This window comes from Myotis lucifugus, unplaced genomic scaffold, assembly GCF_000147115.1.
Source record: "Myotis lucifugus unplaced genomic scaffold, Myoluc2.0 scaffold_15, whole genome shotgun sequence".
Classification (NCBI taxonomy): Eukaryota; Metazoa; Chordata; class Mammalia; order Chiroptera; family Vespertilionidae; genus Myotis; species Myotis lucifugus.
In genome coordinates this window covers 3,969,308-4,086,422 of record NW_005871063.1, presented here as the reverse complement: position 1 = coordinate 4,086,422, position 117,115 = coordinate 3,969,308, and the positions used below count along the sequence as shown (strand labels likewise).

The 117,115-nt window shown below is 40.2% G+C and overlaps 2 protein-coding genes across 2 annotated transcripts in view; one reads left to right on the top strand and one right to left on the bottom strand.

Moving 5' to 3' along the window:
• Positions 1-19,917: 19,917 nt before the first annotated feature.
• Positions 19,918-77,305, bottom strand: ASB4 (ankyrin repeat and SOCS box containing 4). The gene is made up of 5 exons (XM_023750668.1): positions 77,054-77,305; positions 65,913-66,212; positions 32,914-33,404; positions 20,537-20,650; positions 19,918-20,329 (listed from the first exon to the last, which is right to left on the bottom strand). Exons 1-5 carry the CDS (start codon positions 77,238-77,240, stop codon positions 20,141-20,143), a joined length of 1,281 nt encoding a protein of 426 aa, XP_023606436.1. The 5' UTR covers positions 77,241-77,305; the 3' UTR covers positions 19,918-20,140.
• A 38,703-nt stretch (positions 77,306-116,008) lies between these two features.
• Positions 116,009-117,115, top strand: part of PON2 (paraoxonase 2) — a 29,759-nt gene continuing 28,652 nt past the window's right edge. Inside the window, exon 1 of the mRNA XM_006084987.2 lies at positions 116,009-116,249. Within this exon, the coding sequence (XP_006085049.1) occupies positions 116,176-116,249 (74 nt within the window). The 5' untranslated portion in view covers positions 116,009-116,175. The remainder of the gene's footprint in view (positions 116,250-117,115) is intronic.

The following is a 117,115-nucleotide window of genomic DNA, read 5'->3' as shown; positions in this document are numbered from 1 at the left end:
CTGACAATGGGGAGGGCCGTTTCCTCTTTTCTTGGTCCACAGGGATGGTGATAACTATGGTGGCTTCCAGTGAGCCTGATTGCCTTTGTCTACCCAACAGAAGGGTGTTGATGGACACTTTTGACAGCTTGGGTTCTTCATAGAAGGATGTTGTGCAGTCTTCATATAAGTCTTTGCTGCAGCCCTCTACAGAAAGGGGGAAAGGGGGTTGTTGAGATTGAATGTTTATGTGCCCAGGACTGTGAGAGATATAAAGGAAGCTAAAAAATTATAACATAGCCTCTAAAAGATTAGAAAGCACTATAAAAATGGTATTTAATTGAGCACTGGATAGTCTCATGCTTCATAAGTAGCAGGGATAATTGAGATAAATGTTGTCAGAGCAGCCTCCCACAGGGACACAGAACTTCCTAGAAGGAAATTGAAGTTTTAAAGAAGTTTAGAATCTGGTTAGGAGAAGAAGAAAAAAAACATATAAGGAGACATCAGGAAAGGGAAAAAGCATAAGTAAGAATCCCATGGCCAGAATATGAAATATAGTGTGTGAGTGTGTATGAGTGTGTGTGTGTGTGAGAGAGAGTACTGTGTGTGTAAATCCATATGTATTGGAATTGACAGGGGACTAAAAGGCAGTAAAATAAAGGTAATACATTTTATGATGGGGAAATGTGAAATAAAAATTTGGGAAAGATAGAGATTATCAAGAATCTTGAAAAAAAAAGTATAGACATAATCTGACACACAGTAAAAAGCTGTAATCAATTTTGACCAAGGAGCTAAATGATCAAAGTAGCATTTTATAAAAATTAGAAATGCATTTGTGTACAGGAGAGTCTGGGAGGGAGACAGGCAGTTTTACAGCTCAGTAAAAGTGTCTTTGCAAGTCAAAACATTTTTCAATCTTTGTAGCGTTAAATTAAAGAACTCCCAACAACATATCATTTTCTTTCTTTCCTCTCAAAGGAATGTTGACATAGTGAGCAAAATAGTTTCACCACGTCTTTGTATCTTCTTTTAAAAGAGAATATTAAAGAACTGCATATGTTATTTTTATCTGAGGAGAAACATGTGCCGAGACTTTAACTTCTATCTAGAAATTTTATTGTGGAAAATTTTCCTCTCAACATGCATAACTAGTTATTCCTACTTGATGCATTAAAAATTTATTTCCAATTGGTTAGTTTGTATCTTTTTTTATATTACACTTTTATCATCCTTGGGATTTAAAAAAAAAGATTTATTAGGGTGACATTGATTAATAGGATCGTATATGTTTCAAGTGTACATTTCCATGATACATGATCTATGTATTGCATTGTGTACCCAGCACCCAAAGTCAAATCATCTCCCATCACCATATATTTGGCCCCTTTACCCTTTACTACCCTCCTTTCGCTCTGGTAACCACTAGACTGTTTTCTGTATCTATGAGCTTCAGTTTTATATCTCACATATGAGTGAAACCATATGGTTCTAAGCTTTTTCTGCATAATATTTTTAAGATTCATCCATGCTGTTACAAGTGGCAGTATTTTATCTTTCCTTATGGCTGAGTAGTACTCCTTTATCCAATCGTCTATCAAAAGACACTTTGGTTGTCTCCATGTCTTGGCCACCCACCGTAAATAATGCTGTAATGAACATAAAGGTGTATATATCTTTGCGAAAAAAAATCTGAGAATAAATGTTTCAAGTTTTTTGGGTAGATACCAAAAAGAGGGATTGCTGGGTCATATGGTAACTAAATTCTTAATTTTTTGAGAAACTGCCATACTGTTTCAGTGAAAAGGAACCTGCATTCACTGCGGTTGAGAATGTAAATTGGTACAGCACTATGGAAAACAATATATATCATAACATGGAGAAATTGATGAGGGGTCCCTCCTTACGAATTAAGATGACTAAAAGTTGAAAGCCGAAACCTTTAAGATGAGAATAGGGTTAATTTAGTAAAGACTGGGAAATAACTTAAAACTTTCCCCCAATGCACATAGGTTTATTTTATCACAGTTTTTATCTCTACTAAAGATAATGCAAGAACAAACACTTGTTTTCAACTATGGTTTCAAGGGGCATCCCAAAAGAATTTTCTTAAAGTAAGTGATTGACAAGGAGAAAATTCTGAGACAGCCTAAGTTAAATTACAGCAGGCCTGAGGGTGGAAGAGACAAGAGAAGTGGATCAGTTATCAACTGTAGGGAAAAACCAACAAAAGACCGCTTACATCCCTGAGCGTAAGTTGGAATTAATTTCCAGGTGGCTATTTTTGCAATTACCTAAAGAGAATAGCCAGACACCGGGGAATATCAGGTGGTTCTGCTTCTTGCTTACGCATAAACTGTCTGGACTGTTGCCCCCAACCAATCCAAAGGAACAAACACTTCTCCCTTGTGGATGATGCACCTGTCCCATAACTATCCCTGCTTCATCCTCTCACAGCCCCTTTACCTATAGCCCATGTAAATTGTTTCTAAACAACCTACAACTTCCTTCCCCTACGTGATGCGTAAAAGAGCCCGTCAACTCCAGGACCACAGACGTGTTGTCGCCTCCATCTAGCCCTGCTGCCACTGGTTCAGACTTCATGCCCAATGACCTGGTGCTTCTCTGGCCAGCATATGGCTCAATAAACCCTTTCTTTTGGGAAGGCTTTCGGCTGTGAACAGTTTTGTTTAACATGACACACTGGAGCAGATCATTAAGGAGTATTACAGATCTTCCCCGAAGAGTTTGACTAAGGTTGTGGTGGAGGTCCAATCTGAGTTTTGGTGAAACTCAAGGTTGGCAGAGGTATAGGGAAATGAGAGTTAAATTCGATACCTATTTTAATATTAAAAAATAAAATACCTTTTTTGACTTTTACATTTAAGAGGACTCAAATTTATCAGGGATGGACGTCAGAAAGACACATTCTGCGGGATGAAGCCAGAGGTAAAGTCACTTCAGAAGTAAGGATCCACGGAAGGGGAAGGCACAATTTTGAAATTTTAAGTATAGGATGTTTTCTGTCCCTCTTATTTCTAGCTCTGTTACCATTGAAGATTTTCTAAAGATTAAAAACTACTACAAGTGCTTTGACTTCAACTTTTAAGCCTTGGGTTCCATTCGCACTGCCCTGGAACTCCTCTGTTGGAAGATAATGGTGAAGGTCCCTCCTGTACTATGTGAGTTTCCAGGAAATGTGGTAAGAAAGTACCACAAACTGGGTGCCCTGAGCAACAGAAACTTATTATCTAACAGTTATAACGACTAGAAATCTGAAATTAAGGTGTTGAAAGTTGATTCTTTCTGAGGGATGTAAGGATCTGTTCCATGCCTCTTTCTTACCTTCTGGTAGCCTTGGGATTTCCTCTAAAGGATGTCATCTCCCTGCGTCTTCACATGATCTCCCTCTTTCTGTGTTCTGTGTCTCTTTTTATATGGACACAGCCATATTGGATTAGGGCCCCACACTAATGATCTCATCATAATTTGATCATCTGCAAAGACTTCATTTCTCAACAAGGTGACATTCACAGGTACTTTGTGTTAGGACTTCAACATCTTTTGTGTGGACACCAGTCAACCTATAGCATCATCAGCATCTACCTCATCTCTCAGCATAATGCAACTTTGGCCCCAAGAGAGTTCCAGTGTTTCTCAGGTGGAGCGAATTCAAGTGTGGGGAAAGTATGAGGTGGAACAGAAACAGAAAATTGCTGGCAACAAATTCAAATTTTTAAAAAAACATTGGGTGATCAGAGCAAAGCTGGCAGGTGCCCAAGGTAGTGGAGATTTTGTTAGCTTGTATAGAATCTTGAATGTTATGTTAAAAATTTGATCTGAACCCTGGCCTGTGTGGCTCAGTTGGTTGGAGCATTGTCCTGTACAACAGAAGGTTGTGGGTTCGATTCCCAGTCTGGGCATGTATGAGAGGCAACCGATGGATGTTTCTCTCTCACATCAATGTTTCTCTCAAAAAAAAAAAAATTCAAAATCAGTAAGCACATCCTTGGTGAGGATTAAAAAAAATTGATCTGATAATTATTTTACTTATTGAATCACAACTACTCTATTAAAATTTAAATTATAGATTTAAAAAAAACATTGGATAGATTAAACTATTTGGTGGATATCTATGGACTATCAAAGCCCACCAGTTTGAAAAGTCTGCACCTGAAGTCTGGCAGACCTAAAATACTATGGCTGTTACTTCTCTTATAATGTTCCTATTTTCTTCAAGGGACCTAAATGTGACTTTTTAAAATACTTTATTTAAAATATGATATGAGAAAATTGGTCTTAATTCAACTTAAAATTTTGTTTTCCTTGAAAAAAAAAAGGCTGTTGCTTTAAAGGAAATCTTGTTAAAGCTTTAGCTTTCTTTTTCATTCCAAAAGAGAAAGAAAATCACTATATCAAAACTATGCTTCTGGGAAGATATTGTAATTAAACTAATTTATAGAAAACATCCAACAGCAAGAAAAACATTGGATCCTCTAGAAAGTTCTATAAAACCTCATATACAAAGAAAAATCTCCAGAACTGAGTCCATTTTCCTCTTTTTGCCAGAAAAGAAGGCACTGGGAATTGACACTAACTACCTTGTAAGAGGAGAGCCAAAGACCTTTCCTCTTTATTAACACACATCCAACTTCTCCTCAAAATATGGCTCAAAATATTCCCCTCCACAGGAACCCATACTTCACTAATCATTTCATCACTGTGGTGTTGGAGATGAGATGTCCATCCACCCTCTAGCCCTTCACTGTGCTAAGGAGAAAACCACAGGCCCCAAAATGGCATTACTCATGCTAAAGCCCATGATACCAAACCTAGATTTAATACCTGACCTAATTGCAGTTTCAACTCCTTCCCGAAATGTAATCTTAATCAACCAGTCTGGAATTTTCTGGTCAGCAACACTGAGGTAATCTGACCAGGGCTCTCTCCATCCCCCAAGGGAAGAAGGAAAAATAAAGACTCCAGCCAGTGCCTTCCCTCTCAAATAAGAAGACCTGGCCTAAAAACACCCTTTCTTTCACTTGTTAATAGATCCCTTGCCCCATCCTTCTTATAAAACTCTTTTACTTGTACAATTCCTTAGGGTATCTCTCTACTTGCTAGATGGGATGCTGCCTGATTCATGAATCATTTAATAAAGCCAATTAGATCTCCAAATTTACTTGGTTAATTTCTTTTTAAACACCTGACTCCATCAACATTTCTTCCACGTGCACTTTGCCTTCAGGAGATAGCCCAAGGTGTTCCAGGGCCAATCTGCTATACCTCCCTTCTCGGGTTCTATCCTAAAATCATGATTATGCTCCTCCTTATCCATTGTTTTCTTTCCCCTGTCCAGCCTCAAAAAATAAGTAGTCAAGAATGGTCTGGGTCCCATTCTCGACTACTTGCTGCTAAATAATTTATGACAAGTCATTAAACAGTTGCCTTAAATCAATGTGGACTTGCTCTAAAAGTGGAATTTAGACACTGTAGTCACTTAATGGAGGAAAACTTTCTGAGCCAGATGGTTTTAATTAGTGATTCGGTGTCAATTTTCAATATTCTAGAACTCCAGTATAGCCTGCCATTAATCAAGTACCAAAGCACCGATATTTTTGTTGGTGTTAAGGGGAGCAATTTGTTTCCTCAAAATATGCTTGCTTGGAATATTGATTATTTTAAGCTGGTTCTTCTTTAAGAAAGAGAAGGCTCAGGAAGAACCCTTCTTCCCCCTAAATGCCTGAAAGAATTTAGATAGAGGACCTGCTCCAGGAAGAGAGCGATTGCCATAAATAATGTTGAAAGAAACGGCCAAACCTGTAGAGAATTTTTAGAGTTTATTTGAACCAAACTGATGACATATTCCAGAGAGTAAGATTGCAAATGCTCCAGACAACAGCAGTTTTGCAGTTCCTTTTGTGCATTTGAAATTAAGGAGGAAATGTAAGGGAGATGATATCAAGGTGGGGATCAGATTAGGGGTTAGTTAAGTTTATATGCTCTCAAGCTTCAGAAGGAGGGGTCTGGAAGGTGTGTTCACCTAGATGCACAGAAACAGTGGACAGGACTTGCTTAAGGCAAAGATAAACATTTTACTGAAGTTCTATGCCTGAGGCATGGTAATCTACCAGGCCCTGTCCAGTTAGGAACTTATGATCAGAACACTGTGTAGTTAGTTACTTTTTATAGAACCCCATGTTCTTCCACAATAACTACAGTTAAACATGACCTACGTGAGCAGACAGGGAGGAGTCTAGCCAGTCTGTTTGTTAGACTCCCGTCTGTGTCCTGGTGTTTCTGGTTGACCTGGTGAGAATCTGTTCACCTAATGTTTGTTCTTTCTCATCTACCTGTAAATTGTCTACCTTCCCTTTAAAGCCCAAACCACTGTCCCCTTTCTCCTTAGCTCAAAAAGCCATATAAGCCTCAGCTGTCCGATTTGTCCCAACCCTATATTCTTAGGAAGCCCCCATAGGTACATATGTAATGAATTTGGTTATTTTCTGTAGTTACTCTGTCTCAGGTCAATTTGGTTATTAGACCTATCAGAAAAACTATGAGGGAAAAGAAGGGAAAATTCCCCGTCCCCATAGTGTGCTACCATTATTTCGGTATTTTAAAAATCTAAAATCTGAAATATGTATGCTTTGAGAAGTACCTAGAGTGTTAAACCCAACATTAAAAGGGATGCTTTATAATCTCTCAAGGTATTTGAGTAAGTGGAAAGACTGGACCACTAACCCAGATTTTCCCATATCAAATTCGCTCTAGTTCCACTTCTTAAAAGAAGTTGGGATTTTTTTTTCTTTTTAGTGTTCCCTGGATTTGTGAAGAAAGAGAACCTCCCTAAAAGAGAATTATAAAGAACAAAGACTTAGTCTTACCCTTGAGATATCTGCACTTCCAGTGGTGTCAGTTTGATAGGGAACATAATCAGTGTCTAATAGTGGAAACTTCTTATCTGTCAGATTGATTTATTTTGTGTATTTAAACAAAGGCTGCTTCATAGCACAAGCTAAGAACCAGGCATCTTGCAAATGGGCTGCTGGGTGTACTAGTAATAACAAAAACGATAGCCAATAAAAATATTAAAGTCTTTAATAGAAGTAAAAATTTTCCAAAAGATTGCCTTTATGGTATCACATGAGATTATTTGTAGATAAAAGTTCAAAGAAAAATAGTTGGATTTAGTTTATATTTATCCCCTCACTATTCCTCAATTAGCATAAAATATGCAAAAGCTTTTCTAGTGGTTGAAAAAATTTGCCCAAACACTATGCTCATCACAAGATAAGCAATTGGTAAACATCGTTCTTGCAAAAAAAAAATTTAATTAATTTTCACTCTTCAAGACTGATTGTCTTCATTTTATATAATCTTTAACTTATTTTGTGTACTTATTTTAATTGTTTTCCCTACCATTAATTCAAATTAGAATGATAATATATGTTTAATATTTATTTTTTTGAAATTTAACTTTCATTCAATGTTATATAACAGTTATACATCTTAGATGCAAAATATATCAAATATTTAGTTTCAATAATTAAAATTTTTTTCTAAATCCTGAACACTGTTTTTAAATAAGCTATGCATATTAATACCAGGATAGTAATACATTATGAAATAAATGCAAACATACCAGTATGTGGTTCTGGTCCAATAGCATCCTGATTTTCTGTGGCTCCTCTTAACAATGTCCCAGAAATGACCCTTAGCTGAATTAGCAAAATGAATAGTCAGTGTATTTTTTCTGATACTCCCCTCCCAACTTGGGGGTATCTTCAACTCCCAGCAGTTTAGAAGGGGAAACTTAGAAAGGGAAAAACAGTTATTTCCTGAACATCACCTGTGTGCCTAGCCCTGTGCTACATGCTTTACATGATCATTTCATTAACCTTAACAGTTATTCAATGTGGTCCTTGTCAAAACTCCCATTTTACAGTTGAGGAAATGGACGCCAAGCAGATTGAATAGCACCTAAAACACTGCACTTGTTCTTCAATATTTAAATATATGTAGATATTTTCGGAATATTTATTCTCTTTGGGTGACTAGGAATAATAATATCTTCTATTTGTGTAGCACCAAGTATTTATTTGCTAAGCATTTCCATTCGCCAGCAGTTTATTGAACACCGTGAACTCCTTCCCAAGTCTTTTTGACATCTCCAGCAGATGCCAGTTTGCTGACCATCTCAGGTTGTAAAATATAGACTCCAGTCCATCCACTTCAGTGTTTCATCCAAATTAAATGTCCCTTTCCTCCCTTAGACCCAGGGACAGCCCTGAGGCATGGATGTGGGCAAAAAGAAGGGGCTTCTATCAATGCTTTCCCCTACCCCCTGCATCTTCTGGGTCCCTTTCTATGTCAAGGACAAAGAAGCCAAAATGCTTTTACTTACCAGTTGCCATGTGGTCTCTGACCTCCCCCATGGGAGCCATCCAAATGCCGCTGCTCTTGGGAGACACCTGATGATCCTCTGGCAGGCCCTTGGGAGGCTGCCTTCCTGCACGGCCATGTCTCCTAGCAAATCAGCTCCACTGGACCTGTTCCAGTCTCCTCAGCTCCCACCCTCATATAATCCACCCTACAGACTTGCTGCTGGGGTCTCTTCTCTGAGTGGGTCACAGTCTCTTCTCTGAGTGGGGCTTTATTACAATAATTCAAGCCTCCAGTGGTGTCCACCTGACCTACAGGAAGACTTGTGTGTGTGTTTTCCTGCCAGATAATGGAGTGTGCCCTACCCGGAGTTATCTCTCTAAATCTCTTTCCTTTTCCTGCAATGGGCACTAAGGGTAGGGCAGCAAGTCCATTGCATAAATTGGTGGCCAACATGAAATAAGGACTCCGGGCTTAACCTCTTGCCAGCACCCTCACCCCCATATCTACAAATCATTTTCTTAAAACACCCAAATGGCTTAATTTAGAAGGAGCACCCCCTGGGAATGGAAGGAAAAGACAAGAACTCTTTCGGAGGCTGAGGATTTATAATACATTCATTCCCTCAAGATTAGTTCAGTGAGTAGTGAGGGATAACTGGGGCAGCAGAATGAATTCACCTCTTAATAAACCCCAGCCATCTATCTATCTCCCACTTTAGAACCAAACTGCCAATTCTGAGACAGTCAGAAAAGTCCCACTCAAAATCCTTTCACACATACTGTGTACATGAACTTCATACCACTCTGCATGACAGGTATTGTTACATCTTAAGAAAGTGAAGCATAAATCATGTTATGTTATGAGGGCAGGGGAATTTCCATCACATCACATCATGCTTGGCACATAACAGGGCTCAATAAATATTATTGAATAAGTATTGAATAAATACATCGTAGGAATGACTGGCCCAAGGTCATGCTTTGGAAATGCGAAATAACATTCATACTGAGTTCTTTTGACCATCAATACGTCCCTGAATGAAGTGTCATCCTCACCCTGACACTGATTATAGCCACAGCCCAGTGTCATAACACCTCCTTCAGACATACCTTCCAGTGAAATATTTCATTTCTCTCCCCATATTAGAATCTAATCCTGTGAGGGTTCCAGCTACATACATGTGACAACAATTAGCAGGTCCCAAGCCCAAAATGAGCTTATCCTGCCTGGGCTTGACTTTCTATATTTTGCAGTTGCCTATGGTTGGTGAAATCTCTCCATGGCTGAATCCTTAACATTTACACAGATCATTCTCCCCTGAGCTTTTCTATTTCCGGTTGTTTAATAAGCAAGAAGGGTCTATGTGACATGTGTCATCTGTTAATTGCTGTAATTTCTCAACTTTAAAGCTATAAAAACTGGTTAGTTGCTTGTAGGGACTTTAAACTCAAAAAATGTTGGATGGATGGAGTGAATGCCTACATTTCAGGTAGTTGACACCATGTGAATGCATCCTGGTTTATGTCAAGTTCATAAACCAAAAAAGTAGTTGAATCTTAGAAACTTAACTATGCAAACAGTTTCAAACGAGAAGCTATACCTTATACAAATATAGGGAATATACTATAAAAATGTAAAATTTTTTATTTAAATTGACCCTTGATTCTTACTACTATTAGAGAGGAAGGAATATTTCTAAATATTTGGCTTTAGAGCTGGGCCAAGATGGAGACACTGAGGATTTAGAAAGTCTGGGTAATCAATGGAGAGATATCTATTACCTCTTTGAGATTAAAGTTTTCTCTCCGCTTTGCCTGCACTGGCAGAATTTCAATTAGCCTTTGTGTGCCTTGCTGAAGCTAGGGCAGAGGCTAAGTTGGGAGGGCAGCAGCTCAGAGTCTGCTTGGACCGGTTTGAAATGGGCAAAGATGGTGGTTATTTTCCTTAGGTGCTCCCTCCACGCTCCATGGCCTGAGGCTTCAAGGTACAAAACAAATAAACATAGAAGGAACATATTTGCCTTTGGCGTTAGCCAGCGTGATTACATAAATGTACAGTCGTCCCTAGTAATCATTTAAAACCTAACCGAGGGGTTGATAAGTGCAGGGAAACAGTCTGTACTCTTGGGGTAGAAGGCTAGAGGAGCAAGGAGTGGCTGTGGCAACCCAGCACCACACAGTGTCCCCTCCTGAGGCGGTAGAGAGGCCTTGGTATCTATTCTTGGCATTGATCTAACTCTCTCATAAGTTTCTGGCAACCTCCCAGAGAACAGCATGTTCCCTGCTGTTTGTGTATGCAGCCAAGGAGGAAGGGCTTGGCTTAGTCCCTCTCCTCCCACAGCCTGGCCTCTCCCAGGTGTCAGGAGGAAGTCTCGGCTCAGCCCTCACAAGTTGGGCTAGACCCCCGGTCCAGGCTGGGCTGTTGTCTGTGTTTCTGAGATGCCCATGTAATTGGTGCAGAAATCAATTTTTAGGGAACCCGAATGTCCCTGCAGACCACAGTCCAAAACGATATTGTGTTGCAGGGAATAAATATAGATTGAGTATCAGCTAACCTCCTGTTATGGTCACAAAGGCCTCCTTTGGAAATTTGCACCTGTTTTCCAGGGTTAGATCTCGCTAGGCATGATTACTCACCCTGTGAGAGCTAAGATAACACAGATTAACACCAGCTCTGGGGACTGCCAGCGAAGGCACTGACTCACTCCCTTCTCCTCACACTACCTGTTCAGGAGAGTGAAATCAGAGCGGAAGGAGGGATTAGTCAGCCTGGTGTGAGGGCCCCTGAGGGGGATGCTGAGGTTTCCAGGAAATAGAAAAGGGGTTATCAGATGACCATGAGCTCCTGGGCCCCATGGGCAGGCAACCTAGATCCACTTGTCTGGAATTCTAATAGCAGCCAAAACACTGTGGAGTGTCTATGGACAGACTTAGAGATCATGATTGCATCATTACAGACCTATTCTTGTGGACAGGGAAGGCCCATGAAAAAAATGGGTCATCATAGAACTTTCTGGAATCAAACTAGTAGAATTTCTCCATTTCTAATGTATCCAGCGCTTTCTTCAACCACTCCCAACACACCTTTTCTAGTATGGTCTTTTACTGAGTTGTAGTTTACTGCTTACACAGTCTTATACACACCTCTACCCCTGAGTAACTCTCTTCGAAGTGTCATAGTTGTACTGGACTCCTCCATCCTGTTGTCCCATAAGCCCCTCAAATTCAACATGATTAAAATTAATCTTGTCATAAGAGACAAAATAAACTAACAAACAAAGTGGAGATAGTCTCATGGATACAGAGAACAGACTGACAGCTGTCAGAGGGGAGGGGGTTGGGGGCTGTGTGAGAAGAGTGAAGGAATTAAGCAAAAAAAAAAAAAAAAAAGATTCATGGACACAGACAACAGTATGGTGATTGCCAGAGGAATGGGGAAGGGGTAGAGGGAGATGGAAGAGGGAATGGGGAAATAAATGGTGATGGAAGGAAATTTGATTTGTGGTGGTAAACACACAATGCACAGATGAAGTACTGTAGAATTATATACCTGAAACCTATGTAATTTTATTAATCAATGTCACTCAAATATATTCCATAAAAAAGAAATGTTAATAAAATGAAATACTCCGTAATATAAAAGATGTTGCATCAAGAAAAAAGAAGAGTAAAAAAAAAAAAAAGCCAAAATATGAAATACAGAACTTGAGAATCCCAGAATTGAGCAGCAATTTTGGCAGTTAATAATTAAGTGATCTTGGTCAAGTCACATAACTTTTCTGATCCTCATTTCTTCGAATATAAAATAAGAATGGTGTTAATAGTTATCAGTTGTTGACTTCTGTGTGTCAGGCATTATACTCAGCACTTTATAAGCATTATAAATAGAGATTTAATAATCATATTAGATTATTGACCACTGACAGATGATATACCGGTAACGTTAATTCATTCATTCAATAGTTATGTATTGAGTGACTACTAAATGCTAGGAGTGGACACTTAAAAATGTAACAAATTGAAAAATATTTGAACAGGCAGTCCAACAGAGAAGATATACAAATATCCCATAAGCACATCAAAAGCTGTTCAACATTTTTAGTCCTCAGGGAAATGCAAATTAAAATTATAAAGACATATCACTACACCCATCATAATAGCTAAAATTAAAAAGAAGGACACCACTAAATGTTGACAAGAATGTGTAGCAACCAGAACTCTCATAGGTTGCTGATGGAAGTGAAAAAATGTGCAGTACTTTGGAAAACTGTTTGGTGCTTCTTTATAAAGTTAAATGTATGTCTATTGACTGATTTTTTTTTATTCCATTCCTAGATATTTACCCAAACGAAATGGAGACATGTCCACAAGACTTAAGCAGGAATGTTTATAGCAAGTTTGTCCATTGTATTAGCCAGGGTCCTCTAACAACAAAGGAAATGTCTCGGGAGATTGTAGGAGCAGATGGGCAAGCTGGAGACCCAGAGAAGAGTCAATATTTCAGTTGTGAGTCCAAAGGCTGTCTGGACACATGACTCTTTCTTCCTTTGGGGACCTCAGTCTTTTTCTCGTAAGGCCTTCAACTGATCAGATGGGACCCACCCATGTTATGGAGGGTAGTCTGCCTCCACAATATGGAATATTATGAGTTAGAGTCAATTCAAAATCTACTGATTTAAATGTTAATCACTTCTAAAAAATACGTTCACAGCACCATCTAGATTGGTGTTTGACCAAATATCTGGGTACCATAGCCTAGCAAAATTGACATATAAAATTAGCTATCAAATCTATCATTACCTCAAACTGGAAATAACACAAATGTCTGTCAACAGGAGAATGAATAAACATATTTCTGGCACAACAGAACAATAGTAAGCAATAAAAAGTTACAAACTACTGGTAAAAAATATGGAGAAATCTCCAAAGTATTATGTAAAGAGAAAGAAGGCAGACACAACGGAGTATATACGGACTGTATAATTCCATTCGTATGAAGCTCAAGACCAAGTCAATCTAACCTCTGGTGATATAAGTAGTACAGTGTTGCCAATGGGAGGTGAGAATTTCCTGGAAAGAGGCAGAAAGAAACATTCTGGGGTAATAAACATGCCCTTTATCTTAGAGTTTTGATCACACAGATATATACATTTTGTAAAAATTTATCTAATTAGATATTTAAAGGAAGGGTATTTTGCTGTATGTAAATTTTAACTTAATTTTTAAAAAATAAAAGGGAAGAGATTACAGTTCCTTCCTTTAAGGAGGTTCCAGGCTAGCTGGGGAGATAGACAGGCAGACAGACATTCACAACATGATGTGATGAGTGAAGCATTTCCCCTAATTAGCTTATTAAGGTTTTTTTAAAAGAGTAGGTAGGGAGTGGACACTACTATATGTAAGCTATACAGAGGCAGCACTTGTTAAATGAGTCAGTTAACCCTGGGTCAAGGGAGAAATACATATTTAAGGACTATTAAAAAGCAACTCAAATATCACACATTGCAAGAGGGCCTATCTTCACTTATTTAGATGTGCCCAGTGTCTTCAAATGGGCATATTTCTTCCTGTGGGCTACAACACACACTGATGGCCTATTACTGAAGAGATATATCCATGCATTCTATGCACATCTGTTTGCTAGATGTGTGTATGTGTCTAAACTTCCCTGGAAAGTGAGGGTCTGTCAGCCATTTATAGAAATCTAGAATTCAGCTGAAAAAAATCAAGCAAGATGGGACTCTAATAGTAATAAGCCTGGCATTGCATTCCGCATCCTCAAGATATTTTATTTACTCTCCCATCAACTCAACCAAGAGGCAACTATTGCCCCTCGTCGCAAAGGGGGAACTTGTCTCAGAGGGAGTAAATGGCAGAGAGGGACCGGAACTCTGGCACGGCTGACCCCGTTTGTGTGTCTGTGCGACCAGCTATTCTGCTATCAGTGGTTCTCAACTTTCCTAATGCCGCGACCCTTTAATACAGTTCCTCATGATTGAACATAATTAAAGCATAGTGATTAATCACAAAAACAGTATGTAATTATATATGTGTTTTCCGATGGTCTTAGGCGACCCCGTGAAAGGGTTGTTCGACCCCCAGAGGGGTCGCGACCCACAGGTTGAGAACCGCTGTCTAGATTGTCTCAGAAGATCTACCTTACTGATAGCTTTTCTGACTGCGTAGCAATATGTGGGACACTAGGAACTCAGATCAGATGCGGGCATTGCCAGGGCGGACGGAAGCGTGAAGGCCTCGTGTTTAAAGGTTTCCTCCTTGTTACCTTCTGGTAGTTTTTGCTTCTAGCGTGGCCCTGATCTCTCACCTGTAATCTATTGCTAAAAAGAAAGCAAGCTCTTCCATAATGTTGTAGCGTTCAGCCTGGGAACAAAGAAACCAAAGGATGAGAGAGGGAGAAAGGAGCAGACAATTTCCCAGGTTCTGGGTGGCTTCAGTGTCACCTTCATGCATCCAAAGAGACGTTTTGGTGCCATCAGTCGTTGACAATCCCCAGGAAAGCACCACCGGAGCCTCTGCATTGCTCACACTGTGGTCCTGGCTGAGCAAACAGACAAAAATAGCAGCAACAGCAAAAAGAAAAGCACCCAAGATGAGGACCAGAGACAAGACAAGAAGGGAGAAGGAGAGAGGAGGGGAAGTGGGATAGAAAGGAGGGAAGTTCAGTGAATGGGATGACTGGTGAGGTTGTCTATTTCAGTGCTCCGCAGAAAGAAACTGAGGTTGTTGGTTTTTTTTCTTCCAAATTATGTAACCACAGGATAAAACCCTGTGGTTCTAAGATCTCTTCCTGATTCCTAAATCTCTTTCCAATGAAGGGCAGAGCAGAGTTGTTTGAGACGGAAACCAGGACATGAATGAAAGTAGCCCACAGAATACCTGTTTGCCTTTCTTGGGCTTGCCTGTTTAATTTCCTTCCAGGCTGCATTTCAGAACAGAGAGAGGCCAGTCGTTCCACAGCTGATTCACGGCAGGCAGGAAGTGCTCCTACACTGCCTCCTTCAGGCCAAACTGCCCAGAGCCGATAGCTACTGACAAGCCAGCTTGCAACAGCTTGCCTCCGAGAGTTTGTGCCACAGGAAAGTCTTGTAGCCCAAATACAGTAAAAAGCACAAGTCACATCTCTGCCCCATGCCCACGAATGTCTTAGAAACTCAATGTTTACATATTACCCTCCGATACCAGACATAGGTGCCGTCTGAGCATTCACTGAGGTTCAGCTACATACAAGAAATTGCTTTAGATGATTTACTTACGTCATTCATTTAGTTAGCAAACGACCGTGTAAACCAGGTGGTTAATTATTACTATTCAAATAAAGAGACTGACACCTGGGTTAAGAAACAGGCCCACGTTCACATAGATATTTAAGTGGCACAATCAGGATTGAAATCCACACTGTGGAATCTCAAAATCCATAACGTTCCCCCCTAGGCCACACTGCATGGCTTTGCAGTTTCTTTGTCTGCATCTCTATCCGAGCACTAGCCACAGGTTTCTTAGAAACAATTTGCTTCTGCCTAAGCTTCCCCTAATGGACCATCCAAGAAGACGCCTGTCATCGTCTCTCTGAGTTCAGCAGCATTGGGAGTCCCCGGGCCCCTGCAGGACTGCAATTATGTCAGGGCTTCTGTAAGCAATTTGTCACTTGAACACTGCCCTGGCGAGACTTATAAACAGTCCTAGAACTCCAAATTTTGCCTCTGTTCCTCCATCCAGCGATTTTAAACTGGTGTGCTGCAATAATTTTTAAAACATGCAATACCTGACTATTTAGTCTAGGGCACTGACCTCGTTTCCCTTAGACTGTCAAATAAAAAATGACAACGGCCAACATAACCATAGCTGTCTGGTGTGAATGAATCAAAATTATACTTTTTTTTTGTCAGATGGGCAGAAAATATATCTTTTTGGTGTGGTGCAGAAGTTTAGTAATTAGTTTATGTGTGCTATGAGATGAAAAGGGTTGAAAATTGCTGCTCTAATGTACTGGATGAGAGATTTCTTTTTTCCCCCCCTTTTTTGTGCAATTAAAAAAATTCTTTAGCTTTTGATATTTTTTAAAATGCTAGATTATAATCCTTTTTTTTCTTTGCTTGAGGACATCAGTCCATATAATTGGAGTGTTTTACATGAGAAGAAAAGGGTTAATTAATGTCATGTTTAGATATCTTTTTCACAACTAAATCTTCAGAATTATATACATATATATATATATTTTTTTTTTCCCATGGCAGAGAGTGGAAGGTATTGGGAAAGGCTATTATCGATATTAAGCTTCATGGAGATGCTCTGAAAATTATAAAATACTGTATAAATATTATGCAGTTTTATTGTAATTATTATTCTATGGGAAGAACAACTGGGAGACGTTCAAGAAAATCAGTTCTCAAATGTCTCCCATCTCTAACTTTCTTGAATGTCTCCCATCTCAAACAATTTGGTTCTTGACCAAGTTGTTCATGGCAAAATGTCTCGGTTGTCAAACAAAACTTTGGTCCTCATACCAACAAAACTTTCATGCTGATACCTGTGTGCCAAAAGAGAGAATGTGCGAGTATTAGTCAGTTTACTGCTAAACTTCGTGTTGTTAACATCTCAGGAAATTGTGCTGTGAATATTTTTGTGTGTCTTTTTGTGTTGGTCTGGAATTAATTAATTCAATTTACATTATTTCCAATGGGAAAAAAATGATTCCATTTTCGAACAGCCTTCTGGAATGAATTAAGTTTGAGAACCAAGGTTCCACTGTAATTGGATTCTTTTTAAAAAGTTTTGAACATGCCAGTTTCAAACTTCATGAAGTTTTCACAAACAATCAGACGAGTAACAAAAACATAAGCCTCAGCTGCTTTTCCCCACATTGCTCGCCCACTGCAAATGGGTTGCCACTTTCCTCATCTCTATAATCAGCTTTGACTGTTGTGTTTTTTATTAGGAGCCACTGGGTTCAGGAGGGCAGGGCAAAGTAGCAATGTAACACTGCGTGGTTAAAAAATTGAACACAAGTGTGTCTAGATCCTGAGAAAGGGAGAAAACCAGATAGGTCAGTGGTTCTCAACCTTCCTAATGCCGCAACCCTTTAATACAGTTCCTCATGTGGTGGTGACCCCCAACCATAAAATTATTTTCGTTGCTACTTCATAACTGTAATTTTGCTACTGTTATGAATCATAATGTAAATATCTGATATGCAGGATGTATTTTCATTGTTACAAATTGAACATAATTAAAGCATAGTGATTCATCACAAAAACAATGTCATTATATATGTGTTTTCCGATGGTCTTAGGCGACCCCTGTGAAAGGGTCGTTCAACCCCCAAAGGGTCGTGACCCACAGGTTGAGAACCGTTGAGATAGGTGATCTCATATCAAAGGTGCTTTCTCAAGTGTAACTTACAAAAGAGAGGCTTTTTTTAAGGCCATTAAATGACTATTTACAGAAACTAACAAAAGCATCAGGAGCTTATAATTTCCTCTGTGGCTATGGCCCAGGATTGTGTGAATGGTTAGAATGAAGAGAAATGAAAACCCCAGGAGGAATGAGATGGTGATACTCCGGAGAGAATGACCCTACAATTTCTTTATTGTTATTAAAACACTCTTGTTCCTATCACAATAGCTTGCATTTTTGTGTTGGCCCTTTTCTTTCTTTTGAAAACATTCTTTATTTCCAGGAGCATCTCCTAATTCTCTTTTCGTTCTAAATGTCGAAGAAAACCATGAAACACGTAGAGTTCTTCAGGGCAACTGCTGAAAAGTCGGTTAGGAAAAGATCTTCTCAGTAAATAAGCAACTCAGGAAGATGAAAGGAAACAGAAGAGCTTTATTGAAGTCCTCCGAATAAATGTTCGGAGATGAGAGAAAAGAACTTTAAACCCATGAATAAACAATTTGAAATAGGTAGTCATGTATTTTACCCGACGTGTAAGTACAAGCAAGCAGACTGAGAAACAACGTTTCCCCATGGAAGGAACATCGTCTCTCTCTGTCCGCAGCATCAGCATTATTGCCCAAGTCAGTGCGTCACAAATGTGTCCGCAAGAATAGTCCTGAAAGTGGCGGCCAGCATGGACCTGCGCTCAGTGTTCTGCCATGTGGCCTAACAACTTGATGTCAGCAAACAGTCTTCTGAAGGATCGTGTTGTATATGAACAGTTCATACAAATTCAGCATTCTATTCCACAATATAGGTCTTGCCTTAGTACAAAATATTTCTCCCAAAATTTTGAGTAAAACTGATGCTCCGAGAAGATTGTTGTATCCACCTATGATTTTTCCTACAGGGCGCCTGGACTATGAGAATCCCAGTTTAGGAACACATTCTAAGAAACACATTCTAAGTGGATTACTTAATATCATCTCTACTCAAAACGCAAGCATCTAACATTAAATAAGGTGGAGAACCACACAAATGAAAGAAACCTGCTCACAACTGGCAAACTGATTTGTGTGTGCTTAATGACTTCTGCTCTGACATCTAAAAAGCATTACCAAGCGATCAGCAAGAGGAAAAAAAAAAAAAGCAAGTTGGCCTCATTAACCATGAGGTCCAGATGTCTGTCATCTATATTTCTCTTTCAGCAAACCACTAACTAACAAGCCTGTCTAACATACTTCTCTTTCCAACATTTTCAAACTTCTATCATTTTCAAAAAAGTCTTTTTCTTTGCTTTCTACAGCCAGCCATTGCTAGCAAAGCACTCCTGACCTTCTAGCAAAAATGCTCTGAAATGTCAGTCTGTTACATAAAAAGACGAATGTAATAAACTTAAGTCTTTCCCTTCACATTAAACAGGAAATCATGCTGAAATAAAACAATACCTAGATGGGTGGAGAAACTTAAAGTGATTACATTTCCACTCACAGCAGCAGGAGACACCCCCCGACCCCACATCACACAATCCCTTCACTCCATCTTCATGCTTAAAAGAAAACCACACTTCGTGTCAGAAACACGGCTTTGGAAGGCAAGCACTATGAATGAGTCAGCACCTGTACTCTTGCCCCTGACATTTGACCCTGCAGTTCCCTGCTTGTATGTCCAGATCCTCTGCTGAATGGGGAGATCCTGGAGGGCAGGAGTCCTTGCTTCGGGCTCATCTTTGCATCTCCAGTCTCTGGCTCAGTGAGAGTGTGTTGAAATGTCCATTTCTGACTATTAAGTGGACTGGCCTTTGTTTTTCATTTCTAAGTTGAATAAAAGATCTCCCCGTTTGGACTACGTTCACATGCTTTCTTCGCTAAGAACAAGGTGAGGAGTTCGGTGTGGGTACAGGAGTGTGCAAAACCAGCAACAGTCATAATCTGCCAAGTGGGAATGGGGGCAAGGCACCAAGATTAAGAGGTTAAGAGGCGGATCACAAAGCCTGCTATTTTGCCAAATGAACAGTAATGTAAACTTATCACCGATAAGGGAGATTGGTTGTAGGAAACTCTGGGTCCCATTTCAAATGAGATAATATAGGAACATTTTACAAAAAATATATCAGGCACCTAGTAAGAGCACCTATAGTAACCCTGTTAGTTATTATTGTTCTGTCTGTACCTTCTGGATACATTCTGGCTTTGCTTCGTTATCTCCCCTCACCATGAAACCCTAGGATCAATGACATGACATAGTGTTTGTAAAGTGTTTTGAAATCCCTGAAGTGTTATAATCAACCCAAGTACCATTTTATTTATGTAAACGGTGTCTACCTGGCGAGTCCACTTAAATATCTGGGATTGGGAACCTCTGTCTCATAAGGCTTAATAAATGATTCCCTCTGGCTCTAAAAGCAAGTACTTTTTCAATGACAATGGGAGGGAAAGCAGAGGAATTACTCTGTGACATCTGTTGTGTAACGTTCTTCGGATGGCGCATCTCGATAAATGCATGAGAGTCCTTGGAGAGTTACTGCACACAGTGAAGAGAGAGTGGTAAAAGTCCCAGTGTCTCTGAAAAGGAAGGGAAGGCAGGTTACAGTCAGAAAAGTCCCACCGTTGCCATCCAAAGAAATCAACAATGATGATTTGAGGCCTGACTTTCTACTTAATGGCAGCTTTCTAGGGTCTCCTATGGTAAGACAAATGCTTTTCTGTACTTGCATTTCGGTCTGGAAGTACTTTGCAGTGAAAACCAGAGGAAGTGAATTGATTCTTTACCTCCAAGTCATCATCAGGGATAGCCCGTTTCCACTTCACATTCCACTTGATGTGTTCGTAGGCATTGACTACAACTTCGATCGCTTTGGGACAGGAATGGCAAGCCTGGATCACCTGCAGATGAGGCAGAGTTTCGTTTATTTAATGCACATCGATGACTCAGTCATTCCACTCACAGAGGCTTCATGAATGTATTGACCTATTGGGCTCCTTGGAATGCTGCAATGCTTTTGAGAAGTCTCATGACTTTAAGTATCCACACACCGCCAGCCTCCATGGCGGATGGATTAATAAAATCAGACTAATTTCCTTCACCATCCAGAAGTAAGTGAAAAAAGAAGTTCTAACCAAGAAGGTGGGAGCCTGCTGAGATGCATGCCCTGCCCTTACAGCCCTCACACCTCCCAACAGCTTCTGTGACCATCAGAAGACCTGTCGCTCCTTTCTGCCAAGATGGCCCTATCGGTGGAAATCCTTTGGGTGTGGGCTATTTTCATTTCAAAGTGACCCAGCTGGCTCTTCAATGTGACCCACAACTGGGCCACAGGAAACCTGTATCTCTATCCTATCAGCAGCAGCAAAAGCACCCATGATTCCCAATTTTATCACCTTCATTTCTTTTGCCACCAGGCAAGCAGCTTCTGCCACGGACTTTCTCCTTTACATTTTCTCATCATGAGTTATACATCAATTTCATTTTCCCCTTGAACATATCAAGCTCTTTGCCGAGTTCTCTGAAAGCCTCTCTCACTGGAGGTGAGATGAGGAGGAAGCCCCCCAACCCTACCACTGTAAGGAAGGCATGCCTCTGCACTAACTTTCTCCAGAGAAATGTCTCCCTTATCTTAACCTATTGTCCTTGGGGAAGAAGTCACAAAACTAGTTTTCCTGCTCTCCTTTACCAGTCCCTCATAGTCCCTCATAGGTGGTCTGGTATTGCATTTTTCAATGTGCTAATAAATACCTAACATCCTGGGTCCCTCAGAGAGATTGTAATTTTAATACCGGTGTGTGTGTGTGTGTGTGTGTGTGTGTGTGTGTGTGTCCAGATCACCTGATTGGAGGTCAGTCTGAATGGAGGGTCCATGTCGGAAAGCAAAAGATAAGAGCAGGTAAGATGGAGTCAGTGGACAGTACATCTGGAATGCCAGTCTGAGGAGCTAGGGATTGACTTAACAGGCAATAGGAGGAGGTTATTACATATTCTTGACAAAAAAAGAGTTATATGCAACCAATTCATTGCATTGGGAAGCCTTCTTGGGCACTATGTTAGCACTATGGCACTATTCTGAAAAGTTCATGACCTGCTTTTTGTCATTAAGGAGTTTGCAACCTACTTGAGGAGAAAAGATATAGGTATTTGAAGTTGGAGACAATATAAGCCAGTAAATAATAAGGGACTATGTGATGAAGATCGTCAAGTGTCCCTTGAGCACCATGAGCAAAGCACCCAATGGTTTCTCAGCTGGTCTCACTGTTAATCATGAGAATGAAGGGTAAGTGAAACTTTGAGAAAGAATCGGGGCTTAATGACTAATCAGATATTGGGAATAAAGAATGCAACTTTGACATTTGAGATCAAGGAATAAGGAAACTGGAAGGTCAGACTAATTTGGAGATGGGCAGATGTGGAGCAGGAGAATCTTTCATATGCAATGTCTTCATGGCAATCAAAAATGTACATGGTAGATTCTCCTATACAGGCAAGGTGAAGATGGAGACTTTTGTACCATCAGAGAATGTGCTGGCTAAACCTATGATGCTCAATAATACTATACGTGGGTATAAATGGAAAAGATAAAGGACCATGGTATGAGGAATCTGAAGCTAGCAACATGAGGTCACTGAGTGTATGGTTGGGAAGAAATGTGCAGTAACATCATTATATAGTGTTTCCACCATATAGACACAATAGATGCAAATAACATCAACAGTATAGATAATTAGGAGCTAAAGCGTTTTGAATATTTGTTACCTTTGTTTTTAGTACACTTTATTTGTTGGCTTATATGATTTAAGTTTGCACAATGGTTGCGTTTAACAATAAGCTTACAAAATTTAACCACCAGCTCTCATGAGCTACTGTGAGCCAATGCCAGCATACAGCTGCGTTTGGTTGTGCCTGTCTTTAAGAAGCACAGTCATAAACCATTGAAACTAAATGTATATATTAAAGCTCCAAACCAGTGAAGGCATTAGAATCATCCTGTCCAGTGGCTGGGTCCAAATAAGCACTGCCAGAGGCTAAAACCAACAGTAGTTAGCATAAATGCAAAAAGACCCATTGGAAGGCCAATGGACTTTGATATTCAGCAGGGCTGAAGATCAGCATAATATTGCCCTGCTGTGGACTCAGTGGCTGAAGGCAATTCCCTAACCCCGTGGTCGGCAAACTGCGGCTCTTGAGCCACATGCGGCTCTTTGGCCCCTTGAGTGTGGCTCTTCCTAAGCCTTAGGAGTACCCTAATTAAGTTAATAACAATGTACCTACCTATATAGTTTAAGTTTAAAAAATTTGGCTCTCAAAAGAAATTTCAATTGTTGTACTGTTGATATTTGGCTCTGTTGACTAATGAGTTAGCCGACCACTGATCTAGATGAGTCTCAACTGGGCTGACTGGGCACTTCAAGTCTCTGCCTCGTATCTGTTCCATGCCAGTAGGCTCCCTCAGGAATGTCCTCATGGAGATGACAGAAACACAAGAAAGAGCAAGGCCTCTCGAGTTGTAGACTTAGAAGCACCATATTTGCAGTTCTGCTTCATTCTATTACCCAAAGCCAGGCACACGGTCAAGTCCAGAGACAGAGGCAGAGGACACTTCAAAGTTAAATGCCCAAGGGGGTGGATGCAGAGAGGGTAAAAGATCATTCAACCCATCAGCAAGACCTATCAATTCTACCTTAGAAATACTTTCCACACCTGTCCAATACTCCTTCTATCTTATTGCTACCACCACTTCAGTTCACCATGATCTCTCTTACCTATCACCACTCTAGCCATAAGTGGATGCGGCAAAGCACAACATGTTTAATGAGAGGTTCCATTCACATACATATTCTGGGCCCAGAGCACAAAGCTAAGCTGCTGAGCATGGCTTTTTCAGCCAGGTCTAAACAAATAAAGAATAATCCGCTATCATCAACCCATAAGGGGGTATGCAGGTGGGCTTGAGCCAGAGATCCATTGCTATGGGACTTCTGAAGAGACGGTATTTCTGAGTCTACAGAAAGTATAACTCAAAGGATTTCTATCTGGGCACATGGCTGTCAGGGTAGTCAGGTAATTGTCCAGGACCTTGATCTTGGAAAACTGAGGCAAATAGGCCTGATTTTTTTTCCTGTAGCTGAGATGAGGATGGCATATATGTAGCTCCATGCAAAAGAGATAGAGAAAACTTAGACTGACTAATTGCTTTAAACACTAGTTATAAACTACCATCATAGTATCATAGAATGTTAGGGTTGCAAGGAACCCTAGAGATTATCCAATCCCCCTAATTTAGAGATAAAGAAATTGAAACCCAGAGAGATCCACATTAAGAAGAAGCATAGTCGACTTGGAAAAATGGCGGAGGCTTAGACGGACGTGTTGGTGCTTTGTCCCGGAGCAGATAGGGGCGAGCAGCTGAAACGGGTAACAATCAGCCCGATCAAGCTGGGGAGGTTCAGCTGAGAGACAGTCTGCAGCCAGGAAAGACAGAGAACTCCTAAAAAATGCGGATGGTTAGAGATTGAGGCTGAAACCTCCCCCTGGGCGCCAGCGCAGCGGCGAGACCGCGCCATCTTAGGGAGCTGTTACCGGCATCCAGAGATTGGCTACTAACCCGGCGGCTACTAACCCGGAGGCAACGACTCGCAAGCAACGCGACTGTAAGAGCCCAGAGGGGACCTGCACCCCTCCACGGAAAGATTCAAGCAACAGCGGCCTCCTGATCACCACACGCTCTGCCTGGGGAACAGTTGCTGTGTGTGAAGCCTCCCTCCACCAGCCAGAAGAGCCACCACAGCTGTGAACAGCACCCACCAGAGGCCCTGCTATCAACAGAGGAGCCGCTGCTACCACAACCGCCCAAGGAGCAACCACAGCCCGAGGAGCCACTGCCACCCAGGGAGCAGCCACTGCCACCCAGGGTCCAGCCACTGAACGACTCAACAACTAGTCATGTCAGTGAGATCAAACATGGGTAGACAAAGAAACCCCCAAAGGAAAGAAAAGGAGGACTCACCAGAAAAGCAGCTAAGTGAGACAGAGATATGCAACATGACAGAAAAAGAATTCAGAATAAGGTTCCTAGAGTACATGCACCGGATGTTCAAGAAGCAAGAAGAAACAGATGAAAAACTCAACTACTTATGCAAGAAGCTAGAAGAAACAGATGAAAAAATCAACAACTTAAGTAAGTCCCAAGAAGAAATGAAGAGCGACATAGCTTCAATAAAAAACTCCATTGAAAGTATCAACAGTAGACTGGGAGAAGCGGAGGACCAAATTAGTGAATTAGAAGACAAGGAAGCAAAACACACTCAAACTGTACGGCAAATGGAGAAAAAAATTAAAAGACAGGAGGAGAGCCTAAGGGAGCTTTGGGACAACATGAAACGAAACAACATACGAATAATAGGGGTGCCAGAACAACAGAAAGATGAACATGGATTAGAAAACCTATTCGAAGAAATAATATCAGAAAACTTCCCTGAGGTGGGGAAGAAAAAAGTCACACAAGCCCAGAGAGTCCCAAACAAGGTGAACCCGAAAAGACCCACACCAAGACACATCATAATTACCATGGCAAATGTTCAGGATAAAGAGAGAATCTTACAGGCTGCAAGAGAGAGACGGAAAGTAACATACAAGGGATCTCCCATTAGATTATCCAATGATTTCTCAACAGAAACACATCAGGCCAGAAAAGAATGGACGGAAATCTACAAAGTGATGCAAAGCAAAGGACTGAATCCAAGAATACTCTATCCAGCAAGGCTATCATTCAAAATTGAAGGGGAAATAAGAAGCTTCACAGACAAAAAAGGGCTAAGGGAGTTTATCACCACCAAGCCAGCCATGCAAGAAATGCTAAAAGGACTGGTGTAAAAAGAAGAAATATCAAGCTCAGAAAGAAAACAACCACACACACACAAAAAAAGAAATGGCTACAAACAAGTACCTTTCAATAATAACTTTAAATGTAAATGGACTAAATGCTCCAACCAAAAGACATCGAGTGGCTGAATGGATAAAAAAACATGACCCATACATCTGCTGTCTACAAGAGACCCACCTCATTAGAAGGGACTCACACAGACTGAAAGTGAAGGGATGGAAAAATATCTTTCACGCAAATGGAAAGGAGAAGAAAGCTGGGGTAGCAATACTTATATCTGACAAAATACATCTCAAAGTGAAGGCCATAACCAGAGATAAGGAAGGCCACTTCATAATACTAAAGGGATCAATACAACAAGAAGATATAACCCTGGTAAACATATATGCACCCAATGCAGGAGCACCCACATACGTAAGAAAACTTCTGGAAGATATCAGGGGAGAGATCGACAACAATACAATCATAGTAGGGGACTTTAATACACCACTGACATCACTGGATAAATCCGCTAGACAAAAACTCAGCAAAGAAACAGCAATCCTAAATGACTCACTAGATCAGATGGACTTAATTGACATCTTCAGAACACTTCACCCCACAGCTGCGGAATATACATTCCTCTCAGGTGCTCATGGGACATATTCAAAAATAGACCACATATTGGGTCACAAGCAAAGTCTCCACAAATTCAAGAAGATTGAAATCATAAAAAGCTTCTTCGCAGACCACGATGGCATAATGTTAGAAATAAACTACAATAAAAACAACCCAAAATACTCAAACACTTGGAAGCTGAATAGCATGTTATTAAATATTGATTGGGTTACCGATGACATCAAAGAAGAAATTAAAAACATCCTGGACACTAATGACAATGAAAACACAACAATCCAAAACCTCTGGGACACAATGAAAGCAGTCCTGAGAGGAAAGTTTATAGCTCTACAGGCCTATCTCAAAAAACAAGAAAAAATGGTAGTCAATCATCTAACTCTACAACTCAAAGAATTAGAAAGAGAGCAACAAGAAAACCCCAGAGTGAGCAGAAGGAAGGAGATAATAAAGATTAGAGCAGAAATCAATGAAATAGAGACCAAAAAAACAATACAGAAAATCAATGAAACCAAGAGCTGGTTCTTTGAAAGGATAAACAAGATTGACAAACCCCTAGCCAGGCTCACCAAGAAGCAAAGAGAGAGGTCCCAAATAAACCAAATCAGAAATGATAGAGGCGAAATAACAACAGACCCCACAGAAATACAAATGATTGTTAAACAATACTACGGGCAACTCTACTCCAACAAACTAGACAACCTGGAGGAAATGGACAAATTCCTAGAAAAATACAACATTCCAAAACTCAATCAGGAAGAATCTAAAAACCTCAATAGGCCAATAACTATGGAAGAAATTGAAGCAGTCATCAGAAAGCTTCCAGCAAACAAAAGCCCAGGGCCAGACGGCTTCACAGGGGAGTTTTACCAAACATTCAAGGAAGAACTAAAACCTACCCTCCTCAGACAACTACAAAAAATTCAAGAGGAAGGAACACTTCCAAGCTCATTCTATGAAGCCAGCATCACCCTAATACCAAAACCAGGTAAAGACATCACAATGAAAGAGAATTACAGGCCAATATCCCTCATGAACATAGATGCCAAAATCCTCAACAAAATCTTAGCAAATCGGATCCAGCAGTACATCAGAAGGATCATACACCATGACCAAGTAGGATTTATCCCAGAGATGCAAGGATGGTACAACATCCGTAAATCAATAAATGTGATACATCACATAAACAAATTGAAAGAAAAAAACCACATGGTCATATCAATTGATGCAGAAAAAGCATTCGACAAAATCCAACACCCATTTTTGATAAAAACTCTCAGAAAGGTGGGAATAGAAGGATCATACCTCAACATAATAAAAGCCATATATGACAGGCCCACAGCCAACATCATACTCAATGGACAAAAACTAACACCATTTCCCCTAAGAACAGGAACAAGACAGGGATGCCCACTCTCACCACTCCTGTTCAACATAGTACTGGAAGTATTAGCCATTGCAATTAGGCAAGAAGAAGAAATAAAAGGCATCCAAATTGGAAAAGAGGAAGTAAAACTGTCCTTATTTGCAGATGACATGATATTATACATACAAAACCCTAGAGACTCCATCAAAAAGCTACTAGACTTAATACATGAATTTGGCAATGTAGCAGGATACAAAATTAACCCCAAGAAATCTGAGGCATTTCTATACACCAATAGTGAACTTTCAGAAAGAGAGATTAGAAAAACAATCCCATTTACCATCACACCAAAAAAATTAAGATACCTAGGAATAAACTTAACTAAAGAGGTTAAAGACCTCTACTCAGAAAACTACAGGACGTTGAAAAAAGAGATAGAGGAAGACATAAACAGATGGAAGAACATACCATGTTCTTGGATTGGTAGAATCAACATCATTAAAATGTCCATACTACCCAAAGCAATCTATACATTCAACGCACTTCCCATTAAAATACCAATGGCCTTCTTCAAAGATCTAGAACGAACTCTCCAAAAATTCATCTGGAATAAAAAAAGACCCCGAATAGCTGCAACGATCCTGAGAAAGAACAAAGTAGGTGGGATCTCAATGCCAGATATCAAGCTGTATTACAAAGCCACTGTTCTCAAAACTGCCTGGTACTGGCACAAGAACAGACATATAGATCAGTGGAATAGAATAGAGAGTCCAGAAATTAGCCCGAACCAATATGCTCAATTAATTTTTGACAAAGGAGGCATGAACATACAATGGAGCCAAGATAGTCTCTTCAATAAATGGTGTTGGGAAAATTGGACAGATATATGCAAGAAAATGAAACTAGACCACCAACTTACACCATACACAAGAATAAACTCAAAATGGATAAAGGACTTAAATGTACGACAGGAAACCATAAAAATTCTAGAAGAATACAAAGGCAACAAAATCTCAGACATATGCCAAAACAATTTCTTCACTGATACAGCTCCTAGGGCAGTTGAAACTAAAGAGAAAATGAACAAATGGGACTACATCAAAATAAAAAGCTTCTGCAAAGCAAAAGAAACCATCAACAAAACAACAAGAAAACCCACCTCGTGGGAAAACATATTTGCCAACGTCATATCTGATAAGGGCTTAATCTCCAAAATTTATAGGGAACTCATACAACTTAACAAAAAGAAGATAAACAATCCAATCAAAAAATGGGCAAAGGATCTAAATAGACACCTTTCAAAAGAGGACATTCAGAAAGCCAAGAGACATATGAAAACATGCTCAAAGTCACTAATCATCCGAGAGATGCAAATCAAAACAACAATGAGGTACCATCTCACACCTGTCAGAATGGCCATCATCAACAAATCAACAAACGACAAGTGCTGGAGAGGATGTGGAGAAAAAGGAACACTTGTGCACTGCTGGTGGGAATGCAGACTGGTGCAGCCACTATGGAAGGCAGTATGGAGGTTCCTCAAAAAATTGGAAATGGAACTCCCATTTGACCCTGTGATCCCACTTCTAGGAATATTTCCCAAGAAACCAGAAACACCAATCAGAAAGGATATATGCACCCAGATGTTCATAGCAGCACAATTCACCATAGCTAAGATCTGGAAACAGCCTAAGTGCCCATCAGTAGATGAATGGATTAGAAAACTGTGGTACATCTACACGATGGAATACTATGCTGCTGTTAAAAAGAAAGAACTCTTACCATTTGCAACAGCATGGATGGAACTGGAGAGCATTATGCTAAGTGAAACAAGCCAGTCAATGAAGGAAAAATACCACATGATCTCACTCTTTCATGGATAATTAAGACCATTACAAACTTTTGAACAATAATAAATACAGTGGCAGAGCTGCCTCAAACCGATTGTCGGACTGCAGTGGGAAGGCCAGGGAGGGTTGGGGGACAGGAGGGAGGGGAATAAGAGATCAACCGAAGGACTTGTATGCATCCATATAACCATAACTAATGGACATAAGACACTGGGGGGTAAGGGAGGGCAGGGGCTTGTCAAGGGTGGGGGGGAAAAAGGACACTTATGTAATACCCTTTGTAATACTTTTAGCGAAAAAAAAAATAAATAAAAAAAATTAAAAAAAAAAAGAAGAAGCATAGTCTTGTGTTTTCTTCGTCTGAGTTTAGTGCTCTTTCACGTACATTCTCATGATCTTATTTTAATCCTTACATAATGACTGGTGAAATAAATGGTTTAAGGACACAAATCCCATTGCAGAGACATTTTAAAACAGACTCTCTTCCATGATTATTTTAGGTTGGACCCTTGTGACTACAAAGATGTTGCTAGTGATATAAAAATAACATCCATCCAGACCTCCGTACACATTGTTCTCTAAAGACCTCCAGATGCATCCCTTCTGGAAGGATGAGCCATGGTGAGAAGTATGCTGGTAATCACTTGAGTAACCTAAAATAAATATTTAAACTTAAGAGTTAACAGTAAAGGGATGATAGCTGAAATTAATCCAAGGCCTGAATCAAGCATATACTTATAATGGAATTATAAAAACAAAAAAAGCATGAAGAAGTCAGAAAGTTTATAATAAGGCTCTGCACATGGCTTAGTTGTCCACTCAGGAAACTGACCTCTATGCTCTGCATCAATTTCCCAGGCCACACTCATTCTTCGTGAAAGCCACACTGGCTATATTTAAAGACATAGTGCCCACACACCCAACACAGGTACTTTGTCCCTAGGAATTCCTCACTTCTCCCTTCTTGCCAACACTGAGGACACAGAACAGATGTGGATGAAAGTTACTTTCCTCTTACAACATATTTCCTACTTCTCAACTAGGGTTTCCAGATTTAGCATATAAAAATAGCAAAGGTTGTCCAATTAAATTTGAATTTCAGATAGACAACAAATAATTTTTAGTATACGTATATCCCAAATGTTGCATGGTCCACATTTATGTTAAAAATTACTTATAATTTATCTGAAATTCAGATTTAACTGAACATCCTGTTTTTTTATCTGGCAACCCTATTCCCACCCCCTATTCAGAAAATGTTCAGACTAAGTTATGGATACAGGAACGGACTTCATTCACAGGTCAGGAGCCTCACTTCACACATTTGGTGCTTCAATTTGCACCTGGCCTACTCCCATATATCACAGGGAGATAACTTCTCACTTTTCATTAAAGCAAAAAAAAAATAAATCAAATAGTTCTTAACCTTCAGTCTTTAGATGCACAGACTCCAAAGCTCCCACTGCTGTCATTAGGTTTTGCTGACACGGATGGCTAAGTTTTCTGCTGACAGAAGACAGGGCACGCAGCGGGAAAGGCTCCTTTAGCCTGACAACCCTCCAGCTATCTTCACTGGCAGGTCGGGCTTCTTCCAGGTCTAAGACAGCTAGGCACACCTCCTTCAGGCCTCAGTAATTATTTCACAAAGCAATAACAACAACACAAAAGACCCCTAAGAGACAGCAAATCATCACTAGATGCTGACTCCTGGGAACCTTGACCATCACAAGGACTGGTCTGGACCTAGAAGGGAGAAGCTTCTGCTGCCTTTTTCCTGTCTGAGAAACAGAAGGTGCCCCCATGAACTTCACCTTCTGTGTGTCTCTAGTCTTCCTTCATGGAAGAACAATTGGTCAAAAAAGCTCTTTCTTCAGTGGTGGCAACTGGAGAGACTTTGAGATACTTTTTGCCTCATCATTCTACACCTTAAAGCATAGATTATAGAACAGATTCAAGATAAATTTCCTTTTCTCCCTTCCAAGGCAAGTGGCACTTCTTAAGCCACTTCAGCAGAAAAATTCTAAAGCTACTTCTACCTTTTTATGTTAATATAGTTGTGTGCAGAAAGGTACTTAATAATCAAAGAGACGTCTTGTACCCTGGGCATCATATACAGCACTGTTCAACAGCAGAAATCATCCTCACCTCCCCCAAACCCTCACATACCTTTCCCTCCCCTAGAAAAATGTCTTTCTTGCCCTACCAGAAAACCCAATCTTGGCTCCCTGGGGTGTCACTGCTTTCTGAATTATGCTGAGAGAAAAAAATCAAATGTCCTTTTGTACCCTGGAAAGCAATTGCAGACCATATAATTCTTTCCCCCACCTTATGTAATTTATACATAGGCTTTCGGTGAAATACACCCTCTGCAAATGTGCTTTGTATTTGGAAGACAGCATCTTCAGCTCTGACCTTGTTCCTTGTAAATAAGGAAACAGAATTCCCCATCCACAGGAGAACAAATCACTTTATCTTCTGTATAAATGAGTCAGTCATTTACTTGTTGTAAAGATGACTTTCTCTTTGGAAAGTTGGGCTGGGTAGTAGTTGCTCTAAATCACTGAAGAATCTGCATAGTAAATTGAATAGTTTTTCTTCAGTTTTCCTTTGGAAGGGGGCCAGTTCTCTTATACTGTTGGGTAGGGACAAAATGTTTATACCACCAGTCATCCACCAGTGGCCAACTCTATCCTAAATCACTTTAGTGTATGGCCAAACTAGCAAAACTCAGAGGAGCAAAACAGAACTGAATAAGAACATGCGAATGGTGGATAAAGTGTTCCTTGGCACACATAATTGTGTGCCTGTTTTACAGGCTAGTGGAGCCATCAAGACTAAAGGAAAGACCCTTTCACTGGACCAAGTGTTCACTTTGGGAAGAGGAGGAAAGGAAACAATTTTGTTGACTCACACACTTCTCTGTGCCTCCGTTTCCTCCTTTATAGAGTAAGGACAATATTATTGTTTCTCTCATACGGTTGTGATAAGAATTAAATTTAAAAATGCAAACTGCTTACAACAGTGTGCTTAATAAATAGAATTCACTCTATATAATAAATATAATTATTAGGACTCAGTAAACATTAGCTTTCACTAAATGCAAAAATGAGTGGCCCTTTCACGCCACTTAATTCCAAAGCGGTTTCAGTCATCTTTAGATCAGACATCCTGCTCAAGAGATAGCGAGTGTACGCCTGTCTGACCCCATTCACCTCTCCTGCAGACTTACAGTGGCTTCTGATCTTTCTCAATTCAGTCCCTCAGGAAGCTACTGCCAGTTCACTGGTGTTCACCCAAGACATGGAAGATTATCTGCCCCTCTTCTGCTCATTGCCTGCTCTCATTCCATGTGCAAACGGAAGGTCAGGTAGAGGATCAGAAGTAGCTAACCCAAAGATGCCAGCCTCAAGCTTGAGTCGCTTGGGGGAGGGGACACAGCCTCACCTTATGGAACTGTGGAGGGTATATTCGAGCAGCCCCATGGTTCAGTAGTAGCTGGTAGCAGATCTCAGGCTGGGCGGCAGGCCGCACGGAAGTGACCTTCAGCACGTACTGGATGGCCGCACAGCCATTGATGTCCATGAGGTTGGCCTCAGCGCCCGCTTCCAGCATCATGTGCATGAGCACGTGGTCACAGTTCCAGGCTGCCTTGTGGAGCGGAGATTTGAAGTCATCATCCCTGGCGTTGACCTCGGCATGGTAGTCGAGCAGCATGCGGCAGACGAGGTGATGCTCCCTGCTGTACTCCTGCTCTTTAAAGCGGAGGGCCCAGTAGGTGGCGACAGCCAGGGGCGTCTCCATGTGGGCGTTCACACTGTCCACTACGGCCCCATGCTCCACGTAGAAGGCCACCAGCTCCGAGAGGCCGAAGTGGGCAGCTGTGTGCAAGGGGGTCTCTTCATCCTGGTTGTTGGTCTTCATGTTCACGTTCGCCCCTAGGAAGGGAGATTGAGGAAGCCGATTATTTAAACTGATGTTGACATTATACCCAAGGTTCATTAAACAGGACTTTACTGCTGCTTCCCTTTTAACCTCTGACTGCCATACATTATCCCTTGTGTCCCCATTCTCTTTTTGGGCCCCATGGAAGCCATTCCTTTGACACAACAGTGCCATCTGCTGGACAAGCTGCAAATGCACTAGGGTGGGGCGTAGGGGTGGAGCGGGGGAGTGGAGAACAAAAGATTTCAGGCTGTTTGTTGAGTGTTCTTACAAAGTGGTCCCCATAACTAATCGCTTTTTATCAGTAAAATAGAAAACATCATTGAAAGTTTATACCGCAATCTTTGAAACTCATACAAGTAGTTTTAAAAATCATCAGTTTCTTTGAATATTTCACAAAATCATGTTTTTCTTCTTTCAAAGCAGAAAAGCCTGAAAGTTTGGTCCAGGCAAACTTTATTTATTTACTTATTTATTTTTTTAAGTGTGGCAAAGCTGCCTAACTTTATATATCTAATCAATATATTATTGATTTTTTACAGAGAGGAAGGGAGAGGGATAGAGAGTTAGAAACATCGATCAGCTGCCTCCTGCACATCTCCTACTGGGGATGTGCCCACAACCAAGGTACATGCCCTTGACCAGAATCAAACCTGGGACCTTTCAGTCTGCAGGCCAAAGCTCTATCCACTGAGCCAAACCGGTTAGGGCAAGGTAAACTTTAGTGGCGTGTTTGACAGACAGTACTGAGCCGCCAAGGCTGTGAGGCTCTCTTGGAACAAACACAGTGGGGGGAAAACAACAACCACAAATACTTTGACCTCCAAACTAGCCTTAAGGTCATGTTTTACATTGAAAGGGGTGGAAGCCAGTAGTATAATGGAAATACCCATTGAAAGGAAGGCAAACCCAGTGGTGAGACTTAGTGGTTGAGCATCGACCTAAGAACCAGGTCACCAGTAGATTCCCAGTCAGGTCACATGCCTGGGTTTCTGGCTTGGTCCCCTGTTGGGGGCATGCAGGAGGCAGCTGACTGATGTTTCTCATGGATGTTTCTATACCGCTCCCTTCTTCTCTCTTAAAATCAATAAAATATTTTTTAAAAAAGAAAGACAATGATTTAGCAACTGTGACGTATTTGATTTATGGGAAACAATGGCTGTTAGAAATAAATTTTTAGTACTTGGAAAGTTCCTTAGGAATTATTTAATCCAACCGTATGTAACAGGCCAGGAAACTGATGAGAGTTTTATTTTTCTGATAGGAAATATTAAGAATTAGAATGGTCAACTTGAGAAGCTGAAGTTTTCCTTCTCTGCCTAATTTAAGGTGGTGAACCAAATGACTCTTGGGGGCCTATTATATTGTTGATTCTACTGGAAATTTATATAGTTACTTCAAGTATAAATCTTGATATACTTTTTATTATTATGCCAGCAACAAATATTTATTAAGCACTTAACATGGACAATATTCTGAGCTAAAAGCTTTTCATATATCGCCTCATCGAATCTTCCTAATATTTCTTTGCAGTAGGTACAATTTTTACCCTAATTTTACAGCTAAAGAAATTTGTTAGGCTAATAACCACACCAAGCTAAGAAGTAAAGAGGTTGGAAAACAGACAGCCTGACTTCAAAATCTCTTACCACTGTTCTGTTCTTCCCACTTCGTTATTGTTCTAGAAAATTTTTCTGTACTTTACTCTTGATATTGAAAACTTGAAAGTGGTATAGAAATCATGTTGCATTTTGTTAATTTAAAAAATCTGTTCTCCAAATATTGCTCCTCTATGCCCTTTTCTATGGCATTCTCTGGTCATATAGAACATATTTGAGAAAAGCAATACTCCTACAGATGTGCTCAGTATTCTATACAAAATCAACCCCCCAGTGAGGTGTCTGAGGGCACATTGCTCCGTAAACTCTGAGACTGTCAGTAGCCCAACTTGCAGAAAGCAGAATTCTAACCAAGGATTGTCATGCACGGAGCCATCTGTGTTCATCAGTATTCTGCCCCAGGGAAGTCCTGGGTCAGGTCTCCTTTTAGGTCAGCCCTTCTTTTCTCTGGAGTGCAAAGCAATGAATAAGAATGTCTTCCCAGAAGCCTTATTCCGGGTCACTGGAGAGTTTCCAGTAAGGAAGGGAATCAAAGGGTCAGGATGAAAATTTTACGGGCCAAATCGGAACAAACCACATTCTTTATTTTTAAATGTACTTGGACATTTATAATTGATCCTTGACCTCTTGGTACAACTCGACAGGCTGCGCAGTTTCCCTTTCTGAATAGAGGATCCTGATTTTTATAGTATTTGAATTGTGTCTTTGAGTGCTTTATATTTCCAGGGAATATGTAAAGTGGGATGATTTGACTACTTTTTAATTCTAGATTTTGGGGAAATTTAAAAAATATAGTGTTAATGCAGAAATACAATGTATTCGTGTCCTGGAACTGTTGTAACAAAGTACCACACAGTAGGTAGCTTATTTCATGGTTCTGGAGACTAGAAGTTCGAAATTAAGATGTGGGCAGGGCTGGTCCTTTCCGGCTCCTTCTGGGGGCTTTAAGGGAGAATCTGTCTCATGCCTTCTCCTAGCTTGTGGTGACAGCAGGCAATCCTTGGTGTTTGTTGGCTTGTAGATGTCGCTCCAAGGTCTGCCTCCATCTTCACATGGTGTTCTGTGTCTCTGTGTCTTCACAGGTCTGTCTTCTTATAAGGACACAAGTCATACTGCAATAGGGGCCCATCTTGCTCCCATTCATCTTAACTAGTTACATCGGCAACAACCCTATCTTCACATACTGAAGTATTAGGGATTAGGACTTCAATATACCTTCTTTTTGAGGGGGAGAGAGTACACAATTCAACCCAGACATATAACATGCATTACATAATATATAAAAATACATATGTGCAGTTTAAAAATATTGTAAATAAAGCCATCTCCCATGTAATCATATCCCAGCTCAAGAAATCAAACAGAAGAAGAAGAAGAAGAAGAAGAAGAAGAAGGAGAAGGAGAAGGAGAAGGAGAAGGAGAAGGAGAAGGAGAAGGAGAAGGAGAAGGAGAAGGAGAAGGAGAAGGAGAAGGAGAAGGAGAAGGAGAAGGAGAAGGAGAAGGAGAAGGAGAAGGAGAAGGAGAAGGAGAAGGAGAAGGAGAAGGAGAAGGAGAAGGAGAAGGAGAAGGAGAAGGAGAAGGAGAAGGAGAAGGAGAAGGAGAAGGAGAAGGAGAAGGAGAAGGAGAAGGAGAAGGAGAAGGAGAAGGAGAAGGAGAAGGAGAAGAAGGAGAAGGAGAAGAAGGAGAAGAAGAAGAAAATAAATCAAACACTTTCAGGCCCAGAGAATCCCTTTCTTATCTATCTTTCTCTATTCAACTCCTCCATCTTGCCAGAGATAATTATTATCCTGACTCTTATGATAATCATGCCTTTGTAATTCTTTATAGTTTACCACCTTTGTTTATATCTCTAAATAAAATAGTTTGATTTCATTCATTTTTTAACTTTATCTAAATGGATTAATAAGCACATTCTTTTATGACTTGCTTCTTTCACTCAACATTATATTTGTGAAAATAATTTGTATTGTAATGTTTAAGTCTCCTTTGTTCATTTTATTGTGTTCTACTTCATAGCACGAGTAACCCACAATTCCTCCATCCTACTGGTGCTGGGTATTTCCAGTTTCAGGTTATTCCAAACACTGCTGCCAGAGCATTCTTATAGATTCTCAAACCCTGGGACTTTTGGCAGGGTTTCTCTGAGTTCCAAACCTATGAGAGGAATTGCTGGGACATTGGACAGCATATTGCCAGTGTCCTTAGAGGGTATAAAAAAGGTGGTGTACCAGTTTCCACTCCCATAAGCCATGAGTGAGGGTTCTTATTGTGCCATATTCTTGCCAACATTTGGCATTTTCAGTCTATTTAATTTTAATCAATCTGGTGGGTGTGTAGTGACATCTCATTGTGTATGACTGTTTTCCTAGTTAACAATTCAGTTAGCCATATTTTACCTTACTATTGGGTATAAAACTTTTTTTTCTAAAAAGTTTTGATCTTATGACTAATGCTACAATTAATAAATTCATAAGTAAATTTCAGGATTATTTCCTTGGTATAAATCTGCCCCCCCCCCAAATAGAGTCATTAAGATGAACCATGAACTATTGTAAGGGGCTTAATGAATAATTGCCAAATGTTATATTTATATCTCTTTCATTGATGTAGAAGAGTGCTATTTCACTCGCCAGTGTGTGGTTATAGATTTTTAAAAATGTTTTGTTAGTTTAGAAGTAAAAAAAAGGTCTCTTTTTAAAAAATGTGAATTCATTTAACTATTAGATTTTAAACATTTTTTCTATAATTATTAACAAGTGGTATTTCTTCTTTGGCTAAATGTCCAAATTTTTGTCCTTTTATACATTGAAGCTTTTCTGTTTTGTTTACATATATATGAGTCCTTCATTAAATTAAGATGTAATCCTGGGTTTTCATAATTGTTATAAAATTTTAAACCAGTTTACTTGGACTTTCTTAAATACAATGATGCTAAAGAGGGAGAGAGAGAGAGAGAAACATCGATGTGAGAGCTTAGCATCGATGTGAGAGCTTAACATAGATCAGCTGCCACCTGCAAGGATCGAGCCTGCAATCCAATCATGTGCCCTGACCAGGAGTCAAACCAGCAACCCTTTGGTGCATAGGACAATATCCAACCAACTGGCCAGGACCAAACAAGTTTTTGTATTTTTCTTAATAGTAGATTGTCCTACTTCTCTCAGAGGTTGCAAAACTATCCAGATTAATTAAAATTTAGTTTTATCATAGATTTTTTAAATGTTTAATATTGGACTTATCTGGAACTTATTTTGGTATAGACATCAATTTAGGAAGAATTGACAGTCTTACAATATAAAGTCTTTCCAGCCAAAAACATGGTCTGTTTCTCTAAAAGATTTTCTTTACATTCTGTAAACTATATTACCCTCCCAGCCCCACTGCCAATTTTTTTGCAGTAATTTTCATTCTACAGGAGCAGGGTAAATTATTTCTGATACAAAGCAACTTTAAGTGAGAGAAGGCCTTTCATGAACCTTTTAATTCATGCAAGATGCTCTCCAGAAGTAGTCTGGAATGGTTGCAAGCGAATTCAATAAAAATTTTAATTTGCACTGCTTAAAAAAACAAGGACTTTCTAGATTTCACCAGTAGGCAAAGGAGACATGGATTTGTGTGCACCAAGAATGGGATGAAGAGAAGAGATAGGATAACAATGTGAACAGAAAGTGGGAGTTGGCCACAAGAAATGGTACCTGGCCAGCTAGACCAGGCCAGGCCCAGGGAAAAGATAATCCTGAAGCCAGGATTGCTGAGCGTCACAGTACCAGTCAGTATTCATTTTTTTTCTGTTCTCCCAGTCTGTGTGATTGTCTCCTTTCACTATCCCCCACTGGAGAATAACTTCATGAATCCTGGTAATAAGACCTCATAGTTCTTATTTCTTTCCAAATAAAGTTAAACTGCCTCCCAGTGCCTGTAGTTAGGTTGGAGAATCCTGGGTGTCATCTTTGTGGCTCCATCTGCTGGGCTTTGCTACTTCCTGCAGGATACCAGTTGGCCCTCAGAGCCACCCAAATTTCATGACCTCAAGAGCTACATGACAGTACGAGCAAGAAGAGGTCTCTAACTCTACAGAAACTGTCACCATGCTTGCTTTAGTTTCCTTTCTTCCAAGATAAAATTTTACATTAAAAACCCAGCCCATTTCTCCTTTCTTCCATCCCTTTCTGTCTCCACAGACATAACTACTAAAGTTGATTTTTGTCATTGTAAACTTTTGTTCTTTTATTACTCATATATTTATCCACAAACAACATATACTATTGTTATATGTTCTTAAAAACTGTGTAAGTGGTATCTCACTTTTGCAATCTGTTTTGCTCTGTCACATTATGTTTGGAGTGGGGAACTGATTTTTTTATTTATTTCAACTGCTGAATAGAACGACATTGCATAATTAAGCTACAGCTTTAGCATTCCTCTGCTAAAGAAAGTTAAGTTGTTTTAGCTTTTTTATAATAACAAGTACCTTTCAAATTATGCAGGAGTTTCTTGAGAGAGAGAAATAGAATTACTGGGTAGTAGTGTATGAACATTTTCAACTATATAAAAGTATACTCATTAGTGCTTATATCAATTTATATGTACATCAGTACAGTTTAAATACTTCCAACCCTGGATACTGTCAAACAGATTAATGTTTGTCAATTAGGTGGTATGAAAAGATGTTTTGATTTAGTTTGCATCACCCTGCTTGCCAGTAAAGTTGAGCGTCTTTGCATATGTTTACAGGCAACAAGATTTCCACTTGTATAAATTGTCTATTCATAGCCTCTATCCACATTTCATTGGGATTTTTGTGTTTTTCTTATTTATTTTTCAGGATATACATAAGATAATTATTGAGAAAATAATAAAAACTTTAATGAAGTCAAAGGACTTAAATTTAAATAAATGGCAAGCTTTGCTATGTTCATGGATAGAAAGATTCACTACTGTAAAGATGGCAATTCTTCCTGAATTGATCTATAAATTTGATGCAATGAAAACGTTATTTTCAAAAAAATTTGTATAGGATAAAGAGCAAGTCAACTTTAGAAAAAAGTGGGAAAAAATGAAAAGGAAAGAAGAGATGGTGAAGAAGGGGTACTTACCCTATCAGATATTCAAGCAAACTATAATTAAAGCACTGTGGTACTGATGCATAGAGAGATAACTGGACCAATGAAATATAGTGGAGAGCCTAGAAACAAACCTACTTACAAACAGCATCTGTAATGACAGATGGGGCAGTACCAATTGGTGTGAGAATTCATGGGCTATTTAATAAAAATATTGGGACCAAACACTATCAGTTTCGTACAAGCACAAATTTGAGCTTGTGTATTGAGTGTTTGTGTGTATGTGCCTGTGTGTTAAACTTCAGATAAATCAAAGGCGAATGAAAAGCTAAATAATAAACTTCTAAAATATAGACTTATCCTGGGGACCACTTCGTAAGTTCTATAAGTGACCAAGCACTGTGCTGTCTGTACACCTGAAACTAATATAATATTGAATGTCAACTGTAGTTGAAAAATAAGAATAAATAAAATAAACATGTAGGAGTTTGGCCCAGAGGGGAATGGGCAGCCCTCCCTATGTGGTCACTGTGTTTGCAGAGTACCCTCTCAGCTTACTAACTTCCCACTGAGGCAGTTTTATCCGGGACTTCTCTTAGAACTCCCTGTTCCAGCCCTAAAACAGAATCCTCCACTTCTTTGACCTGCCCTTCTAAAAGAATTTTAACTGCTGCATTTGGTTTCGTAATCACTAAACTACAGTTATTTTCATTATTTCTATTGGGTTGCAGTGCTTTCAACATCTACCAGCTGCAGAAGGTGGCCCAGCTAGATTCCTCACCTTCTGGGCTGGTCTCCCTTCCTTTCCCTCGCACCAGCTCTGCAGGGGCTGGAACCCGCCATGAGTAAGATGGATAAAAAGGAATCGAAGTGCTGAGTGCGAGAAGGGTACACACCTTCCCCAGCTGCAGGCTTCCAGTCTGCGGCAGACTTGAGCAAGGGGAGAGGGGAGTTATCCTCTTAGTAAATCCAGCTTGAATTATTTGCCCTGGAAGTCCAACGTTTGAATGGAGACTCACCTGCGAAACTTAAAGTGACAATATAACTTTTCCTTACCTAAGAATTACCAGAGAAGCCATCCACCCACCTGAGTTTTCCTCGCACAGTAAAAGAGAAACTAGATCCTCTGAACAATTTATAGAGATACTGGAAAACAAAAATTCCATTTTTTAAATGAATACATTCCATGTACTTTGCATGATCCAGCTAATAGTCACGTGTCTAGTAAATTTTTAAGGGAGGACATCTTTTGGCAAATTTTATAAAAACACAAATAGCTGAGCCTATTTTTCTATTGTCATCCTGCATTAAAAATAATATTTAAAGAGTGTAGAATTCCTGGGTGATTTTATCCATAATTTTCCATAAGTTTGTACTACTCTTTTCTAATACTGAAAATTATAAAGAAATGGAAGTCCACCAACATTTTGGTCCTTTACAAGCAATCTACTTTTTATTTACTCACTTGTTTGTATACTTTTACTATTTCTATTGCTGAAAATTGATATTTTATCAAAGATTTTTCTAGGTTTATATATTTTTTTACCTTATTTTGCCAGGAACCAAACCTACTCAATTCATCTCCACATGATGTGTTTTTCTACACACTAAAACATAGTTTTCTACCCTGTTTTAAAATATTGGTCAGATTCAAAAAGAAAACAGTGTTTTATATATTGAAGACTATGCAACCTCTTTTTGCTTAATGGTCATCACCCACCAATTATCGAGTCATGGTCATTGAAAAGAAATCGCCTCTTACAATTTTTTAAGCCCTAATTCTCAAATGCGTGTGTGAAAATATGGCTTATTGCTCGTGGCTTTTTTTTTAATGCCACCTTAAAAACTTACACTTTTCTTAGAAAAAGCACTAAGACAGGATGAAAAGTATTCAGTCTCCTTGGTTATGGTGGCCCCGATATGTGTGAAAACATGAGACATGGGTTATTATCACGGGTTATAATAAGAAGAATTTGAGAAGACATTTGGTTCAACTTACTAACTTGAGGTAAAAGTTTAGAATCTTCATTAGCTCCTTGTTTTGTCAGAGATGTCTTCATTCTCAGCAGCTTAACTTCAACTGCCTCCATTCAAAACCGTACTCGTATAGGCTTTTGTGCAGGTAAAAGACAGCACATTTGTTCAGCGTTCTTTTGTGAAAATATTCATAACATCTGCTATTTTTCAAGCCCTCAGGAGGAGTTTTACATATATTGTCTCACTTGTTATTAACAGTGAGCATTCTTCAGAAACATCTATTATTCGAAGATTAGATTTTTTTTTTCTCTTCCTATTCAGGGCCTTTCATTTCCTGGGATTGTTTCTCAAGTCTGCTTCTTTGTCAAGGATGCAATTCTGTGCAGTGTCAGGTTTGTTATTAACTGTCACCAAAGCATATTTTCAGTTGGCTGCTTTGTTCTAGTTTCAATTTTGCCCTTTTCAATCTACAATCTTTGGCAAATATATTGTCCTGTATCTTTCATAGTCTTGTCTTAAATGAAATCTTAAATGAAACACCATTCCCTCTAAGGCCCCATTTCTCTAATTCTCCCATTCTCCTGGGTCTGGAGCTGAGAACTACCCACTTCCAGATCAACCATGGTGCTTTGGAACCATTACTCTGTCACCCTTGTGTACACTCCTCATCCATGACGGTTCATGTCCCCCAAGAGGTTACTCTTGCTCCCCTCTTATCTACGATCTTGTAAGCTCTTAGTCATTCTCCCATTTTCTCTGAACACATAGGTATCTGGCTCAGTCTCTCCTTCATCTGTGTCCTGACATCATCCTGTAATACCGCCGTAGATGACCCATCCAACACATTCACGCTCAGAATTCTGAAATCTGGGGCAGATTGTATTACTGTTACCAAATATCTTGATCTTATTACCAAACAAGGGCTCACTGCCCAACGTGCATAGAAGATAATCCTATAACACCAGCTTTTGAGAAAATAAAAAAGCTTTTATTGCAAGGTCGACTGGCAAGGAGACAGGAGGCAAGGCTCAAATCTGTCTCCCCGATCCAGGTTCCCAGAGAGATTTTTAAGGGGTTTCATTGCTGGATCTTCCGGGACAATGAACCCTTTGCTCAGGTTTTGTGCAGACACCGACATGCCCTTGCTTATGTTGTTTCCTGGACCTGCAAAGACCTTCAGTTTTTTTCTTTGACTGACTACCTTTACTCATCCTTCAAGATTCAGTGCCATGTCATCCAGAAAGCCTTCCTTCACCCCCAGGCTGTGCTACCTGTCTCTCCAAAGCAAAAATGTTATTATCACTCTAAGGCAGTGGTTCTCAACCTTCTGGCCCTTTAAATACAGTTCCTCATGTTGTGACCCAACCATAAAATTATTTTCATTGCTACTTCATAACTGTAATGTTGCTACTGTTATGAATCGTAATGTAAATATCTGATATGCAGGATGGTCTTAGGCGACTCCTGTGAAAGGGTCGTTCGACCGCCAAAGGGGTCATGACCCACAGGTTAAGAACCGCTGCTCTGCCATAACCGGTTTGGCTCAGTGGATAGAGCGTCGGCCTGGGGACTAAAGGGTCCCGGGTTCGATTCCGGTCAAGGGCATGTACCTGGGTTGCGGGCACATCCCCAGTAGGGGGTGTGCAGGAGGCAGCTGATCGATATTTCTCTCTCATCGATGTTTCTAACTCTCTATCCCTCTTCCTTCCTCTCTGTAAAAAAAATCAATAAAATATATATTTAAAAAAAAAAAAAAAAAGAACCGCTGCTCTAAGGAATAACAGATTTGGGTGTCTTCTTTCTCATTTAAGATCTTTTGAAACAGATGCTATTTCTATTTGTCTTTGTGTCCCTTGTGCCTGGTACATTCATGCATTCAACAAATGTTTGTTGAGACCCTACTGTGGACCACTATTGTTCTAGGCTCTGGAATACCATAGTAAATAAGCCAGACAATGTCCCTAACTTCATGGAATTTACATGCTAGTGAAGAAGAGAGACAAAATTGATAACATATCCTATATAATAAAGAGGTAATATGCAAATTAACCCCCAAGCCTTCACAAGATGGCTGCCTATGACCAGGTCAGCAGTGGGGTTAGTGAGGGATGACCAAACGACTGAACAAGCAGGCTTCATGGGGCAACCAGGCCGGCAGGGGGGCTAGTTAGGGGCGACCACGCAGGCAGGCAGGTGAGCGATTAGGAGCCAGGGGTCCGAGATTGTGAGAGGGATGTCCAACTGCCAGATTAGGCCCGATCCCAGGGACTGGCAGTCAGACATTTCCCAAGGGGTCCCGGATTGGAGAGGGTGCAGGCTGGGCTGAGGGGACCCCTCCCATACATGAATTTTGTGCACTGGGCCTCTAATATATATATATAATATGTTTATATATGTAAAAAGGTTGTGAGTGATGTTACATAAACCACGTGTAAAGAAAAGTAAAGCTGAGTAAAGTGATGGAGGATGGTGAGGGAAGAAGATGACACTTACAATGTAAAGACTTTCTGAGGATGAGACCGTGGTGCAGCAGGCAGGTAGCCATCTGAAGATAATGGGGAAAGGCTTTCCTGGCCTGAAGGCAATAGCAAGAGAAAAGACTCTGAGGTAGGCAGGAACAAGACAGAGGTATTCAGAAAATGCAAGGAAGGCAAGCATCATCAGAGGTGAGTGACGGAGGGAGTGGTTGGAAATAGCATTGGTGAGGCAGGCAGGGGTCAGACGATGTCAGGCTCAGAAGGTCACAGAAAGACTTTAGACCAAAGTTTTAATGGGAGGGAAACATTGGTAAGGGAAACGATCTGATTCACCTTTTATAAAGATCACTCGAGCTGGCTGTGTGGAGGGTGGGCTGTACGAAAGGCAAGAGTGAAAGCAGAAAAATTACTGGAAGTCCATCATTGTAGATCAGAAAGAAATACGTGATGTGGGCAAGGGCACTGTGCGTGTATGTGGTTTGAAATTGTCTGACTGGAGATATATTTTAATGGCACCAACATGTGGGGCGGGGGGCAGTTGCAGTGTGAGGGAAAGTGATGAAACACAGATGCCTTCTAGGTTTTTGGCTTGAGCACCTGGAGAAACAAAATTGTCATTTATTAAGATGGAGAGCATGGAGGCAGGGACGCGAAACCCAGTTTCAGTCTGGACATGGTGAGTGTGAGTGGAGATAGGTTTTTATGTAGTTGGGTAGAAGAGCTGGAGTTCAGAGGACATGGTCAGGCTGGGATAATATGGGAGTTAACACCATTTGGTGAGATTTGAATTGATAGAACCAAATAAGATCACCAAGGTGAGTTTAGATGAGAAAAGCATATCTTCACCTGGGACCCACCAAACTTTAAACGTACAAAAGAGAAACAAATCCAGGAAACAGGACTGAAGAAAAGCCAGTGAAGGGGTAGAAAACAGCTTGCTCTCCAAATGCCATTAAATCAAGCCCTTTTTTCACATACTCTGTTCTCCTAGCAAGTTTCTTGACAGCCGCCTGTATTTTTTAAAACATATTAAAACCATGAAGCAAATATCACAAACTATTTCCTTCTGTCTCCTGAAGCAAATCTTTTTCATATCAAAGCTTATCGCTCAACTCCACAGAATATTGCTTCTTGTCCCCTGGGACACAGCCTCTTTCTCATACAGCCCATGTGTATTTATTCTTATGTTTGTTTTTAATTTACTCAACCTAAAGGAAAAGCTATCTTTCTAGACGTGAACAATCCACATGTAGGCACTGAGCTCAGTCACCTTATACTTATTTTTTATCTCTTCCATTAAAAAAAGAACACACTGATTAAAATTTAGTAAAATAACCATAGATAAGACCGATTAACTCAGATTTTGGAAAATGTACTATGTTGCTACTTCCTGCTAATCTTATTGGGCTCATAAAGTCAGACCATATCTTATGATGGGACAGTGTTTGTGCTAAAGAAAATGAATGTTATTGTCATTCAATGGGGAGGGGGGGAAAGGTTAATCCTGGGAAGATTCTTGTTATTATCCTTTTTTTAGGGCCTTGAATTTGGAGAAAGTGAATAATGACTTCTTTTTCTACCCAGGGACAAAATTCTGTCTGTTCTGGACCCAGAGCAATGGGTGGCCAAGATTGAATGGCCCTCACCACACAGAGGCAGGTCTGGAATAAGACAGGAAGGTGATGAGGTATGAATGGGAGTGACACCCCAGCCAAAAGAGGATTCTCCAGTTTTAAGGAGATGGGCCCACTTGGATAATCCAAGGTCATCTCTCCATCTCAAGGTCCTTAATTTAATGACACCTGACAAATCCCCTTTGTCACATAGGTGACATATTCATTTACAGAACTCAGGGGTTATGAAGTGGACATCTTTGGAGGGTTTTATTATTCTGCCTACTCCAAAGAGATAAAACTTACCCTCCGATGGGAAGCTGGAGGAATGATTAATGTACACAGAGCTAAACACAGTTCTTGCTACACCAAATATGTATTCCATTTCTAACTACATGCTCCCATTTCATTCTTTTAAGCCACTATTTCTGTTCTGTGATATATTAGTACTATAAGAGGCATAAAAAAAATAAAGGCTCTGTAGCCCAAGCTTGTTTGCTCAGTGGTTAGAGCGCAGGCCCGAGGACTGAAGGATCTCAGATTCAATTCCCAATCTAGAGCATGTACGTGGGGTGTGTGTGTTTGCTCCCCAACCCCAATTGGGGTGGGTGTGGGAAGTAACCAATAGATGTTTCTCTCTCATATTGATGTTTCTCTCTCTCTCCCCTTTCTGTCTTTCTTCCACGGTCTCTCTAAAGATCAATGGGGGGGGGGGGAGATCTTTGGGTGAGGACTTAAAAAATAATAATTTAACCAAATTTGTGCATTCTGTGTACCTTTGTATACTTACAATTTATATTAACATATGAAAGATTCTGAAAGTACTATGGGAAGGAAATCTGTCTAATTTAACTTGGGTTTTCCCAAACTTATTTGTCTTTTTGTAACACCTGTCAACAGTTCCAGAACCAGTATTTAATATAATAGACATTGGGAAATGCATTTCTAGACAATACAAAAGTAAGGCATGGGGAAAGAACCACACGTGAAGATCCATGGGTTCTTGCTTGAGTTCTCTAGAATAGGTTTGGATTATTATCTCATTTAGTAAGTGAGGGCTTATATTCGAAGAGGTTAAATCTTGTGCTTACTCATGTAGATAGTGATTGGGGATGGAGGGGGGTGGGTAGTCAGTATTTAAACCCAGGCAAGCTTACTATCTTCTTAAACACTACATTTGAATTAATCTTTCATAGCAAGCCATATTGGAGTCCCTTGGGTTGAATATGCCCCTTGATCTAATCGGTGTGGTGGGGAAGGACCCTGTGTTACAGAACATAACCTACACTTTCCCTTCATCAAAGACTGTGAACAAGGCAGTTCTAGAAGGTGAGCCAATGGCAGTTTTATTGACGGATACACTCAGTCTATAATGGAGAGGCACAGGACTAGGCAACTGGGCAGTTCTGTCGGGATTCTAAGTAGCAAAGGAGAGGCAGCACCACCTAGTGGCAAAGGCCTGGCTCTGCATCGAGGTCAATTTGCATTCAAAACCTGGTCTTACCATTAAACAATTTGTCTACAACTCAGTGTTTTAATCTGCAAATGGGGAATAATAGCATTAATCCCATGGGATGGTTGAGAGGATTAAAAGAGAATATGGATAAAATGCCAGGCATGCAATAGAAATGCCATTTGAGGTTATTACTTTTACTTTTTAATATATCTTTATTGTTGAAAATATTATGATGTCCCCTTTTCCCCCTCCATTGACCCCCTCTACCCTGCTCCAGCCCACTTCCCAGGCCTTCACCACACTACTGTCTATCTAGGGGTTATGCATGATTATTAAGTCCAAGCAGACCTTTTCTGGGACTTTCATTCAATCTTTTTCTCCTGCCCGAACCCAGGTTAATTCAACTTCGCTTTAAGGAGTGAATTTCCTTCCTGCCTTGACTACTCAGTTCTTTGGTTGGTGCTGCCTTCTTAATTAGCGCGCGGGCTGCCGGGACTTCTAATGCTGCTGGTAACAAAGGCGAAGGAGGCGCTGGGGCCTCCCCGCAGTATGTAGCCCTCTGTGCCTCTACGTGAGGGTGGGAGGGGGGGCGGAGGAGGGAGGGGGGAGTTAATACCCCTTCTGACTGCTACTGAGACGTTTTATCTCAGAAAAGAGAGGGTTCTCCCTGCGTCTGTTCCCATTAGTGTTCTAATTAGTAGAAACTTCAGGAAGCTGGGTTAAGCTTGAATTTTAGCCTCCAATTCTGGTGCATTGGCCACTTCCCCTATTTGTGTATTTTCTTGGTTAGCTAAATGGAAAACTGAGATGGGGGCCTCGGGCTCTTGTTTGATTCACCCTTTTACCTCCTAATCTGGGCCCTGAGTCTCCTTCTAAAATTGTTTATTACTCATGGAGATTACAATGAAAACACTCGCATTTCTGTTTTTAAACCTGATGTCTTTGGCTAAATTATGTTTAAAAATCTTCAGGGAATAATAAGATCCAGGCTTCTCTAAGTAAAAAACAAATTAGAGTGGTGCCCATAGAAGAAGCATAAGGAGAAGGAGGAGGAGGAGGAGGAGGAGGAGGGGAGGAGAAAGAAAAAGAAGGAAGAAGAAGGAGAAGCAGAGAGAAGGAAGGAGAAGGAAGGAGAAGCAGAGAGGAGGAGGAGGAGGAGGAGAGAGCAGGGCCAAGGAAACTTCATCCTTTAATTTCTCATTTCAGAGGCTTCTAGTTATAAAGCAAAGATAACATGTCCAGACTGAAAACTCACAGCACAAATCACACATGGCCTTTGATCAGAGAATTGACAGTAGGGAGAGCCGGTGGGAGCAGGAAGCCTGTAATACTAAGGGGGAGAGAAGGCTGTAATTAACACTCCCTCTGAGCGAGCACTTGGGAATCCTCCGACAGCAGTAAGCAACCCAAATTTAACACAATAGGCCTGGGATAGTCAGATAGGTGAGACCAAAGCAATTAGCATTAGGATTTTTAAAAAGTTGTTCACCTAAATTTAGTGTCAGGGATATTTAACTTGCACTCCTTGTTTCTACTTATTTTAATCTTCGCTATATCACATTGTTAGAGGTAGAAATTAGAAAATTAATCAAAGTGTTGTTTTTAATTAAAGAGTTTAATTTTAAGAAAAATTAACTAATGGAATTTTAATATGTCTTGTTCAATCACTTAGCTACACCTTCGTTGGAGCAAATCCAGAAAACCCAAATAAAGGCAGAAGGAAAAGATCAGCTTCTGTGTTGAGGGTCTGCTTTGCAACTACAAACCTTCTAGGTACCAAAAAAAGGCAAAATGATTGCTTTGAGGGGGACCCATTCTGGGAGAAGTATTGATAGTTCTTCACATCTTTTCATTAAACCCCTAATATACCCAGAATTACTCATAAAATACTCAATTTTTTTTAAGAAAAACCTTTAAAGACATCTTATGGTAGTGAATTTTTTAAGCTAATGGAATTCTAATACAGCATTTAAACTGCTCTTTTCTGTGGGCACTGTCAACTTAGTACAAACTTTTCTCCTATTTTTTTTAATTAGCAGAATGCCCCAGAAGGATAAGCAGTATCCAATATTCAGCAAGGCACAGTAGGACCATCATGGACGCAAACCATACAGCATAGGGCCTGCTTGCATCTCACCAGATGTGTGAATGGGGGCCTTACTAAACTTCCTCTGAGTTCTGATTCCTCATCTATAAAATTAAGAGAATAATATGTACCTCACATGGTTGTTGCAAGGATTAAATGAGACATTTTATTTTAAAGTACCTGACATTCCACATCCTAGATGCTTAACATACATTATTTTCCTTCCCATTTTCCCCTTCATATGCATATAGACCAGCAACATCAATTTCCTTTGTATAGAAAGCCAATGCTGTTAACTTTATTAGGCTAAATTTTCCATTAAGCATTTATCCTTATTCATTAGCTAGAGGACTGACGCACAAAGATATTAAATTATTTACTCAAGTTTAATGAATGAAATTGAAAACCTTTTTCCCTGCTTAACATGAATATGCCCTTTTCAGTATGCAGAGCTTTGTTGCATTTATTCAGAAGCTATCGCTAAGTGCTTAGTTTGGAACACAGGATTAATGAGCCCAGAGACAGGGCGTTCGTCACTATGGCAACCAAACTAGCTTTGCCCTGTTCCAAGCTCAAAGAACGGATGCAGGATGCTTAACTCTGGCCTGAGGTATATAGCTGGGTGTTCTTTTTCATATATTTGACTCCCCGTTGCTGCCTCCAATTACTCCCTAATTCTGTTGGTAAAAAAAAGAAAAAGAAAAAGAACATCCTTGCTTCTTTGGGGCTCTGCTTGTTCATCTGTACCACCTGCCCTCCTTCCTGAATACATTTATCTCCCCATCCGTTTCTGAAGATTTTGGCACATTATGCCTCTCCACACAAGTTCTAGATGACCTTAACTACCAATGTCCAGGTCCCTCAATGTCTGGATCTTGTTTTCTCCAGTGACTTTCCCCTCCTCTCTGACCTGGTGACTCCCACCCGCAGTCATACCAGGACTGAAACACGACCTTCACCTGGTCAGTCTCCAGCAATTACAAATTTCCACGTTCGATTCTCTGACCATAACTGCTCATCTTCGCATCTTGGTTTCATTAGAACCCCTCTGTGTTCTCATTGTCCATTCGATGTACTGACTTTCCTTCCCTATCTATCCAGCTAAGTTCCATATTCCATCATTTCAAAAACTCTTTTGCCCAGACCTTCCACTACCTCCCACTCTTCATAGCACCTACCTGGTTCTATGCAGCTGAGAGACGTATGGCAAAAATTACTCTTCAGGTGATGTGCCCTCTGTACAAGGCTGGTACCACCATAAAGTCAAACATAGAAACTCAACTGGGTCTTCAAGACTGCTCAGCAACCCATTATATCTCTGTTTAACTTATCCCCCCCCCCAATAATAATTATCTCAACCGTTTTCACTCCTCAATCCTTTAACCCTTTTTCCTCTTTCTTCACTCTCAGACCTCCTCACACCTTACTGTACATAAACAATACATTTCCTATGGAAACTTCTTACAGCCTTACCACCGTACACATGAACTCCCGCCCTCTCCTTTTTTGCCTCCAGCTACACCAGGACAAGGGATCTCTCCAGAGCCAATTTCTCTACTTGGTTCTAGATCTAATTTCCCAAACTTCTCAGAATCCTCACACCATAAATCAGCCTTCCTTTCTGTCTTCAATGTCTGTTCCATTAGTGGATTTTGCCATCTTTTTTTATTTTTTATGCTCAGGTTTTTTGTCATTAAAAGAAATAAATTTTCTAAACTGCATTTCCTTCTTCGTCTACCCTATTGCTTCCTCTTCACAACACTACTTGTTCACCCTCATAGACAACCTCCTTTTTAGTTAGCCATCCCTCCCATTCTGATTTCTGTATCCATCACACAACTGATTGCTACAATCTCCAAGTCCTTTTATGTCACTAAATCCAATGGAAACTTTTTAACTCTCAACTTACTGGGTTTCTCTGTAGTATTCGACACTTCTGATGTCTCCCTCCTTCCTGACATACTTTCTTCATAGCAGAAAAAAAGCAATGGGAGCAGTAAACCGTAAACTCAGAGTCATTTTTCCAGTGATGGTGATGAAATTGCTCTGGTTCAACCACACACTCCTCCCTAGCTCTAGCATTTATTCTTTTTTAAGAAATCTTTATTGTTGAAAGTTTTACATATGTCCCATTCCCCCCCCTGCCACTGACCTCTTCTAACTTGCCCCCACCCTCCACCCCAGGCCTTCAGGACCCTATTATCTGTGTCCATGGGTTATGTGTATATGCATACAAGTTCTTTGGTTGATCTCTTCTCACCCACCCACCCTCCACTTTCTTCCTTCTGAGGTTCCAAAGTCTGTTCCATGCTGATATTCCTAATTGAACATTCAATAAAAATTCAAAAATCAACAACCCATATGTACTATGCACTGGACTATGAGGAACAAACTCTGCTCTAATGAAATGGATAGTTAAGTGAGGGAGAAAAGTAATCAAAGAGTTAAACAAATGAAGTATTAATTGCTACAAAGGAAATGTACAACAAGCTGCAGACTACAGAATAACATAGGAACGCATGTGTTAAGGGAATTCGGGAAAAGTGATCTTTGAAATTGATGTCTGAACTAAGGCCTTAAGTAGGAGTAAAAGTTCAGTCAAGAGGAGAGGGTAGAGCATTCTAGAAAGCATTTACACTACATTTGCATTCCCATCCCCTGCCCCAACTTGGCACCTAGAATACTGGAATCAGGGCTTGGCCCTTCAGGGAGAAGCCTGGTAGGGATTTCTCTGGAGAATCTTACCAGCTAAGAAAAAAGATCTAAGGTTACTGTGTCAGGGATTTATCAGATAAAAGGTACAGCCACATCCCCCAAAGTGAAGCTAACAGTCAGCCAACCCCACCCTTACACCTAACTTCCAAATCAGCTTTTAGTCACTCAGTCTTAAATATCAGCAGACCACCAAGAATTAATAAAACATCTAAGGATAGATTTAGATGATAGAGAGAGACAAGGAAAAACAGAGAAAAACAATCTTGAGTAAATCTCCCAGAAAGTAAAGCATAAAAATAAAAAACAAAACAAAACAGAAGAGACAATATAAGGCATTAGAGCAACAGTCCAGTGGCTTAATATCTAAATAATAGCAACGCAAGGAAGAGAGCATACAGAAAACAGAACTCATGCAGTAAATACAGGGCGGAACAAACGCGGGTTTACAGTTGTTTGTATGGCACGTAAGACAATAATTAATAAATAATAATACAAGAACAAACTCTGTGTTTCAAATGCTCACAACTGTAAGCCTACATTTGCCCCACCCTGTAATTCAGGGAACATTTACCAGAGCTGACATGCAAATTTGGGGGTTAATAGGATCCAGCACAATGGATGCAAATAAATGCATCAAGGCACATCATCATTGAATTTTCAGATCATCAAAGACAAAATGCAAATTCTACACACACACACACACACACACACAACCATTCCTCGCCTCAGGGTAAGATAACAGGTCACTTCAAGAGGATGAAGAAGTGGAATGGCTTCTGATTTTTTAGCAACAGTACTAAAAACTGGCAGGCAATGGAGTAATGCCTTCATCATTCTAAAGGAAAATGATTATCAATCCAGAATTCTATGCCGAATGAGGGTAGAATCAATGCCTCTGGAGCACGTGTACTCTCTTGCAAATTTTCTCAGAAAGAGGATGCACGCAACCCAAATAGACAACAAAGCAAGATACAAGAGGACCCTGGATCCAGGAAACAGGAAATGCAACACGGCAGAGAAGCAAAGGGGATCTCCAGGTGGGCTGGACGGGAATGGAGTTTCCAGGATGAAAGTGGTTGGAGCAGATCTGAAGGCTCCAGAGGAACTTTTGCAAGAAAATAAACTGATAAAATAACTGTTGAATTAAATATTTTCAGAAAATATTAAAACTACTAGCAATGTTGGGGATTACAATAGTGATTATACATAGAAAACTAAAGAAAAAAAAAAAAAGAGAATTAACTGTAGCGAAAAACAAAATGTTGTACAAAGAAGGAAAAGGCATCCTAGTTTAGTACAAACCACATAGTTATAAGTCTATTGTGAGAATGGAGGGCAGGAAAGGTATCTGTATGGGGCAGGTGGCGTTGGGGGGGAAAAGGAAGAGAAGCCAGATCCTCACCTTCTATTATGATGAATCAATAGATCATCAGAAAACTGCTTTTGTAGCTACTTATTCTTTTCAATTTTATGCATAGAGAAATGGTATTTATTTAGCAATATGGAGATAAATATCGAACTCATCAGCTAAAATAAGTGAAAGTGATTGCCCCTGAGGAGGGAGTAATCAAGAACTGCATTTTTCATAATAAGCCTTGAATATAGTATCTTCTTAATGTCTTCTAATCAATTTTTGTATTTTTTCCACCCTTCTGTTGAATATATTTTCTGGGCCCCTTAAGTTTTTGTGGTATTATAAATCTATCATTCCTTGCATTATAATTTCTCACTGCTTGTTTCTGGTATGTAGAAATGCAATTGATTTTTGTATATTGATCTCAAATGCAGTACCTCTGCTAAACTCAATTATAAATTCTAACCATTTGACCTTAGAGTTTCTTGGTTGTTGTTTTTTATGTAGACAAACAGTGTGTGTGAAATAATGGCAGTGTTACTTCCTGCTTTCCCATCTTCATATATTTTATTTATCTTTCTTTTCTCCTTTGGTTGGCTAGGACCTCCAGGACAGAGCCCAGGAAATATGATGAGAGCAGCAAACTAGTTTCACTTCTGATTCTAAAGGAGATGCTTCTAAAATTTCACCATTAAGTAGACCATCAACTTCACAAAGCATTGCTAAAGGCAGTGGTTCCCAAAGTGTGCTATGATTTTATGTGGAACATTCTTTACCAGGAGTACCTGCTGCCTGACTGGGTGTATTACAGAGTATGCAGAAGAAAAACACCAATGACAACACAATTAGAGAGAGTTAATAGATATGACAGACAGACACAGGTGATCTAATGGAGACAACTAATGAAACAATATAAATTTAATGATAAAATACAAAAAAATTTCCCTGAACTGCAGAAAAAACTGAATCTAGAAATTGAAAAGGTACTTTATTCCACGAAATCTATTACACAGTACTTAATGTCAATACACATCTTAAATTAAGCTACTAAATGTCAAGAAAATGAATTCTTTAGGAATATCTCCTACGTGGTATTCCTGCCAAGAATATTTAACTTGAATCTAGTAATGAGAAAACAATCAGGTAAATACAAATTAAAGGACATTTTGGAAAACAACTGGCCTGGACTACTAGAATATCAGTGCCATGGAAGAAAGAAAAAGACTGGGGAACTGGATGGCATTAAAGTTGGCTAAGGAGACACAACTGTGTGTGATCCAGGATTGGATCCTGGATGGGGGAAAAAATAGATGTAAATGTCATTATTGGGACCAGTGGGGAAATTTCAATATGGACTGTATCCTATATAATAAAACCCTAATATACAAATCAACTGTACGACGGAATGACCGGTCGCTATAATGCACACTGACCACCAGGGGACAGATGCTCAATGCAGGAGCTGCTCCCTAGTGGACAGTGTGCTCCCACAGGGGGAGTGCTACTCAGCCAGAAGCCGGGCTCACATCTGGGTGGCGGGAGCCTCTCCTGCCTCCACTGTAGGCAGGCGGTAAGGAGCAAGGGGTCCCAGACTGCGAGAGGGGGCAGGCTGGGCTGAGGGACCACCCCCTCCCCCAGTGCATAAAATTTCATGCACCAGCCTCTAGCATTATATAAAGTGTTATATGTAAAAAAAAAAAAAAGAGGTGGCCTTCAAACGAACTGTAAGTTCACTCATTCACAGCAGAATGATTGGAGACGATGCTTCTAGAAGCATCAGCAACCAGAAGACAAGGCTTTTTAGGATCATTCTCTGCCATCCGAGAGACAAGGGTCCTGGCCAATGGAAGTCAATAATTTACTTATTTTTACTGTTACTATTACCTTCTATGTACGGCAAAGGATTTTGCCATCATTTTTACAGTGATAAATTAATTTGTATAATGATATAAAGTTTTCTTTAAAATTAAACTTAGTAATATCAATTTGAATACAATATTAAATTTCTATTGTACAGGTGGTACTAACAATAGAGCAGATGGGGCAAAAATCTCCAAGTTGTGTGTAAATGACTAGGTGGTCTGGTCAGATATGTGCTATTACGAGGGATAACATAAGTGAAGATGGGAGGTAATGGGTGGTGAGACAGGTGTCTGTCAAGCCAGCAAATCCATTTTTTTACTAACAGAGAAGTCCAGTGACATCTTGCCTTACTCTGTCGTCACCATTGACTAGAGACTTTCCTAACATGCTGGTAACTTGTGTCACTGTCACACCAAGAAGCAGGGACAGTCTTTGAAGAGGCACGGTCTCTTTTACATTGCCCTCATGCTCCACCAGGAAACATTTGAATTTTTATGGCTCTCCTGCAGGACCAGATTTTCCTCCCACTGTCAGGATTTGCTTCCTGCAGAGTAAAGCAAGCAGCTTTTATTTTCCTCTGGCGAAAAGAAATTGGTAGAAATAATATGCTGCTTTTCAGCCAGCTAAACCTGACCTGACTCTCTTTATTGGTAGGAAAATGCAGGATTCAGGGAGAGGACATTTTCATTGCGGTAAATAAGCCCTCTCAACCGGTGAACACTATTATACTAATACCAAAGGAAACAAAGGCCAGGAGATGGGGAGCATTAAGTAGAAAGGCCAACAGAAAATTAGCAGACAAAAATACAGCATGGGGACAAAGCAGGCTCTGCAACATTGAAAAAAAAAAAGAGAGAGAGAGAGAAAAGTCCTTTATTAAGAGAAAATTGCATGCAATTTTTTGGCCTCAATTAGCCTTTTCCACAAAGAGCACTTTTCCACAAAGAGGCCATTAAATAGCAAATGAAATTGCATTGGTTTTCAGTTGCCATGGCATTGGTTTTTCCGCTAATGGACTTCTCTGGTCCCGAGTTTAATGTTAGCCTGACTTATTTTTCTTGTCTGTAGGCTGTCTCAACTCTCTCTGTCGGGCCACGAAGTGATGTATGGGACTTTTCAAAGTGCCTACCACATAATCCAAGTGAGAGAAACTCCATCCTTCTGCTCTCTCCCTGGAGACCGAGAAGGTAAAACTGACCAACAGCAGCATTTCATTAACCATGAAATAACAGTTTCCGTTTATTAGATGGCATTCATTCCCATCCATGTACTCAGGGCTCCTGGAGCCATTGCAAGATCAGTGAGGGACTGTTTATTGAGTACTCCCAATATACTGAGGTCTATCCAAGGGGCTGAAGACATAAAATGCAAAAGAAAGGATGCAAGATGCTCACAGTTATCTAGAGTGTTCAGACCAGCAGACTCAGCTCCAAGCAATTACCTTCCCCCTTTCTCTATTTATCTATTCATAAAATGGGTAAAAATTTCCCCGATTATCTTATTCACATTTAAAAAACAATATTTGCCAGGTACCACTCTAAAAACACACATATATTATCCTAGGAATAAGGATCTGAAATAACATTTCCTCTTTCATGTTGCTTTGCTCCAGCTAATGATTAGCTATGGTATCAAGTTTGTGATAATTTGGATACTATTTTCCAGTATGCATAATCATATATAAATTTTCAAAAAATAAGTTTATTTAGTTCATATTCTTCTATAAACTTCTTTTTAAAAATCTATCCATGTCTGTGAACATTCCTGGACAACATCATTATTAATGTCTGTATGGTGTGGAGGTAATACAGCTCAAAATTCTTCTATTAGATCAGCAGTTCTCAACCTGTGGGTTGCGACCCCTTTGGGGGTCGAATGACCTTTTCACAGGGGTCGCCTAAGACCATCAGAAAACACATATATAATTACATATTGTTTTTGTGATTAATCACTATGTTTTAATTATGTTCAATTTGTAACAATGAAATTGGGGGTCACCACAACATGAGAAACTGTATTAAAGGGTCACGGCATTAGGAAGGTTGAGAACCACTGTGTTAGATATTCAAATATGTTTTAGTTTTTTTAAATGACTTCAAGGGCAAAAGAAATCAGAAAATTTTTTGAGACAAAATATATTTTAAAATAATAAATGCCAATATACCCATTTTTAAATTGTGGTATATTTAAATGTATACTTTAACCAATCAAACCTTCTAATGCAAAAATATAAAATACACTATAACTACACTATTTTGAAGACTTTTATAGAATTAGGAAAATGTCTCCACTTCTAGTGTATTATATAGATCATGTGACCTAGCACAATTCTGTTACGTGATAAATGTCTTGCTTTCTCATCAATTACCTCTTTGACTCAATGTATAACCTGGTTTGATAACAATCCACAGCCTGAATTTGAGGCTCTACACAATTGAAAGCCCTGAGCCAAAGGGTCTCAAATTAGTATCTCATCCCTGAAGTGAACTTTGAGTGAAAGAAGGTTTTAAGCTTTTGATATTGCCGCCCCCTCCCCCCGACCTGTGCATTTACACTCCATTAAGAGTATATGAAAGCACTCCCTTATAAGTTAGTCATCATATGAGTTATCATCTTTTGTATCTTTGTTAACATAATAAACAACAATAAAAGTATCTAATTGTTATTTTAATTGACATTTTACTGATTACCAATGTAGGTGCTCATTGTTATCATTATTTGTCATTCCCCTCCCTGAAATATGTTTTCCTGTTCTTGGTCCTTTTGCTCTTTCTTTCTTTTAAAAATTTCTCTTAGTTGTTAACCTCCTTCAAGTTTTAATAATTTTCTTTATATATTGCCCTGGCTGGTATTGTTAGTGATTAGAGCACCAGCCCACACACTGAAGGGTCTTGGGTTCAATTCCCAGTTAAGGGCAGGTAACTGGGTTGCAGGTTCGATCCCCAACCCCAGTAGGGGGGTGTGCAGGAGGCAACCAATCCATGTGTCTCTCTTACATCAATGTTTCTCTGTCTCTCTGTTTCTCTCTCTCTCTCTCTCTCTCTCTCTCTCTCTCTCTCAGTCTCAAATATTTTTCCCCAATTTAAAATGGCCTTTTAATTTTAAGATCTGTTTGCCACACAGACATTGAATATTTTTGCTTCATCTAATTTATCTTTCTTTTCATTATGGCTTTGGCCTTTGATGCCATGGCTCTAAAGAGTAAGAGTATCAGAAAAACCAAGATGGCGGCATAGGTAAACACCTGAAATTGCTGCCTCGTACAACCACTTCAAAAATACAACTAAAAGACAAAACGGACATCATCCAGAACCACAGGAAGGCTGGCTGAGTGGAAATTCTACAACTAGAGGGAAAGAGAAAAGCACACTGAGACTCACAGGAGGTGTGGAAGTAAAGTGCAGAGGTATGGAGGCGCACGCGGAAAGGGCTGGCAACTGAGGACATGGTTGTCTTTTTCAATCGGGAGGGAAACACAAACTCCCAACTGCTCTGAACTCCAGTTCCAGGCGAGTCTCTGGGGACCCAGACTCATACGGGGAGAAACTGGACTGTCTGGCATCAGTCGGAACTCAAGGGCGGCTTTCTCTCAGAGGTGCTTGCAGCAATTACTGCGGGACACTGAGACTCAGGGCCTCTTAGGGCAGGGCTGAGGATCAGGCATAGCTGTTTGCTCCGTCCTGTTGATTCCCTGAGCCCCCGCCCCACCCAAGCTGGGCTCAGAGGCTTTTGCATATGAATGGCCTGGCCCTTTGCAATCTAAAATTACCTAACAAACTGCAGCTGGGTCAGAGAGACCCAGGACATCCAAAAGAAGGCCCAAGGCCCCACAGCAGCTTGCATTGCTTCACAGCTGGGCCTCATCAGGGCACCTCCAAATCCCAAACAAAGAAGAGGAATCTGCAGATCTCTCTGTAGCTGCTGCTGGGTGGCCTCAGGCAGTGGCTGACTTTGCACCTCCCTGGAGATCCAAGAGCCAGTGTACCAGTGGTCAGTGTCAGACCATATCAGATTACAACTCTTCACATCCATAAGTGACACAATCAAGGGGCAGACTCAGTGAGCACCAAAGCCCCTCTGAAGCAAGTCCTGCTTCATAGGGGTGTCTCCTGCACAGCAGCTCTCCCACTATAGTCACAGCTGGTCTGGAGGTCAATTCCTCCCAGTGACACCAATAGCAATCAAGTCTCAACTACAACAAGACTGTGCTCACAGCCCATAAAGGGGTGCACCTAGAGCTCTCAGGTCAGGTGACTGGGGAGGCTGAGCCACTGGGCCCATGGAACACCTACTACACACGGCCACTCTACCAACTCAAGGAGACATAGCAGGTCTACCCAATACATAGAAACAAACACAGGGAAGCAGTCAAAATGTGGAGACAAAGAAACATGTCACAAATGAAAGAAATGGGAGAAGGCAAACTACTGGATATAGAGTTCAAAACCATGGTTATAAGGTTACTCAATAATCTTCTAGAAACCTCCAAAAAAATGGAAAAGGACCAGTCAGAAATTAAGCATACACTGACTGAAATAAAGAATAATATACAGGGATTCAACAGTAAAGTAGAGGATTCTGAGAATCAAATCTATGATTTGAAATATGAGGAAGCAAAAAACACCCAACTAGAAGAGCAAAAAGAAAAAAGAATCCAAAAATATGAAGATAGTGGAAAGAGCCTCTGGGACAACTTCAAGCATACCAACATTCGCATTGTGGGGGTGCCAGAAGAAGAGAGAGAGCAAGATATTGAAAACCTATTTGAAGAAATAATGACAGAAAACTTCCCCTACCTGATGTAACAAATAGACTTACAAGTCCAGGAAGCACAGAGAATCCCAAACAAGAGAAATCCAAAGAGGACCACACCAAGACACATCATAATTAAAATGCCAAGGGCAAAAGATAAAGAGAGAATCTTAAAAGCAGCAAGAGAAAAACAGTTAGTTACCTACAAGGGAGTACCCATACGACTGTCAGCTGATTTCTCAACAGAAACTATGCATGCCAGAAGGAAGTGGCAAGAAATATTCAAAGTGATGAATAGCAAGCACCTACAACCAAGATTACTCTACCCAGCAAAGCTATCATGTAGAATTGAAGGTCAGATAAAGAGCTTCACAGACAAGAAAAAGTTAAAGGATTTCATTACCACCAAAACAATATTATATGAAATGTTGAAAGGTATTCTTTAAGAAGAAGAAAAAGATAAAGACAAAAAATAGGAACAACAAAATGGCAACAAATACATACCTATCAACAACTGAATGTAAAAATCAAAATAAATGAATAAGAAATCTAATGAACAGAAAAGACTAAGCTGGTCAATAAAATAGAATTAGAGGCATGGAAATGGAAGAGACTGACAATTCTCAGAGGGAAAGGGTGTGGGGTGGGGTTGGGAAGAGATTAAACAAAAATCTTATATGCATATATGCATTACCTATGGACACAGACAATAGGGTTGTGAAGGCCTGGGGCGGGCAGGAATGGGGTGGAGGGGGGCAATGGAGGGAGAAAGAGGGACATCTATAATAACCTCAACAATAAAGACTTTTTTTAAAATGAGAAAGAGAGGAAGGGGAGAGGGAGAGAGAGAGAGAGGGAGGGAGGGAGAAACATGAATGTGAGAGAGAAACTTTGATTGGTTGCTTCCCACATGCACCCCAACTGGGAATTGAACCCACAGCCTGGGTATGTGCCCTAACCAGGAATTGAACTTGCCACTTTTTGGTGTGTGGGATGACACTCCCACCAACTGAACCACACACTGGCAAGGGCAATCATTCTATTCTCATGCTCACTTTTGCAGCCAAGCTTCTTGTAACAATTATTAACATATGCCATCTCTAGTTTCTAACCTCCCATTTACACCTTATATCATGCTAATCTGGCTTTAATACCCACCATTTCATTAAAACTATTTTTGTCAGTGATAACTCTGTCACTTAATTTAATGAACATCTAATTAAACCTCTAAGTAGTTATCAGTACGGCTGACCACTCTCTCCTTTTGGAACTGCCTCTTTCTTAGTCTCTGTTATGCCAAAATATTCTTGGGCTTTCTCCAGTTTTATTTATCAATCCCTTTTATGTTCATTTCTTGGTTTCTCTCCATTCCATTAACATTTAAATGTAAGAATTTATCAGGGTTTGGTTCTAGGTTCTCTTTTCACTCTCTACAGTCTTTATCTAGGTGATTTCATTGATTTCTTTAGCTTCAAATATAGTCTATAGGCCAACAATTTCTACACTGACAGCCTTAGTCCAGGGCTCTTTTCTGAAATCCATATTTTTATGTCAAGTGCATTTTTGACTTAGTCACTTTGATGTCAAAGAGATCTGAAACTTCTCATGTTCAAAACGAATCTAGGAGGAGTCACTCCTAGATTAGAAGTGATTTTGAGAATTAGTATAAATCTACAGCAATCAAGTCAGGGGAGCATTATCCAGAAAACATTATATATATATAAAGTTTGAATAATGATAAAGGCAGTGTTTATTAAAATATATTTCAGTTTCAAAATTGAGCTATCTCCATTAAAGTTTATATATCTATTTTGTATATCAAACCATACATATATACATACATATACAGACCCATACATATTTGACCAATTAATTTTTTTTAGATTTTTTACACAATTTTTATTGATTCATTTGAGGGGGCGGGGAAGAAAGAGACAAACATCAATTTGTTGTCCCATCTATCCATGCATTCATTGGTTGATTCTCATATGTGTCCTGATCAAGGGAGGATGCTCTAACCCAGTGGTCGGCAAACTCATTAGTCAACAGAGCCAAATATCAATAGCACAACGATTGAAATTTCTTTTGAGAGCCAAATTTTTTAAACTTAAACTATATGGGTAGGTACATTGTTATTAACTTAATTAGGGTACTCCTAAGGCTTAGGAAGAGCCACACTCAAGGGGCCAAAGAGCCGTATGTGGCTCGCGAGCCACAGTTTGCCGACCACGGCTCTAACCAACTGAGCTACCCGGTCAGGGCCAATTGACTTTTCATAAAGATAAAATGCTAATTCAATGGTGAAAGAATTGACTTTTCAACAAATGATGTGTCAAAACAATTGGGCATCTATTATTAAAAAAAAAAAAAACACCCAAAAACAAAAAGAACCTCAACCTTTACCTTATACCATATACAAAAAATAATAATAATAACTCAAAATGAATGAATCAAAGACCTAGAAGTAAAATCTGAAATTTTAAAACTTTAAGAAGAAAAAACAGGAGAAAAATATTTATTTGGATTAGTCAAAAATTTCTTAGCTAGAACACAAAAAGCACAAACCATAAGAGGTAAAATGATCAACTGAATTTATCAAAATTAAATAGTTCTGTTCTTTTAAAGATACTGGTAGGAAAATGAAAAGTCAAAAAATGAGCTTAAATATTTATAAACTACATATCTAATGAAGGGCTAGTATCCAAAATATGTAAATAACTCTCATAAATCAATAATAAGAAAATAAATAACCATTTTTTTAAAAAAGGAGCTACAGATATGAATAGACATTTCACCAAAGTGAATATGTACCTGGTAAATAAATACATGAAAACATATTCAATAGCTTTAGTCATTAGTGAAGTTCAAACTAAAATCATAATGACCTACTATTATATACCTATTAGAATGACTAAAATAAAATTTTTAAAAATCTGACATTACCAAGTTCTGGCAAGGATGAAGAGCAACTGGAACTCATACATTGCTGGTGGGATTGAAAAATAGTAAGACTCTTTAGACAACAGTTTGGCACTTTCTTATAAATTTACCATATGATCCATCATCCCACTTCTAGGTACTTACCCAAATAAATGAAAACATGTCCACATAAGAACCTGTGTGCAAATATTTATGTCAGCATTTTTTCAAAATTGCTTAAAACTGCCCAGCTGGTGTGGCTCAATAGTTGAACATCGACCCATGAACAAGGAGGTCATGGTTCGATTTCAGGCCAGGACACATGCCCAGGTTGTACACTCCACCCCCAGTAGAGGGGGTGCAGGAGGCAGCTGATCAATGATTCTCTCTCACTGATGTTTCTATCTCTCTCTCCCTCTCCCTTCCTCTCTCTGAAATCAATAAAAACATTAAAATAAAATAAAAATTGCCCAAAACTAGAAGCAATACAAATGTCCTTCTTGTGAGTAAACTGTGTTATATTTACACCAGAAATTCTACTCAGCAATAAAAGGTCTAATTTACTGGTCAGTGCAACCACATCGATGAATCTCAGATGCATTATGCTAACTGGGAGAAACAAAACACAAAAGGTTACATATTGTATACCTTAATTTATATGACATTCTGAAAAAGACAAAACTATAGAAACAGAAAACAGATCAGTGGTCACTGGAGATGGGGTAAGAGTGGGGTGATTAATTACAAAGGGCATCAGGGAATTTTTTGAGATGATTGTGGTGATGTTTTCACTACTATGTTTCTCAAAAATAGTGAATTTTACTGTATGGAAATTATGCTCATGGAAACTTGACTAAAAAAAAACTGATATAAAGATTTTCCCCATATACGTGCTTATTCCTCAAGTTTCCCCATTTTAAAGAAATGACATTGCTCTCCACCCAATTTTTGAAGCTAGAATCGTACAGTTATTTTCACAACTTCCTTTTTCTTCACTGATCACTCCCCCCCCCAACTAATTTCTAATCCATCCCAAAATCACATCAATTCTGCTTGTAAAACATATTGCAAACCCATCTTCTAACCTTCCTATCCAAGTTTGCCCTTCTCAACTACACTAATTGCAATAGCTTCCCTGATGTTCTCCCGGCGTCCATTCTTGGCCTCCTCCAACCCTATCCTATATAATAAAAGCCTAATATGCTAAGTGTCCAGTCGTCCGGTTGACTGGTCGACCATTCAACCAACCAAAGTGTAATATGCTAATGATATGCTAAGGCCACTCAACTGCTCGCTATGACATGCACTGACTACCAGGGGACAGACAGTCAACTGGTAGACCAGTCGCTATGATGTGCACTGATCACCAGGGGGCAGATGCTCTGACCAGTAGGTTAGCTTGCTGCTGGGGTCTGGCTGTTCAGGATTGGGTGAAATGGGGCCAGACACACCCTGGAACCCTCCTGCAGTCCCTCCCCAGACCCAAACGTGCACTGGTGGGGTCTCTCGTCCTGGCCTGTGCCCTCTCGCAATCCTGGACCCCTTGGGGGATGTCAGAGAGCTGGTTTCGGCCCGATCCCACAGGCCACTCCCCTCAGGAGGGGACTGATTGGGCGCGAGCCTGTGGCAATGGGTCCGGAATGAGCAAGAGTGGCAGGTAGGAGATATAGGCGGCATTGGACTGGGGGTTTCAGCCCAATCCCGGCAGGCCACCCCAAGGGACCCCACCTGTGCACTAATTCATGCACCGGGCCTTTACTTTCTTCATAACTACAGAATGATGAATTTAAGTGAAAATTAAACCATGTCATTTTCTTGCTTAGAACTCTTCAATGGCTCCATTTCTAATCCCCATACCTTGGCCTCCAGCAGGTCATATGTGGTCTAACAAATCCAGTGTCATCTTGTAACACTGCCTTCTACCCTCTTGTCCTCCCACCCCAACCCCATAACCATGATACTCTAGCCTCACTGGCCTTCTTACATTTGTTGAATATTCCAAGTTTTTTGCTCTCCTAGAAACTTTACACATACTATTTTCCAGATCTAGACTCTTCTTCTTGGATCCATTTCCTTTTAATGGCTAGCTATTTCTCTTATAAAGGTTCAGCTTACATATAATATCTTTAGAAAAGTCTTAAACATTTTGTAATAGTTCCTACATAACATTCTCTTTCATAGTGTCTATTTTGCTCTTTTCCCAATTGATAATTTTATATTTATGAATTTATTTTTATAACATTTATCTCACCTACTAGAATATAAGCTCCTTAAAGGCAGAAACTATTTTTTCTTTTTCATTTACTTAGCAGATTACCTGATACATCATAGGAGCTAAATAAGTACTTGTGTAAGTTAACAAGCATCCAACAATTTAAAAAAAAAAGATTCCAAAGAGATAATCACTGAATGTCCTACACCAACATAACATTATCCATCTGTCTGTCTGTCTGTCTTTCTATCTATCTATGTATTTTTAGGGGCCCCTGACTTATGCTTAATGTATGGATATACCTACTACATTGTCTGAGATAAGACAGGATCACCAAGTTTCAAATCCATGAATGTGCAAATAGATGACAATGCCAGCCACCCAGAAAGGCTTACCTCTCCAAACCAATTGCTTGGCACAGAGAATGGAGCTTGGAGTTGTACAAAAGTGTAAAGCTGTGTGTCCACTTAAGGAGTAGCTATTGAGCTTGGCTCCATGGTCACAAAGGATCTTAACACAATCCAAGTTGGCCATTTCACAAGCCACATGAAGAGGAGTTTTCCCATTGGGTCTACAGTTGATTGTAGCATTGTGGTCCAGTAGCACCAAAAGACATTCCACGTGACCAAACAAGACAGAGAGATGCAGGCCTGTTGCCCAAGAAGACTTTAACTTATAACTAGGCAACCAATAACCTGAAAAAGAAAGGGAAAGTTTAGCTTCTTGGCCTAGGATTTCCCCATGTTTTATGAGGATTTTTAGAGTATTTTACTTTGGTCACATTTATAAAATTGGGGCAGGGAGATGATTCAGAAGTTGTAAACTAGTAACTAATGGGTCTACAAATGCTTAGTTAAGTGTCATATTTGGATGTACAAAGGGGGACAGGTGCTCTTGAGTTCTTACTATGTCTACCAGCCTCTATTATTTTGTTCTTTTACTTACTTTTCCTTCCTAGGTCTCCCAGGCATTTGAGTTTGAGACCTTCATTTTTGTGATGGCATTTTATTTTATACTAGGGGCCTAGTGCACAAATTCGTGAACCTTGAAAGGAACTGTGGGCTGTGAGGCTGCAGTGGGCACAGGGGCGGGTCTCAGCCCATCCTCCATGCCCCTGCCTGGCCCCTCCCACTGCGGCTACTGGTCTCCTGTCTGCTGGCAGCCCTGCTCCCACCGCATCCGCTCCCATGCGCTGATAGTGCTGGCCCCACTTGTATCTGCTGACGGTGCAGAGCGATTGGGACAGGCACCAGCAGTGGGTGCGAGCAGCAGCTACCAGCCCCAAGCACCCCTCAGGAGCATGGGGAGGTGGAGAAGCCCTCAGGGGTGATCGGGGCTGGTAGCCGAGGCTCGCATCCACTGATGGTGCTGAGCGATCGGGACCGGCGCCGGGCGCTGGCAGCGGGTGTGAGTGGGCCTGGCGCCTGCAGCAGGTGCGAGCACTGGGTGGGACTGCGGCACACAGGAGCAAAGAATTTTCAGTAACCACCAGAGGCTGGCTCCGATGATGGCGACCAGCGCCCCGCCTTGGTCTGGCGCCCCCACTCACCTGCTCTAACATCCTGCTGCAGCCGATGCCCGCTATGTTCCACGCTCTGCTGCCTGCTGCCAACACCTGTCAAGTTCTGTGTGCGCCTCCTGGTGGTCAGTGCACATCATAGCGACCAGTTGTTTGGTTGTTCGGTTGTTCTGCTGCTCAGTCTATATGCATATTAGCCTTTTATCATATAGGATTTAGCCTTTTATTATATAGGATGGTAAGTTACACAAGACTCATCTATATATAATATAAAAAGCCCTAATATGCAAATAGACCGAACGGTGGAACAACTGAACAACCAGTCGCTATGATGTGTACTGACCACAGGGGGCACATGCGAACATTGTGGGTGTTAGCAGCAGGCGGCAGAGCGTGGAACATGGCGGGCATCGGCTGCAGCAGGATGTTAGAGCAGGTGAGTTGGGGCGCCAGACCAAGGCGGGGCGCTGGTCGCCATCATCGGGGCCAGCCTCTGGTGGTTACTGAAAATTCTTTGCTCCCGTGCACCATGGTGCCACCGGGCGCTTGCACCTGCTGCCAGCGCTGGCTCCTCTCGCACCTGCTGCTGGCACTGGAGCCACCATTCGCACCTGCTGCTGGCACCTAGCGCCAGCCCCAATCACTTGGCACTGTCAGTGGGTGTGAACAGTGGCTGCTGGCCCCAACCGCCCCTCAGGGCTTCTACACCTCCCCCTGCTCCTGAGGGGCAATCAGGGCAGCAGCCACAGCTTGCACCCACTGATGGCACCGGCCATGTTCGCATCCGCTGCTGGCATCGGCCCCAATCACTCTATGCCATTAGCAGGTATGAGTGGGGCTGGCACTGTCAGCGCATGGGAGTGGCAGCAGCGGGAGCAGGTCTGCCAGCAAACAGGAGACCGGGGTCGTGGTGGGGGTAAGGAGAATGGGCCGAGACCCACCCCTGTGCCCACTGCAGCCTCATGGCCCACAGTTCCTTTCAAGGTGCATGAATTCATGCACTGGGCCCCTAGTATTTAAGAATTTTTAAGATCCCAATCATTGTCTTGAATGATGTCAAAGATTTAATTACAAGCTTAAAATTTTTATTCCATCACAGCTCTTTTCCAAATAGTTGTGGCTGTTGTTGCCAATCTAAGGTGCGAAAGTATTTGATGTTTTTACAAAATTTGTCACACCAAGATTTTATTTGCCTGTTTGTCAGTTTACACAATACCTTTTTCCAAAGAAGAATTTAAGGCAACTCACAAATTTTACACTAAATTTTTTAATAACCTAGAAAATAAGTGCAAAAAAATAAGGTAAGAACATAAAAAGAGGTCAAGGGTAAGATAGGTACACAAAATTCACACCATATCTACACACTAGAACTGCATTGCAAGTTTGCCTTTGAATTTCCTAGAAGGAAATAAACAGGAAAACCTATGCTATGCAATTAACTATGCCCACAAACTATATACAAATTAATTGGTCAGGAGGAGCATAGTTGTTCCTAGAAGTGAGATCTTAGATAAATTTTTCCCATTAGTTGGAAATGTTTTCTCTCTCTCTCTTTTTCTCTCTCCTTTTCCCCTCTGACCTCTGACTTCTGAACACTGGGCTAGTTCTTTTTATCTAAGGCTCCAACATTGCCATATTTGACAAGCTATAACAATATCTTCATGAACCTTCTTTCAATGTCAATACCCAGAGCCATGGCATTAAGCTCACTATGAGTGGGGACTGAAAATAGGTACAGAAAGATGAAATATAGATGGCAAGATGAAGATGCAGAGACAGCGAGAGAGGGAGAGAGAGAGAGAGAAGGAGAGAGAGGGAGAGAGAGAGAGCGAGAGAGAGAAAGAGAGGGAGAGATAGAGAGAGGGAGAGGGAGAGAGAGAGAGAGAGAGAGAGAGAGAGGCAAACAAGAAGAGAGAGAAGAACATCGATTTGTTCCATTTATTTATGCATACATTGGCTGATTCTTGTATGTGCCCAGACCAGGGATTGAACCTGCATATTGGGATGATGCTCTAACCTACTAGCTACCCAGCCATGGCTCAAAATACAGTTTACCATGGATAAATCAGAAGTTTGCTTTCAGGTTACAAAAATTCCACTATATACATACTAGGTAAGCAGACTATGATTTAATAGTAATTTATTTGAGGAAAGGCCTGTGGATTTGAGTTGACAGTAATCTCAAAATGAGCCAACAGGGGGATGGAGCTGCCAAAAAGTTAATACAATCGTAAGTTTCATAAATGAAAGTGCAGGGCCCAGAACAAGTGAAGTAAAGTTGTATTCTTCCCTGATTAGAATGAGGTCAGAATAAATCTAGAATACTGTGATATTTCTGAGCATCTGGGGGCACTCAGAGGATGAAGACCAGGGGATCAAGTATTAAATTCTCTCATTTCAGTGAAAAACACTACATATGTGCTCCTCCTGGGTATTTATCCTACAAGTATAATCACTCAAGTGTGAAATGTGAAACTCTTTGTGAAGGGTATGAAGTTCCATACCCTTGGCCTATAGACAAAAACATACACTATCACATGCACTACATTACAGCATTGTTCTTGATGGCTAAGGATTACAAACAACCTCAGTGTATATAAATTATGGTACATCCATACAATCTAATACTACAGAGCCATTACAAAGAAGGGGCACTTCTGTGTTTACTGATATGGAAGAATCTCAAGATATGGTATTGAGAGAGAGAGAGGCAGGAACCTGAACAATGTGTATAATATGCTATCATATGTGTATATATTTATAAACACCTAGAACAAGAGACTGGTTACAGTGGTGGTCTCTAAGAACTGGGGGTCAGGGAACTAGGCCATTATTTCCTTGTCCTTGAATGCCCTCTTTGAACTTTCAAATTTAGTGCCTTGTGGATGTATTCTTACTTATAAAAATAAATAAACTATTGTCCCCCTATCCAAAGGGGGGAAATAATTTAGTTTAAAGAGGCCAGTTAGAGGGTCATGCATAATGCTCATTAATTCTGAAGTAATGAAGGAGCCCAAACCAACGTTTATTTTTCTGCAGCCCACCTTCTAATGCACACACACACACACACACACACACACACACACTCACATACACACTTTAATCCCTTTTTCATCCCATCAGAATTTTAGGGCCATTTTACTTTCTCTTCTTCCCAAATCTTCCATTATTTAAATCTGCTCTTTAAAAAGAAATACGAAGTTAATTCACGCTAAGGTATAATGAACTGAGGATGGTTTGAAGTGTGACCCTCTTAGGATTATCTGAATTTGGGTAGAAATCTGTATTCGACAAATAGAATTAAGTTCTAAGATGCTAATTTGAGATTATTGACACTGAGAAGGGAAAGTATTTGGTGATATGGACTTTCCCTGGCAGAGACAAATAGTATCAGATAGTTGGGGAGTGCCAGTCCTGTGCCTGTAATGTGTGTGTGTGTGCGTGCGTGTGTGTGTGTGTGTGTGTGTGTGTGTGTGTAAATAAATATGCACACATAATCTATGTGTATATATCCATTTATACATCTTTATGTAACTGTGTACATTGCATCTGTGTTCCAAACAGAGTTGTTAAACTATATGGTATGCAACCTACTTTTGATAATGAATGAATCACTTTTGACATTAATACTCCATCAGTCATTTTCATACTCAAACTTCCTCAACAAGCAATTTGCAAAGGCAGTCTTTTCTAACTATCTTTGAGAGAAGCTGGTTCCAGTTCTGAAACCTGGGGTGTGTTTTGCCTGCCGATTAGCAGCAAAGATTAAACAGCCCTATGCAGCGGCTGATTGGAAATTCATGCCTGCCTCTGCAATGGGAAGAAAAATGATCCCTGAAAGGAAGCAGCAGAGAGCTGATTAAGAAAACACCATTTTGATGTAAAATCAAAGACACACAGAATGTTAGCGCTGGAGGGAAGATTATCCAGTCCAAGTCTTTCATTTTCCAGATGAGAAAACTGCCACTTTCGCAGACTGCTGGAGCCATAAGTCTCCTGCCTCAGTCCAAGCTAATGGACTCAGGATATCTGCAGTGCAGGGTTTCCATCTGTCTTTGTCTTTGTGGAAGCAGAATAGGTTCAGCGCCAAGCCTGCTTCACAAATCACGAGGAAGGAAAGAAGATCCCAGATTCATCTATAACATGTCACATCTCTGGTTTGGAAATGCCTTTGCTTGTTGATTTCTTTCTTCCTCTTAAATTCCCAATAGCACCTAGAGACTCTATCCTGCCCGTTTATTACATGCATCCATCATCCGTGGCCTCGCAGTCAGTTGCATCTTCGTCTCCTATAATAATTAACCGGTACATTGGGCTGGGACAGCCTTAGGTCCTGGAATTCAGCCGACCCCCTGCATGGACTTGTGCACCTCCCTTAGATGGGGATGTGTGTAGCTGGGTGGTGCCCCTGATGGGAGAAATAGAAAGAGGACAGATTGGTGTAGACGACAAGGTCTCCTGGAGTGCATCTTGGAGCTGGGTTGCAGAACTTTGGTGATGGTGTGAGGGGAGGGTGTTCTGGATAATTCAACTCTGAGTACAGCAGAAAAGCCTGCTGCAGACAGAGGCAGCCCATAGCCAAGAGGCCACCCAAATACAATCACCACCTTAAAATGACCTGAGGCCACAGGTCACTGTGTACAACCGTGTCCTTTCCACCACACCTGCCCTCACGGAGGACCAAACCTGAGGCAAAGCCATCTTCAAAAATGCACAGTCATGCAGCGCCTATGAACGTACTGGTATCCATGTTGCTATGTCAAGAGATCTGAATTTGTCCTCCAAAATACAATCACCCACAGGCACAGCCTGAGAGAAATACGGTGAACCAGGCAGATTCATTTTTCACTCCCTCCCTTGTTTCCACAGCAGAAGGGTCCCAGGACTTGAGAACCTAGAATGTGATTTATTTTTAGCGTTTGTCTTGGAAAGGGCCCCTCTGCTCACCTCTGCAGGTGCCAGGCTGCCGTTTGATTATGTGCTCAGACGGCAGGAAGGACAGGGTGGAACAGAACCTGGGAACAAAGCTGCTGCGGGCAGTGAAGAAGCTGCTGCCTCCCCCAAATGTCAACCACACGCGCGCGCGGGCCCCAGGTCTGCCGTCTGTGCAGTGGCTGCTCCTGGCAGAAGACCTCTGCTTTTTGCAAGGAACTTAACTGAGGATACGAGGGCACAGGTTCCTTCTCCTCTGCGAAAACCCCACAGGGAATTTCAAATCCAGGCCACGGCCATGTGGATTTAAAGTGTCTAGTTCCTTTTACCTTTCCCCAGACCATGACACGTTATCCGTGTCTATAATTCCCCTTCTTAATCTCAGAGATTATCAGCAGGCACAGGATTTAGAGAGGGTCTTGACAGAGCCTCCACTTTACAAATAGGATAATATCTTTTTTTCCCTTCTTTTTTATTATTCCTCAGCTGAGGATTTTTTTTTCTTCCTTTTTAGATAGAGTGGAAGGGAGGGAGGCAAGGGGAGAGAGAGAAACATCAATGTGAGAGAGACACATGGATTGGTTGCCTCCCACAAGCATCTCGACTGGGGCTGGGGATCTAACCTGCAACCCAGGTACATGCCCTTAACCGGAAATCGAACCCAAGACCCTTCAGTACGCAGGCCAACACTAGAACCACTGAGCAACACAGGCCAGGGCTAGGATAATATCTTGTACGGATTAAGTAGCATAAAGTCCGCATGTTTGAGTAACTAACAAACAGAGGCCAACTCACATCCTGGTTTCCCCAAATCTTAACTTTGAATCCAACGTCACTTGTAGGTGACAGTTCTGAAGGAATGTTAGAAGCTTGACCCCAACAAAAATGTGCAGACTAATCCCGTGTGTGTTTAGTTTACATCAGAAACCAAAGAGAGCTGCCGGCGCAGCTGAGTAGGCCCAGGGCTCAGGAAACCTGGCAAGGAGCAGAGGGGTTGAGCCATCCTCGGGGAGAAGACTTGATCCCGCTGCAGGGCTGGGGGGTGCACGCACCTCGGGTAAACCTTCGGCTAAGCCCGCGCCCTGCAACAGTTACCAGCTCTGATGTTATCTGAGTCCAAAGAGCCCACACCCGAGAAGCCGCCGCTGTTACAGCCAAAGATTACACGCCTTGCTCGTGGCTGGATTAGCAGACATTTGCTCCAACTGTGTCCCTGTATTTACACAGTCCTGAAGGATTAGAGACCGCAGCACAAGTCTTGGCTATTTGTTAATAGCTAATATTTTCGGGATAAATTTCAGAGTCTTCCCAGGAGAGAGAGAAGGGAAAAAAGTAAGCTTGACATGTAAAATTGAAAAGAGAAAAATTTGAACACCAAGGAATGGAAAAGAACCCCACAAGGGTCATAGGAGAGCTGGAGAGTGAATTTCTGGCAAACAGGAAAATTAGGTGAAAAAGAGATTATTCATGAAGAGAGTGGAAATAAGAGCGTTTAAGATATTTGGATGGCAGGTGCTACTTAGTAAAGTAGATAGAGTGCCTGCCAGAAAATTTTCCAGTGAAATCATTCATTGGTTATTTTAATTAAAAATATCACTACGGACCAAAGAACCTGTGGCTAAGGCCATAAACAGAGGACTTGACTGCATTATACTGATTAATAAAAGGACTCTGGTTAACCTTGCTAACCAGGGAATTTCATCCCAAACAGATACGGATGATATTCTGTCCGGATCATATGTAAGCCAGGACTCAATCATCTGAGGGAGAATTGAGAAATGGAGTTGGGGAAAACCTTTGGGAACAGTGCTATGGATGCTCATGCTTCCACTATTCTGAGAAGCAATCTGAACAGCTTTGAGTTTTCTTAGAGAACCAGCTTTTACCCTGTAAACTGTGTTCTTGGAATATAATAAACTTTATATCATTGACATGCCTGGGCTATTCAGCTATTTATTGCATTTAGAAGTTTATAAAAGTTGTTCGCGTGTGTAACTTTTCTTCCCATTTTAAAGCGATCGTCTGGGAGATGTCATTTTGCTTACTGGTGTTTGCTTTCAAGACCCATATCTCTGCCCTTTTCGAGGCCATATCTCAAATGCCAACCAAAATGTTTTTCAATGTTTGCTTTACAAAGTGTGAGAGAAGTTTTTTAAATTAATAAAACATGACTTCATCTGAAGATTGAATTATGAGGTTTAAAAATAACTTGACCCAATAAAATGAGATCTAACTTTAAGAATCATGAGTAGGTGCTGGGGCTAGGCGTGTCCCACAGTGTGAGCCTGAGCTCTGGACGCTGGCCTCTAAGTCTGTTCTCTATCACAGGGGAAATAGAAGCTCCTCAATGAGATGGGGAAGCAGAAGTGAATTTTCTATATTTGCTCAGGAAGTCAACTTTTGATAGCTGGTGTACCAATTAGATTGTGGATTTGAGGGAGCAATGTTCACATCCCAAGTTGATTTCTTTGCCAATAGAATTCTGAGCTGCCTTTCCAAAAATTATAACCTCATTTTCATACTGGCTTTAGACATACTATCTTTAGGGGGGAAATGTGGTCACGCTTAGAAATCCTGTGAAAAGTGCTATGATATGTCCTAAAAAAAATAAACATGGTTTGGGATTAATTGTGCTGCTGTTCATTTTCCGCAGGACAATCGAATGGTGAAGATAGATTATATTATTCATGACACAAGCAAATTTAGAGGTAGCATGGTATCTGTTATAGGTTTTACACATTGTCTTGCTTACTAAGACAGAAATAACAAGCCTGAAGGAAGATTCTCACACTTTAAAAGTAAACAAGTCATGTTCAGCTTCTTCACCTGGATGCTGGTTACATAGGATTGTTTATTTTGTGAAAATTAGTTGCACTCTTCTGATTTGTATACTTTCCGTATAGAGCTTTCCAAAGTGCTTTAAAAAAGTCAAAAACAATTCCACGTCCAGAAGTCTCCTGTGATTTAATAAAGCCTCACAAACTTGAATCCAGCACAGAAAAAGGTCTCATTAGAATTATTCAGAAAGGAACTAACTCAAACTAACTAACTAACTAACTGACCCGTGTAGCCTTCTCAGCTGTTCCCTAGGAATGCCTCTGTGGCTTTAAGAAATTGATACAACCACTTAGGTCTATTTTGCTTGGCTAGCAACTGGGATTCTATTTATCACTTCCACCATGACTAAAATATTAAAAGATTTGATAATTAGGCTGGAAGAGGTGTGAAAAAGTTTGAGGAAACTATGAAGAAAAAGGAGGCTTTAATTCAGGTTTCAGATTGCATATTCTTATACCCACATTCATATCCAACAGAGAGTGTGTATATTGCTTTCTATACGCACACAGACACATACAATTTCCTGCCTCAACCCTGAAGATATGACCATAAATCCTATTATTTCTGTGCATACATCCATCTGGCATGCGTAAGAACAGAACTGTTCCTTTCCTTTCCCAGAGGGTGTAATTTGCTATCTCCCTAATTGAAAGCCACATCACATAGTCCTAACACTATGAGAATACCCATTAGCATGAATGAAAATGTTTGCTCTGTGAGGACCGCAGGAGTCGGCTCACACTGACAGAAAGAATTTAAAATTCTTCTCATTTAGGAGGGATGACACCTTTGGAAGCAAGAGAAACAGCACCTTTCTTCCCTGGAGCCTGCCCCTAAAACTTCCTTTCGCAACCTCAGAACCTCTGCATGCTCAGGAGATGAGAAAAGGCAGTCTTCACAACTCAGGGTCAGACAAATTGCCCACCGACTTAGACCAAAGTTATTTTACATTGGGCCCTATTGTAATTCCTTTTTTAAAAACAAAAAAAAATCTCTTAAACATGTATTGAGCATTCAGATCGTCTTTCACGGAACAAATCCATGTGAGGAAAGTAACCTCATTTTATAGTATCCTCTCTTTCTGTTTAACAGAACCCCCCATCAACTACTTTTTTAAAAACAGACCTCATTTTTATCTTACAATCAAATAGCAATGTTAATTGATTATAAAGCCTTCAAGTATAAATTATAAACTGGCCTCAGCTATTCTGCCCTTTGGAACTCATAATCAGAATATAGTAAATTAATGTAGAACTATACACCCTTAGCATTAGTTGCTGAAAATTGGTGGTGCTGATGATTTATATATGCATGGAACGTATTTTAAACATGAACAAAGAATGGGTGTCTCTCTCTAAATGCCACATACAAGACCTTATCTATTTTATTAAACAGAAGTGATGTTGAACATGGTGTTTGTTTGCAGTCCGCTCACCAGATGGCCTCGCTACTCAAGTTCCCCCATAACTAGCTGATTTGGGAAATCAGAAGCTGTACTCTTCTAATTTATTTCTGATTCATTAACCATGAGTTCCAGAAAGTCCCTTGATTAAAAAACAACCAGTTCTGATTTTTTGTTATCCGTAGTTCTTCAGAACAGATAATCTGTATTAAGTATATCTACAATTTTGATCTATTATTCAAGGAAAAAAGTTAACTTTTTTTTCTGGTTCAGCTTTCCTGACTAAACTGAAAACTCATTAAAATGATGAGAACCATCAAGATGCATCAAGGCACAACCTTATGCATTCATTAACTCTCCAAATGGGAGCAAAATCCTCTTATTGGTAGAGAGGGACATAGAGATGACATATCTTTAAGTGGCTGTGTTAAAAGAGACTTATCTGTCTGTCCCCAAGCCACTCATACCAGCTGAGCAGTCTCTTTAGCCATAATCTAGAGATGTTTTCTTTATTCTATGTCATTATAGGCAAAATAAAAGTTAGAAATAGAAGGAAAATGCATTACTCAATATGATTGGCTAGGATTTCAAATTCCAAATATAAGGATAGAGAAAGGAAAAAAGAGAGACCACAATTTTTTTAAAGAAGTATATATGCCGCAATCTAGTTTAAAGAGAAAAGATTAAATTAGGAATATTTTTAAAATATATACTGAAAGAAACAATAGAGTCATTGATTGAGAGTGGGCGACTGACGCTGTGCATTTAAAAACTCCATCTTCTATCAATTTCACCAATTACACCTAAAACTTTTACCAATTACCAATTACACCTATAATTTTTACCTTGTTTATAAGATGCCAAAACCATATTCTGATCTTCAACTTCAAAAACTGTGTCCACATCTATTTGCCTTTGGATTAAAATGGCCTTCAATTTTCCGAAGTCATTTGACTTGAGAGCCTCCAGGAAATTTCTCTTAACTAGCTTGGCAGCTGCGGGTGTACTGACAGGGAGAGCAGTGCCGTCCATCCTTCCTCTTCCTCGGGAAGCTTGGTTGTGATTTATCAGGAGAGCGGCACCAAGCAAACAGGCACATGCTGGAGAGCCCACAAAGTGTCGGCTAATTTTATCCCAAAGTTATGCTGATCCGTTCTATTTATATAGGGATCATTTCAAACTTCAAAATATCCTTCTTGGCTGTCACTGCATTTTCAAGTCTTTAAAACGGGTTCTATACTGACTGATTCTTGAACCATACACCGTGCCAATATGAAGGAAAACCCTCATGATACTTTTCAGAGGATGAAATGTCACTATGATCAAAGTAATCCTGTGAGATTTAAAAGCTCTTACTGCTTCTCTTTCCCTCAGTAAAAACATCTGGTGCCCAACTGGAGATCCAGTGTCTTGCTCTGTTTAACCAATAGCCCCCAAAATAAATTTGTTCCAGTTGCTGATATGTGTGCTTCTGAAAAGCTATAATACTTTTGTAATATAAGCCTGCAAAATCAGGCATGGTCACACACATTCGAAAACAAACAGAGGGGTTTCAAGTGGCCTAGACTTGAAAACGTTCAAGGTCATAAAAGAAAGTGGGGTGGGATGCTGGTGGGCGAGGACTGTTTCAGATAAAGAGAGACTAAAGAGACAAAACAGCTACATGCAGGGCGTGAATGAATTTATTTAATCATGGATTTTTTTTTTAGTCAGTTAGAAAAGACCACATTGTAATAATTGTGGAAATATGAATATGGACTAGATATTGCTTGATACTATGAAATTATTGTTCATTTTAAAAGGTGTGGTAAACGTATATGGCTATTTAAAAGGATATTCTTATTCTTAACTGATACTTTAGGGGTAAATTGTTGTGATGTCTAAAACTTCTTTACAAAAAGTTCAGAAATATAAAAATAAATATACATACATACACACACATATACATATATAAGTATATGTGTGTATTTGTGTGTGTGTAAATAGAGGCAGAAAGAGAAAGCAAATTTAGCAAAAAAGTGTAAAGTTGGTGTCCACTATATTATTCTCTTAGCTTTTTCTCTAGGTTTGAAATGTTTTCAAATAAAAAGTTAAAGAGGAAAATACTCAATTTTTTGAATGTGTAAATCATGGAAAATTAGAAAATGATCATAATAAGTATTCATTTGAATGCAAAAAATCACATTTTATATATTGTTGGTGAGAGTCAAAACTTAAAATGATAATAGCATTTAATTCTTAGAATTTACCAAAGGACGTAAAACATGGATGCAAATTGTAACACAATTTTTAACTTTTTTCATTGACGGGTAACATAAATACAAGAAAGTAGAAGGTGACAAGTCAAGTCTACAGCTTGTTAAATTTTTACATAGTGAAGACAACTGTGTAATCAACCCCCATGGAATTCTGTCCTCTTCTCTTCAGGGGATACATCCCAAGACCCCTAGTGGATGCCTGAAACTGGGGATAGAACCAAACCTAACTATACATACATACCTTTGCTAAACTTTAATTTGTAAATTAGGTACACTCAGACAAACACAACTAATAATACAATAGAATAATTGTAATAATACACTGTAATAAAAGTTATGTGAATGTGCTCTCTCTCCCAATATATCTGATAACTGAGAGGGCTACTACGTGATGAATAGGTGGGGATCATCTACGGTGTGAATACTCAGGACAAACGGATGAGTCGTGCACTGGGCAGGAAGGAGCTGGGTGGTGGGAGATTTCAGCTGCCACTCAGAATGGGAAGCAACTTAAAACTTATGTATGAGTGGTTTATTTCTGGAATTTTGCGTTTAATGTTTTTAGACCACTGCTGACAGTGGGTAACTGAGACCACGGAAAGCGAAACTTCAGATAAGGGAGGGCTACTGTAGTTCAAATATACTTCAAACCCCTTCCAATCAAAATATACACCTGACTCCAGAGACAACCATTATCCCAACATCTAACAATATAGATTAGCATTGCTTGTTTTTTCCATGTTTAGGCTATTTTGTTAATATTATTAATTTTTAAGTTTTCAAGAATATAAAATTTCAAGTTTAACATAGTATAAAATATTTGTTCTGCAAAAAAGGATAAATAAATAAAAATGTATGTGTGGATGGTTACATTGTTTTAATAATTATAAAAATAGAAGCAATCTAAAGATCAACATAGAAAATTTGATAAACAAATTATGACATATACAAATAATGGAATACCCTTCAGTCATTATAACTAGATAGATCTATATTTAATTAAAAATATCTGTGAGATAAGCAATTTATAAAATAATATGTATGGAATAAACATCTTTTAAAAATGTCTATACTTATATAACTTAGGAATATATATCTGCATATAGGTATATAAATCATATATATTTATATAATGTACCAAATGTATAAATATATGTTCTATATGTGACACATAGGAAGGAAAAGTCTGTAAGCGTCTATTACCAAATATCATCGACTTTTATTTCCCAGTGGTAAGATTATATCAGATTTCTTCTTTATCTCTTTCTTATTTTGTGAATTCATCTACAATGAGCAAATATTACATTTGTAATAAAAAGGTATTTCCATGCTGAACATATTAATAAGGATAACATGTTGACGCAGAATAACTACAGAATTACAGATTCCATGAGGGAGGGAAGTGAATCATTCTCATGTCCTCAGTGTCTACCTAGCCCAAATGAATAAATAAAGAGTGAATGTATAAAGAATTAATCATTAATTATTTATAATGTCCTGAGCACATGCTTGGGGGCAAATAAGATACTCTTCCTTTGAAGTCCTCTGGGTCACTCAGGCAGACATATAGCATTTATTAATATGTTTTGTCCATTTTTGACAAAACTAGAGAAAAAAAGCATTTCCAGTATAGGAAACAGAGACATCCAAAAATTTTGCATTATGTGAGGATAATTAGTGCAAAGGCCACTAAAATTGACTCTACTTAAAATGAAGATCAAATTTCACAAAATGGGGGGTCTTTTAAAATTCATCTTCAAAAATAAAAGCAAAATTATGGAGAAAATTTTTTTCACTTCATATTTAATAACATTGAGGTTGACAGCAATTGTATAATTCATAGACTCATGAAATGAAATGTTTACTATTTTCTGAGGAAGATAATTCTTCTGATCCAATTTCATAATAAGGGTCATTCAAAAGATAAAGGATATTGCTTTATGTTATTACTAATATAATAACTAATCATTGAAATATCAAAGGATCAGAGAGGCCCTGGCAAAACTGATGAAGCTCTCGTGAATATTTATGTAAATATGATCCTTTTTTTATTAGTTTGACAACAGACAATCAATATATAATTAACTATCACATCCTGGTTCACAAAGCCATCCATTCCATTATTTGAAAATTAGCTTCAGAAGTTTCTTTGTTACATTGGGCCAAAATTTGCCCATTCACTTCTTCCCATTGGGTCTAATTATGAACATACAATCATACATTTATTTCAGACTCATCCTGGATGAAAGTCTTCCTAACATTTGGAAGTAGCATCCTATCTCTCATAATAATGTTTTCCTTTAGTAGTGTCAACTGTTCCTTACTTGGGGTGGTTTTCAGAATTCTTTTTATCTTGCCCAATCCCTTATGGATCCTCTCTAGTTTATTCATGAATGCTCCTCTTAAATCTTGGTGCCTAAAATGGAGCATATAATATTCCTAGAGGGAGCTGACAACTACGGATTAAGATGGATGACATGAGGGATTCACTGTGTTTTTTTTTTTGAAATTGTATTGGGATTCTTAGGAGCACTTTGCAAGTCTGCCTCATGTAATAGTTGTAATCCCTTCAGTAAATACCTATCGAGCACAGACCATGTGCCAGACACTTATTCTGAGTACTGGACATACAGCGGCGAATCAAACAGACAAAAATCCCTGCTTTTGTAGACCTTTGAATGCTAATGAATTTAAGTGCTAATGGAAGTTCTCAGATCGTTCCAGTATTCTGTACACTAGAATTTGACACAAAGTTGCAATTCATTGAATTGCATACAGAAATAATACAGTTTGTTTATATCCAATTAATGGATTTGATCCCCCTTATGGGTTCTTCATCTTAGTAACAAAGGAAGGGCAACTTAATCTTATTCCAACCTGATATGTTGCATCTGATCCAAATATTTAATAGTCTCTTTAAGTAAATGCTCAGTCTCTTTGGAGAGAATTCCCTACCTTTTAAAGTTATGACTTTCCTTCTACGATGGTCTCTGGAAATATGGGATATGGATAGAAGCAATATTGAAAATAGTAATCTTTAACAACCAGTGTCAATGAAGAGACTGGCCATAAATAACCAGTGTGGCCAGACCAGTGTATACCAGGTAAATATCAGTCAAGGGTAGAAGGACAGCTTATATGACCTCATGAAGGGAGAGGGGTCCTCAGGTGGATTCATTGTCCTCTGGGCCCTCGCTGATCTCTGTGGCAGAGTGACTCTTTTATCTGGCTATATTCAGATTTCTGGATCCCACCACTGGAGCACGTGATCCTGGTCATTGGCCTCCTATTTTGATATCTGTAAACACTGTAGCCTCCTGACTGTGTCAGTCCAATGTATACTCAGAAACTGTGTCCTCCCCCACACTTCATACAAAGACCACGAAGAATCCTCAGCTTTCTGTAGCTGCCTTTTTGCCATCCTTTTAGGGCTAGAATGGGCATGCACCTAATTAGGCTGGACTTCTCCAAAGAGTCCATATTCTCCCTGATGCTGGACCACTAATCTCAGTGTCTTCAGACCTCCTCAGGTTCCCCTTAAGTCCCTTCTCCTCTTCACTGCTCCACTAAAGTGCAATCCTGGAAGAAATGGGTGTACAAAGATGAGAGCATAGCATCTAACCCTTCGATCAACCTATACCCCTATCATAATGTCTCAAGACCTCCTGTATTCCTGGCCAGAAGGTCCAGTGCTGGACTCTTCCCTTTGTCCTTTCCTTTTTCTTCCTAGGTCAGCAAGCTTGCTGACCTCCCCGCCTAGGTGGAAGAGTTGCCCTTTTGCATTGTGGAGGAAACCCCATCATCTGAATCCTTCAGGCATGAACCCTGATATAAAGAATATAACATGATTTAGAAAAATCCCCATTCCTTAATGCCTGATTTTCACAACTATTTTGTTTCTAACTCAGCATTGACACTTCAACCTGATCAATGGCCAATTTGTCCTCCGGTGCTCCCATACTTTCCGTCCTTGGGTTAACAAACCTTAGACTTGGCCCTGAAGGCTTCAAGGAGCAAAATTTTAAAAAGAAATAAAATAGCATTGCTTTAACTTTTGGAAACACTACCATTTTAACCTAAACAGAGGACTTTAATTTTTCTCAGAGAAGCTATTTCAATTCCATCTCAGAGCTGTAAAAATAAATAAATCTAAGCTTTGTGGAATAATTAGAGAAAACAAAGCCAACTGTCATGAAGAAATGTATAAGATTAAGAAAGTCATCTGTATTGTGCTAAAAAAATCAATTACTGACCAATTTACCTGAGCAGCGGAGGATAAAACTAAGAGATTATTATTTGTGCTTACAAAACACATAGGAGCTTAATTAAATTGCCCATCAAAGTCATTCTAACATATAGGAAGTAATGTGACCAATGCTAATGAAACAGATTTGAGACCTGCCTACATTATTCAGACCATGTCTTCCAATCACCATCTCAGAAGGCCAAATTACACAGTGGACACATTTCACACCGTCTATTCAGGCCCAACAGAAATTCCTGTATCCTCCAGCTCTTAAAAATGAAAATTTTCCATGCTAAAAATGAGCTTTTTATTAGTGTTTCACAACATGCCAGGAGAGTGTCCTCTGCTCTTGGACAAAATGAGGAGCTTTCTGACAAGGCAATGCCATTGTGTGGTGGGGGGGTGGGGGGAGTGTTCTGAGACAAGGAAAAGGCAACCTGAGGAGGCTGTCCTCCACCTCTTTTCAAATATTTTGAAGCTCAATAAAGCTTGGGAAGGGAACGGAGAGATTTTTACTTATTCCATTTCTTCTACTCCTTGAACCCAAGTCCAGTTCTCCCAGAGTTAAACCTAGAACAGCATCTTGAGCAACAATATTGAAATGGAGCAAACACAAAAATTTTCCAAACCATATTGGGTATTGGGGCATGGCAATAGGATTATAATAGGGATCTAGAAAACTAGTGCAATTAGATCTATACTTTTGTAACAGTGCAGATCCATTCTCTGTGCCAAGTATACTATTTGGTAAGAATATTTCCCATGTTTGTAAGACTCCAATGAAACCATGTGCATAAACATGTTTTGTACATTGTAAAGCATTCCAGAAGCATTCCAGGATTACTATTGCTGCCGTTGATAGTAGTGTGCTAGCACAACATCATAAATAACTCCTGAGAATGATTCGATGGTGCTCCTGTACAAAGGCGTTGGACCGGGGCCCTGGATCGTGCTCCCACTCTGGTGATAGGTAATCAGCTGTGTGTTTCTAATCATTCAAAGCACCTCTCAGTGACTCCGTTTCTTTTAAGTAAAATGAGACCTACTGTACTCATTCCTCAGCCTTCCGGTCTGTTTTTGTTCTCTTCTCTCCCGTTGCGTTAGTGTCTCCTGGAAATTGGCAAAGCTTGACAGCGTTTACCAAGACAGATGTCCTCGCCATGATTTTCTGAACAGGCTGCCCATCGCCCTTGCAGGCTCGGCCTCCGTCTCCCACCAGTTGGGGGCGCCGGGAGAACTCTCAACGCCCTTCCCGTTCTAAAGTTCTGCATATCTACATTCTTGATGGTAATTACAAACAGAAAGCATGTGTTTAGCATAAAATCGGTGTGTTGTTTTTTTCCTCAATGCCACAAATGGCTGAAATGCATGCTTTTCAACGTCCTATTAAGCACATCTTCGTGGAGAGCGCCCCTGGGGGCTTGACATCCTCTCTTTGGCACGAGGGAGCGATTCATTAGCCACTACTGCACCCTTCTTGGAGCTAATATCAGCGAACAAACCAGCTGTCGCTCACGAGAGAGTATTTAAAGTGAATTTGCAGTGAATCACTCTGAGCTTTCTTGGAGCATCTTGGTCACTGGCACCATGTGACATTGTTCTCTTTCAATGATCCCCTTAATGGGTGGCGGAGGACAGAATGGTCGGATTGACGCGAGCAATAAATAAGCACTGGTCCACCTGAATTTTGACAGACTGTTCATTTAATGTCATCGTTGACTGTGAAAGACAAGGTTGCTTGAGATAAAAACATCCCTGCGCACACTGGGTGGCCATTAGCTCTGTGCTCTGGGTCTCCTAGCAACTGACTTGCATTTACATGTCCTTCCAGCGCAGTTCAGCATCAACACCAGCTTGTATTGCCATCCCTCACCCATCACAAAATCAACTCGAGGGAATAATTTACCATAATTTTGTCTCCGCAGAACATTAACCTCACGACTGTACTCCAGGCAGCATTTGCATCCTCTTTTCATGTCAGACAAATGTACAAAGGAGAAGGTGTCGTTAGAGAAGAAAATTGCCCATCCCTTTCAGGTGTTACAGACATCAAGCTGTTTTGAGTGATCTTTTTCTAATATTCTGGAACATTCTTTAAGACCGACAGTTCTCAGACACCAGCAAGCTGTTTACCAATTGCAGAGATTGGTCAACTTGATTTTCTATACATCGAGATACCTAAACTGTGAATGCCCACAAAATGCATGAAAGCCCTTTGTGCTGGAGCTTCGCTGGGTTTCTGCAGAGAGAATTTTGCATGATGAGTCATGCTGGCAAAGCTGCAGTTAAGGCTGTGGGAGGAAAAGGAGCATATTTACAGGACAACCATAGGGAAATAATCCACCTAAAAAACACAAACATTCCTGCTTTTACAAAAATGTGTTTACTTGTCAAGTAGGATCACAGAATTATAAACTGGAAAACAGTTTTGACTCGTGTACTTAATCAAGAAAGAAAATGCTGAGGCCAGATAGTTTATGAGACTTGCTCAAGACAACATAGTTGATGAGTGGCAAAGGGAAGACTCCAACCTGGTGCCAAGCTTCATACTTTAGTTTTTGAACCACATGATCCTGCTTCCGCATAGCTCTGGTTCTCTATCTCCTCTCCTTAAACTGACTTATCAGTGTGAGGAAAAGAGAGGCAGCCGCATTGGGGTATATGAGAAAGCTATCCTACCCTCTTTAATGGGGATGCATTCATGAAAACTTTACACATTTATAAAATAAACAGGGATCAATGATTATTTTACATATGTGATATTTTTGATGTGGTCACTGTATACTCGGGGGATTCAAAAGCTGACACGGAGTTCATCTTTTGGCAAATATTTTGAAGGATGCTGTTTTAAAAATAAATCAACAAATGCAGCTGCAAACAACAAAGCACATTTTAAAGCCACAAGCGTTGTTCTGGAGAGAGAATCAAAATGAAAACCATGCGGCCAGCCGTCGTTTATGACCTGTCTTTAGCGCGTAGGCCACTTGATGGCAGTGTTCCTCGGCAAATGAACCGTAAAACCAGCTGCAGTATCCCAGAAAAACAAATCTGAGCCAATGCAGATAAGACGTGATTGAGATGAAATCACAAATATGGATGAAAAATTGGGGTTTTTTATCCACATACACCGTATCTTTTCTGATCCTATTTTCCTACAATGGATTTCTCTGTTCAGAATTTGCCATGGGTTTATGATGTTATAGAATGAATTTCAAGACACCAGTGGCAAACACATACGTAAATATAATCATTATTAAATGGGGGAGAGAATTGTCTGTTTATTGTTCGCTTTCACACAATGATGTTAAGAAGAATAGCACCTAAAATAATAAACTAAGTATGTTTTGTACCGTGTGTCTTCAGATTCTTCTTTTCAGATTGTTATTGTTTGATAAGTCTCTGTCTTTGGGTGTGGGAAAGCAAGACGAGCTTGCTTCTCATGCTCACAATTTTTCTCTAAGGCTGAAAATACTCCCTATCAGACCAAGTGAGATTTCCTGAGTCTCTTCTAAAAAGGCGTGAAGCCACAGATGGAGGTTAAAACAGCAGCTACTGTCAGTCAAGGCCCCAGGCAAGACTGTGAAATCAAAGATTTGTTCCTGTTTCCCAGCTCTGTTCCTTTCCAGTGTCTATATGCTGCCTCTTGATAGCTCCAGGGGGTAAAAGAGCTAGGCTTATCCTCCAGCTCTTTCTTCTATTTCTTGATCCCTCTTTGGTGGATTTGGTATTTTAAACATGCGTTGTAAGCTTTCTATAAATCTCAAAAGAATGAATGTCAGTCATCTGCAAGGGAATATTTTGGGACAGGCATGCAATGTACACCTAACTTATACAGCTAATAGCCTTGTCCAAAAGCTATCCGATGACTCTCTGGGCTTGGCTGGCAGCCCTCCCACAATTCTACAGTTATTGAGTTGTTATTATGTGTCTGACACTGATATACTCAGGAAGAAAGATGAGTAGGATGCAGCCCCGATCTCAGGAATTTTATAGTCTAATCCAAGAAATTAGACATTACTGACTACACAAGTCAGAATAGAATATACTGTGAGAAAAAACACAAAACACAGGAGGTTGAGGGGCTGGGGCATTGTGGACGGAAGCACTCACACCTTTTAGTGTAAGGAGAGATAGTCATTAAACATAATTTATGGTCTATTCTATTCCATGGGCAGCCTTGATTACGATAGTGGCTCTCAAACTTTGAATCTTCAGGAATACTTGTTAGAGCACAGACTGCTAGGCCCCTTGAAGTTTGGGTGAGACCTGAAAATTGGCTTAATGCCAATGCTGTGTTCTGGGAACCACACTTAAAAACAACTGCTTTATGGGCTCTATAGAATATTTGCCAGGTTAGAGAAAGTTGCCTCATCCTAAGGATTGTACTGCAAAAATACCTCCTGAGTCTCTCTTCCTTCATTATTGTTTCTATATTTCAATGATAAAAAATATCAGATAATTTAGTTATCTTAACCACATGCCAGTTTGGGATAAAACCCATTTTACTGTTGAAAATATGTTGTGCATAATGATATAAACTGAATTTTAAAATGTGTTTCATCTTTGCCATAGAACTCGTTGATTTGAAACTGTTTGTTAAGCAATTATAATCAGTTATTGGTGGTTAAAATTACTTAGAATGCTGAAAGAAATATACAAAAACACAAGGAAAAATTTTTAAACAATAATGACCAAGTTGCATGAATATGTCATTTGGTAAATTTTATTTCTTTTAAAATATCAAAACATGAAGCTATTAAGTGCTACAGTCTACTTATATCCTATTTTTATATTTTAGCAAAAAAAATACAAATGGCTAAGACAGATACAGGGTGGGGCAAAAGCAGGTTTACAGAGAGTACATGAAGAGTTTATCCTTGTATTATTATTTATTCTTGTATTATATATTTTTCTATATGAACAACTGTAAACCTACTTTTGCCCACCCTGGTTTATGGCTGGAGCAATCAATACATTGAATAACCAAGAAAAGCTAAAGTGCTAAAGTTCACAACATGAATGCTCTTGGAAGCTAATGTGGTCAGGAAACTGTATCAACCTGACCCTGTGGTCTTCAGTCTGGGCCATATCAGTCACACTGTGCCTCAACTTTTAGCAGATACCATACATGAAAATCCAGCATTACCAAAAAGGTCAGGATTTATTGAATGTTAAATCTGGACGGAGATTTTGAGATCACTGGTGACTTTATTTTACAGTTGAAGAAGTGGAGTCTAAAGATTAAAAAAAATATGCCCAAAGCCACCCAGTCTCTCCTTTCCAGCCCTCATCACACCTAACTTGCCAGCCAGTGAGTAAACAGCCTTCCCTTCTCTCCTCTCACACATCATTCGTGGCCAAAGACCACAGGGGGCCTTTGGCATTTGCGTCCACCAGCCCTTGAGTCCCTCACTATTGTTCTCCATCTGTTGGCTCTGTCCGTCCAACAATGATTGCCAATGCCTCCAACGCAGGAGCCGCTTCTTCATCCCTATCCTGAATTCCCCTCGGATACATGAAGGGGCTGATTATTCCATTTAGATATAAAAAAAAGGAATCTCCAAATGACAAAAGCATTCACAATGGGGTCTGTATTCTATGGGCTCTTTCAGGGTGCAAGAGCGAGGGCGGCCAATCACGCTTCCCTCCTTAATGGGGGTTTATTGTGAGGACGAGCAGGACGCAGCCTCTGCAGCTGCACACGCAGCCAGGCCCCACCGGGGACTCTTCCCCGCCTGCTATTGTCCTGGATGAACCTGGAGCTCCTGCCGCCCGCAGCTGCTTTCCTGACTTCGCTACTTACCCTCTCGGTGCCTGGGGTCCTTAACCTTCAAAGTAGAGATAATAATAATAATGATGCCTACCTCATTGGCCTGTTGTGAGGATTAACTAGGTTGACATGTGTAAAGCCCTTACAAGGGCGTCTGGAGCAGAGTCAATGCTAGAAGATGTTAGCCGTCATTATTCATTCCGAGCAGCCCCACGGATCTCCTTGAAGATGAGTGTTCAGGCTCCTCTGAATGACAGAGGCGCAAGATTCCCTTTTTGTCTTCTTGGAGAAGTTGGCTTTCCTCCCCTCTTAAAATCCCCTCCCCTCTTCATAGTTTCTTCTCACTGGTATCATTCCTGCCCTGGCGGAGAAAATCAGCTCACTACCCTTCATGTCAGAAAAGGCCTCAGGAGCAACCGATTCCATGGAAACTCACTGGTGAGCCGCCCTTTATTCTAGTGCCAAACAGCTGGAGCATCGAGAGAGGAAATAGAGGACTTATCAGATTGGCCTCCTTGCACGAGGCAGTTTGATTTTCTCTACTTGAGAAGTGTTTTTGGCAAATCTTGACTTAACTCTAGCATGCCTAAGTTATACGCACTCTGTGGAAAGGGAAATACAAACTTCCAGGAGGACCGGAGTGGTGTTTTATGCATAGACCTGTGTTACCCTGCAGAAGTGCTCCTTGGGGCCAGCTGCAAATCTTGCTGAAGTTGACAGTGTTTCATCATTCTGCAAAGAGGGTCCCTTGTAGTTAACCCCGCTGTGGAATTTGGAGCCTGGCCTGAGCCTCTTCCCTCCAGGCGATGCACGTGGCCCTTGGCAGAGCGTCATCAAAGCCCGTATTAGTGAGAGCTGACTGCTTTCCCCTGTGAGGGAAAGCATTACATTGCAGTCAAATGCAAATCTACTGACAGGCACTGCAGTTCCGGAGGAATCAGGGGGAAACAGAACTTCTGCAGATTGCTCAGGGTTCCACACAGGACCGACTGCGGCAAGGGTGGGGCCCAGTGCAAAACAAACATGCGAGACCCCTGGTTCAAAAATTAATAAGACTTTCAAGATGGTGACAGGAGAACATTAATCCAAGTGCTGGGTCATTCAGAGCCCAAGGGCCTGCACAGCTGCCCGAGTCTCGGACCCATGAAGCTGGATTTGATTCCATGTGTCATTGAAAAATGGCATTTTTGACTGTGATTTGAACACATCATATGGCCTATGGGGAGAGAATGTGAGTGCAGATATCAACCTTATTTGTCCAGTTCCTTCGGCCCTTGGAATTGACCACAGGATGCAGGGGTGTGTGCTGGGGGGAAATCAACAACGTGGCATGGGTTAACCCCACCCAGTTTTATTCCTGATGTTATAAATCTTCACCACCATTGCACATCCACACACCTCCCTTTGCTGTGAGTCTGAGGACACTCCCTCTCCCTCTCTGGTCCTTGTACTTTCTGCTCTGTGTCCAGTAAGAGCACCGGCTCAATCCTGCTACCAGTTGTACAAACCTGGCCAAGTTATTTATCTTTCCGTGCTTTACTTTCTCCATGTGTAAAACTGTGGATAACAATTGTACCTGCCTAAGAAAACACTGTGAATAGACATAAAATATTTAGAATTGTCCCTGGTACACAAGTATTAAGTGTTGCCACCTTTGCCGCAATTACATCAAGTCCTCTCTTGCTACCACCACTGTCTTCTAACCTACTGAAGTTTATGTTGGAGCATTCCTCTATTGATACAAGAGGGCTTTGGGCCAGGACTTTAAATTCATTAAGGACCACAAATGTGGACATTTGTTTTTATTTCCAAACTAGAGGCCCAGTGCATGAAATTCGTGCATGGGGTCCCTCAGCCCAGCCTGCACCCTCTCGCAATCTGGGACCCCTTGGGGGATGTCTGATTGCCAGTTTAGGCATGATTCTGCCCGGATATCCCTCTCCCAATCTTGGACCACTGGCTCCTAACCGCTCACCTGCCTGCCTGCCTGATCACCCCTAACCACTCTGCCTGCCTGCCTGATCACCCCTAACCACTCTGCCTGCCTGCCTGATCACCCCTCACCACTTTGCCTGCCTGCCTGATCACCCCTAACCGCTTCCGCCTTGGTCCCCGCTGCTGCGGCTTTGTCCGGAATGACGTCTGGAAGGTCGTCTGACTGTCCGGTCTAATTAGCATATTACACTTTTATTATTATAGATGATACATATAGTCACAGAGAGACACAGGCAGCATTGGAAGGTCCTTGGTTCCTCTAAACCAGCGGTTCTCAACCTGTGGGTCACCAACCTGTGGGTTGCGACCCCTTTGGGGGTCGAACAACCCTTTCACAGGGGTCGCCTAAGACCATCGGAAAACACATATATAATTACATATTGTTTTTGTGATTAATCACTATGCTTCAATTATGTTTAATTTGTAACAATGAAAATACATCCTGCATATCAGATATTTACATTCCGATTCATAACAGTAACAAAATTACAGTTATGAAGTAGCAATGAAAATAATTTTATGGCTGGGGGTCACCACAACATGAGGAACTGTATTAAAGGGTCGCGGCATTAGGAAGGTTGAGAACCACTGCTCTAAACAAATGTAATTGCTAGCTGTGGATATAGTAACTGCAGTACAACCCTACGTCAGTGTTTCTTTATTTTTAAATATACTGGGGTCTGAAAAAGTGGAGCTGGCCCACACAACAGTGTCAAAGGTCCCTGACACAGCCACTCGGACCTTCCTCCTCTTTTCTTTAATTAGAAAACCAAGAACTGGAATCCACATTGTTTTGCAAATGAGGGAGCCCACAGGAAAAAGAAGAGAAAATCACAGGGGGCCCTAGACCAGAGTTCTGGGGATCCAACATCACTCAGACGCCAGCCCTGTTTTCTGTGGGACCGCACATGTGTTTGTCTGTAAGATGCGGTTAAGAATGTACATTCTCCTTAAGTTACAGGGCTGATGGGGGTCGGGAAGGATTACCCACATTAGAAAACATAGTAGGAATGGAACCAAGAGGAAAGGAAAAGGGAGACCTTTCAGAGAGCTTTGAAATGCCGGGTATCAGTGGTATCAAGGACGGATGAACATGGAAATATGGCATTAAGTAAGAGTTGAAATTTAAGGCTCTAGAAGAAAAGAAATAAAAAGTAGAGCTGACTTCGTAACCAGGATACTACACAATGAGTTATTGTGTGAATTTCTTTCTCTTGCTTGGTCATAGATTAGAAGGGAACTTGAAATGAAACATAAATATCTTTCCTAAAGGGGGACGGGGTGGGAGAAAACCCTACCTTTCGTTTCAAATGAGTTAATGGATGAGGGAGTGCAATGAGAAGTCCTATTATGTAACTGTGAGCTTTTATCAGCCTTCCTGATTATATTCATCACCACAGCTCAAAGCCTGTCCAAATAGCAAACAGGAAATGAGAAAGTAGCTGCCACTGCAGCCTCCAAAGGTTTTATTGGCTTCCTGGAAATGCGGGGGAATCTTTAGCAAATCTGTGTACTATCTGCTGTACAGATAAAAGAGAATTTTATTGTGTTTATAAACGTGGCCCTTGTCACACGTGTTTGTTTGTTTTTTAACAAATATTTTAACAAAAAAATAGTCTTCTATTTGCTTAAATGTATGCATCTGAAGAGTCTTTAAAAAACAAGTATCGCTGTAACTGGTTTGGCTCAGTGGATAGAGCGTCGGCCTGGGGACTAAAAGGTCCCAGGTTCGATTCCGGTCAAGGGCATGTACCTTGGTTATGGGCACATCCCCAGTAGGAGGTGTGCAGGAGGCAGCTGATCGATGTTTCTCTCTCATCGATGTTTCTAACTCTCTATCCCTCTCCCTTCCTCTCTGTAAAAAAATCAATAAAATATTTTTTAAAAAGTATTAAAAACTCTTGCTGTAGCATAAAGATGAGAGTTGATTTTCTCCCATAGCTATTGCTTTAGATGTTTTTTATTCTGAAATGTTATGTTCTTTTTTCTTTTCAAAATGGTGCCCAGAATCAAAACACAATCTGTATTTAAATATTTGCATCAGCTTTCCATTGCTGTTCAAGAAATAGTGTGTGCTCAGACACTTAGTGGTCAGATTTCATTTATAAGAAACCAGAATAAGTACTCAGAAATTGTATACCTGTAATTAGAAAGAATGTATTTAAAATAAAAAAAAATAAAATAACTTTTTCCAAGAAGAGGCTCTTGCTGCACAGTATTAGGATGGGGCCACTCTGATTCAGAATCTGTTGCTATGGTGACCGACCTGGGTGCCTGTGGGCTCTGTAAGGGAGGCTAGTGTGGTAATTATATAAGCTGAAGTGTTGTTGAGTAACCACAGGAAGGCAGAACTGCCACAGTGCAATTTCTAGAAAACCACTATTTTAAAATTCATATATCATGACTTCTTTTATATGGGAATCTACCTCTTTAGTTCTTTTTGTATATAAATCTGATAAAATGGATATAGTGGAATATAAACTTTACTGTTTTGAACATCAGAAATAGGCCAAATGAACCATATTATATGCTAATGAATTTATTTTCAATAATTCTATTTTGTTATAAATGGACAATGATTCACAATTACATGGCTTATTGTTTCTCATAATATGCCACATGTGACTTAATCCTTTTCTTTAATATGTAATATATAATAATGATAAAAGTATAAGTAGGTAATTAATTAGAACAATAAATTGATGCCACTGTTTAAATAAACAAATTAAACTGAAAAAGATGTTTAAGAAGAGGAATTCAAATTTTCTCATTCTTTTTCACATTTTACATTTAACATTGTCACATGTGGTGCTAGGTCATACTTCTAGGATGATTTTCAACCATGTGCCACAAGAATTTTTAAAACATGCAATACATGACGGTTTAGTCAGGCGCACTGACCTCTTTCCCTTAGATTGTGTAAAAAAAAAATGACAACAGTCAACACAACAATAGCCATCTGGTGTAAATAAATCAAAAGTATACCTATTTTTTGGTCATATAGGCAAAAAATATTATTTTTTGGTTGGCTGCAGAATTTTAGTAATTAGTTTATATGTGCCATGAGATAAAAAAGGTTGAAAATCACTGTTCTAGGATGTAGATCATTATTTGATATATAAGTAATTGGTTTTGGATGATGATGTAACGTTAACATTTTTTAATTCACAAATAGCTATTTACTGAGAAAACTAGATATTTCCCTTGAACAAGTCTTTTCACCTCCTCAAGTCTTCCGTTTCCTCACTATAAAATAAAAGTTTACACTGAAGGCCTTTCCAGCTCAAAACATCCATCATTCCAAAACTCACAAGATAAAATAGACTGCCTATAAGTAATTTAGTATTTTTACTTTGAACTAAGAAAAACTATTTACTCAGAACTGATCATTTCCCAAGACTGTGCTAGACATTTTACATATATTACCCGTGGCACTGCAATGCAGGTGCTATATTCCCATTTAACAAACAAAGAAACAGGTTGTATAATTTGAATCTCTCCAACTCAAGTTTCCGGTACTTTGCCGTGAAGAATCTTCAGCTATCTGTATGAATGATGAGTTTTTTGTGTGTGATGACAAAGAAATGGAAAGTACGACTATATGACATGTCAAAAACTCTGAGAGCGTTGACTTTTTAAATTATTAAAGAACTCTAGAATCAAAGTGACAAAAGATTAAATTGAACTTTCAAGAAACAGGAACTTCCAGATTCGTGCGAAGGAATGGGATGTAGAAAGTGGATACATCTGAGTGCCAGAACAATACTAAAAATGGGACTCCCATTATGAGTCCCCATTCGCTTACTGCTCATTGGTACCCATTTATGTCTAGTCATACTCAAGTGATTAATCATGGGTTTAGGTCTGATCAATTGGACTTTATAAAAATTAAATGCTGGTAAAAATAATCCTTATAGTAAGCACTTAAAATGACAGATGTGACTTAGTGTGGGCTTTCTTCGTTAATCTGAGCGTTTTTCCTATTAACCCACTGAAAGCACCTTCTCCCTGTATTTGAAGATGAGGTTGATAATGACGCTACCATTCAGGTGTCCACATTTATTTACAAAACCATTGTGTGCTCCGCAGGCTCCTTCTATTACGTACATGGTCTTGTGTCCAGTAAGTCGTTTTATATACTTTATACTGAATCAATAATGGGGCCATTATTGTTTTGTCCATGGAAGAGGGCCCCAAATGCTTTACAACATAGTGAATGCAATCCTGCCTCTTTATCTTGGAGACTTCTTTGCTTCAAGTCCCAATGTTATACCCCATCTCGGTTTTTGTTGTTGTTGTGTGAAAGAGTGGTCTGATGACAGATTTCATTTCCCAGAATTTATTACCTATTGTGTATATTGCGGTTCAGTCACAATGACCCCATCTGCATTTAGGTTGAATGGGGGGCCCCACCCTTACCCAATTTAATAAAAAAAATAATGAGGCCACTCAAAGCTCATAGATGTGTCAGCACTATGAAAAGGGTCTATAATCAATGCAAATGTGAGGTTTTCCTGCTTTGTGGAGCGCAGAGGTTTGACACCCGTCTCTTTTGCTGGGTCAAATCAGCCTCCCTCTCTGCATTGAGAATCTAATGAAAGGTATGGACTCTCTTCTTCCCTCAAAAAAAGAAGAAAAAATGCATGTGGCTGGATAATTTATTGAAATGTTAATTGGTGGGTTGTTTCATGCTCTATTTTTACCTCCCTCCTGTTCCTAGAAGGTGGTCAAGCTCTTGAGATGTGAATGGTGCCCCTGAGGTTGTGTAGAGCATAACCTGCCAATCCATTCATGGGAGGCCTCCCAGAAAATTTGGGAACCTTTGTGCTGCCCAAGGATGGGGCCAGGAGAGTATCAATAATGACCATGCCGCTGGTCATTGGCAGATGGGGCCTTAAGGTCAAGTTTAATTTGATTTAAAGTTTATCAACGAATGTGATGTTTTTGCACACTTCTATATAAATGTAAGTTCCCATTCTCTCTATAGCTTTATGCACCCACACACAAAATTTCGCACAGTATTTCTGAGGATTTGTGACCTTTATCCCCAACTCATCCTACCCTACTCCCTGAGGTCAATAGTAAGAACTTTAACATTTATTAAGTGCTTACTATTGAGTTTTAGTAAAGAATAATTCATGTATTTTTCATGAAGAGGATCAAGGGTTAAGTGGTTAAATAACTTTCTCAAAGTCACAAAAGCTGCATTGATAGAGGCAGGATTTGAATCCAGACATCAGTAAGGTAGCGGGAAGCTATACATTTGCCACAAAAGTCACTGTTCAAGGATGCTGATCTCAGGACTGCATTGCATTTCTTTTATTTTTCCTTAGTTTCCTAAAAATACCCTTTACTAATCCACAACCCTGAACCTAGTGAGAATGCACCCAATTCCCATGCAGGGATCAGTCACTATTCACACTCTGACGTGTTCAAGAGGCCCCTCGCTGCATGACTTTACCTGCTAGATCCAGCTCCCCACCATACCACCCCCACCTCTTAGAAGAACTGTGTGACCTTGACTGGCTATTTCACCTCTCCGGACTTCAAGATTCCTTATCAGTAAAACGGGGATGATGATAATACTGATAACATGCGATTGCTGTATGAATTACGTAAAAAGCAGGGCAGATTAATTACTTGGCATAGGGCTTAGGACATACTAAGAGTTCAGGAAATGGCAGCTCCTTGTTATAACTAACTGCCCTGTTCTAATTGTGAAGACTTGCTCTCAGTTGACACTTCTTTAAAAGCAGAGAAGGCTGTAGGCCTGGGAGGTCTTCTGTGACTCCTTCAGGCTTGTACATCCTACCTTTGCACTCCCATAGCATATTGAACATATTTCTTTGTTGCTTTTTGGATTCCATCAAAATTTTGTTTCCACATATTTGTTTCCCCTAACTAGACTGTTCGCATCATATTGATCTTTGACATCATGGTATTTTGTGTAGGAGCAAGCCAGGGCCTCTAGGGGGCACCATTCACGTTGTGCTAATTGTAAATGGTAGCCCCCCACCCCCACCCCCATTCCCCACAGTTGTGCCTTGCTATCACTTAGGGTATGTTCAGATAAAATATGGCTATAATAATAATGACTGTAGGAATACTAGATATGAAATCATATTTGAAATGGAATAGAAAAGAATGAAGTACTGCATTTTCAAATATTTTCCCCCTAGTATTCATCTTTCCCCCCTAGCTTTATTGAGATCATTGGCATATGAGTACTAATCATTTTTCTAATTCTTCTAAGGTATCATTTCATTTTTTTCTGGAACAGAAATCATGGACTATAGTAGTATTCTTAAAGGTAACACTCATGTTAGCCATCAGGTGTAATAAAGATTTTATTAGAGGTTCTTTATAGGATTGAATGTAGAGTTTAATATGGAGGAAAATAAGTTATCATTGATGATACACACAAAACTTCTCCACCTTTCCTTAGTCTGTGTGAATTGGGATCATTATAAGTCAAGATTGATAACATAAAGTGGCTTCAAAGCTGGTGCACATAACCCCTACCCCAGCAATTTAAACGGATTCTCAAAGAGCTGAAAAGAATCCTGATTTCGTTCAATTGACTATTGATGTGAGTCATGGAGAGAAAGGTTGACTATTAACAAAATTGTCGGCTTGAGGAAAGGTTTCAGAGAAGGAAAATGAAAAGCATTTAAATTTTAAAATGTAAATTAAGCTTTTAGCTTTAGAACAAAATATAATTCAGGCCAGGCTAATTTCAAATTTATGATAATTTCATTAGCTGCATTGAAGCTTTCCTTGATCCAATCTGAAAAAGAGTAGTTTGCTAATTAATAACTACAAAATATGGGAGATACTTACGGCATTGTTTTCAAGCACTATTTGCATTTGTTGTTTTTAAGCACCATTTGCTCACAAGCTGCTAATTATAATTTTAATTCATTTATTAATCTAGGTCTAACAGAATCTCCAGTAATGTTTTACTATTCATTACTGATGTTATTGTAATTACTTTAAAATCATATAAATGCATTTATGTTCAAATAATACAATTCAGAATTTTTAACATAATTAAACTTCATTTTCGGGTATAGGCTATGAGTTAGCTTTTAATTTACTCAAAAAGATTTAACAGACAACCTCTAAGTTCACACTCTCAACTGTATAGTGAACGATTAAACTGCTATGAAGTAAATAAATAAAACATTCTTGTAATATTGAAAACCTGTCAATGATTTTTTATTAGGCTATAAAACTTGTATCTATCTGTTTTAAACGCATACTCATCAGATAAATAATTTGTTTAAGCTATCTAATGCAATAGCGTCTTTCCTCTTTAAGTAAAATACTTATATGGCTCTGGCCAGTATGTTCAATGGTTAGAGTGTGAGCCCATGCACCAAAGGGTCTTGGGTTCAATTTCTGGCAAGGGCACATACCTGGATTGCAGGTTCAATCCCCAGCCTCGGTTGGGGCAAGTGCAGGAGGCAACCAATCTATGTGTCTCTCTCATATGGATGTTTCTCTCTCCCTCCCTCCCTCATTTCCTCCCCTCCTCCCTCCCTCCCTCCCTCCCTTCCACTCCCTCTAAAAATCAGTGGAAAAAATATCCTTGGGTGAGGACTAACAACAACAAAATTTCCTTACATGCCCACAACTGTCATAATTATTTACTTTTATAAGTTATGTTACTTTTAGTGGTAAAAAGGTAATAGTCATTATTGTAATGGATGATTAAGTTAAAGACAACATATATCAACCCATGGTTGTTTTTCAAAATGGTACTTTTTTTCCTATTTCATTAGTCATAGAGAACTCACTGAACCTCCAGTCTCCTCTTAAACCTTTGATAAATCTTTTTAGAAGTCCCTCTGTGACCTGCCTTCTTTCTGTTTTCTCTGGGTTTCCCTTAGGATTCTCACCTAAATTCTTTTTTTTACTCTGACCAAGCAATTTTATGATAAATTTAAGTTAGGGATATTTTAGCAAATTCTGCTACAAAAAAAGGATAAATTGTTTAAATGAAGAACTTTCATAGTGAACTGTGCAATTTCCTTTTATTTTTCTTTTTGTTTTTTAATTTTTGTTGTTAAAAGTATTACATAGGTCCTCCTTTTTCCCCCGTCACCTAAATTCTTTCTCTTTCTCCTTCTCATTCACTTTTCATCTTAACTGTTGCCATGGAGTCAACCATAGTAACGATTCCCAAATCAATAGCTGTCGGATTTTTCACAAGCAGCTCAGTTTGTCTCTGTGGTATTTCTTTATATATGCAAAGTAAAAAATATTCCAGTTTTAAATATTCAAACGCTTCAATAATTGATATTTTTTGCTGGAATTAATATTGCTTTGCATATGGTTTTCTCATTCTCAATAAGCATGATTTGTTAAATGACTTTTAAATGTTTTAGTCTTATACTTTATGTCTCTTACATAGAATAAATTTATAGAAATAAACATTCTTTATATGGTTCTGGTTCTCGATGACAGACTGCTTTCTTTAACCAGAGCATTAGGAAAATACCGGCCCAGCAGAACAGAAACGCCTTAACCATACCTGCCTGATCTTGGGGTGAACACTCAGGGGAAAAAACACCACCCCCTGCCCTCACCACAACAGGTACTGCAGCGGCAGAGCCAGTGGGCAGAGCTCTATTTCCACTCTTTCCCTCTATGGCAGTGATGGCGAACCTATGACACATGTGTCAGAGGTGACACGCAAACTCATTTTTTTTTGGTTGATTTTTCTTTGTTAAATGGCATTTAAATATATAAAATAAATATCAAAAATATAAGTCTTTGTTTTACTATGGTTGCAAATATCAAAAAATTTCTACATGTGACACGGCACCAGAGTTAAGTTAGGGTTTTTCAAAATGCTGACACGCCGAGCTCAAAAGGTTTGCCATCACTGCTCTATGGTAATGAGGAGTGCACCCCCTGGGCAGAACGCTGACTTCTCCAGGCCCCCTGGTAGCAGCAGGCAGTGCTCCTCCCTGCAGAGTTTTGGGCAGAACTCTGACTGACTTTCCTCCTGCAGTAACAGGGAAGTGCCCCTTGCCCACAGAGCCTGTGCTGCAGAACTCTGACTTCTAAAGCCCCACTTCAGTTACTGAGAGGTGGCCTTCCCCGTGTGAGTCAGAGGATGAAACCTTGTCTTCCAAACTCTGCCATGCAATAAGGAGGTGGTACCCCTACACCTACCCATTCGGTTCTGAGACTGTGGGATGCAGTGCTCTCGGCGGGGCAACACACAAGCAAAAAAGATCAGAATAACATGGCAGACTTGATCACCTGAACTGGCATTTGAGCTATAACACACAGAAAGAGTATTAGGATATGCGTTCTGAACCTAAACAAGTTGATAAAGAAGATTTAATAGGAAGCAGGGTCTTATAATACAAGCCTCAAAATGTCCAGAATACAGTACAAAATGATTTGTTGTACCCAAAACCAGGAAAATCTAGACTCAAATAAGAAAAGACAATCAACAGTTGATAATACCTAACAAATATTGGATTTGTGTATGCTTTAACAAGCAATTATGAACACTTTGAAACAAATTTAAAAATCAGAAAATATCAGCAAAGAAACAGAAGATGTAAAGAAAAACTAAATGGAAATTCTAGAACTGAAAGATGCAATAAACTAAATAAAAAATTCACTGGAGCCCTGGCAGGTTTGGCTCAGTGGATAGAGTGTCAGCCTGCAGACAGAAGGGCCTTAGGTTCGATTCAGGTTGAGGGTACATGCCTGGATTGCAGGCTCGATCCCCTGTGGGGGGTTTACAGGAGGCAGCCAATCAATGATTCTCTCTCATCATTGATGTTTCTATCTCTCTCTCCCTCTCCTTCCTCTCTAAAATCAATAAAACTATAGATTTTTAAAAATTCACTGGATGGGTTCAATACCAGAATGGAAAGGACAAGGATAGAATCAATGAGCTTTAAGATAGGTCAACAGAAATTATTCAATTAAAAAATAAAAATAATAATAATTTTATTTGAATAAATTGAGCCCTAGAGACCTCTGGTTAATAAGAGACCTAACATTCATGTCATTAAAGTCCCAGAAAGAAAGAAAAAGGAATGAATATTTGAGAAATAATGGCTAAAAACTCCCCAAATTTGATTAAATATATAAACCTACAATTCAAGACACTGAGTGAACCACAAAGCAATCCATATCTAAATACATCATAGTCAAAATTCTGAAAATTAAGAGAAAAACTTTTGAGAGTAGCTAGAAAAGAACCAATGTATTACCTGCAGAGAAACAATGATTCAACTACATAATAGCTGATTACTCATTAAAAATCATGGAGTTCAGAGAAAGTATTACAAAACTTTTCAAGTGCAAAAAAAAGAATTTTTGACCCCAAATTCTAAATCCAGTGAAAATAGACTTCAGGAATAAGAATTATACATTTGAAGATTTTTTTTAAAGCTAAGAGAATTTATCACCAGCAGAATTAAAGAACAGCAAAAGGAATTCTTCATTCAGAAAGAACATGATACCAAAAGGAAACTAAGAACATTGGAAATAAAGAAAGAACAACTTAATGGGTAAATATATGGGTAAGTCCAATAGGTTATTTTTTCCTTGCAATTTTTCAAAATTTTGTTTAACAGTTAAAAGTAAAAATTATAACAATGTCTGATATAGTTCTCAATGTATGTAAAAGTAATATTTTAGACAACTACTACATCATACAGGGGAGGATAAAATGAACTGAATGATGGTGATTTAGCCACATCCCACTTAAAGTGATAAAATATTGGTAATAGTGGGAACAACCAAGATGGCATAGGTAAACACCTGTACTTGCTGCCTCTCACAACCACATCAAAACTCCAACTAAAAGACAAAACAAATATCATCCAGAACCACAGGAAAGCTGGTTGAGTGGAAGTTCTACAACTAGGAGGAAAGAAAAAAGTGCATTGAGGCTGGTAGAAGGTGAGGAGGTGCGAAAGTGCAGAGGTACAGAGGCGCGCGCAAAACGGGCTGGCAACTGGGTGCGCTGTTGTTTTTTTCAATCCGGAGGGAGATACAAGCTCCTGATTGCTCTGAACTCCAGTTCTGGGAGAGACTCTGGGGACCCAGACTCACACGGGGAGAAACTGGACTGTCTGACATTGGTCCAGAACGCGAGGGCGGCTTTCTCTCAAAGGTTCACTCAGTGATCATTGGTCCTGCACGGGGCTGCGAGACACAGAGACCAGGGGACCTCTCCAGGGCAGGGCTGACTGGCAGCCATTGCTGTTTGCTCGGCCCTGGTGATTCCCTGAGTCTCTGCCCCACCCAATTTACAACCCCACCCAAGCTGTGCAGCAGCGCCTTTTGCATATGAATGGCCTGTCATTTTGACACCTAAAACCTAACAAACTGCAGCTGGGTCAGAGAGCTCCAAAGCTTCCAAAAGAAGGCCTAAGGCCCTGCAGCAGCAGCCTGCATTGCTTCACAGCTGGGCCTCATCTGGGCACTTCCAAACCCCAAAGAGGAGGAATCTGCAGATCTCTCTGTAGCTCCTGCTGGGTGATCTCAGGCAGTGGCTGACTTTGCACCTCCTTGGAGATCCAAGAGCCAGTGTACCCAGTGGTCAGTATGAGACCATAAGAGATTACAACTCTTCACATCCATAAGCGACACACTCAGGGGGCAGACTCAGTGAGCACCAAAGCCCCATTGAAGCAAGTCCTGCCCCATAAGGGTATCTCCAGCACAGCAGTTCTCCCATTGTAGACACAGCTGGTCCTCACAGCCAATTGGCCTGGAGGTCAATTCCTCCCAGTGATACCTACAACAATCAAGGCTTAACTACAACAAGACTGTGCACAAAGCCCACAAAGGGGTGCACCAAGAGCGTCCACCTCAGATAATTGGGGAGGCTGAGCCACTGGGTCCTATAGGACACCTAGCACACAAAGCCAGTCTATCAACACAGGGAAGCAGCCAAAACGCAGAGACAAAGAAACATGTCACAAGTGAAAGAAATGGAGGAAAGCAAACTACTGGATATAGAGTTCAAAACCACAGTTATAAGGTTACTCAAGAATCTTCTAGAAACCTCCGAGAAATTTAGTGAGACCCTCAAGGATATGAAAAAGGACCAATCAGAAATTAAGCATACACTGACTGAAATAAAGAATAATATACAGAGATCCAACAGCAGACTAGAGGATCCCAAGAATCAAGTCAAAGATTTGAAATATGGAGAAGCAAAGAACACCCAACCAGAAAAGCAAAAAGCAAAAAGAATCCAAAAATATGAAGATAGTGTAAGGAGCCTCTGGGACAACTTCAAGTGTACCAACATCCAAATTATGCGAGTGCCAGAAGAAGAGAGAGAGCAAGATATTGAAAACTTATTTGAAGAAATAATGACAGAAAACTTCCCCTACCTGGTGAAACAAATAGACTTCCAAGTCCAGGAAGTGCAGAGAACCCCAAACAAGAGGAATCCAAAGAGGACCACACCAAGACACATCATAATTAAAATGCCAAGGGCATAAGACAAAGAGAGAATCTTAAAAGCAACAAGAGAAAAACAGTTAGTTACCTACAAGGGAGTACCCATACAACTGACAGCTGATTTCTCGACAGAAACTATGCAGACATGAAGGGAGTGGCATGAAATATTCAGAGTGATGAATACAACCAAGATTACTCTAACCAGCAAAACTATAAGTTAGAATTGAAGGTCAGATCAAGAGTTTCATAGATAAGGAAAAGCTAAAGGAGTTCATCACCACCAAACCAGTATTATATGAAATGCTGAAGGGTATTCTTTAAGAAGAGGAAGATGAAAAAGGTAAAGATAAAAATTATGAACAACAAAGTGACAACAAATACATATCTATCAACAAGTGAATCTAAAAATCAAGTGAATAAAAAGTCTAATGAACAGAATAAACTGATGAATATAATAGAATCAGGGGCATAGAAAGGGAGTGGACTGACAATTCTCAGGAGGAAGGGAGTGTGAGGGGTGCGGGAAGATATTGAACAACAATCTTACACCTATAGATGAGGACAGTGAGGGGGGTAAGGGCTTAGGGTGGGGTGGGAATCGGGCAGAGGGGAGCTATGGGGGGAGGGGGGGAGAGGTACAACTGTAATAATCAGAACAATAAAGATTTATTTTAAAAATATTGATAATAGTAAATTACAATAACCTATATATGTAACCCCTAGAACCACTTTAAAAAACCTCTATGAAGAAAGACTTTATGTGAAAAGATGACACTACAAATAAATTAAAACAGAATATAAAAAATGGTCAAGTAGCCCAGAAAAAGACAAGAAAGGGGAAACTGAGTAATAAAAAACAGAGGGAGCCAACAAAACAAATAATAAAACAGCAGACAAATTCTGAAATATCAATAATTACCATAAACCCAAATGGCCTGAGCACATCAATTAAAAGCAAAGATTGGTATATACCACAACTGATGATCTGGTGTATACCACACTCACTTCAAATGTAATGATATAAGTAGGTTAAAGGTAGAAGGATAGAAAATAGAGCATGCAAACACTAAACAAAAGGAAGTCTGAGTGCCTATGTTAATATTAGATGAAGTAGACTTTAGAACAAAGAAAATTACCAGGGACACAACAAGACATTATATAATGATACAAGCATCAATTCGCCAATAGGGTTGTTATTATGTAATAACAATCTTAAGTATTATGCACTGAATATGAGAGTTACAAAGTACATGAAACATAATGAAAGGAGAAATGGAGAAATCCAAAATTATAATTGGGGACTTCAATACCTATTGGCTAAATCCAAATTCATGGATGATAAGAGTCATCACTTTAATTATGCCAATTCTCCAAAAATCAAACTATAAATGTAGTATATCCCATGTCTAGGATCAATAGAACGTTTAATAAATTTTATGCGCTAACTATAAAATTTATATGAGATTTTAAAGAATAATCCACATATTTTTGTTTTAAAAAGAGATAACTGGTCTGGGGCAATAAAACTTGTTCAACCTAATATACAATCATATTATAAATCCATAATGATTTAAATAGTGTGTTATTGGCATGATAAAAAATCAATATAAAAAATAAAGATTCCAGAAAAGACCCATGAATACAGAAGAAAGCCGTGGCTGGGTGGTTCAGTTGGTTGGAGAATCATCTCATACACCAAAATGTTACAGGTTCCATTCCCAGTCAGGACACATACATAGGTTGTGGGTTCAATCCTCTGTTGGGGTGCATACAGGAGACAACCGGTTGATGTTACTCTCTCACAAAGATCTCTCTCTCTCTCTTCCTCTCTCTCTCAAAAATCAATTTAAAAATATATGAAAGCCAAATTGCAGAAAAATGACAATGCAAATGAATATACAAAAAGATACATGGCCTCTCAAAGATTCAGAAGAACACAAATAACAAGGAAAATAAAATACCTATTTTCATGCAACAGTCTGGCAAAGAAATAAAACAGTCACTGATACATAAATATTAGAGGAAAATGTATTCACATTGCTGTAAACCTACTCACAACTGTAAGCCTACTTTTTCCCCCACCCTGTATTTAAATCATCCATCAAACTGGCAAATGAGGATAAAGAAAAATTGATGTTCTTATATCCAAAGTGTAAACTGGTGTAACTTATTTGGAATACAATTTATAAATACCTAAGAAAGTAGAAGGTACATGTATTGCATGACCCAGCAATTGTACTCTTAGGCATACACCCTAAATAAGCTCTCAGACATGTGCACAACAGACATATATAAGAACATACTTTCATTTTTTAATTTTAAAAAATGAAAAAATATTCTAATCAATATGACGTTGTATAAGTGATTTACTGATCTATATGTTATAAATTTATTTCAACAAATAAACAAGATATATAATATATTACTTTCATGAATAAAAAAGGTCTTTGAAATAAAGAAGTTTAACTAATTTTATAAATTGGTCTTAATATTAATCAAAGACCTCTTATAAGTGATTATTAAAATTTTCTATGAACAGAATAATAAGATTTGTAAGCTCTACCTTAAACCTAAGATCTAGGTTTTATAAACTTTAATATACTACTAATTTTTAAAACCAAAGATAACCTTTGAAGTGTGTTTTCTATAGCAGAAAGCCATCCTCAAGGCATAAAAAAAATTGAGTTGACAATATTGTTTAGTAAACACACATTAATACCTTACATTTCTATAGATACAAATATAAGAAAATAATAGACAAAGAAAAGAATATATACAAAACAAAGAATGGTGTTTTCCCTCAGAAAAAGGTCAGGAAGATTTTAATTTTATCAGTCACTTTTAAATATTTTGCTATGGGAAAGTATTCCTGTGTTGCTTATGTAAGTAAAAATAAAGAAAATCCTTTGTCAAGTTATGTGTACCCATTTGGGTTCAATATTCAGGGTCAACATATGTACTTCCAACTCTGTGTCAGAGGGAGTAAACTTTACTCCTTTCATATGAACTCAAAGCCATTCTCCTAGCACTACTGTTTCCAACCACCTCCCCAGTTGAGGGGCTTTATATAATGGGTAAAACTAAAAAATACAAATGAGACTCAGAATGTAATTTTGATACCACCATTGAGTGTTTAGTTGTACTTGTCAATATTACCATGGTGAGGGGTGAAACATCCTATAATTTAAGGAATGTCAATGAAAGACATAGGAAAGCATGCTTGAAAAGGAGCTCTGAGGTGGTGAGCTATTGACACACAAGGCCATATTTTCCAAGATGGAAACACTTGTTATTTTCAAAGAGCTAAAGGATGAGCTAAGACTCTTTGTTTGCTAGCAAAAGAACCTGCAGCCAGGTTAGGTGTGAAATTGTAGGCTTTTTAGGGTGTGATCTGGAAGAGAAGGCAGAACAAAGGACAGGTTCAAATCCCTGGCATAAAGATTCCATTTTAGGGCAAAACTGGGAGGGTCCTAATAGTGAAGCCACTATCCTTGGATCAAGGTCCCTTTAAAATGGTTATCTATGGTCCTCTCTTAAAGAACAAATAGGCAACACTGGAGCTGGTACACAAAAGATCCTGGAAGATGAGACATTTAATTAATATTACTATTATCTGTTAAAATCTTGAGCTTAGAAAATTTTATTAAGTTGTAAAATTATGGGATTTAAAATTTTATTTTATTTTATTTTTCCTTAAGAAAACATCACTAGTACATATTGTCTTCCCTGGCTAAGGCTTTAGTAATACCTAATAGGATTACAAAACTCCTTGCTTAAATTGTCTGTAAAAACTTGCCTGGAGCAGGAGACAGCCCCACTGTGACCTGGAAACCAGAGCCAGGAGCTGAAATATTTGATCCAATTTTCCGTTAAGTTAAGCCTTAGAGTCCCAGGCTATCCAGGTGAGACACCCAATTTCTGGGCAGAACTGAACTCTGCAGGAATCCTAGGTGTCCAGTGGCTCCCCCACCCCACCACCACCACAGAGGGCAGTTTCTAGGGATACTGGCAATAAAGACCAGTTTTGTTCCCACATAGGATGTTAGGTAGTATTAATCAACGAAAGGCCAATTGGGATTTATAGAGAAACATTCTTCAGTGCTCTCCTGGGACAATAAAAAAAAAACAACACAGAGAATTTTGTTTTTGCCCTTGGAAACGAGAGAGAGAGAGAGAGAGAGAGAGAGAGAGAGAGAGATGCTGAAGAAATGGATTGGGATGACTGGGCACAAGAAAGAACTAAGACCAGAGAGAGGTGTCCAGGGATGGAGATGTGTGAGAACTAGAACAAGGGCAGGTACGATACGGATACTTAATAACTTGTATTTGGTTGAACTGGGATGTGACTCTCCTCCATCCCCCACCTACCTGAATCTTCAGTGCCATATGCATTATCTTGCTAGTTCTTTGAGAGCTGCATACCACAGGGTTGGGAGAAGAGAGATAAGACACAGGGCAGAGGTGGAGAATTCCACGTAAGCAAGAAAGAAGGGTGATATAACTGAGTTGGGTGATTCCTGAACTTCACGCTGAGGAATCTTTAGAACAGATTACGTGAGATGGGGCTTGCACAAGTTTTCAAATACTTTAAAGAGACAGGTTTATACATATGTATCAGTGTCAAAGAATGTAAAAGAAATTATCAGACATGAATCTTAGGTTACAAAGAATACTGAGGACTTAATTTAGCATCCCTGCTCCAGCTCTGCAATTAATCAGACTTCACATAAGCAACCAATTTTACATCATAGCGTGTTAAGTCAACCTGTATGATAACCACTATCCATGTCTGGAAAAAAAGGAACCGGCCAGCCTGCAATTTCCACACTAAAAGTGAGCTCATCTTCCCCCTAAGGCATCCAGGCAAATTCAAGTTCCATAGTTTTTGTGAAATATAAAATAATAAAAGAAAATGTACAGGCTGAAAAAGAAATAATGATAATAATAAAACACTGCTCGCAGAAAAAATAAATGAAAGGCAGAAAAGGAAATAGGTCTCCAAAATAATTCCTTAAGGTTCTACTCTTCTAAAAGAATACATAATTAAATCTAAATTCCTCCTGCTTGTCTGTGCTGTGCAAACATAGTTCACGAGAAAAGCGGTAGTTCACGAGAAAAGCGGTGGGGGGGGGGGGGGGAGTTTCTGGAAATGGGAGCATTAACCAAGTGAGCAGTGTCCTGGTCTTTATAACATTGCCCTCTCCAGAGATAGCTCTGGGCCTCTCCCACTGCCACCGCTGTCCTTTCTCTGACCCCAACAATGGTTGCTTTCAGCTGCCACTCTTTAAAACACTGGCCTGTTCTCTTGACCAGGCTGCAGTCAGGTCACAACGTCCCTGACAATGTCAAGGCCTACCCTCAGAATCCGACAGTCAGCTGGCTAATCTCTACTTCTGTTCCTCAGATAGTTCCTTGAATGAGCTTTCAGTCTCTGTCTAAAACTGAAATCCATCGTGAGGTCCTCCCTTTGTTTCCTGTGGCAGGTCCAGTTCTACTTCCTGCACTCCTTTTGTCCAGCTGTATGAGTCAAAGCTGTCCACCAGAACAAAGAACAAATAGCATGAAGGGGCACTTAAAGAAGGAAATTGTACGTTTTTCAGAAAACTCCCCTCCTTGAAGAAAATACCAGAATAGTTTTTCACCAGCTCTTACTGTATAAGAGTATACGGATGCCCTCAGAATTTAGGAAGAATATATATAGTTACAGTATACTACACTGTATTTACAAATGCCTCTGTTAATTCCATATAACATCGCATTGTAAACAACTGGCATTATGCAAAGGGGAATTAAATGGAGTATGTATGTAGTGAAAGGCAATGGTTTTGAAAAAGAAGTCAGACATCAAAACAGTGTGAAAGAGGAGTACCAGAAGGAGGGAGCTAAAAAGATGAGAGGTGGTGATTGTAAAATGATACTCTAAAATGGAGATTCTGGAGGTGGTGTAATTACTGGCAATAGCAACGTCTTAAAGTATCACCATAGGCCTAGGTGGCAAAGTAGGGTAGTGATCAAGTCATTGGCAGAAAGAGGCCCATGGAACAAAAGAGTTGGGCCTGGAAAGGTTATACATGTGGATGTTTAAATCACCGAGAATACTCACAGTGTAGTATAAAAGGGGTTGACTGTGAGCCAAGAGCAATAACCTTCTAGGACAGAAGGGAACGTGTCCCAGGGTTGGAGGTCAGTACATAACACAGAAAGTTGAAGATAATGTTTAGAGAAATGCTGAGGATAACATGCTTATAGACGATTTTGTTATGACTGAGGATGAGTTCCAGAGGATCCGACAAAAGAGTTTGGGAAGTTGGGGTGGGGAACAGAGAGATGGGAGAAAGGACACAGCCATATGAAAAGAGAATCTGAAGGGTGACAGTTAACTAGGGAGCCCGGGTGTCTCATGGTGATCACATTACATATTCATCAAGGTTCTAATGAGGTGACACAAATATTGGAGGAGAGGCAGTGAGTGCTAAAGAAGAGAGAATTCTTGCCAGAAGCATGGTCCTGGGCTCTCTTGTCACTCAGGCCAGTGGAGATGTAAAGGCCAGGAGAAGGGCTGTCTTAGGTCAAGCACAACTAACTCTGGAGATTTCTTTGCAATTTTCCCCACCTTCATCTTCTACATGGTTTCCAGACCCTAAGGAGGGGGAGCAAACGGGTTTCATTCTCCGTGAACAGGGGGTGAGTTTCTGGCCAGTATTTTAAAGTGCACTGAAGAACTTCAAGGCCCCATCCAGATTCAGGAGAAAAGGCAAGTGGCCATCTCCATGCCGGTGTCTGCTCTCCCTAGTTTAAGGCAATCCCTAAACTCAATTCAATTCCTAATTCTTCACCTCACTCCCCACTTTTCAGTCTGCCTTCTAATCACTAACACAAACATAAAGCATTCAGGACTTTCATATGTACCATTTCACTTCAGGCTACAGCCTTGAACCTCCCTGAAAGCCATCTACTCTGCATGCTGCACTCTCCGCTGAGGAGCCCTAACTCCTCATGTCCAGACAAGACCTCATTCCTGAGAACCAGAACTTGTCTGAAATTGTTTCCTGGGCTTCCGGTGCATCAGATGTGCTCTTCAGTCCTTCCTGTCCCTGCCACCCCATCCCAGTTAGTGTACACCCACTTGCCCATTTGAACAAACCAAGTCATCTTCACCTTCTCCTTTCCCCCAAATCATGTTAGTCACCATTTCTATTCATTCAACTTCTAAAATTCCTTCAGTCTGCTCCTCTTCTCCCTCCCCACGGCCTCTGCCTTGTTCAGATCTGCAGCTTCTCTCTAGTAGACTTGGGAAGTCTACTCCAGCTCACCTTCCCACAGCCAGCAAAGTGACCTTTGTCAAACACAGATGTTTCTCCCTTGATAAACAGGATAAAGATCGAAGTTCTTAGCCTTTGACACAGAACACTGCATATGTTTGTCCGGGGGCCTCTCTTTCTCACTAGGCTATGACCTCGCACAAGGCAGGAAAATGTGCCTCCTTTATTTTGAATTCCCAATTACTGCTTGGAGATGCAGAATATGCTCAATAAGTGTTAACTGGCGTAATGCCAGCAGGCAGAGGAAACTTATAAAAAGCAACTGTAGTTTTAAAGACTCTTTCTCATCAGCGTGAGACAGGCTGGGTGCTGGAGGCTAAGTCCAGTGGTTCATAATAAATTCGAGAAGTCCTCAAATCAAAAGGTTGAATGGACTCTTTCAGCAGGGCTGAAAATCTGCATGTTATTACCTGTTGCTGGAACGGCCAAAGGCAACTCTCCTAACCTGATAATCTTTTACCGTTTACCAAACCTTACCTTTGATATGTATATCTGCTTTGCTAAAGGGCAAAATGTGTTAATAAAAAGCCGTGGGTCTTGGAGCTCCCAAGATTCAGGGAGCTTAGTCACTAGAGCTAAGTTTCCGCCTGGCTTTCCCCCATGCCCTTCCAAATTTATATTTCTTGTCTAGTATCTCAATTCATTTACATTGCAGCCCCTTCTCCAGATTCCTCAACCCTGGTGGTGAAAAAGATTGTGGCAGCTGGGCCTCTTTTAAATGGAAGGGAATACTCTGCATTTATTTTTTTTTAAATATGTTTTCATGGATTTTTAGAGAGAGGGAAAGGAGAGGGATAGAGAGATAGAAACATCGATGAGAGAGAAACATCATCCATCAGCTGCCTCCTGCATGCCTCCTACTGGGGATTGAGCCCTGACCAGGAATCCAGCTGATTCCTGGGTCAACGCTCAAACATTGAGCCACACCATCCAGGCGGCAGTTATTTTTTTAAACCTCTCCTAAATAAGTTTAAAGTTTCTCTTTAGGCACTCCCTGAAGAGCTTCGCTCTGCACCTGCACTGCTGGACACCAGTGCTGGAACCTGGAAAGCAAGGAAATGAATGCGTCTGTGTGAAGAACCCAGCCCTACATAAGCCCGACCCCAGCAGTTCCAGGAGCCGTGCTTTCATTAGTGTGTGTTCCCTTGATGCTTCAAGCTCCCTCTCGCCTTTCCTTCCACCTTGTTTTCAGTAAACCTCTTTTTTGAATCTGTTTTGCCTCCTCTTCTGATTTCTATCTTGAGGGAGAACAAGAACCCCTTTACCGGTGACAAGAGTTGACAGGAGATGGGTTTCTACAATTCTCACCACCTGCTCATTCATCTCGGCTCTTACCATGGATAGCAAATGAATAGCAATCTTTTAATTTGATAATTAGCAAATGTTGAGGGCCATTAGAATACACTCGGTTTAATTTACATCAGCTGGACCCAGGGAGCCAGCAAAGCCACTCCCTTGGGGGCGTGACCAGTCAAAAGATTGGGCACCACCCAGTTTGACTCTCCCGCCCAGTGTTAAGGGGATGGATCTCATGATGTCAAAGGCCCACCCAGATGTGATGTAACTTCCTATAATTCAAGTATATAATAAAGCAGCTTTTGGAGCTGGGGCTCTTTCTCTGTGTGTGCTCTGCCCCTCCAGGAGGGCAGGCTCTCTTTGCCTGTCCCTCCGGAGGGCGGGCACGACACCCAGCCCAGGCTTTTCATCTATTTTATGTCCGTCTTTCATTTATTTCTCAATCCCCATAGCGCCTCCTAGATTGCAGGAACCGGTTCAAGTCTCCTTCCCCGTGCGGGCACGGGAAGAAGACAGCCCCAGGTAAACCTCGCGTAATAAGCAAAAGATAGATCAAGGGTGGAAATGGGGGTCTTCATATAAATTTTCTTATTTTGGATTCTGGCTCTATCGTTTTCCAGGCATGTAAACCTGGATAGGATCCTTAAGCTCTTGCCTCAGTTTCATCACTCATAAATTGAGATAACAATAGTGCCTAATTCACATGGTTGTAATGGGGATTAAATGATGTAGTAGATATAAAATGTATGGAATAGGAAATGTTCCTATTACATAATAGCTGTGGTGGTTATTCTGAAAGAGTTGCAAGTGCAGTCCATTAAAACAAATAACTAGAAACATTATTGCTATATTGCTACATTGGAAAACATGCATGTATTTTCTAGAGTTCAGGCCATCTCAGAGTCAGCCTATGAAGGAGAGTGAAAGTTTTTGTCCCAGATGTCCCTGATTTTTCTCTCTCCCAGTGTTTTTACCCCTCTGTCCTCTCCCTCCAGGGTCTGACTGCTCCTGGAAGACCAATCCTACAGCCCCCTGTAGAAACAGGTTTGGGTCTAGCAGGGATGGGTGGGCCATCTGGTTGACTTTCAACATTATCTCGGAATTTTTTATTATTATTCTGCCATAGAGATACATTGACACAACTGAAAAACTCATTCATTTTAAACTTGAGTTCTGATACAGGACCACTCCTATAGTAAACCAGAAACAAGTATTTTTTTAAATAAATTGCATAATTATTTGTAGCTAGCATACTCCATTGTATTTTATATTTGTGTGTGTTTTCTGTAAACAGCAAATTCACACTGTTCAAACTAATAACTGAAGAATATTAATTTGTTAACTATAAATATTTAAAAAATATATGCAACCATTTTTCTGTTTTTGCATATCTTCACTTTTTAATATATTGGAATTCTCAGAAAGATTTACAAAGCAAATCTTTCTTTTACTGATAATAATGATCCTTTATAACATCTCTTGAAGGTATTTTTGGGTTAAAAGATTTGCCCCTTTTTTAAAACAGAGTTAAGGAGAGGAAGGAAATAAAAGGGATCTGGAGGGACCAACTCCCTACCACATAGTATATAAAATGGCAATAATCATGAGTCACTTATTTCACGAGTTACCAGGAACATTGTACATGATAACATACTGCAGAGAACTTTAGAGAGTTAAAAGTACAATCATGAAAGTGTGCACAAGGAGCATTTTTAGTCAGTGAACTCTTTGCTTCTGGTCCATGGTGAGATAAGTAAGAGAATTTGAGAGTAGGCATTTAGAAATTATTATAGAAAATTGACAAAGTAATTTTACATCTGTTGAATCAACTAATAAAAGATTTGGGCTTGTATTTTGTATGTCTGATTTTTTACTTCATTTATTTCATTTCCTGGTAATTTATTTTCATTGTACTTTGAAAGTCAAAGAAAAATCTGTCCTTCACTACACATCATTTAAGAAGCATTGACAAAAGGTATTATTGTTTCAGAAATTTTGCCAAAGAATCATTAAATTTCTAATTGTAAATTAGTTACATGTCATTATTTGAGAAACACTGTTTCATGCCAAGTGTAGGGAGTTGCCAGCATACAAACAAGTTCCAGAACAAGTTTGTTTGTATTCAGTAACTTGATTATTTAAGCACATGACATAACATAAACCCTGGGTTATATTCTTGGTGTAGCCTATAAACCCAGGTATCTCAAAAGATTGCTAAGCTATATACTATAAAATTCATGGTGATTACCAGAGAGAAACAGGGTGTGGGGAGTTAGGAAAGGTTATAAGGGGAATAAATGGTGATGGTAGGAGACTTGACTTGGAGTGGTGAATACACAATACAATATACAGATGATGTATTATAGAATTGTACCTCTAAAACCTATATAATTTTATTAACCAATGTCACCCTAATAAATTCAAGAAAAAAGAGAAAATTCAATTACTGATATGTACTATAAAATTAATAACCAGTTTTCTCCAACCTCTTACAATGGAGAAGAAAGGCTTTTGAATTCCAAGTCAGAAAATATCTCTCTTCCCCATTAATCTGTGAGAAATGATGATTCCTAGCCCTAGCATGGTGGTGGGGAAAGGGGGAAGGAAGAGGTCGCTTCTGCAGAAGTTGTTTCACTTAGAAAGAAAAAGATAATGGAGCTGTAGTACTCTTCACATAGCATAATAAAGGAATTAGGCAGTCAAATTTGAGGGAACTTACTGGTGATGTTAATAACTTTCAACTGAGGTGACCCCCAGATTCTCTGAGGTTGAAGTTAGGTTTTGCTGGGCTTGAAAATCCTGGTTCTTTACCACAAATGCCTTCGTCCTAAACTCCAGGGCATTGTTCTGATTGGTGGCCTGGCACCACGATGGTGACTAGGCTTCATTCTGAATTGAGATCTGTCAGTGGCTACCAGTTCCTAAGGTAACTTACGTCAGCATTCTTAACCAAAGTAGTCCATGGATAGAATTCCCATGGCTTATGACCTTGGGAAAGAGAAAAATCTTGATTTCAAATGGAATTTGGCATGTCCCTCAATAGAATTCAATGAAAGTAGAAAGCAGGTTTGGCTCAAAAGCATTAGTAGTACTTGTGACTTTGTTGTTGATGGAAATAGTTACTTTATTATTTCATTGCACTGTTGCAGGGATCTTGAAATAACATTTATGCTTATCACTATTTGAAAGAATGGTGCGGCATCTTGTTACGTATTGTGTTAACGCAGCACACTTTACATGACTATATTACTATAGTCAAAAGAATATTTTGATAATTGCACCTGAATGTAATTGTTCTCCTTTGCAATCTTGTGTGTTTTATTGTATGCACTTAAAAGTATGATTCTGAGAAGGTGTCTATAGGTTCACTGCTGCCAGAGGGGCCGGTGGCACAAAGAAAGGGAAGCCTCCTGGGCTTTCAAAGGACAGCTATTTAGTCCTGTATCTAGCATCCATATAAACTAATATCCCCCAGGACTGAATCAGAGATACATGCAACATCAGTAGAAGGGTGCTGTTGTTTTTTCCTGAGTGGGGGGGAAGGGAGAAACTGGCATCTGCTTTTTTTTCTTTTTAATCCTCACCCGAGGGTATGTTTTTATTGATTTTAGAGAGAAAGGAAGGGAGCGAGAGCAAGAAAAACACCAATGTGAGAGAAACATGGATCGTTTGCCTCCCACCAAACCTGAAACCTGGGGATATGCCCTGACCGGGAATCAAACCCTCAACCTTTTGATGTGCAGGACAATGCTCCAACCAACGGAGCCACCGGCCAGGGCTGGCATCTGCGTTTATTTACTACTGGTTTACAAAACCGGTTTCTGCTGCAATAGTCGAATTTTTCAGTTCTGCTACATGCTTCACTAGCTACATTACTCGCTGGCTCGTGAAAGCTTTTTGAGGAAGCCCAGTCTCATTCCTCTCCCTCGTGCTAACATTCCCAGCCAACCTGTCTTTCTGATAAAACTTACTGCTTGCTGATCCCCCGACTGAAAAAGGAAGGAAGGAGGGAGGGAAGGAAGGAAGGAAGGAAGGAAGGAAGGAAGGAAGGAAGGAAGGAAGGAAGGAAGGAAGAAAGAAAGAGACTATCCTTATTTCCGTAAGTTTAGATCAAAAAGAAGTGTCCACGTCCTTAGGTCTCTAGTCTAGATGAAGCATGACTGAAAATAGGATGTTTCTTACCTTTCACCCACATCCTATTCTAAAAGTAGTGATTCCAGCATGAACCATTTACAAGACATGGACCCTGTATCCTTCCCTGTAATAAAGACTCTTTAAAGCTGGACTCAAGCTTCGTACTGGAATGTGGAGAAGGAATGTCTTTGAAGCCTAGGGGAATGAGAAAGGTACACGGGCGCCTGCCTGTTGGGAAAGGAGGTGAAGGAACTCAGAGTTCCACACCCTTTGCCTAAACTGGGGCACGGGAGGGCGGGGCCCAGTCCCAGGGAAGGTAGGCTTTGGGTTGACAAAGGCCCGGGGTTGGCGAGGGCGGAGTCGCCACGGCCCAGAGTCAGGAACCCGCCTCGGCCAGGGACGGGGCGGAGCGCGGCCGGCGCCCTGGAGCCGGACGCGGGCGCCGCCCACAGTGCTACCCGGCCAGGCCCGAGCGGCAGCTCCGTTCAGCGCCATGGGGCGGCTGGTGGGACTGAGCCTGCTAGGGATCGCGCTGGGGCTGGTGGGCGAGAGGCTCCTGGCGCTCAGGTGAGTGGGGCCCCTGGGATCCAGCCGTCCAAGCGCTGCCGGGACGCCCTGCCCGGGAGCCTCCCCGCCCTCGTGTCCCCGGACTCCGGGGGCCGCGGCTGCGGGAGGGGAGAAGGCCGCGGACGGCTTAGCTTAGTGCGGGCGATCGGCCTGGTGATTGCTCTTTTGATTGCTCTGTGTCCCGTCCGCCCCCCCCCCCCCCACACGAGAAACCCCCTCCGAAACAAGTCATTGAACCCCTGAGTCTGCCCGCAGCTACCAGCAAAACCCAGCACAGTTTGGGCTGAATCTGGAGACTTTCTTGAAAGTTTATAACTCTTTGCCGCTTGCAAAGTTCTGTTCTCCCTAGATGGGCAAGCAAGTGCTTTGCAAGTACCAGCAGGGGCAAATCTGAGCGCTTTCGCTTGAAAACAACATGATTCCTCATGCACTGAAACTTAATTATAAAGGTTCATTCCGGGTCATTGGTGCTGCTTCCCTTTGTTGCCCGAACCAGCCTTCCCCTTTCATAAAGCTGCTCTCCATCTCTCTCCGCTGCATAGTTTGAGGAGCTCTCTAACTTTGGCGAGGGGGCGGTCAGCTTCTGGTCTTACATCACTTCCTTATTTACCTCTTCACCCGGGAACCCCGAAGCCAGAATGCCAGCCAGTACAAGCCTAGTCCAGCTCACACTTTAGTGATAATGAAAAAACACGGGTGGGTGGACGTCAGCGTTCCTGAATTACCAACTCAAACCTTATAAGCCGCTTGCAAAAGAATTCCAGAAATATTGAGCACTTCCTGTGTATGGTGCGTTTTCCTAGACTCCTGTAATAAAGCACAATCTTACCCTTAAGAAGTTTACTTTATTACAGGGGAGGAGAAAA

Excerpts from the sequence above, each read along its gene's own strand:
- ASB4 (XM_023750668.1), bottom strand. The coding sequence starts at position 77,240 with ATGGACGGCACTGCTCTCCCTGTCAGTACACCCGCAGCTGCCAAGCTA. Across the intron at positions 33,405-65,912 it reads CAAGCAATTGGTTTGGAGAG|GGGCGAACGTGAACATGAAG; the intron begins GTAAGCCTTTCT and ends CTCCCTTCCTAG. Across the intron at positions 20,330-20,536 it reads TCCCTGATGATGACTTGGAG|AGACACTGGGACTTTTACCA; the intron begins GTAAAGAATCAA and ends CTTCCTTTTCAG.